This window comes from Ahaetulla prasina, chromosome 7 (genome assembly GCF_028640845.1).
Source record: "Ahaetulla prasina isolate Xishuangbanna chromosome 7, ASM2864084v1, whole genome shotgun sequence".
NCBI lineage: Eukaryota > Metazoa > Chordata > Lepidosauria > Squamata > Colubridae > Ahaetulla > Ahaetulla prasina.
The window spans coordinates 88,652,483-88,796,661 of NC_080545.1; the positions used below are offsets into that span (position 1 = coordinate 88,652,483).

General features: G+C 40.1%; 1 protein-coding gene across 1 annotated transcript; it reads right to left on the bottom strand.

The window, feature by feature from the left end:
- Positions 1–22,964: 22,964 nt before the first annotated feature.
- Positions 22,965–102,887, bottom strand: LOC131202586 (1-phosphatidylinositol 4,5-bisphosphate phosphodiesterase zeta-1-like). Its single transcript, XM_058191691.1, has 14 exons — positions 102,751–102,887; positions 88,523–88,658; positions 82,014–82,245; positions 68,624–68,825; positions 63,257–63,401; positions 62,608–62,760; positions 62,106–62,327; positions 61,157–61,313; positions 58,976–59,092; positions 37,002–37,174; positions 33,106–33,238; positions 27,158–27,307; positions 25,511–25,599; positions 22,965–23,102 (listed from the first exon to the last, which is right to left on the bottom strand). The coding sequence occupies exons 1-14, from the start codon at positions 102,885–102,887 to the stop codon at positions 22,965–22,967; spliced, it is 2,184 nt and encodes a 727-aa protein (XP_058047674.1).
- Between the last annotated feature and the right edge of the window lie 41,292 nt (positions 102,888–144,179).

Sequence of the window (144,179 nt, forward strand, 5' to 3'; positions counted from 1 at the left end):
GACCGATTCGACCCCTATCTGACATTTATTTGTCTTGACTTTTAATCCGGCTGTCCGGAAAATGCTCAAGACCTTTCTTAACCGCTCCCCCAATTCCTCCATGTTTTCCCCTGAAATTAGGACATCATCGAAGTAGGGAACTACCCCTGGGAGCCCTTGCAGTAGTCGTTCCATCAGGTTTTGGAACAGCCCTGGTGCCACACTAACCCCAAATTGCAATCGGTGCACTTGAATGCCCCCTGTGCGTCTGTCGTTTGGGCTTCGCTGTGCGGGCGTCTACTGGCAGTTGTTGGTAGGCTTGGGCCAAGTCTAACTTTGCAAAGACTTGCCCTTGCCCCAAGAGTGCAATAAATGTTGCACTACGGGAACCGAGTGCAGCGCTTTTCTGTAAGGCTTTGTTAAGCGTCGCCTTGTAGTCAGCGCAAATTCTAATTGACCCGTCCGATTTGATGGGGTGACGATTGGCGTCTCCACTTTGCGTGATCGACTGGCACCAAAACCCCTGATTTATGAGCTTGTCCAGCTCCTTATCAATTTTGGTTTTAGGGCAAAGGACTCTCCTCGCCTTAAGCCTAATGGGGGCTACCTGGGGGTCTAAGTTGAAGGAAATAGGGGTCCCCTTGTACTTGCCCAGGCAGTCCTTGAAGACATCTTCGAACTCGTTAAAGAGAATGTCTTTCAAATTGCAGTCACTTCTGTAGATGCCAGTCACTCCCATGCCCAGGGCACGAAACCAGTCTAGTCCCAACAGACTGGGCAGAGTTCCTTCGACGATCGTGATGGGCAGGGTCTTTTGTGAGGGCCGTACTCGACTCGGACGGAGGTGGTCCCTCGACCAGGGATGCGATTCCCCTGGTAGTCGTGGACTCGTAGTCGTTGTGCTTGCAGGTGGCGCTTCGCGACGGACGGCAGCGACTTCGCCAAAGTGTCCCAGGACATGATGGTTATCGCTGATCCCGTGTCTACTTCAAGCCTGCACCGTACTCCCTCGATCTTGGGCTTTGTGAAAATCTTCTTTCCACTTTGGTTGGTAGCGGCCTATAATGACAGTCGTTTGGTTGACGCCTTTCTTGTTTGAACCAATCGCGGGCCGCCTTTCCATTCCGCGTTATGATTGGCCGATTTGAATTTTCGGCGGGAAGGTTGGGCCGCTCTGCAAACCTGAGCTAAGTGTCCTTTCTTCCCACACCGCCGGCATGTTGCCTCTTTAAACCTGCAGCGTTGGCGCCGATGCTGCCCTCCGCAGCTTCCGCACTCACGGTCCTCAGTGTCGCGTTCTCGGTCCGGCAGACCCTTCCTCATCCTCGCCTCACCTTCGGATTCGGACTGAATCTCCTCCTGGTGTACTGGCGTTGGCTTTGCGCACGTCTTGGATTGAAGAGGCTTTTGCAGAGTCTCTGCTGCTTTAGTAGACATTTCGTGTGCTCTGGCCTCGTCCAGAGCGGTGGCTAGTGTCAGGTTGCTCCTGGCTAGCAGTCGTCGCCGTAGGCGGATGTCCTTGACCCCTCGGATGAGTTGCTCGAGTAGCACTTCGTCTAAGTCTCGGTATCCGCAGTCCTTGGACGCTCTTCTTAAAGCGGCCATGTAGTCACCGATGGACTCGCCCTCCATCTGTCTCGTTCTCCAATTCAAACCGCTGCGTATTTGGGGGCGTCGGTGCGAAATGGTTCTTCAGCAAAGTCTGCAGAGTCGGCCACGATACCGATTGTATCGGCGTTGGCTCTGCCAGGGCTTCCGCAATCTCGATTACCTCCGGCCCGCAATGGCTTAGGAAGTAAGCCCGCTTGCGGTTATCAGGGATCCCCTGTAGTTCGTTGGCTTCTAGAAAGCTTTCGAAACGGGTCATATATGTTCCCCATTTCTCCTTGCCCGGGTTGTACGGTGCGGGTGGCGTGTTTGCCATTTCCGCGTTTCTGCCCTGAGTTTGCTGGGTTCGGGACTAGCGTGCTTCAGCTCGGTTCTGGTTCTCCTAGCCTCGAGATCCCATCCTCGTCGCCAATGTTAAGTTCGGGAAGTAACGAGGCTGGAGACCAGGGTAGTGACAACAGCTCTTTAATATAGGGTGAACCCAGCAACAGGCTGGGGGAAAAACCTCTCCTTTTATACAGTTCTGCTGGAGGCTTCGTCCAATCAGCAACGTGCTGATTTCCCGCTCAAATATTTAAAGGCACAACTATTAATACATAACACCAAAATTATCATGGTCTCAACAGGAAGTTAAATTTTATTTATTTATTTATTTATTTATTTTATTTTGTCACAACAATATATGTAGGTATCATACAAAAAGATTATATGGTAAATAAACACATATATGGGTAAATATAAGGAGGTATAAGCATATATATAGGAAGAAGAAAAGAAAAACAATAGGACAGGAACGGTAGGCACGTTTGTGCGCTTATGCACACCCCTTATGGTCCTCTTAGGAATGGGGTGAGGTCAATAGTAGAAAGTTTTTGGATAAAACTTTTAGGATTATGGGAAGAGACCACAGAGTCAGGTAAAGTATTCCAAGGACTGATGATTCTGTTACAGAAGTCATATTTTCTGCAATCTAGATTAAAGCGGTTGACATTAAGTTTAAATCTATTAGTTGCTCTTGTATTATTGCAATTAAAGCTGAAGTAGTCTTTAACAGGAAGGACATTACAATAGATGATTCTGTGAGTTAAACTTAGGTCTTGTCGAAGGCGACGGAGTTCCAAGTTTTCTAAGCCTAGGATTTCAAGTCTGGTGGGATAGGGTATTTTATTGTTTTCGGAGGAATGGAGAACTCTTCTTGTAAAATATTTCTGGACACGTTCAATTGTATTGATGTCAGAGATGTGGTGAGGGTTCCAAACAGGCGAGCTGTATTCAATTGCAAGGTGGGATGGGGATTATCACATTCCAAATTGACTGAATTTTTCAATCTGAATACAGAAACATTGAAAAGCAAAATATAATCTCAGTATCATTATTTCTGCTCCCCCCCCCTTTTTTTTGTTTCCTTTTCAAGCTTCAGTATACAAATCCTAATATTTTTTTTCTTCTATTATATCTTATGGCAAATCTCCTTGGATATGAAAACTTCAAACAGCTCCACAACCAGCAACAGGAGTCAGTCCTGCAGCTCCTGGTAAACAAAAAACAAAAAACAAAACAAAACCCTGTACTGCTTATACTAAGCATAAGACAGTACATTTCATAGAATTTTTTGTCATACATCATGAATCTAATTATTTTTTTTCTATTCTTTTTAGATCGATAGAACGTTATGATAGGCCAAAACAACAACAATAACAACCAAATTGCCCTTTAAGAAGTAGATCAAAGTTGTTTGCAAGAGAGTTGCAAATCAGCCAAGATTTTATCCACGTTTGAGACTCATCATTTGAAGGCGGAAAGATTCTATTCAATTTTGCAATATGAGACTTGAAATAAAAAGATTCGATTCAACCTAATTTAATATTGGATTTAATAAAAGTTTTAAAGAATGGAAATGCATCAGAACATCTGCAAGTACTTCCTTTTTTTTTTTTTTTTTGGAAGAATGGGATGAAACAGTACAAACTGTAAAGGGAAGCACTTTTCTTAAAAAATAATAATAATAATCTCTTTTCCATTATTTTAAGGCACAAAACAAAATGATTGGGAATGACCATAAGTGCTGATGGATAAGTCCATATGCAATAGATCTCTCAGAGATCATAATGGTATCAGACTCATCTTTTGCACCTTGTTGTTAGCCCATTTCAACATTAGCTTTCCCGCGTTGGAACAAATTGCTGGCAAATTGAGAATCTTCTCAGAATTACCCTCTGCCCACTTGCTTCTAGGTCACAAAGCTTGGCATGTCTGCCTTAGACTGGGCAAGTATACATCTCTCATGAAAATGATGCCCAAGGATACCCAACAATTGGTTAAATAGGCACTAGGGTCAGTGACAGGCTCTATGACTTGGATGCATTGCTGCAAAAGCAATCTTTGGTTAGTGACTTACAGCAACTGGAACAAAGCATAAGCAGGCAATTTGGCTAGCTGGCTTTTTATTGCCACTGAAATGTTCAAATTGAGCATTTTCATCAGATGGGGAAGATAAGCTTCAGTGGATTCAGGCTGGCAAGCACAGACAGAGCAAGAAATAATACTCATAACTATTAATTGGACCACTGAGATCAATAGTTTACCTCTGTTCCCATGGCATGGTTGGCACATACAAATACAGAACACGTGTGAGAGGCAGACTGGCTATTGATGCAGAATTGGAATAATTACAAGAGGCAGGGGACACTGACGGAGCCAGGCTAGCAGGTGTAGAGCTAGTGAAAGAAAGCTGGCATGCAAAGAGAAAGTGACTTTCCTAGATGAGCAACTGCATCAGGGAGAGAAAGTAATCTTGACAGCCAGGCACACAGGTGGGGAGTAAGTGACCTTCAGGTTTGGGTTCAGACTCTAAGTGAGGATGAGGATATAGAGATTGGTGGAAGTAGAAGGGCAAGCTAGAAGAATGTGGCTTTCCCAGCTTTGTTGTGGCACCATCTAGAGACAAGAGTATGCTGGCAGGCTATGTAATATAATTGGGTTTCTTTAAAATGTCTATACTTTTTTTAAAAAAAACACATAATTCAGCAGGTCCCACCATTCCTCCTGCAGCGGTCCCTTTAACAGCTCAGCCAGCACCAAAACCAACCACAGAATCACAAGTTCCAGGGGTTGCTCCAGCAACAACGCAAGTACCGGGTAAGTCGTGGTGGCACAGTAGATAGAATGCAGTATGGCAGGCTAACTCTGCCGACTGTCAACAGTTCGATCCTGATTGGCTCAAGGTTGACTCAGCCTTCCATCCTTCCGTAATTGGGTAAACTGAGGACCCAAATTGTTGGGGGCAATAGGCTGACTCTGTAAACGGCTTAGAGGGGGCTGTAAGGCACTGTGAAGTGATATATAGGTTTATGTATCATTACTATCGCTAAGTCACCTAATTGAAGATAACACTCTCTCTTGGGGTTGTTTTTTTTGGTCAAGTTTTAATATACAACTCCTAATATTTTTTCTTGTATTATTTCTTCTGACAAATGCCCTTGGAAACGAAAACATTAAATAGCTCCACAACCAACAACAGAACCACAAGCTCCAGCAGCTGCACCAGCAACAACGCCAGCACCAGGTAAGTCACCCCTTGTTATTTAATTGAAGATAACAGCTTTCCTCGTTTTTTCTTTGTTGGTTGTTATTTTTCTTTGTGGGTTGTTATTTTTATTTTTTAAATCTAATTATATCTATCTATCATCTATCAGCCCCACCGTTCCTCCTGCGGCGGCCCCTTTAACGACTCAGCCAGCACCAAAACCGACAACAGAACCACAAGCTCCAGCAGCTGCACCAGCAACAACACCAGCACCAGGTAAGTCATTCCTTGTTACTTAAATGAAGATAACAGCTTTCCTTCTTCTTCTTTTTGTGGGCTGTTATTTTTATTTTTTTAAATCTAATTCTATCTATCTAATCATTAATCTTCTATCTATCATGTCTCTATCTGTCTCGTCATTTATTATCTATCCTTCTAACCATCCATCCATCCTTCCATCCATCCATCCATCTATCAGCCCCCACCGTTCCTCCTGCGACAGCCCCTTTAACGACTCAGCCAGGACCACAAACTCCAGCAGCTGCACCAGCAACAACACCAGTACCGGGTAAGTCATTCTTTGTTACTTAAATGAAGATAACATCTTTCCTTGTTTTTTCTTTGTGGGTTGTTATTTTTTTTAATCTAATTATATCTATCTATCTATCTATCTATCTATCTATTCATTAATCTTCTATCTATCATGTATCTATCTCATCATTTATTATCTATCTATCTATCTATCTATCTATCTATCTATCTATCTATCTATCTATCTATCTATCTATCTATCTATCTATCATCTATCAGCCTCCACGGTTCCTCCTGCGACAGCCCCTTTAACAACTCAGCCAGAACCACAAGCTCCAGCAGCTGCACCAGCAACAACACCAGCACCAGGTAAGTCATTCTTTGTTACTTAAATGAAGATAGCAGCTTTCCTTGTTTTTTCTTTGTGGGTTGTTATTTTTATTTTTTTAAATCTAATTATATCTATCTATCTAATCATTATTTATCTTCTATCTATCATGTATCTATCTATCTCATCATTTATTATCTACCCATCTGTCCATCCATCCATCTATCTATATATCTATCTATCTAATCATTAATCTTCTATCTATCATATATCTATCTCATCATTTATTATCTATCCATTTATCTATCTATCTATCCATCCATCCATCCATCCATCCATCCATCCATCCATCCATCTATCAGCCCCCACCGTTCCTCCTGCGACAGCCCCTTTAACGACTCAGCCAGCACCACAAGCTCCAGCAGCTGCACCAGCAACAACACCAGAACCGGGTAAGTCATTCCTTGTTACTTAAATGAAGATAACAGCTTTCCTTGTTTTTTCTTTGTGGGTTGTTATTTTTATTTTTTTTAATCTAATTATATCTATCTGTCTGTCTGTCTGTCTATCTATCTAATCATTATTTATCTTCTATCTATCATGTATCTATCTATCTCATCATTTATTATCTGTCTGTCTGTCTGTCTGTCTGTCTGTCTGTCTGTCTGTCTGTCTATCTATCTATCTATCTATCTATCTATCTATCTATCTATCTATCTATCTATCTATCAGCCCCCACCGTTCCTCCTGCAACAGCCCCTTTAACAACTCAACCAACACCAACACCAACAACAGAACCACAACCTTCAGGGACTGCACCAGCAGCAAAGCAAGCACCGGGTAAGTCCCACCTTATTAATTAATTGAAGATAATATCTTTCCTTGTTTGTTCTTTGTGTCAAGCTTCAATATACGTCCTAATATCTTTTTCTTGTATTATATCTTATGGCAAATCTCCTTGGAAATGAAAACGTCAAATAGCTCCACAACCAGCAACAGCAGCTACTCCCGCAGCTCCTGGTAAATCATCCCTTATCAATTACTTACAAATCATATCTATCCTTGTTGTTTCTTTGTGGGTTGCTGTTTTTCTTTGCGTTTTTAATGTCTATATTTATTTTATTTATTTTATTTGTCATAACAATATATATAAGCATCACACAAAAGATTATATAGTATATAAACATATATATGAGGAGAAACAAGGAAGTATAAGCATATATATATATATATATATAGGAAAAGAACAATAGGACAGAAACGGTAGGCACATTTGCGCTCTGATGCACGCCCCTTAAAGTCCTCTTAGGAATGGGATGAGGTCAACAGTGGATAGATTTTGATTAAAGCTTTTGGGGTTATGAGAAGAGACCACAGAGTCAGGTAAAGTGTTCCAAGCACTGAAGATTCTGTTACAGAAGTCATATTTTCTACAATCTAGATTAAAGTGGTTAATATTGAGTTTAAATCTATTAGTTGCTCTTGTCTTATTGCAATTAAAGCTGAAGTAGTCTTTAACAGGAAGGACATTACAGTAGATGATTCTATGAGTTAAACTTAGGTCTTGTCGAAGGCGACGGAGTTCTAAGTTTTCTAAGCCTAGGATTTCAAGTCTGGTGGCATAAGGTATTTTGTTGTTTTCAGAGGAGTGGAGAACTCTTCTTGTAAAATATTTCTGGACACGTTCAATTGTATTATTATTTTTTTTAAAAAATCAGCAGGTCCCACCGTTCCTCCTGCGGCGGCCCCTTTAAAGACTGAGCCAGCAGCAAAACCGACAACAGCACCACAAGAGCCAGCAGGTGCTGCAGCAGCCAAGCCAGCACCAGGTAAGTCAGCCCTTGTTACTTAATTGAACAGAATGGCTCTCCTTGTTTTGTCTTTGAGGGTTGTAATTTTTCATTATAAGTTTAATCTAACTATCTCTCTCTATATCTATCAATCTAAAAAGGAGCCCCCACCGTTCTTCCTGCAGTGGCCCCTTTAACAACTCAACCAGCACCAAAACCAACAGAACCACAACCTTCAGCGACTACATCAGGAGCACCAGCAAAGCAAACAGCAGATGCCCAAGCTGCAAAGAAACCGGAAACGCCTGGTAAAACCAAGATTAGACTCAAGTTGCTCTTCAGGGCGACAATTGTGACTGCACTGACTCTTCTCCTTTTTCTTAAATCTTGGCTGACATCCTAGCCTATAGGTTGAGGAACGTCTCGACATATTGTTTGGATCTCATCTTTCTACCCGTGCTTAAAAAATTTTAGAAGGCATGCAGGAAATTATTGCTATCTGCAGGGGACTTAAGCAGTGACTCCTAGCATCTCAGGGAATTGTGTCAAATGAGAAATTAGTTAAAAATCAGAAATTAGTTCTGACAGGATGGGGGAGGTTGGAAGGCTCATATTTCTTTGCAGTCATCTGGTCGTTAGCACTCTCCCTGAGAGCTCTTGAGGCCACTTGGGGGTTTATCTGTGCCCTCAGGGTCCAACCCCCTCCCATCTTTGTCAGAACTAATCGTTCCATCGCTCCCATCATCCTGCCATAACTGAGGAAGCTTCTTGGATGAGAAGTGAAGCATCTTCTTCTTCTTCCTCAAGGGAAAAAAACCCCACTCCAATTGCCTTTTGGAAAAGCCTCTTTGAGATTTGTGTAGGCTGTTTGAGCCCAACAACAGGTTAGTAGAAATGTCCGAGCCGCCCCCGTCTCCACTATGTAACTGCAGCCACTCTGTTCTCTGCTTTGAATCTAAAGCAAAAGTAATAGAAACAATAAAGTAGGCTTGGATGCTGACTCCAGGCCTCTATTCCAAGGTGGCTGACTGCAGCAGGTCTTCTTCCCAGGCTTCTTCCTCACCCTCCCAGGGACCCCATTCCAACGTGGCCCCAGCCCCTCATAGAAGCAGATCCAAATCTAGGGTACCCTCTACCAGATCCAAATCTTTTGCCTCTCATCATACCTCTGCTGCTGCAGAAAGGGATGCCTTAAGAAGGCAGCGTGCCCTGGATAGGCAACTTGATAAGGCCAAACAAAAATTAGCAGAGGATTGCAGGGAAGATCCTGTCCCCCCAGTGGGCATCAGAGACTCTACCTCTCCTCAGCAGACTGAGGCTTCTCATCAGCCCCTGTTAAACCAACCTGGATGGTCTCCCACTCTCCCAAGTGGTTCAGGAGAAAACCAGGAGACAGTTACTGCAGTATTTGGGGACACTTCCAGACCCATACCAGAACCACCTCATCAGGCACCTTCTGCCACCTTTACCCCCACAGCAGCAGGGACCCTTCAGAGAGAGGACAGCAATCCTACTATATTTACACACCATATTTATACACCATTCAAAAGAGGCAGTAAACAAGCAGTAAGGAAACAAAAAGACCAGTAAAACATCCTCTCCTGCGGATAACACCCAAATAAGCAAGGATTAAGAGTAGAAAACAATATCCTAATCAAGGAGGTACCAAGGAGAAAGCCATCGCCTCCTCCTATATTCCTCCCCACCCCCTTCCATAGACATAGCAAAATTGGCATGGCAAGCCACTGCATCAGAGGTGGGATTCACTTACCTTCCCTACCAGTTCGTAAATGTGAGTGCACGCTTTGTTCGCATGTGCCACCTCTGCACATGGCCTTCTGTGCATGCACAGTAGTTGTGGGTGGGCAGAACCTCCCGCAGTCACCGCTACCGGTTCGTGCAATCCGGAAAGAACCGGCTGAATCCCACCACTGTACTGTATAAAAACATGGAACATTGCTCACAGAAGTTAACATAACATAATAACAGAGTTGGAAGGGACCTTGGAGATCTTCTAGTCCAACCCCCTGCCCAGGCAGGAAACCCTACACCATTTCGGACAAATGGCTATCCAACATTTTCTTAAAAATTTCCAGTGTTGGAGCATTCACAACTTCTGCAGGCAAGTTGTTTTAATTGTTCTAACTGTCAGGAAATTTCTCCTTAATTCTAAGTTGCATCTCTCCTTGATTAGCTTCCACCCATTGCTTCTTGTTCTACCCTCAGGTGCTTTGGAGAATAGTTTGATTCCCTCTTCTTTGTGGCAGCCCCTAAGATATTGGAAGACTGCTATCATGTCACCCCAGTCCTTCTTTTCATTAAACTAGACATACCACTTTGAAGAGTCTGACCCCCACCTTGAAGAGTCTGAATGACCGAACTGGGTTAAAGACGATTAGGACGTTTGATGGGGGCCCGATCAGAGACCGACGTTGTTCTTGTTATGACAACGGCGGCGATGGGGTCCTATCATCCTATGTTCATTTGTCATCTAATAGCATCGCTTTACCGGAGGAACTTTAAATTCCATCTATTGTCCGGAACTTATTGTGACCATCTGATTGGCCAGATTAAGACTGTTACCATCTGCCACCCTCTATAAACTTCGAAATGTACTCGCGATCGCAGCTTCTTAACCTGCGAGTCTCCCCCCTCTCGCGGTCATGGCCCTCCACTTTATCGAGGGCCTACCTTGATGACGGATTTTGGAATCCCGAGAGGTGGCATGCTTCTAAGAGAAGGCTTAGGGGTTTTTTAACTAGGTGTTATAATAAATTCTTATTTAAGTTATCCAAGGGGAAGGGTGGGACGGCGAAGTTAGGTTCAGGGGGATACCTATCTGAGCCTTTGCTAGATCCTGTGCCGGCTCGCGGCATAAATATCATCGATTCTGAGGTGGAAGAGGAGGGTGGAGCTCATGGTCTTGGGGATAACTCTATCTGCACGGTAGGTGGGAGGGGCAGGTATGGCGGACGCGGGGGCCCATATCGGGTTCGGGGAGTGCGCCCTCGCTATTTACGAGCGATCGCGCACTCCGGTCCCCCGATAGTTTCCCGTTCCCCGAGTGGCTTAAATCCTCAGAAGCTGGACCTTCGCCTGATGTTATGCAATGCCAGGTCCGTTATAAATAAAGCCCCCCTCATCTCCGATCTTATACAGGAGGGGGTGCGGACCTGATTGGCATTTCGGAGACCTGGTTGGGCACGGAAGGGGGGGTTCCCCTGATAGAGATGTGCCCACCAGATTTCCGTGCGTTTCATCAGGCCAGGGCCCAGGGTAGGCGTGGGGGAGTGGCAGTTATTATCAACGAGAGTCTTGAGCCGAGGGAGATCACTGTACCACAGATAACCGGATGTGAGTCCCTCCTTGTTAAGTGGGACCGTGGGGTGCAGGTGGGTGTACTGATCACGTACCTAGCTCCTTGCTACATGACAGAATCCCTGCCTGAGCTGTTGGAGGTGGTCGCTGGGACGGCAATGGAGATCCCCAGGCTTATGGTCATGGGGGATTTCAATTTGCCGTCGGTGGGGATAGCATCCACATCAGCTCGGGAGTTCATGGCTTCCATGACGGCCTTGAACCTGACCCAATTAGTGAACGACCCCACTCACATCGGGGGAAACACTCTGGATTTGATTTTTGTCTCTGGACAGTGGTTGAATGATCTGGAATTAGGGGAGTTAGTTATTAGACCCTTGTCATGGTCAGATCATTCGCTCCTTCAGCTAGACTTTCGAACCGCCGACCCCCGCCGCAGGGAGACGGAACCGACTCGCTGGTTCCGTCCCAGGCGCCTGATGGACCCTGAAAGGTTCCAGACGGAGCTTGGGCTATTCCCTGAGGATTTAGCCCACGACTCGGCTGGAGCTCTGGTTGCCGCCTGGGATCGGGCGGTGGCTGGCGCTCTAGATCGGGTTGTGCCTTTGCGGCCTCTGACCCGGTGCCGATCTCGTTTAGCCCCTTGGTACTCCGAGGGGCTGAGGGAGATGAAGCGCCGGAAAAGACGCCTAGAGAGTATCTGGAGGGCCAGCCGATCCGAATCTGACCGGACACTAGTTAGGTCTCAAATTCAGACCTATCTAGTGGCGATGAGGCTGGCAAAACGGGAGTATTTTTCCAACCTCATTGCATCAGCAGATAACCGCCCAGCCGCCCTGTTTAGGGTGACCTGCTCGCTCCTCCATCAGGGAGCGGTAGAGGATCCCTTAAAGGGTCGAGCTGAGGAATTTGGACAATATCTGTTTGATAAAATCACTCAGATTCGGGAAGGGTTGGACACAGACTGGGTGGATCCGGACGGGGTGGGGAGGCAGGTCTTGATGTTATTATCTGGGATGAGTTTGATCCTGTGATCCCTGAGGACATGGACAGGTTAATGGGGAGATTGAATGCGACCACATGTTTATTGGACCCGTGTCCCTCCTGGTTGGTATTGGCCACCCGGGAGGTGACACGAGGCTGGCTCCAGAAAATCGTGAACGCTTCTTTGATGGAGGGTGTTTTCCCTGCCGCCTTGAAAGAGGCGGTGGTGAGGCCCCTCCTCAAGAAGCCTTCCCTTGACCCAGCTAGTTTAGCAAATTATCGTCCGGTCTCCAACCTTCGCTTTTTGGCAAAGGTTGTCGATGCACGACAGTTGCCCCAGTACCTGGATGAAACTGTCTATCTTGATCCATTCCAGTCCGGTTTCCGGCCTGGTCACAGCACGGAAACAGCCTTGGTCGCGCTGGTTGATGATCTCTTGAGGGCTCGGGACAGAGGTTGTTCCTCTGTCTTGGTCCTATTAGATCTCTCAGCGGCTTTTGATACCATCGATCATGGTATCCTGCTGCGCCGACTCGAGGGACTTGGAGTGAGGGGCACTGTTCATCGGTGGTTCTCCTCCTACCTCTCCGACCTCGCAGACGGTGTTGACGGGGGGACAGAGATCGACCCCAAGGCGCCTCTTATGTGGGGTGCCGCAAGGGTCGGTTCTCTCGCCTCTTCTGTTCAACATCTATATGAAGCCGCTGGGTGAGATCATCCGTGGTCTTGGGGTGAGTTGTCATCTATACGCTGATGATACTCAGCTCTATATTTCCACCCCTAACCACCCCAACGAGGCTGTTGAAGTGATGTCCCAGTGCCTGGAGGCCGTACGGGTCTGGATGGGGAGGAACAGACTCAGACTCAATCCCACCAAGACCGAGTGGCTGTGGATGCCGGCGGCCCGGTACAGTCAGCTAATTCCATCACTGACCATTGGGGGCGAACTATTGGCCCCCACGGAAAGGGCTCGTAATCTGGGCGTCCTCCTGGATGCACGGCTGTCTTTAGAAGATCATATGATAGCCGTCACCAGGGGAGCCTTTCATTAGGTTCGCCTGATACGCCAGTTACGCCCCTTTCTGGATCGGGCTTCCTTATGCACAGTCGCTCATGCCCTTGTTACATCCCGCCTGGACTACTGTAATGCTCTCTACATGGGGCTCCCCTTGAAGTGTGCCCGGAGACTCCAACTGGTCCAGAATGCGGCTGCGCGGGTGATAGAAGGAGCACCTTTTGGCTCCCATGTAACACCCCTCCTGCGTAATCTGCACTGGCTCCCAGTGGTCTTCCGGGTTCACTTTAAGGTACTTGCCACCACCTTTAAACCGCCCCATGGCCTAGGGCCGGGATATTTACGGGACCGCCTACTGCCACCATTAGCCTCTCACCGACCAGTGCGCTCTCACAGAGAGGGCCTCCTCCGGATACCGTCAGCTAAACAATGTCGGCTGGCGACCTCTAGGGGGAGGGCCTTCTGTGGGGCCCCTACCTCTGGAACGAGCTCCTCTGGGGCTTCGTCAACTCCCCGATCTCAAGTCCTTCCGCCGCGAGCTGAAGACGTTGCTGTTTCGAAGAGCAGGACTAGCCTGAATGTAGTTTTAAATTGGGATTTTAAAAAAAGGGGTTTAAATGAGGTTTTAAATTTGTATTTAAAAGTTAGAGCATCAATTGAATTTAACTATCTATTCTTTAGCTGTTTTTTATCTAATTATATCTATCTATCTATCATGTATCTATCTATCAGCCCCCACCGTTCCTCCTGACAGCCCTTTAACAACTCAACCAACACCAACAACAGAACCACAAGCTCCAGCAGCTGCACCAGCAACAACGCCAGCACCAGGTAAGTCACCCCTTGTTACATCCCGCCTGGACTACTGTAATGCTCTCACATGGGGCTCCCCTTGAAGTGTGCCCGGAGACTCCAACTGGTCCAGAATGCGGCTGCTCGGGTGATAGAAGGAGCACCTTTTGGCTCCCATGTAACACCCCTCCTGCGTAATCTGCACTGGCTCCCAGTGGTCTTCCGGGTTCACTTTAAGGTACTTGTCATCACCTTTAAACGCCCATGGCCTAGGGCCGGGATATTTACGGGACCGCCTACTGCCACCATTAGCCTCTCACCGACCAGTGCGCTCACAGAGAGGGCCTCCTCCGGATACCGTCAGCTAAACAATGTCGGCTGGCGACCTCTAGGGGAGGGCCTTCTGTGGGGCCCCTACCTCTGGAACGAGCTCCTCTGGGGCTTCAACTCCCAGAGTTCCTCAGCCAGCTGGCTGGGGGATTCTGGGAGTTGAAGTCCGCCAGGCTTAAAGTTGCCAAGATTGGAGACCCCTGCTCTGGAGGCCAGAAACGGACCTGTTTCTGACCTTCCCAAACTTCCAGTAGGCCCGTTTTTCACCCTCACCGAGGCTCCGCATACTCCCTGCACTTACCTGCATCCAAAATGGGCCACATGGAGACTCCTGGGAGGGATTGGGTGGGCGGGGCTAGCCAGGAATGGGAACTGCACAGAAACTTAGCTAGAGGTTCTCCCGAACCCCCGTGAACCCTCAGCAGCCCACCCCTGGTGCTATCCCTTTAAAGTAGACCTAACAAATCCACATCTTGTAACTCAGGATTTCTTTCATTGTAGCCACTTGGAAGTCCAAATGTTCTCCCTCCCTCCCTCGCTTTATCTCTATGTGAACTAGGGATGGTCAGAGTCATTTACTCAAACTAGTTGCTTCAAATGAGGTCACATCCCACTTATCTGATTGTTGCCTTGCCTAGAGACTCTTCTTCCTGTCCTTTTAAGGTCATTCTCTGTTCCCTCTGTATCCATAAAGCCTTCGGTAAGGCCTGCCTGCCTGAGACACTCTATGTCTCCTTCAGGGTCTGCCCATTATATTCAATCTGACAGAGCTGGTATGCTTTGCGTCCCATCAATTAAAACAGTGTCAGTCTCTGTTGTGGCATTTATCCTCTGGAACTGCATCTGTCCAGAGAGTCGCATTGCCCCGATCGTAGCCTTATTGAAATGAGCTCTTAAGTTATGCCACTTCCCCCAGGCCTTGTAAGCAGATTGAGTAGTAGTCCCTTTGAGGGAATGCAATATGACTATGAAGATGTTAGTTATTTTCTCTGGAAATCTATTGTAAGTTTATCTATTGCTAATTTATTTTTAATATGTGCACCATGTAGAGTTGCGATGAAGTCAGGCAGCCTTACAAATGTGATAAATAAATAATATTTTAGTTGATGCAACATAAATTGCATTTTGTTCTTAGGATTGGAGTGGGGAGTTCTGTCACATCACTGCTGACTTGAATTTAGTTTGCAATGAACTGCTATTTTAAGGTCTTACAGCTTCCACTAAAACTCCCAATAAGCTCATTCAATTCTAGATCTAGCTTAATCTTAGAAAGTTCTAGACCAGGAGTCTGCAAACTTGGCTCTTTTAAGACTTGTGGACTTCATCTCCCAGAGTTCCTCAGCCAGCTGGCTGACTTGTGGACTTCAACTCCCAGAGTTCCTCAGCCAGCTGGCTGAGGAACTCTGGGAGTTGAAGTCCACAAGTCTTAAAAGAGCCAAGTTTGCAGACCCCTGGTCTAGACTCATTTCTAGAAGTGACAATTAAGAAAGATTCAAAATGAAAAAAACTACTTCGTTCTATTTTTGGAAGAAATGTCAGTAAACATTTGAAAGAGCTCTTGTTTTATTTTGCAATCTCGTTGCCAGATTTAGAACCACCACCCTCTGAGGAAACTGAAATAGCCCAAGAAGCAGCAGCTAATGCACTGAAAATAAAATTAATATGCAATTTGTTAAAACAATGCCCTCCAGGTGAATTTAAGAATGTTTTTGAAGACCTTCGCTTTCTGCTTTGTGATGATAAACTCATGAAGCAAGAGGTTGCTCAGGTGTGCGCTAATCATTCCAAGAAAAATTTTGCCACTGCAAACATCAAAGGGGACAATGTTCTGGTGACTCGCCATAATGACATGGAAGGTGATCGCTTCTTTGACCCACAGATCAAGCTTTCCTTCACATTCGATCATCTGAATAGAAGAGCTGACAAAATTCTGCTTTACTGTAATATTAGGAGAGATAAGGCAGAGTTATGGAGGGAAACCCTTAATGTGACCTTAGAAGCCTACATGAAGAGGCATTTCGTTTCAGGAGTTTGTCGGGTCTACAGAAAAACAATTAGAAACAAACCATTTCTTGTGGTCTGCATGGAAAGCCACCAGAATAAGAAATTCTGGAACTTTCTCTGGAAATCAGAATGGATAATTGCAATAACTCCACCTGTTTCGGAAATCAAAGGGGACTTAAAAGTACAGCTGCATTATTTCAAAAAAAGTAATCTTCACTGGACAGCAAGTAGTACCGCTGAAGGTTCCATATATTTAATTCATCGGGACCAATTTGCCTTGGATTTTGAGAAATTTATTGAAGCTGAAGATAACAAATTTCAGATGGATCTGGTGAAAAGCCTCTACGATTTGTCAAATGAAACATGGAGAATGTTTCGGAGAAGACTTCCAGTTACTCGCACTTCAATCTCTTGGGATATACTGATGATGACTTAGAGAAAAGAGGTGAAGGCCCCTGGAAGTGATGGATCATTATAGTTGCTGCAATGCCTGTGTGAATGAAATAATGACCAAATAAAACAACAGTTGTGTAGTACATTCCAAGTGATCTCTTTGATTTATTGCCCGATGGTTCGTGAAAACATGCAGTCCTTCACAATATACAGTATCCAGGTCAGTGGTGTCTAGGTTAGTATTTCTACTTCATTTCTTTCTTTGCACATAAAACAAAATATCAAGATTGTTTACAGAAGACAGGAGCGTCTTTAACATGGTGTTATAGATACAAGGTGAGTCTATCTTTGTATCATAATAAAATAGAGAAAACTACCTCTATTAACATCATTCATTTCTTGAGAAAAACAAAGATAACTTACCGTATATACTCGAGTATAAGCCGATCCGAATATAAGCCGAGGCACCTAATTTTACCACAAAAACTGGGAAAAACTATTGACTCGAGTATAAGCCGAGGGTGGGAAATGAGGCAGCTACTGGTCAATGTAAAAAATAAAGATAGAGCCAAGTAAAATAACATGAATATTTATTTGAACGAAAAACAATAAAAGTGCAAAAGGGGGAAGGAGGATTCCCAGCTTTAGAAAATTTAGAACTACATACCTTTGGTATGACCTGAGCATAGCTCATAAAATTATCTGCTACAATGTACTTCCTATCAATGACTACTTCAGCTTCAACCACAACAATACACGAGAACACAATAGATTCAAACTTAAAGTGAACCTCCAATCTAGATTGCAGAAAATGTGACTTCAGTAACAGAGTTGTTAATGCCTGAATGTGCTACCTGACTCTGATCTCTTCCCAAAATCCCCAAAGCCTTAACCAAAGACTATCTAGTATTGACCTCACCCCATTCCTAAGAGGTCTGTAAGGGGCGTGCATAAGAGCACCAGCGTGCCTACCGTCCCTGTCCTAATGGTCCCCTTAGTTGGATTCCTTTATGTATTCAATTCATGCTTATATTTATATAATTATTTAATATGTATTTGACAAAATAAAATGAATGAATGAATGAATAGAATAGAATAGAATAGAATTTTTATTGGCTAAGTGTGATTGGACACACAAGGAATGAATGAATGAATGAATGAGTGAGTGAGTTACTTCAACAACATTGTCTCACAGAAATTGACAATACAACTGCAAGCATGAAAATGAGTCCTCTTTTAGCTTCCAAGGGACCAGGGTGCCTCTGAAGGTCAGTGCTCTAAGCACTAAGAACCCAGCACAAATCTAAGCCTGTATGCACACCAATAGTGAAAATACCCTGCACAGTGTCTCTTGGCAGAGAAGGTTAATTTTCATAGACGTTGGGGTGGCTCTTTTTTTTTTGGCATGGCAATAAGGGTCTCTAATATCATTAAACCCAAGTGTGAGGAAAAGACAGCAGCTAAAATGTTAAGGCCAGTTGTGTGACCTTCTCCAATACAGTTGGCCTGGCTGTTTGCCAAAACTTAAAACACCCTCCCATCCCCCTCCCTGCTAAAGCTTCTTTCTTAAAACAATTGTGGTCTTTGCCTTCATGTCGCTCAACCTTTCACCTGCCAGGTTCCTAGCCCTTCACCCTTGACCCACTGCTGTGTTTGCTTAGCATTGTGCCAATCGACTTTAGAAGTCTGTGTGTGTGTGTGTGTGTGTGAGAGAGAGAGAGAGAGAGAGGAGGGAGGAGGAGGGAGTGCAAAGGGGAAGGAGGATTCCCAGCTCTAAACAAAGGGAAATCCCGGAATGCCAGCGAAAGGCGGTGCTCGCGTTCCTCCTCCCTTGCTCAAAAGCCCCAATAACCTTCACCAGCAAGGCAGACCCCACGGGAAGGAAGGGGCAGGCTGACTCACCGAGCATCTGGCTGAAGAGCAGCTGCTCCAGGTCGCCCAGCACGGTGAAGCACGGAGGAGAAGAAAGAATGAAAGAAGGAGGAACGGCCCTCCTTTCTCTCTCTCTCTCTCTGAAGAGAAAGGGACTAGACACGCCCAGCTTCTGAAGCACGGAGGAGAAGAAAGAATGAAAGAAGGGAGGAACGGCCCTCCTTTCTCTCTCTCTTCCAGCGCCACGGAAGAGAAAGGACTAGCACAGGCGCGCACACACACGCCCAGCTTCTGAAGCACGGAGGAGAAGAAAGAATGAAAGAAGGAGGAACGGCCCTCCTTTCTCTCTCTCTCCAACGGGAAAACGCCTTTCGCTATGGGGAGAGGAGGGAGGGAGGAGGAGGTTGGCTTATTCAACCCTTCCCGGCTAGCCATCCAGCCCTTCCCAGGAGAAGGCGAGGAGTTTTGGGCGGCGACCTTTTGCTAAGCGGCAGCGGCTGCCCCACACCACCAGTTGGGGGTGAGCGAGCAACTCCCGCCAGGCTATGCATTGGCGCGGGAAACTGGCGGTGCAGTCCTTCTCGGCTGAGGAGGTTTCCCCGACAATTAGGCACTCGCCCGCCAGCACCATGAAAGGCCAGAAGAAAGGTCATTCCATCGGATAATGGGCGAAGGCTCCTTCCTCTCGCCTTACCCATGCTATGCGAGCCGGCTGGGCTGCAACCCCGCCGCCGCCGCTCCTTCCTCAGCCTCCGGGGCTCGCGCTCTAGCAACCGCCAAGCTCAGGCGGACTCGGCAGCTCCCCATCAGCACTTTCGCCGGTAGCGATTCGGGCAGGAGGTCGGGCTCGCTCCGTGGCGGTGGCGGCGGCGGCGGCGGCGGCGCCACCGCCACGGAGCGAGCCCGACTCCTCCTGCCCGAATCGCGCCGTGCAGTGCTGATGGGAGCTGCGAGTCCGGCCTGAGCTTGGCGGCTGCTCGCGAGGCGAGGCTGGCTGAGGAAGGGCGGCGGCGGCGGGGTTGCAGCCCAGCCGGGCTCGCAGCATGGGTAAGGCGGAGAGGAAGGAGCCTTCGCTCCATTACTCGATGGAATGACCTTTTCTTCTGGCCTTTTGGCTCTCGCGGCGGCGAGCTTCATGTGGGAAACCTCCCTCAGCCGAGAAGGCTGGCGGCTCCCCTGCCCAGCCCTCTCACTGCACCACCAGGGCTTCCCCGCGCCAATACACAGCCCGCCAAGTTTGCGCCGTCCGCCCACCAGACACGGGAATGGGGGCCGGCCTGGGGGCGACAAATCCAGACCTCCCCGTCCCTCCCATAGTCCGTCGGTACCCCCTCCTGTTCCCGAGACTGAGTAAGGGGACGTTTTTCAGCACAAAAAACGTGCTGAAAAACTCGGCTTATACTCGAGTATATACGGTACATTGGATAGGAGTAATTTTTTTTAAAAAAAACTCCCTCTATTGATAATAGCTTTATTAAATCTTAAACACAGATGAGGTCTCATCTTTGAATTGGCCTAATAATGTTACTGTTCTAAATAGATTTTGAAAATCAAGAGAGAAAGCCAATCAGTAAAATGTGATAAAAACAACTAATTCAAATAGACAGTAAAATTAAAACAATCCCCAATTAAAATATTAATAAGTCTCAAATTCCTATGGGGAAAAAACATATTTTGTCTGGGGCATAGCCAGCTGGATGTCACTCACCGATGTTCCGTTTTCGGCCACAACGGCCTCCTGCAGCTCTTTGCCAGTGAAAACAGAGTTTTTGCTGGCAGAGGCACCATAAGCCAGTCCTTCGCTGTTTCCAGGGCGGGCCCGCAAGCCAGATCTAAGCATCCCACAGGCTGGATCTGGCCCATGGGCCTTGAATTTGACACCTCTGACCTAGAGCCTCAAATTATGATTTCCTTCTGACTCGGGGGTCATTAAAAACAGATCTTCAGAGAATATTTGGGATGCTTTACAGTACTTTGGAATTCTGTACCAAAGTTAGTCAGGGAGGTTATCTTCTGATATCTTCCTGCTGACTAGCAAAAGCATCTTTATTTTACCTGAGTTTTGATTGAATTTAAGGCATGCTAGGTGTTTGTTATTTTTCTATAATGCTGAAATTATATTTATTTTATTTTATTTATTTGTCAATCATATATAAGATAACAGGTAAAAGTATAAACATAATTTGGATACATGACAAGAGTAAGTAAAAAAGAATATTAGGACAGGGATGGTAGGCACGCATGTGCACTTATGCACGCCCCATACAGACCTCTTAGGAATGGGGTGAGGTCAACAGTAGACAGTTTAAGCTTAAAGTTTTGGGGGTTTGGGGAAGAAACCACAGAGTCAGGTAGTGCATTCCAGGCATTGACCACTCTGTTGCTGAAGTCGTATTTTCTGCAATTGAGTTTGGAGAGGTTTACCTTAAGTTTGTATCTTATTGTGTGCTCGTGTATTGTTGTGGTTGAAGCTGAAGTAGTCATTGACAGGTAGGACATTGTGGTAAATAATTTTATGTACTATGCTTAGGTCAGCCTGAAGTCGGCGTAGTTCTAAGTTGTCTAAGCCCAAAATTTGGAGTCTGGTGGCATAAGGTATTTTATTGCGAACAGAGGAGTTGAGGACTCTTCTCGTAAAATATCTCTGGACTCTCTCGATTATATTTATGTCCAATGTGCAGTGCGGGTTCCAGACAGATGAGCGGTATTTAAGGATTGATCTAGCAAATATTTTGTATGCTCTAGTTAGTAGTACAATATTACCAGAGGAGAAGCTACGCAAGATTAGGTTAACAACAAGGGGGAGGGGGGAGGGGAGGGGAAAAATTTAATCGTTGTTGTAAAACCTTTTCAATAAAAAAAAAAGATTAGGTTAACAACCCTTAGTGCCTTTTTGGCAATGTTGCTACAGTGGGCTCTGGCACTTAGATCTTTAGAAATGAGTACTTGAAGATCCTTGACAAAGTGTGGGTCATCTATAAGGTCATGTCCATTTAATTTGTATTTTATGTTTTGAATTTTTTTGCCAATGTGCAAGACAGAGCATTTGTTGGTTGAGGTTTGAAGTTGCCACTTGTTAGACCAATCTGACACATAGTCAAGGTCTTTTTGAAGGGTAGTTGCATTGTCTGTAGTGTTGAATAGTTTAACATTGTCAGCAAAGAGAACACAGTTGCTTTTAATATGATCGCAAAGGTCATTTATGTAAAGTATGAAGAGTGTTGGACCTAAAACACTGCCTTGGGGAAGACCACTATTAACAGGTAGAGGATTTGATAGAAAGCTTCCTATTTTGACTACTTATCTGTTTGAAAGGAAGGCAGCTATCCATTTATGTAGGAGTCCAGAAATGCCATAGCATTTTAGTTTTAGAAGTAATTTGTCGTGTAGCACTGTATCAAAAATATGAGAATTATTTTTAGCAGCAAATTAATTACTTACATTTTTTTGTCTGCCACATTTAGTGCTGGCTATTGGCAGAAAGATCAATAATAAATTGTGTTAAGTAAATACAATTCATGGACATTTAGGATTTAAATCCTAAGGGTTCAAAATCGAATCTTTGAAATTGGCTTCTTTGCCATAACGTCTTGATTAACCAAAAAAGATGTCCAAAGATTGCCATATTGATTAATTGAATGATATAGCCCTGATGCTTAGAGCAGTACCAGATAAAATAAGTAGGTTCTAGCTTGCCAGTTCTTCAAGAATAGATTTTTATGCATTAATTATTTTTTGTATATAGGAGCGCGAACATCTATCTTATATTTTCAGTAAGAATTGTATCATTGTAACACATATTAAAAATATTTCATGATTTCGCGAAGAAAGTAATGGAACATTTGACTTATTAATATAGCTGGATGAACAATATTACATTTGCTAATTGTTTGCCTTGGAGAATATGTATGTGAGGAACACCACTGAGTACAGAGAGGAGACCACTAATCGCAGAGATATTATAACGAGTTTTTCATGGCCCATTGTCATTTAGTTATCTTCATGGAATTACTACTCTTCTATTTGCAAATGGTTCTCATTAGCTTCAACATTAAAAAGCCATCTGTATGTATTTTGCAGCATGAAATTTCAAAGGTAGCAATGTTTCTCGAGAGGACTATTTCTGAATAGATGGAGTTAGGCTAAAACTCAGTTCATCTCTAGCCAGCGCATCGAGGCAAGGAAAATGTTCAGTAGAACAACCCTTCTGAAAATGGAATAACTTTGTATGATCAGAACCAATGTTCCTTTACTCTTCAGTAAATAATATACATTTGCTATGCCTGAAAACTATTTCTATTATAGGTTAGTCCTTGATTGACGAAAGCAATTGGGGCTGGAGTTTCTGTTGCTAACAATGAGGGTGTAAAAAATTTTTTTACAATTTCTGCAGCCCCGATTGCTGTTTTTAACCAAAATACTATGGTCATTAAGTGAGGAAACTTCCTGCCAGCTCTCCACAACCAAAATCAGTAGTGAAGCCGCCAAGAAATTTTAAACCACAGGCTGGCAGACTACCATGTGCATGAGAGTTACATCAGGTCTAATGTGTGCTCTTGCTTGTGCTTCAGGCCTGTGATAATTTGAGAAAAGGTCATGGAAGTCATCAAGTGCAAAATTGCCTCCAAACCACTATTATAAAAGAAAGATGAAACTTACATTGAGCACCAACCTCAGGTTAGGATCAAGCAGCTTGAACAGGGATGTATTTGTGCTGGAAGGGCAATGCAGCAGCTTTAGATAGCCCCAATTACCATTGTTAATTGAGAACTACCTGTAATGGGTTTTATTCCTACCACTGTAATTTGATAGATTCTCATATTACAAGCCGCAGCTGTTGAGAAACTCAATTCCTTATCATCTAAAACACTTTTTGTGAAGCTTTGGGTTGTAGCCATATTGTAGTATTATAACTATGATGTTGCTCTGTAAATAGCATTTTCTTCAAAAGATGCAAAACACTGAGTATGTCTTGGACTCAATGCAGAAAATGGCTTTTTTCGGGAAAACACAATAGTTTCAAAGCAAACAAAGCTAACTTAAATAGCTCACAACTTAAAAGGCTGTTGGAGCTGAAGGGTAATTGTAATGAAGAGAAAAATAAAGATAAAAAAAGAATATATTTTGTCATGACAGAGCTGAAGAGACGTTGCTGTCACCCCAGTTCACTCTTGAAATTAATTAATGTCTTCCCGAGAAAAGCTAGTTGAGCGTTAATAAGCCTTAAGAGAGTTGATGAAGTCATGAACTATTTACCATAGGGAAAAAAACACATTTGCTTTAAGCAAATATCACAAAGAGACCAACATTTTGATTGTAAGCTGCCTGGAATGAAGCTTTCTAAGCAAGTACTTGCTAGTAGTCATCATTCTCATTCATTTTGAGCCTCTGAATTATTCACTTTTTCTATATTCTTTTATCTGGTTTCCCGCCCATCTAACACAATATTTTTCCCCAAAGCTCACATCCAATTCTTCTGTTATCACTATTCACAGGAATATAGCAATAGCAATAGCACTTAGACTTACATACTGCTTTACAGCCTTCTCTAAGCGGTTTACAGTCAGCATCTTGCCCCTAACAATTTGGGTCCTCATTTTACCTACCTCAGAAGGATGGAAAAGGCTGAGTTAACCTTGAGCCTGGTGAGGTTCGAACTGGCAAATTGCAGGCAGCTGGCAGTCAGCAGAAGTAGCCTGCAGTACTGCACTCTAACCACTGCACCGCCAAGGCTCATATATAATATGCAACTATCACTAACCAAAGGATTCCTATTTTCATAAATCCCACAACTATATGTATTGTAGCCCTTTCATTTATAATTCAACTTACATCTTCATTTTCCAACAAATATTCATAAATTTGACATTTATTTATATCCTTAACCTTTTTCAAAATTTGAGATACAGTACATGTCATATCAATTTTTTAATTACTTTGATTCATGGTGCATATCATTTACTCCACTTTCATTTATATTCCCAATCTTTCAGATATCTATGATTGTCACTAGATGACAGTCACGTTAGCAATAAATTATGAGAAAACGAAAGAAAATATGGACAGTAACGTCAACACACAAATGCTGCTATTTTGGATTTGTGTACCAACACCATAGCATTTGTTGAGTACAGGATATATAGTACTAGAACATCTCCAACAGAAGACCATCCAGCCTCAATTTGGAAACTTCTAGCAGAGGATAATTCATTATGTCATATTGTAGCTTCTTCCATCAGTTGACAGCTGGCAGCTTATAACAGATAGGAAGTTCCTCCTAGCGTCTAACCTGAACCGCCTTCCTTGTACTTTAATTTATTACTGTAGTTTTGTATTGAAGATAGACACACGTCATAGTTTGCCACCTCCCCCATTCTGTTGCAGAATCTCATGCCATATGGGCCTACATTTATCTCTGTTGCTTATCATGGCTTTGGGTAATCAAGGTTGTCATGTAACACTTTGCAGTAAGACAGAGAAAGTGCAGATTGCAAATTGTAGTTGTAGCTATACCATATGCAGCTTTTCCTGTTCAGTTTTGGTACATTTTGGAGAATTAAAACAGCCAAAGCCTAGTTATATTTCAAGCCTGTTCATGATATTTTATCAAAATTAGGATCTGTAATCCAGGGACCAGTTTACAAGCCAAAATATAATCACTTGTATTCTATCTTCCATGACATTTATACAATGTTCTGTTACACATTCAAGATATATCTGGGGATAGATAGGTAGAAAATAAACTTTATTAATGACTGAATTTAAAACATAAGATACACAATTTGATCATTGCTTTTGATTTAATGCAAACAATTTATAGAGACTAAAGGAAACTTTTCTTCTTTTTAGTACATCTGAAAAGTATCCATCTATTAGAAATACAACAGAGGGATTTTATTCTTACTCAGCAAGGTATATTTTATGCGGATTTAATATATACAGAATAAAATTAATTCAGGAAGAAAAATTGTAACACCGAATGCTTAATATAATTAAACCACTGAATCTTTATTGTGGAATAGGCAGAAATCCTAACATACTTTATTTCTTGAGTACCAAGCATGTACAAAGAGTGAAGCAGGACGTAAGCTGACACCAAGTTTGGAAAAAAGTGGAACGTGACGATAACCTGCAATATGATAACAACCAATTAATGTATTGTATACAGTGAAAAATACACAACAATACATATATAACAGTTGCATCTTGTAAAGTATTAGTTTGAAATTCATTCCTCAAAGAATCGGAAACATCAGAATGAGTACAAAAACTTGGTTCTATCAAAGTTGTATTTTAGTACAACTCTTTATTTGCTCCAGTGTAAGAGAATGACAAAACAAACAGTGCAATTTCAATTACATTAATACAGAAATTTGCACAATTATTTCTGTTGACAGAATTTCGTCATTTGGCAAAGAATGTTTCGCACAGTCCTGCTCAAAAGTCATGTCACCCATAAATAGCAATTGTGAAAATCTACTCTTTATTAATGATAGAAATACTTCAAATACAAGTGTAAAGTCTGGAATTTTGTTCTTACCTCTAAAGATCTTGTAATGGATTTTGCAATGCAATATAGTTAAATTTAGTACATGTAGAAAAATTTAACATGTACACTAACTACAAACTATTACAAAAATGCAAAAATTATAGACAACCTTTGGAAGGAAATTTGATGGTTTTAATGTGTTCTGCATAAGAAAGGTCTTCAATTTAATCTATGAAAACTTTATGCAGGATTAGAAAAGATCCTTAGGGATTCATTCTAGGCATTATGAGAAATCTCTGACTTGATTAAGGGCAAATTCCACCGTTAAGCAAAAGTCTTCATCCCATGTTTCTCATTGAGATCTTTGAACATCTGGTTTTGACTCTGTTCACTTCATGTAGTTCTGAAAGTTCCTTCTCCTGATCCATAATTTCAGAGATTATCCCGCTTCAAAATGTCCATAAGTAAAAGCAATACTGAAAAAGGAAAGCAATAAACATACTGCCCCTATAAAGAACCGAGCAACCTTTGGAGACACAGTGTTGACTACTGATATCATGGGAATCAAAATGAAAATAATCAGCTGCTGCCCGTTCAAAAAGAATCTCCAAACAGTAGAATTCTCAGTGTTCTCTAAGCTTGGTAGTTTGCTTGCAGACCTTTCATTACCCATTTCAGTGATGATATTACTTGAGTAATGAAATGTCCCGTAAGCAAACAATCAAGCTTAAATACTCCATAATTCAGGTATATATAGATATAGATGATAGATAGATAGGAGAGAGAGAGAGAGAGAGAGGGAAGGAGGGAGGGAGGGAAAGGGAGAGAGAGAAACAGTAAGCAATATGTGGAAGTGTGCACTAACATTCCTGTTATTAACATAAAGTTTGTTGCTTCCAGACACTGAGAAAGATTATACATGAACACTAGCATGTTGATTTATGTAAAAAAGGAAACTGTACAGCCCATAACTCTAATATTTGAAATTTTCTAAAAATATAAGTCAATCCACCATTCTATCATACAATGTCATAAAGTAGTGGAAGAATAGTTATTTGAACAATTCTGGAATCAGCAATAATAGAAACAATGTTACAATGTTTTGTATGCTATGCCTTATATATTAATCAAAAGAAATGTTATAATAAAAAAGTAGATTTGGAACACTTTTTGTACACAAAAACAATCAATGTAATACCTCTATTTATGCTTAAAAGTGGCAACGTATATTGACCAAGGAAATTATTGGAAGCAAGAGAAAACTGATCTTCTACAACGAAACGAACTAAGGCAAGCTCTGGAACACGGATATCAAATGTGAATGTTTGATTCCACCTAGGACACAAAGCTGAAATAAAAAAAAGCAATATAAGACAAACAATTTATCTAAAACACTTTATCATCTGAGTCATTATTTCTTCTCAATTCTTTTTTTCTAATTATTCCAAGTGACTACAAGAATAGAAAATTGAATGATTCACAAAATGAACAAGAAATATATCATTAATGATGCTTACATCTTTGGTCATAACGAAACCAAGATGAATACAATCTCATCTATTCTCTTTAAAAGATATGGTGATGTTCACATGAAGATCTCAAACCTTTGCAGTGGCTATCACCCTACTGCATTTCTGCTGAAAACCTCTCACAGTTCTAAAACATACATTCTGTTGATAGGAAAACAAACTGTGTTTAATATATATTAACATTTTTCACAATTCTACTGATCTCCACTCTGTCTTATGCAGGGGTGTCAAACCCAAGGCCTGTGGGCCACATCCGGCCCACGGGGCCGCTATGGAAACAGTGAAGGACCGGCCTCTGCCAGTGAAAATGGAGCTCCGGAAGGCTGCGAGCAGCTCTCCTGAGCTCCATTTTCACTGGCAGAGGATTGCAGGAGGCCGTCACAGCCTAAAATGGAGCTCAGGTGCCTCATTTTGCTGGCAGAGTGCTTGGAATGCCACAGGCGCCCCTGACATGAATGACATCAAACTGCCCACGCCCTCCCTGGCTATGCCCACCCAGGCCCCCTGAGGTCAAACACAACCCAATGAAATCAAGTTTCACCCCCCTGGATTTATGGATTGTCTACTCATATATCTTGTAACTATATTAATAACTTATAACAGAAAGGCAGGGTTTGTCAAGATGACATTGAGAAGCCCCAATACACCATGGATGTTTGCGGTGCTGGAAACTCATTTCTTTGCCTCTTGAGCAGAGAATTATGTTAAGATGTGTAAAATTCCAAGATTATTAAAGACAGTATGCCATACTTTGCCGAATTCAACGCCATTCAGATAAGTTAAAATTCTGGGAAATTGTAGATTCAAAGTATCAGGAAGCTATCAAGCTATAGAACGCTGCCTGACAGAATCAGTATGATCCACTTACCATTGCCCTTCACAACACAACTCTGTTGTTTTGCCTGATCTTCTGGAATGCCATAAATTTCTAGTATAACGAGAGGGTCGGCTTTGTTAGTTCTTGAAAGGTTGCTAGGTGGTAACTGATGGCCACTAATAAGCTGCATAGATGCAGGAAAAGATACCAATATTAACTAGGATGCTAACATTTAAAATTATTATTAATATTACTAATTATTATTTAATATTATTACAGGCATTAATATTTTTCCTATGAAAGTTTCAAAGCCTATCATAAAGTATTGTGGGAAGGGATGGGGTTTGTAACCTCCAGAATAAAAAATTTTTTAAAAAATCATTGTATTAAACTCTGTACTTTGCTGATTTTTCAACTGCAATTTAATTTGTATCCTCTCAGAATCATAGAAATGTCAGTGGCTAGCAAAGTAAAACTATAGAGTAGAGTATAAAACACAGACATTGAACAAAACCTAAAAAGAGAGCATGGCCTCAGACCCTGAAAGCCCTCACAAAAAGTTCTGCCTTCAGGGTTTTTTGAAGGAAAGACTGACAGTGTTGGAAACAGATAAACCTCCAATAGGTCATTCTTAGGAAATAGCTCCATCACTGAAAACCAACCAAAATTTCTCCCAATTTTCCCAAAAAAGCTCTTCTTGCACCCTTGTTTCAGAGGAGTCTATAATGAAGTAAAGCTTTTTGAGCTACAGTAAGAACTCAATGCCGGAGGTTATTTTCTATTTATATCTGCATCATTTCATTGCATTTTCAAAGATGGTTTGCCATTGCCTTGTTTCTAGGACTGAGTGAGAGTGACTGTCCAAAGTCATCCAAATGACTTCAATGCCTACGGCAGGATTGAAAATTGGGCTTTTCAACTTGCAGTTCAGTATCTTAACTTGTGATCAAACTGCGACAAGCTCTCTCGCTCTCTGCCAGAATTTATAAAGAAAAATAAGCCAATTTAAGGAAACAATAAAGGGTAAGAAAAAACAAAAACACTCTGTTCTCTGAAAAAGTATGATATTGAATTGAGACTACTGTGATACCCTACATTCAAACCATTAACTGACAGTCTTCATATTCAACCAAAATTTCTGGAATTATTCCAAACCAGACAAATTACAGGAATTGTACTCATTTGAGGGCATGGCTTCCTAGACACGTATATATATATTTTCTTCAGAGATAAAAATACCAATTTAACCTCACAACAAATAAATTAAGTGTGCTTTAAATGTCATTAAACCAGACTTCTCATATCCAAATTGAATGCTGTAGTTATCAGGCTCCCCGTATACATTTTCACTGTGGGAGTTTGTAAAGGCAAAGGCAAAGTTAACCAGGTAATGAGACAGTGCTAAGAGGAACATGTCCTTCCATCTGAATTCTTATGCTTCAAACACAGCATATCACCATCTTAGAAACCTGGTCATCCATTCATTTTTTATTAGCTGGAATAATCGGAGAATGAATTAAAAAACTGAAATCATTTCTAGGCATACACCATCCTGAACATATTCATACTCATACCTTATTATGAGTATATCATACCTTATTATATCACACCTTATTATGTTCTGGATGTGATGACATACCATCTCTGATCCTTATCCTATCCCATAAAATCTGTACCTGAGCAGATGATCAGACTATTTCTAGCAAAAAGATATCAAAAATTCTATGTCTTTGTTATTTTCAAGTCAACCAGATTTTTATAACTCACATTTAATCTCTCTAGTTTAGATGCTATCAAGCTTAACTGATGATCTGCTTGGGTCATATATTTATTTCCATGCTGTATTATCTTATCCAGCAGCCAACAGCATAGCAATCCAATTAATTTTATAGTACTACTTGTGTCTGATTAAAATTAAATCTTATTCTTTTCAACTGTATTTATATCTTTGATCTGTTTGCAGCCTTCCTCAATCTGTCACCTGACAATTGTATTAAGAATTGAATTCTCAGAACTCCTAATCAAGTGCAGCTTTTGGCCATACTGGCTGCAAATTCTGAGAGTTAGAACTCAAGATTTTCAAAATGCCAGGTTGGGGAAGAACAGCACATATTAAATTAAAAATATGTATACAAATAAAGAAACAACCAGCAGCCAGTGTACAGAAATAACAAAGCAGAGCAAACAGTCAGCTCAAACACCAGTGGGTCCCTAAGCAAGCACTAACATTTTTAATCAGCTTCTAAAATTTATTATTATATGTGAAACCATTCCTATCTCCTTATGGCTCATTTTTAAATGTGAACATTGAAATCATGCTTATACCTTAGCTCAGAAACATACCATCATGTATATTATAAAACTCTCTGAAGAAGATAGTAAGTATATGCAAATATATAATATGGGGATCATGCTGAAACAACGACAGCAGCAAATTTTTGAGCTCGAAATTGTTTATCAAGAATTCAGGCAGAAAACTCAGAAAGCTGCAGTAATAAGCAATTGTAAAAGCAAATCAGAGAAATAATATAATTTAAATGAGCTTACTTTAATTGTAAGTGTAATTGGTTGATAGTCTGCAGATATATTATATGGGTTAAATTGTGTGTTTTCATTTCTCAAGAATTCAGGTTTCAATACATAACCACAGCCACCGTTATCTGAAAATTTCCCAATTTGAAGATCCATTTGTACTCCAGGTGTTTGGAAATTTAAGGCCACTGTATAAAGATGAACATTTATAAATTGGTTAACTAGAAAATACAGTTTTAAATATTGACTTGTTTTTCAACATTGAAAACACAAATTTATGATTCCAATGGGGGGGAGGGAGGGAGGGAAGGAGAGAGGGAGAGGGAGAGAGAGAGAGAGAGAGAGATCCCATATAATTTTTTCCCAGATATGCATCATTGGCTCCAAACTAATACAACTGTAGGCAGTCCAGAAAAAAAATGTAAATAGAAGAAGTTAAACCAATTCCACTGCTTGTAATTGCACTATCTATTTTAGTGAAGGAAGTTTCATGTATGTGCATTTGCATAATGTATGTTTATGCAAGTTTTGTTTGTTTTGTTTCTATCACTAGAGTTTGACTTTTAATCAGGGGCTCTGGGAGCTGCTTTTTAACAGGTTCTATAGTCTATGGTTAGAAAATGCTTGAAAATCTCTATTCTAGTGGTGAAACCCTGAAATTAACTAGCTTATCCCTGATTTAACCCATATAATCAGAAATGTAATTGAAAGAATTCATCTCTTGTACTTTTGTGACTGCATAGGAGATTTTCTTCCGGTGGCTGCTGCTTCCTCTCCTCATGTAACATTCTTAAGGTTCACAGCAGTTTACAGCTCTCACAGCAGTCTCCATTGCTAAATCCTTTCTCAAATTCCAAGTCTTCAATAGCTTCATCTTGGCTAGTCACAAGATGACAGCCAAGAGACATGGAGGGACGAGGGAACATTTCAATTTTCACTTGCTATCGAGTGGTTGATATGCTCAACAGTCAACCAACCAAGCCATAAATTCAAAGTATCAGGAAGCTATCAAGCTACAGAACGCTGCCTGACAGAATCAGTATGATCCACTTACCATTGCCCTTCACAACACAACTCTGTTGTTTTGCCTGATCTTCTGGAATGCCATAAATTTCTAGTATAACAAGAGGGTCGGCTTTGTTAGTTCTTGAAAGGTTGCTAGGTGGTAACTGATGGCCACTAATAAGCTGCATAGATGCAGGAAAAGATACCAATATTAACTAGGATGCTAACATTTAAAATTATTATTAATATTACTAATTATTATTTAATATTATTACAGGCATTAATATTTTTCCTATGAAAGTTTCAAAGCCTATCATAAAGTATTGTGGGAAGGGATGGGGTTTGTAACCTCCAGAATAAAAAATTTTTTAAAAAATCATTGTATTAAACTCTGTACTTTGCTGATTTTTCAACTGCAATTTAATTTGTATCCTCTCAGAATCATAGAAATGTCAGTGGCTAGCAAAGTAAAACTATAGAGTAGAGTATAAAACAAAAGTTCAGCTAGCTGATGATATGATGGGAAATAAAACTAAAAAGGCAGTGCATGGAGTGACCAAAGTATTAGACATGCCACATTTTCACAATTCTACTGATCTCCACTCTGTCTTATGCAGGGGTGTCAAACCCAAGGCCTGTGGGCCACATCCGGCCCACGGGGCCGCTATGGAAACAGTGAAGGACCGGCCTCTGGCAGTGAAAATGGAGCTCCGGAAGGCTGCGGGCAGCTCTCCTGAGCTCCATTTTCACTGGCAGAGGATTGCAGGAGGCCGTCACAGCCTAAAACGGAGCTCAGGTGCCTCATTTTGCTGGCAGAGTGCTTGGAATGCCACAGGCGCCCCTGACATGAATGACATCAAGCTGCCCACGCCCTCCCTGGCTATGCCCACCCAGGCCCCCTGAGGTCAAACACAACCCAATGAAATCAAGTTTCACCCCCCTGGATTTATGGATTGTCTACTCATATATCTTGTAACTATATTAATAACTTATAACAGAAAGGCAGGGTTTGTCAAGATGACATTAAGAAGCCCCAATACACCATGGATGTTTGCGGTGCTGGAAACTCATTTCTTTGCCTCTTGATCACAGAATTATGTTAAGATGTGTAAAATTCCAAGATTATTAAAGACAGTATGCCATACTTTGCCGAATTCAATGCCATTCAGATAAGTTAAAATTCTGGGAAATTGTAGATTCAAAGTATCAGGAAGCTATCAAGCTACAGAACGCTGCCTGACAGAATCAGTATGATCCACTTACCATTGCCCTTCACAACACAACTCTGTTGTTTTGCCTGATCTTCTGGAATGCCATAAATTTCTAGTATAACAAGAGGGTCGGCTTTGTTAGTTCTTGAAAGGTTGCTAGGTGGTAACTGATGGCCACTAATAAGCTGCATAGATGCAGGAAAAGATACCAATATTAACTAGGATGCTAACATTTAAAGTTATTATTAATATTATTAATTATTATTTAATATTATTACAGGCATTAATATTTTTCCTATGAAAGTTTCAAAGCCTATCATAAAGTATTGTGGGAAGGATGGGGTTTGTAACCTCCAGAATAAAAAATTTAAAAAAAATCATTGTATTAAACTCTGTACTTTGCTGATTTTTCAACTGCAATTTAATTTGTATCCTCTCAGAATCATAGAAATGTCAGTGGCTAGCAAAGTAAAACTATAGAGTAGAGTATAAAACACAGACATTGAACAAAACCTAAAAAGAGCATGGCCTCAGACCTGAAAGCCCTCACAAAAGTTCTGCCTTCAGGGTTTTTTGAAGGAAAGACTGACAGTGTTGGAAACAGATAAACCTCCAATAGGTCATTCTTAGGAAATAGCTCCATCACTGGAAGCTTTTAAGAAGAGACTGGACAGCCACTTGTCTGGAATGGTATAGTGTCTGCTGCTTGAGCAGCGGGTTGGACTAGGAGACCTCCAAGGTCTCTTTTAACTCTGTTGTTATTCTGTATGGACAACAGAGCAGGACAGTCTCACTCTGAATGTGCAGTAAGGATGTGTTCTGGTTCTGACCAATGGAAAATATAGAATTATTGCCTCCTATGATATTAAAGCTATAAATGAGTCTAATTGCATTTATTATTACTAATTACTACTAATTCATATACAATTTGTAATCTACATTTTATGAGTTTCTTCATGAGTATTATTGCCATTAGTGGAATCAATTTATATTTCCTTTCTATATAAATACATTTATGTTTTATTAAATAAACTATTTTCAGCTTTTTTAACTAATTTTCAGATAATGATCCCTAAAATGCTGGAATGAATTTATGCAACTGCCTCTCAAATAAAGCTAATAATTTGAATGGTTTAGGGTTAGACAAGAAATTAAGTATTGAATAATTAAACTTAAGCTATGTATCAAATACAAAATGACCTAATTATACAATTTACAAAATAAAATAATTTCATTTGAAATAAGTAACCTTCCCACTCTCTCCGTAAAATTTAAAAATCATATTCTTTTTTTTTTATAAAAGTTTTATTTTTACAATCATATCAAATAATTCATCCAATGTACAGTTATATACAATTAGTCGGGCTTGCCCAGTCACCACCACCCTTTTAACACTCTTCCTCTTCTACCTTCTTTTACTTTCCAAACCTTCCTCTCCTTCTTATCTACATCCGCCTCCTCCACCCTACACCTTCCTTCTCCCTCTACTATCCCTCTTCCTTCCTCTTCTCCTCTTTCCTACCTCCTACTCTCTCTTTCTCCTCCTCACCGCTCTAAAATGGTAACTATGCAGACCCGACCCTACATTAATTATATTTTCTTCAATAATCCCTGTACATTAACCATCACTCCATCTCTACCAAACCCCCAATTCCTCCCCTTACCCCCACCCCACCCGACTTCCCAGAACAAAATGCAGGGTATCAAAACTAACAATCATAATCCAAAATAATTCCTAAATTATAATCTTTAGTCACACCACACTTAGTCACACTCTCAATTCCCTCTCCTTCAAAAATATATCTAATACAAAATATTTTCCTAAATTTACTCATATGCTATTCGATATTTTTTTATCTGATACTTATTTTAAATATAATCAATCCACATTTTCCATTCTAAAATATATTTTTAGTATATAGTCTTTCAAGTAAGCGGAGATTTTTGTCATCTCTGCCAGATTTGATACTTTGAGTGTCCATTCTTCGATTGTAGGTAATTCTTCTTTCTTCCAATACTGAGCAATCAAAAGTCTTGCGACTGTTATTAAGTTCAAAATCAATTTAGTCTCTATAGCTGTATAGTCCATAATTATTCCTAGTAGAAAGAACTGCGGAGTAAACTTAATCTTCTTTTTCAAAATATTCTGCATGATCCACCATACTTTAATCCAAATGGTAATAAGTAGCATCTTCACAATCGCATCTCCAACATTTAGCAAGATCTAATATGTGTTTCTTGTAAACAGGTAATGTCATTTTTAAATTGTTTCAAATAATGAAATACTTTCCTTCTCTTCTGCGGTGAATTCAGGCCATTAACATTCCAAGATAATAGTTTAATTGCCATTATCGGCCGAAGGAAACTTTTGGAACACCAGCCGCAGATCACATTTTACTTTAGGCCTTGCTCCTCCCACTGTTTCCGTTGTAGTAGTTGCCAGTTGTTGTTGTGCCTTCATCTCTTGGTGTCAGCTTGTTACGCAAGGAACGTAAAATCATATTCTTAAGGAGAGAGATGAGTATGCTTGCTTTGTCTAATTCCTGAAACCTGTGTTTCATTTTGAAAACAGCCTTTGTCATTCCCCAAAGTAAAAAATTTCACTTTACTCAATGAAATTGGTGAGAATATCTACATATAATTTTCAAGAGAATTGCACTTCAGTCCATATTCAGAAACTTGCTAATTTGCATATCATGTGGTATGCTGTCATTCTTTTAAAATCAAGATACATTATTTACAGCATTCCCAAAATTTAATGAAGATGTACTACTGGTGAAACTCTGAAAGGCAAACTGATTTTCTGTCCCTTAAATCCATTCTGTTATTATGACCATTGTAAAAATAAAAAGAGCATTTAGGAGAGTATTTTCATTTATTAAAATTCAGCTATTAAAACATATTAATCGTTTCATAGTTCCCATCACCAATCTCTTTCTACTTATGACTGTATGACTATAACTTGTTGCTGGCAATCCTTATGATTTATATTGATATATTGATCATCAATTGTGTTGTAAATGTTGTACCTTGATGAACGTATCTTTTCTTTATGTACACTGAGAGCATATGCACCAAGACAAATTCCTTGTGTGTCCAATCACACTTGGCCAATAAAAATTCTATGTCTTTGTTCTTTTCAAGTCAACCAGATTTTTATAACTCACATTTAATCTCTCTAGTTTAGATGCTATCAAGCTTAACTGATGATCTGCTTGGGTCATATATTTATTTCCATGCTGCATTATCTTATCCAGCAGCCAACAGCATAGCAATCCAATTAATTTTATAGTACTACTTGTGTCTGATTAAAATTAAATCTTATTCTTTTCAACTGTATTTATATCTTTGATCTGTTTGCAGCCTTCCTCAATCTGTCACCTGACAATTGTATTAAGAATTGAATTCTCAGAACTCCTAATCAAGTGCAGCTTTTGGCCATACTGGCTGCAAATTCTGAGAGTTAGAACTCAAGATTTTCAAAATGCCAGGTTGGGGAAGAACAGCACATATTAAATTAAAAATATGTATACAAATAAAGAAACAACCAGCAGCCAGTGTACAGAAATAACAAAGCAGAGCAAACAGTCAGCTCAAACACCAGTGGGTCCCTAAGCAAGCACTAACATTTTTAATCAGCTTCTAAAATTTGTTATTATATGTGAAACCATTCCTATCTTCTTATGGCTCATTTTTAAATGTGAACATTGAAATCATGCTTATACCTTAGCTCAGAAACATACCATCATGTATATTATAAAACTCTCTGAAGAAGATAGTAAGTATATGCAAATATATAATATGGGGATCATGCTGGAACAACGAGAGCAGCAAATTTTTGAGCTCGAAATTGTTTATCAAGAATTCAGGCAGAAAACTCAGAAAGCTGCAGTAATAAGCAATTGTAAAAGCAAATCAGAGAAAATAATATAATTTAAATGAGCTTACTTTAATTGTAAGTGTAATTGGTTGATAGTCTGCAGATATATTATATGGGTTAAATTGTGTGTTTTCATTTCTCAAGAATTCAGGTTTCAATACATAACCACAGCCACCGTTATCTGAAAATTTCCCAATTTGAAGATCCATTTGTACTCCAGGTGTTTGGAAATTTAAGGCCACTGTATAAAGATGAACATTTATAAATTGGTTAACTAGAAAATACAGTTTTAAATATTGACTTGTTTTTCAACATTGAAAACACAAATTTATGATTCCAATGGGGGGGAGGGAGGGAGGGAAGGAGAGAGGGAGAGGGAGAGGGAGAGAGAGAGAGAGAGAGATCCCATATAAATTTTTCCCAGATATGCATCATTGGCTCCAAACTAATACAACTGTAGGCAGTCCAGAAAAAAAATGAAAATAGAAGAAGTTAAACCAATTCCACTGCTTGTAATTGCACTATCTATTTTAGTGAAGGAAGTTTCATGTATGTGCATTTGCATAATGTATGTTTATGCAAGTTTTGTTTGTTTTGTTTCTATCACTAGAGTTTGACTTTTAATCAGGGGCTCTGGGAGCTGCTTTTTAACAGGTTCTATAGTCTATGGTTAGAAAATGCTTGAAAATCTCTATTCTAGTGGTGAAACCCTGAAATTAACTAGCTTATCCCTGATTTAACCCATATAATCAGAAATGTAATTGAAAGAATTCATCTCTTGTACTTTTGTGACTGCATAGGAGATTTTCTTCTGGTGGCTGCTGCTTCCTCTCCTCATGTAACATTCTTAAGGTTCACAGCAGTTTACAGCTCTCACAGCAGTCTCCATTGCTAAATCCTTTCTCAAATTCCAAATCTTCAATAGCTTCATCTTGGCTAGTCACAAGATGACAGCCAAGAGACATGGAGGGACGAGGGAACATTTCAATTTTCACTTGCTATCGAGTGGTTGATATGCTCAACAGTCAACCAACCAAGCCATAAATTCAAAGTATAAAAAAACAAAAGTTCAGCTAGCTGATGATATGATGGGAAATAAAAACTAAAAAAAGGCAGTGCATGGAGTGACCAAAGTATTAGACATGCCACATTTTCACATAGTGAATTATGTTGGGTGGAGCTTGTCTGTCAAAGGAACCACAAATCAAGGCCCTCAGAATATTGTCCATTAAAGCCATCAGTGAGAACAATTAATCAGTGGAACAGCGTGCCTCTAGAAGCTGTGGGTGCTCCATCACTGGAGGTTTTCTAGAAAAGACTGGACAGCCATTTGTCCAGAATGTTATAGGGTCTCCTGCTTGAGCAGGGGGCTGGACTAGGAGACCTCCAAGGTCTCTTTCAACTCTGTTGTTCGGTATTCTGTATGGACAACAGAGCAGGACAGTCTCACTCTGAATGTGCAGTAAGGATGTGTTCTGGTTCTGACCAATGGAAAATATAGAATTATTGCCTCCTATGATATTAAAGCTATAAATGAGTCTAATTGCATTTATTATTACTAATTACTACTAATTCATATACAATTTGTAATCTACATTTTTATGAGTTTCTTCATGAGTATTATTGCCATTAGTGGAATCAATTTATATTTCCTTTCTATATAAATACATTTATGTTTTATTAAATAAACTATTTTCAGCCCCTTTTTTTAACTAAGGGATTTTCAGATAATGATCCCTAAAATGCTGGAATGAATTTATGCAACTGCCTCTCAAATAAAGCTAATAATTTGAATGGTTTAGGGTTAGACAAGAAATTAAGTATTGAATAATTAAACTTAAGCTATGTATCAAATACAAAAATGACCTAATTATACAATTTTACAAAATAAAATAATTTCATTTGAAATAAGTAACCTTCCCCACTCTCTCCGTAAAATTTAAAATCATATTCTTTTTTTTTTTTTTTATAAAAAGTTTTATTTTTACAATCATATCAAATAATTCATCCAATGTACAGTTATATACAATTAGTCGGGCTTGCCCAGTCACGACCACCCTTTTTAACACTCTTCCCTCTTCTACCTTCTTTTACTTTCCAAACCTTCCTCTCCTTCTCTTATCTACATCCGCTCCTCCCTCCACCCTACACCTTCCTTCTCCCTCTACTATCCCTCTTCCTTCCTCTTCTCCTCTTTCCTACCTCCTACTCTCTTTTCTCCTCCTCACCGCTCTAAAATGGTAACTATGCAGACCCGACCCTACATTAATTATATTTCTTCAATAATCCCTGTACATTAACCATCACTCCATCTCTACCAAACCCCCCCCTCCCCTTACCCCCACCCCCACCCGACTTCCCAGAACAAAATGCAGGGTATCAAAACTAACAATCATAATCCAAAATAATTCCTAAATTATAATCTCTAGTCACACCACACTTAGTCACACTCTCAATTCCTCTCTGCTTCAAAAGTATATCTAATACAAAATATTTCCTAAATTTACTCATATGCTATTCGATATTTTTTTTATCTGATACTTATTTTAAATATAATCAATCCACATTTTCCATTCTAAAATATATTTTCTAGTGTATAGTCTTTCAAGTAAGCGGAGATTTTGTCATCTCTGCCAGATTTGATACTTTGAGTGTCCATTCTTCGATTGTAGGTAATTCTTCTTTCTTCCAATACTGAGCAATCAAAAGTCTTGCGACTGTTATTAAGTTCAAAATCAATTTAGTCTCTATAGCTGTATAGTCCATAATTATTCCTAGTAGAAAGAACTGCGGAGTAAACTTAATCTTCTTTTCAAAATATTCTGCATGATCCACCATACAAAATACTTTAACTTTTTACAAGTCCACCATATATGGTAATAAGTAGCATCTTCACAATCGCATCTCCAACATTTAGCAAGATCTAATATGTGTTTCTTGTAAACAGGTAATGTCATTTTAAATTGTTTCAAATAATGAAATACTTTCCTTCTCTTCATGGTGAATTCAGGCCATTAACATTCCAAGATAATAGTTTAATTGCCATTATCAAGGAAACTTTTGGAACACCAGCCGCAGATCACATTTTACTTTAGGCCTTGCTCCTCCCACTGTTTCCGTTGTAGTAGTTGCCAGTTGTTGTTGTGCCTTCATCTCTTGGTGTCAGCTTGTTACGCAAGGAACGTAAAATCATATTCTTAAGGAGAGAGATGAGTATGCTTGCTTTGTCTAATTCCTGAAACCTGTGTTTCATTTTGAAAACAGCCTTTGTCATTCCCCAAAGTAAAAAATTTCACTTTACTCAATGAAATTGGTGAGAATATCTACATATAATTTTCAAGAGAATTGCACTTCAGTCCATATTCAGAAACTTGCTAATTTGCATATCATGTGGTATGCTGTCATTCTTTTAAAATCAAGATACATTATTTACAGCATTCCCAAAATTTAATGAAGATGTACTACTGGTGAAACTCTGAAAGGCAAACTGATTTTCTGTCCCTTAAATCCATTCTGTTATTATGACCATTGTAAAAAATAAAAAAGAGCATTTAGGAGAGTATTTTCATTTATTAAAATTCAGCTATTAAAACATATCATAAATTTAATAGTTCTCTCTCTCACTCACACACACCCACACCACAGGTAGATATCCTTAATGCTCACACAAAGAAGGCCTGAGTGCAGAGATGAGTCTAAACTAGACTCCATCCGATTTGACATTTTCAGAAACATTCTAGAGAGTAGGCACCATATTTCTGCCAGAAAGCACATATAAAATCACCCTACAAGTAGTAGGTAATCATTGGCCACCTGGATCTAAAACACAAAACCATCCTACCAGGCAATTTGGTTACAAAATGTCTTGGTTTTTAAATTTATTTTTAGAGTAGCTGCATGCTACTTGCTCACTTAATAGTTCGGGGTAACCTATAATTAAAATAAGTCTTAAAACGTTAAAGGAACAATAAAACAAACCATTTTAAATTGTTATTCAATTAAAAGAATGAAAAGAATGAAAAGCCTGTTATGCCAATAGAAAAATCCTAAACTGGCAGCTCCTAGTAAATGGTTAGTACATATTCTTTTTTTTTTTTATAAAAAGTTTTATTTTACAATCATATCAAATAATTCATCCAATGTACAGTTATATACAATTAGTCGGGCTTGCCCAGCCACCACCCCCCTTTTTAACACTCTTCCTCTTCTACCTTCTTTACTTTCCAAACCTTCCTCTCCTTCTCTTATCTACATCCGCCTCCCTCCACCCTACACCTTCCTTCTCCTCTACTATCCCTCTTCCTTCCTCTTCTCCTCTTTCCTACCTCCTACTCTCTTTTCTCCTCCTCACCGCTCTAAAATGGTAACTATGCAGACCCGACCCTACATTAATTATATTTCTTCAATAATCCCTGTACATTAACCATCACTCCATCTCTACCAAACCCCCCCCAATTCCCCTCCCCCACCCCGACTTCCCAGAACAAAATGCAAGGTATCAAAACTAACAATCATAATCCAAAATAATTCCTAAATTATAATCTCTAGTCACACCACACTTAGTCACACTCTCAATTCCCCTCTCCTTCAAAAATATATCTAATACAAAATATTTCCTAAATTTACTCATATGCTATTCGATATTTTTTTATCTGATACTTATTTTAAATATAATCAATCCACATTTTCCATTCTAAAATATATTTTCTAGTGTATAGTCTTTCAAGTAAGCGGAGATTTTGTCATCTCTGCCAGATTTGATACTTTGAGTGTCCATTCTTCGATTGTAGGTAATCCTTCTTTCTTCCAATACTGAGCAATCAAAAGTCTTGCGACTGTTATTAAGTTCAAAATCAATTTAGTCTCTATAGCTGTATAGTCCATAATTATTCCTAGTAGAAAGAACTGCAGAGTAAACTTAATCTTCTTTTTCAAAATATTCTGCATGATCCACCATACAAAATACTTTAACTTTTTACAAGTCCACCATATATGGTAATAAGTAGCATCTTCACAATCGCATCTCCAACATTTAGCAAGATCTAATATGTGTTTCTTGTAAACAGGTAATGTCATTTTAAATTGTTTCAAATAATGAAATACTTTCCTTCTCTTCTGCGGTGAATTCAAGCCATTAACATTCCAAGATAATAGTTTAATTGCCATTATCGGCCGAAGGAAACTTTTGGAACACCAGCCGCAGATCACATTTTACTTTAGGCCTTGCTCCTCCCACTGTTTCCGTTGTAGTAGTTGCCAGTTGTTGTTGTGCCTTCATCTCTTGGTGTCAGCTTGTTACGCAAGGAACGTAAAATCATATTCTTAAGGAGAGAGATGAGTATGCTTGCTTTGTCTAATTCCTGAAACCTGTGTTTCATTTTGAAAACAGCCTTTGTCATTCCCCAAAGTAAAAAATTTCACTTTACTCAATGAAATTGGTGAGAATATCTACATATAATTTTCAAGAGAATTGCACTTCAGTCCATATTCAGAAACTTGCTAATTTGCATATCATGTGGTATGCTGTCATTCTTTTAAAATCAAGATACATTATTTACAGCATTCCCAAAATTTAATGAAGATGTACTACTGGTGAAACTCTGAAAGGCAAACTGATTTTCTGTCCCTTAAATCCATTCTGTTATTATGACCATTGTAAAAAATAAAAAAGAGCATTTAGGAGAGTATTTTCATTTATTAAAATTCAGCTATTAAAACATATTAATCGTTTCATAGTTCCCATCACCAATCTCTTTCCACTTATGACTGTATGACTATAACTTGTTGCTGGCAATCCTTATGATTTATATTGATATATTGATCATCAATTGTGTTGTAAATGTTGTACCTTGATGAACGTATCTTTTCTTTATGTACACTGAGAGCATATGCACCAAGACAAATTCCTTGTGTGTCCAATCACACTTGGCCAATAAAAAAATTCTATTCTATTCTATTAAGCTTATTAAGCTATATCATAAATTTAATAGTTCTCTCTCTCACTCACACACACCCACACCACAGGTAGATATCCTTAATGCTCACACAAAGAAGGCCTGAGTGCAGAGATGAGTCTAAACTAGACTCCATCCGATTTGACATTTTCAGAAACATTCTAGAGAGTAGGCACCATATTTCTGCCAGAAAGCACATATAAAATCACCCTACAAGTAGTAGGTAATCATTGGCCACCTGGATCTAAAACACAAAACCATCCTACCAGGCAATTTGGTTACAAAATGTCTTGGTTTTTAAATTTATTTTTAGAGTAGCTGCATGCTACTTGCTCACTTAATAGTTCGGGGTAACCTATAATTAAAATAAGTCTTAAAACGTTAAAGGAACAATAAAACAAACCATTTTAAAATTGTTATTCAATTAAAAGAATGAAAAGAATGAAAAAGCCTGTTATGCCAATAGAAAAATCCTAAACTGGCAGCTCCTAGTAAATGGTTAGTACAGATTCTGAGGTATCCTTCTTAACACCCTTGGCACACCATTCTGCAACAGTTGTTAATTTCTGAACCAACAATAACATTAGCACCACATAAAGCACAAAACAATAATCCAAATATTAAATTATAGAATAGAATAGAATAGAATTTTTTATTGGCCAAGTGTGATTGGACACACAAGGAATTTGTCTTGGTGCATATGCTCTCAGTGTACATAAAAGAAAAGATACGTTCATCAAGGTACAACATTTACAACACAATTGATGGTCAATATATCAATATAAATCATAAGGATTGCCAGCAACAAGTTATAGTCATACAGTCATAAGTGGAAAGAGATTGGTGATGGGAACTATGAGAAGATTAATAGTAGAGTAGATTTAGTAAATATTTTGACAGTGTTGAGGGAATTATTTGTTTAGCAGAGTGATGGCCTTCGGGAAAAACTGTTCTTGTGTCTAGTTGTTCTGGTGTGCAGTGCTCTATAGCGTCGTTTTGAGGGTAGGAGTTGAAACAGTTTATGTCCTGGATGTGAGGGATCTGTAAATATTTTCATTTATTAAAATTCAGCTATTAAAACATATTAATCGTTTCATAGTTCCCATCACCAATCTCTTTCCACTTATGACTGTATGACTATAACTTGTTGCTGGCAATCCTTATGATTTATATTGATATATTGATCATCAATTGTGTTGTAAATGTTGTACCTTGATGAACGTATCTTTTCTTTATGTACACTGAGAGCATATGCACCAAGACAAATTCCTTGTGTGTCCAATCACACTTGGCCAATAAAAAAATTCTATTCTATTCTATTAAGCTTATTAAGCTATATCATAAATTTAATAGTTTTTAAAATAATTTCATTTGAAATAAGTAACCTTCCCCACTCTCTCCGTAAAATTTAAAATCATATTCTTAAGGAGAGAGATGAGTATGCTTGCTTTGTCTAATTCCTGAAACCTGTGTTTCATTTTGAAATAAGTAACCTTCCCCACTCTCTCCGTAAAATTTAAAATCATATTCTTAAGGAGAGAGATGAGTATGCTTGCTTTGTCTAATTCCTGAAACCTGTGTTTCATTTTGAAAACAGCCTTTGTCATTCCCCAAAGTAAAAAATTTCACTTTACTCCATTAAATTGGTGAGAATATCTACATATAATTTTCAAGAGAATTGCACTTCAGTCCATATTCAGAAACTTGCTAATTTGCATATCATGTGGTATGCTGTCATTCTTTTAAAATCAAGATACATTATTTACAGCATTCCCAAAATTTAATGAAGATGTACTATTGGTGAAACTCTGAAAGGCAAACTGATTTTCTGTCCCTTAAATCCATTCTGTTATTATGACCATTGTAAAAAATAAAAAAGAGCATTTAGGAGAATATTTTCATTTATTAAAATTCAGCTATTAAAACATATCATAAATTTAATAGTTTTTAAAATTATTTTCTACATAACTATTCCAATATACACAGAGGGGTTGACATATAGGCTAAAAGGATATACTGTACTTTTATATTCGTTAAGTATATGTTTGTAGAGTCAGTCTGATATAGTGGTTAATGCTTCAGGCTAGAAACTGGGAGACTGTGAGTTCTAGTTCTTTCTTGGGCACAAAGCCAGCTGAAGGACCTTGGGCCAGTCACTTTCTCTCAATCATAGACAGGAGGCAATAGCAAACCACTTCTGAAAAACCTAAGAAGGTTTTTGCTAAGAAAACTGCTGGGACTTGTTCCAGCAGTTTCTGAGAACCAAATACAATTAAAAGGAAGAAGAAAAAAAGTATTGTTTGCTTTTTTATTTTAAGGGATAGTGTTGGTATGTTTGTGTACTTGTATGTTTTGCTGCTTCCAAAAATGCTTTTTCTTGAAAATTCTGAAATTGAATGTAGAATTGATTATTTTGTCCTCACACAGTTTTGCTTTTAGAGAAAATGTAAATAGAAGAAGTTAAACCAATTCCACTGCTTGTAATTGCACTATCTATTTTAGTGAAGGAAGTTTCATGTATGTGCATTTGCATAATGTATGTTTATGCAAGTTTTGTTTGTTTTGTTTCTATCACTAGAGTTTGACTTTTAATCAGGGGCTCTGGGAGCTGCTTTTAACAGGTTCTATAGTCTATGGTTAGAAAATGCTTGAAAATCTCTATTCTAGTGGTGAAACCCTGAAATTAACTAGCTTATCCCTGATTTAACCCATATAATCAGAAATGTAATTGAAAGAATTCATCTCTTGTACTTTTGTGACTGCATAGGAGATTTTCTTCCGGTGGCTGCTGCTTCCTCTCCTCATGTAACATTCTTAAGGTTCACAGCAGTTTACAGCTCTCACAGCAGTCTCCATTGCTAAATCCTTTATTAAATTATAGAATAGAATTTTTATTGGCCAAGTGTGATTGGACACACAAGGAATTTGTCTTGGTGCCTATGCTCAAGGTGTACCTAAAAGAAAAGATACGTTCATCAAAGTACAACACTTACAACACAATTGATGGTCAATATATCAATATAAATCATAAGGATTGCCAGCAACAAGTTACAGTCATACAGTCATAAGTGGAAAGAGATTGGTGATGGGAACTATGAGAAGATTAATAGTAGAGTAGATTTAGTAAATATTTTGACAGTGTTGAGGGAATTATTTGTTTAGCAGAGTGATGGCCTTCGGGAAAAACTGTTCTTGTGTCTAGTTGTTCTGGTGTGCAGTGCTCTATAGCGTCGTTTTGAGGGTAGGAGTTGAAACAGTTTATGTCCTGGATGTGAGGGATCTGTAAATATTTTCATTTATTAAAATTCAGCTATTAAAACATATCATAAATTTAATAGTTTTAAAATTATTTTCTATATAAATACATTTATGTTTTATTAAATAAACTATTTTCAGCCCCTTTTTTAACTAAGGGATTTTCAGATAATGATCCTAAAATGCTGGAATGAATTTATGCAACTGCCTCTCAAATAAAGCTAATAATTTGAATGGTTTAGGGTTAGACAAGAAATTAAGTATTGAATAATTAAACTTAAGCTATGTATCAAATACAAAATGACCTAATTATACAATTTTACAAAATGTCTTGGTTTTAAATTTATTTTAGAGTAGCTGCATGCTACTTGCTCACTTAATAGTTCGGGTAACCTATAATTAAAATAAGTCTTAAAACGTTAAAGGAACAATAAAACAAACCATTTTAAAATTGTTATTCAATTAAAAGAATGAAAAGCCTGTTATGCCAATAGAAAAATCCTAAACTGGCAGCTCTAGTAAATGGTTAGTACAGATTCTGAGGTATCCTTCTTAACACCCTTGGCACACCATTCTGCAACAGTTGTTAATTTCTGAACCAACAATAACATTAGCACCACATAAAGCACAAAACAATAATCCAAATATTAAATTATCAATATGTGATTGTAATCTTAGAGAGATTACTTAGAGATAGCTAAGATCTTTAAAACAATAGAGAGTGGAACATAGTTTAAGCATGCAACAGACATAATATCTGGAAGCAACTCAAGACACCTCTCTAATTAAATCTCTTACTATAATATGTGAGAGGAATTACATCACAGTTAGACTTAGTGGACTCTGTTATTATAACTATTCCAATATACAGAGAGGGGTTGACATATAGGCTAGAAGGATATACTGTACTTTTATATTCGTTAAGTATATGTTTGTAGAGTCAGTCTGATATAGTGGTTAATGCTTCAGGCTAGAAACTGGGAGACTGTGAGTTCTAGTTCTTTCTTGGGCACAAAGCCAGCTGAAGGACCTTGGGCCAGTCACTTTCTCTCAATCATAGACAGGAGGCAATAGCAAACCACTTCTGAAAAACCTAAGAAGGTTTTTGCTAAGAAAACTGCTGGGACTTGTTCCAGCAGTTTCTGAGAACCAAATACAATTAAAAGGAAGAAGAAAAAAAGTATTGTTTGCTTTTTATTTTAAGGGCTATTGCTGCTTGCACATCTGTGTAAATATGTAACTATCACCAAAAGGCATCAATGTTCAATTACCTTGATTCAAAGAAATTGAACCCCAAATAAGCACTGTAGCCCCAGCCTTGCTGCTCAGAAATGAAATGCCCATAAAATATACTGTATATTGACATATTTTCCTGAATTCATGAACAGCACCATTATATCATAACTTCTTGGTCCATTCAGATTAGTATTACATTAATAACAGTTCTTCAGAAGTCTAAAACAGAAATGTCTTAAAGACCTTCATGAAATTGCTAAACATTAAGTCCTAGACTTTTTAATGCATAATATATGCTATACCATTCCGTCCCCTTACCTAATAGCAGAATTAAGCAATTAATTATATCCAGAAATAAATCTTTAGTCAAAATATATGTAGTCCTCAATTTACCACAATTCATTTAGTGACCATTCAAACTTACCATGGCACTGCAAAAGGTGACTTATGACCATTTTTCACACTTATGACCATTGTAGTATCCCCATGGTCATGTGATCAAAATTCAGACCCTTGGCAACTAACTCATATTTATGACGGTTGCATTGTCCCGAGGTCACATAATCACCTTTTGCAAGCAAAGTCAATGGGGAAGCCAGATTCACTTAACCATATTTTTAACTTAGCAACTGCAGTGATTCACTTAAGAACTGTGGCAAGAAAAGTCATAAAGTGAGATAACATTCACTCAACAAATGTTTCACTAAGCAACAGAAATTTTGGGTTCAATTGTGGACATAATTTGAGGACTACCTGTACAGTAGTTCTCACAATCTGCTATAGACTTCTCTACTGGAAGAATGCTACTTGCTCACTTAATAGTTCGGGGTAACCTATAATTAAAATAAGTCTTAAAACGTTAAAGGAACAATAAAACAAACCATTTTAAAATTGTTATTCAATTAAAAGAATGAAAAGAATGAAAAAGCCTGTTATGCCAATAGAAAAATCCTAAACTGGCAGCTTCTAGTAAATGGTTAGTACAGATTCTGAGGTATCCTTCTTAACACCCTTGGCACACCATTCTGCAACAGTTGTTAATTTCTGAACCAACAATAACATTAGCACCACATAAAGCACAAAACAATAATCCAAATATTAAATTATAGAATAGAATAGAATAGAATTTTTTATTGGCCAAGTGTGATTGGACACACAAGGAATTTGTCTTGGTGCATATGCTCTCAGTGTACATAAAAGAAAAGATACGTTCATCAAGGTACAACATTTACAACACAATTGATGGTCAATATATCAATATAAATCATAAGGATTGCCAGCAACAAAGTTACAGTCATACAGTCATAAGTGGAAAGAGATTGGTGATGGGAACGATGAGAAGATTAATAGTAGAGTAGATTTAGTAAATATTTTGACAGTGTTGAGGGAATTATTTGTTTAGCAGAGTGATGGCCTTCGGGAAAAACTGTTCTTGTGTCTAGTTGTTCTGTTGTGCAGTGCTCTATAGCGTCGTTTTGAGGGTAGAAGTTGAAACAGTTTATGTCCTGGATGTGAGGGATCTGTAAATATTTTGACTGTGTTGAGGGAATTATTTGTTTAGCAGAGTGATGGACTTCGGGGATATAATTTTTCTTGTGTCTATTAGTACTGGTGTGCAGTGCTCTATAGCGTCGTTTTGAGGGTAGGTGTTGAAACAGTTTATGTCCTGGATGTGAGGGATCTGTAAATATTTTGACAGTGTTGAGGGAATTATTTGTTTAGCAGAGTGATGGCCTTCGGGAAAAAACTGTTCTTGTGTCTAGTTGTTCTGGTGTGCAGTGCTCTATAGCGTCGTTTTGAGGGTAGGAGTTGAAACAGTTTATGTCCTGGATGTGAGGGATCTGTAAATATTTTCCCGGCCGTCTTCTTGATTCATGCAGTATACAGGTCCTCAATGAAAGGCAGGTTGGTAGCAATTATTTTTTCTGCAGTTCTAATTATCCTCTGAAGTCTGTGTCTTTCTTGTTGGGTTGCAGAACCGAACCAGACAGTTATAGAGGTGCAAATGACAGACTCAATAATTCCTCTGTAGAATTATTCAGCAGCACCTTGGGCAGTTGGAGCTTAGTGAGTTGGCGCAGAAAGAACATTCTTTGTTGTCCTTTTTTGATGATGTTTTTGATGTTAGCTGTCCATTTTAGATCTTGCGATATGATAGAACCTAGAAATTTAAAGGTTTCTACTGTTGATACTGTGTTGTCTAGTATTGTGAGAGGTGGAAGTATGGAAGTGTTTCTCCTAAAGTCTACCACCATTTCTACGGTTTTGAGTGTGTTCAGTTCCAGATTGTTTTGGTTGCACCACAAGGCTAGTCGTTCGACCTCTCGTCTATATGCGGATTCGTCATTGTCTCGAATGAGACCAATCAGTGTTGTATCATCTGCAAACTTCAGTAGCTTAACAGATGGATCGTTGGAGATGCAGTCATTGGTATACAGATTATTATTAAATTATAGAATAGAATAGAATAGAATAGAATAATTTTCAATAGAAACATCTATAGCAGATTTCCTGAAATATGATAAATCTTTAAAAAAAGGAAGGCTAGCAACCAATCATCCTTGGAACATTAATTTTTTTGCTATTGTCTGGTATCTCTGCCCATGGAAATGAAAAGGTTTAATAGAAAAAAAGATCCTGGGAAAAGCAACATCTTTCTTATAAAATCCCTCTCTCTCTCACTCACACACACACCCACACCACAGGTAGATATCCTTAATGCTCACACAAAGAAGGCCTGAGTGCAGAGATGAGTCTAAACTAGACTCCATCCGATTTGACATTTTCAGAAACATTCTAGAGAGTAGGCACCATATTTCTGCCAGAAAGCACATATAAAATCACCCTACAAGTAGTAGGTAATCATTGGCCACCTGGATCTAAAACACAAAACCATCCTACCAGGCAATTTGGTTACAAAATGTCTTGGTTTTTAAATTTATTTTTAGAGTAGCTGCATGCTACTTGCTCACTTAATAGTTCGGGGTAACCTATAATTAAAATAAGTCTTAAAACGTTAAAGGAACAATAAAACAAACCATTTTAAAATTGTTATTCAATTAAAAGAATGAAAAGAATGAAAAAGCCTGTTATGCCAATAGAAAAATCCTAAACTGGCAGCTCCTAGTAAATGGTTAGTACAGATTCTGAGGTATCCTTCTTAACACCCTTGGCACACCATTCTGCAACAGTTGTTAATTTCTGAACCAACAATAACATTAGCACCACATAAAGCACAAAACAATAATCCAAATATTAAATTATCAATATGTGATTGTAATCTTAGAGAGATTACTTAGAGATAGCTAAGATCTTTAAAACAATAGAGAGTGGAACATAGTTTAAGCATGCAACAGACATAATATCTGGAAGCAACTCAAGACACCTCTCTAATTAAATCTCTTACTATAATATGTGAGAGGAATTACATCACAGTTAGACTTAGTGGACTCTGTTATTATAACTATTCTCAGCCTTCCAGTGAAATTCTTTTTTTTTTATTCTGATCTACCTGGCAAAGTCGTCAATGCTCTACAATGCTGAAGCAGCAACATTCCCCTAAAAGACTGCGAGTCTTTATGATAACATACATGACACACACCGATGCTATATAAAGAGTTAAATTTACAACATGATTTATTTTTTGCTGGAAAATGAGGTGGACCTCTAAATTAACAAAGATAAAAGTATTGTTTGCTTTTTTATTTTAAGGGATAGTGTTGGTATGTTTGTGTACTTGTATGTTTTGCTGCTTCCAAAAATGCTTTTTCTTGAAAATTCTGAAATTGAATGTAGAATTGATTATTTTGTCCTCACACAGTTTTGCTTTTAGAGAAAAATGTGTATAAATTGCATCCAGAATAATTTTCAATAGAAACATCTATAGCAGATTTCCTGAAATATGATAAATCTTTAAAAAAAGGAAGGCTAGCAACCAATCATCCTTGGAACATTAATTTTTTTGCTATTGTCTGGTATCTCTGCCCATGGAAATGAAAAGGTTTAATAGAAAAAAAGATCCTGGGAAAAGCAACATCTTTCTTATAAAATCCCTCTCTCTCTCACTCACACACACACCCACACCACAGGTAGATATCCTTAATGCTCACACAAAGAAGGCCTGAGTGCAGAGATGAGTCTAAACTAGACTCCATCCGATTTGACATTTTCAGAAACATTCTAGAGAGTAGGCACCATATTTCTGCCAGAAAGCACATATAAAATCACCCTACAAGTAGTAGGTAATCATTGGCCACCTGGATCTAAAACACAAAACCATCCTACCAGGCAATTTGGTTACAAAATGTCTTGGTTTTAAAGTTATTCTAATTCCTGGTATTACATGCGATACGAAGTTAGATTTTAGCGCTGGAATCTTCCGATAATCTCTAAAGAAAGAGAGGAAGCTCAACACTAGTTGTTGGAAGACCAATCACTCCATTCATATCACAATAGTACCATGGAAATCACAGCACATAGAAAAGAGCTGCCAATATTCTAGCTATTTAGGAAGTTCAGGTGCACAAACAGGGAATTTTGTATACAAGGCATATTCAAATTGACTATAAGTCTGTCAACAGTTGTTAATTTCTGAACCAACAATAACATTAGCACCACATAAAGCACAAAACAATAATCCAAATATTAAATTATAGAATAGAATAGAATAGAATTTTTTATTGGCCAAGTGTGATTGGACACACAAGGAATTTGTCTTGGTGCATATGCTCTCAGTGTACATAAAAGAAAAGATACGTTCATCAAGGTACAACATTTACAACACAATTGATGGTCAATATATCAATATAAATCATAAGGATTGCCAGCAACAAAGTTACAGTCATACAGTCATAAGTGGAAAGAGATTGGTGATGGGAACGATGAGAAGATTAATAGTAGAGTAGATTTAGTAAATATTTTGACAGTGTTGAGGGAATTATTTGTTTAGCAGAGTGATGGCCTTCGGGAAAAAACTGTTCTTGTGTCTAGTTGTTCTGTTGTGCAGTGCTCTATAGCGTCGTTTTGAGGGTAGGAGTTGAAACAGTTTATGTCCTGGATGTGAGGGATCTGTAAATATTTTCATGGCCGTCTTCTTGATTCATGCAGTATACAGGTCCTCAATGGAAGGCAGGTTGGTAGCAATTGTTTTTTTCTGCACTTCTAATTATCCTCTGAAGTCTGTGTCTTTCTTGTTGGGTTGCAGAACCGAACCAGACCATTATAGAGGTGCAAATGACAGACTCAATAATTCCTCTGTAGAATTATTCAGCAGCTCCTTGGGCAGTTGGAGCTTACTGAGTTGGCGCAGAAAGAGCATTCTTTGTTGTCCTTTCTTGATGATGTTTTTGATGTTAGCTGTCCATTTTAGATCTTGCGATATGATAGAACCTAGAAATTTAAAGGTTTCTACTGTTGATACTGTGTTGTCTAGTATTGTGAGAGGTAGAAGTATGGAAGTGTTTCTCCTAAAGTCTACCACCATTCCTACGGTTTTGAGTGTGTTCAGTTCCAGATTGTTTTGGTTGCACCACAAGGCTAGTCGTTCGACCTCTCGTCTATATGCGGATTCGTCACTGTCTCGAATGAGACCAATCACTGTTGTATCATCTGCAAACTTCAGTAGCTTAACAGATGGATCGTTGGAGATGCAGTCATTGGTATACAGATTATTATTAAATTATCAATATGTGATTGTAATCTTAGAGAGATTACTTAGAGATAGCTAAGATCTTTAAAGGAAGATCCAACCTAGAACTCCAGACAGTGAGAACAGTTACCGTATATACTCGAGTATAAGCCGAGTTTTTCAGCACGTTTTTTGTGCTGAAAAGCGCCCCCTCGGCTTATATTCGAGTCTACGTCTTCGGGAACCCCGCACAGGAGGGGGTACCGGACGGACTCCCATGGGAGGGACGGGAGCGGGCCCGCCGAGGTCTCGCGATTTGTCGCCCCAGGCCGCCCCCATTCCCGTGTCTGGTGGGCGGACGGGCGCAAACTTGGCGGGCTTTTGCATTAGCGGGAAGCCCTGGTGGTGCAGTGAGAGGGCTGGGCAGGGCCGCCAGCCTTCTCGGCTGAGGAGGAGGTTTCCCGACCGCGAGCTCGCCGCCGCGAGAGCCACCCAAAGGCCAGAAGAAAGGTCATTCCATCGAGTAATGGAGCGGCTCCTTCCTCTCCGCCTTACCCATGCTGTGCGAGCCCGGCTGGGCTGCAACACCGCCGCCGCCGCTCCTTCCTCAGCCTCCCGGGCCTCGTGCTCTAGCAGCCGCCAAGCTCAGGCCGGACTCGGCAGCTCCCCATCAGCACTCGCACGGCGCGATTCGGGCAGGAGGAGTCGGGCTCGCTCCGTGGCGGTGGCGCCTCCGCCGCCACCGCCGCCGCCGCCGCGGGCTCGCACAGCATGGGTAAGGCGGGAGAGGAAGGAGCCTTCGCTCCATTACTCCGATGGAATGACCTTTTCTTCTGGCCTTTGGGGTGGCTCTCGCGGCGGCGAGCTCACGCGGTCGGGGAAACCCTCCCTCCCTCAGCCGAGAAGGCTGGCGGCTCCCCCGCCCAGCCCTCTCACTGCACCGCCAGGGCTTCCCCGCGCCAATGCATAGCCTGGCGGGAGTTACTGTGGCTCACCCGGCTCCCGCCCCAACTGGTGGTGTCGGGGCAGCCGCTGCCGCTTTCTAGCAAAAAGGTCGCTCGCCCAAAACTCCTCGCCTTCTCCTGGGAAGGGCTGGATGAAAAAGTTAGTTAGGTTCTACATGGCTCACAGAATATAGATTGCCTCCAATCCTTTAAAGAGTCCAGAGTTGCTTGGTGAATGAATAGGTAGCTAAGTTGAATGAATAAGTGAATAAGCAAGCAAACAGACAGCCAAACAAATTCCTGTAAAGAGACTTAGAAAGGAATTTAATGACTTTTTCAGAAAATGTTTCTTTTTCTATAATTTTTGAGAAGGCTTTCTATGTCCCTCTACCAGTAATTTTACCTATGAGAATGCCACCAGACATTTCCAGAAATAAATCTTTAGTCAAAATATATGTAGTCCTCAATTTACCACAATTCATTTAGTGACCATTCAAACTTACCATGGCACTGCAAAGGTGACTTATGACCATTGTAGTATCCCCATGGTCATGTGATCAAAATTCAGACCCTTGGCAACTAACTCATATTTATGACGGTTGCATTGTCCCGAGGTCACATAATCACCTTTTGCAAGCAAAGTCAATGGGGAAGCCAGATTCACTTAACCATATTTTTAACTTAGCAACTGCAGTGATTCACTTAACCATATTTTAACTTAGCAACTGCAGTGATTCACTTAACCATATTTTAACTTAGCAACTGCAGTGATTCACTTAACCATATTTTTAACTTAGCAACTGCAGTGATTCACTTAAGAACTGTGGCAAGAAAAGTCATAAAGTGAGATAACATTCACTCAACAAATGTTTCACTAAGCAACAGAAATTTTGGGTTCAATTGTGGACATAATTTGAGGACTACCTGTACAGTAGTTCTCGCAATCTGCTACAGACTTCTCTACTGGAAGAATGCTACTTGCACTGTTATTCACATCTGCTGTCCAGAATTTAGCTATGCCTTTTCATTTCTTTATAGTGGTTTGATGATATATGTAAAAATAATTGCTACTGCCAAAGTGGGGTGTGTGTGAGAGAGAGTCGGGGGGGGGGGAAGGCAAGAGGTAGTCCCTGTGCCAAAATTTTCATAGAAGTAAGTATGATCTTCCAAATCTAATTTGTTTCAACCACATTATATATGCAGTCAATGCATTATGAAGCTATACTTAGATCTTCTTCTGCCGCAAGGCAGAAGAGGCTACAAAGTGAAGTGAAAATTGAACTCTATGGAGCCTAGACAGAAGAGGAGAGATGCAAGAACAAAGTTAGATTCCTTTCTCTGCTCTATACATTTCTAAGAAAAGAATAAATCTGCACAGAGGAAGGTCAGCAAAGTTACTTTAAATATAGAACTCTTGCAATTTCACATAAGAATCTAAGAAATGGACACTTTAAAGTTTAGGATGAAACAGCTAAAGATTAATGGCTGCCTGGAAGTTTCTTTTTAGGCAAAATATCTGCACTAGTCATGTTCTTTCAGAAGCATAGTCTGAAGACTCTAAAGGCAAATGAGAAAGTTATTCTAATTCCTGGTATTACATGCGATACGAAGTTAGATTTTAGCGCTGGAATCTTCCGATAATCTCTAAAGAAAGAGAGGAAGCTCAACACTAGTTGTTGGAAGACCAATCACTGTTGTATCATCTGCAAACTTCAGTAGCTTAACAGATGGATCGTTGGAGATGCAGTCATTGGTATACAGATTATTATTAAATTATCAATATGTGATTGTAATCTTAGAGAGATTACTTAGAGATAGCTAAGATCTTTAAAACAATAGAGAGTGGAACATAGTTTAAGCATGCAACAGACATAATATCTGGAAGCAACTCAGACACCTCTCTAATTAAATCTCTTACTATAATATGTGGGAGGAATTACATCACAGTTAGACTTAGTGGACTCTGTTATTATAACTATTCTCAGCCTTCCAGTGAAATTCTTTTTTTTTAATTCTGATCTACCTGGCAAAGTCGTCAATGCTCTACAATGCTGAAGCAGCAACATTCCCCTAAAAGACTGCGAGTCTTTATGATAACATACATGACACACACCGATGCTATATAAAGAGTTAAATTTACAACATGATTTATTTTTTGCTGGAAAATGAGGTGGACCTCTAAATTAACAAAGAAAAAAAGTTAGTTAGGTTCTACATGGCTCACAGAATATAGATTGCCTCCAATCCTTTAAAGAGTCCAGAGTTGCTTGGTGAATGAATAGGTAGCTAAGTTGAATGAATAAGTGAATAAGCAACCTCCTCCCTCTCTCTCTCTCTCTCTCTCTCTCTCTCTCTCTCTCTCTCTCTCTCTCTCTCTCTCTCTCTCTCTCTCTCTCTCTCTCTCTCTCTCACACACACACACACACACACACACACACACAGACTTCTAAAGTCGATTGGCACAATGCTAAGCAAACACAGCAGTGGGTCAAGGGTGAAGGGCTAGGAACCTGGCAGGTGAAAGGTTGAGCGACATGAAAGGCAAAGACCACAATTGTTTTAAGAAAGAAGCTTTAGCAGGGAGGGGGGGATGGGAGGGTGTTTTAAGTTTTGGCAAACAGCCAGGCCAACTGTATTGGAGAAGGTCACACAACTGGCCTTAACATTTTAGCTGCTGTCTTTTTCCTCACACTTGGGTTTAATGATATTAGAGACCCTTATTGCCCTGCCAAAAAAAAAAAAAAAAGAGCCACCCCAACGTCTATGAAAATTAACCTTCTCTGCCAAGAGACACTGTGCAGGGTATTTTCACTATTGGTGTGCATACAGGCTTAGATTTGTGCTGGGTTCTTAGTGCTTAGAGCACTGACCTTCAGAGGCACCCTGGTCCCTTGGAAGCTAAAGGAGGACTCATTTTCATGCTTGCAGTTGTATTGTCAATTTCTGTGAGACAATGTTGTTGAAGTAACTCACTCACTCATTCATTCATTCATTCATTCCTTGTGTGTCCAATCACACTTAGCCAATAAAAATTCTATTCTATTCTATTCTATTCATTCATTCATTCATTTTATTTTGTCAAATACATATTAAATAATTATATAAATATAAGCATGAATTGAATACATAAAAGGAATACAACTAAAGGGAACATTAGGACAGGGACGGTAGGCACGCTGGTGCTCTTATGCACGTTACAGACCTCTTAGGAATGGGGTGAGGTCAATACTAGATAGTCTTTGGTTAAGGCTTTGGGGATTTTGGGAAGAGACCACAGAGTCAGGTAGCACATTCCAGGCATTAACAACTCTGTTACTGAAGTCACATTTTCTGCAATCTAGATTGGAGAGGTTCACTTTTAAGTTTGAATCTATTGTGTTCTCGTGTATTGTTGTGGTTGAAGCTGAAGTAGTCATTGATAGGAAGTACATTGTAGCAGATAATTTTATGAGCTATGCTCAGGTCATACCAAAGGCGGCGTAGTTCTAAATTTTCTAAAGCTGGGAATCCTCCTTCCCCCTTTTGCACTTTTATTGTTTTTCGTTCAAATAAATATTCATGTTATTTTACTTGGCTCTATCTTTATTTTTTACATTGACCAGTAGCTGCCTCATTTCCCACCCTCGGCTTATACTCGAGTCAATAGTTTTTCCCAGTTTTTTGTGGTAAAATTAGGTGCCTCGGCTTATATTCGGATCGGCTTATACTCGAGTATATACGGTAATCAATGGAATGGCTTGTCTCTGGAAGTTATGGGTGCTCCATCACTGGAGGTTTACAAGAGACTGGACATCCATTTGTCAGGAATGGTAATTATTTATTTATTTATTATTTGCATTTCTATACCGCCCTTCTCCGAAGACTCAGGGCGGTTTACAGCCAAGTTAAAAAGATATATACAAAAATTAAAACACGCAATTTCAATTTAAAAATCTGATTCCATAAGCCAAATATTAAAATAACAAGTAAACTATAAAACCAAAACTATCAATAAAACCACCCATTAAAATTACCCTTAGGCCAGCCCTGCTCAGTGAAACAAAAAGGTCTTGAGCTCGCGCTGAAAGGCCCGGAGGTCAGGAAGAAGGCGTAGTCCCAGTGGTAATTCATTCCATAGGGTAGGTGCCCCCACAGAGAAGGCTCTTCCCCTGGGGGCCGCCAGTCGACATTGTTTGGCTGACGGCACCCTGAGGAGACCCTCTCTGTGAGAGCACACAGGTCGATGGGAGGCTATTGGCAGCAGTAGGCGGTCCTGTAAGTAACCTGGTCCCATGCCATGAAGCGCTTTAAAGGTGATCACCAACACCTTGAATTGCACCCGGAAGACCACCGGCAACCAGTGCAGCTTGCGCAGGAGAGGTGTTATATGGGAGCTATGAGACGCTCCCTCTATCCCCCCCACAGCCGCATTCTGTACCAGTTGAAGTCTCCTGGTGCTCTTCAAGGGGAGCCCCATGTAGAGAGCATTGCAGTAATCCAGGCGGGAAGTAACGAGGGCATGAGTGACCGTGCATAACGAGTCCCGGTCCAGGAAGGGACGCAGCTGGCGGATCAGGCGAACCTGATAAAAAGCTCCCCTGGCGACGGCTGTCAAGTGCTCTTCTAACAACAGCCGTGCATCCAGGAGAACGCCTAAGCTGCGAACCTGCTCCCTGGGGGCCAGTGACTCGCCCCCCCACAGTCAGCAACGGAACTAGCTGACTGTACCGGGACGCCGGCATCCACAGCCACTCCGTCTTGGATGGGTTGAGTCGAAGGAAGGAGATTGGACTAGAAGACCTCCAAGGTCCAAGGTTCCTTCCAAATCCATTATTCTATGTTCTACACCCACAAAGTTACCTCTTCCACATGCAGATTTCTTTCCTCCCTTCCTTTTTTGAATTTGTGTTAGTTATAGAAGAATGCTAGAAGACCCATGCTTAGCACTGTTTCATAATACTGAAATGTAATTTAAATATATTTTACTTTATGCAATATGAAGAAAAAATATAAGCGAAAAGTAACAATAATAATCTTAAAACACTTACCCATCTGACTCCCAACATTCCAAAATTCCTGAGGATTATAATTAGAAGAGTTGGTTCGGATTCCTCTAGGATATATTCTTGTGAGAAATCTGAGAGTATGTTGAACAAATTCATTTGCTATAAAGAGATACTGTATTATAGAAAGGCATGAAGAACAGCCAGTTTTATAGAACTAAAAAATAAATGTATGGACATTTTGATACTTATTAAGAGCAGATTTAACAGAAGTACTAGTGTGAAAATTTTGAATATTGAAAATATTGGTATAAATCCAAATTACTACTTGATTAGCAACCTTCAATCCATGTCCTTGTATGTTAAATATTATTTATATTTATAATTGTTCCTTCATTTTCCAAAATTAAACATTAGTAATAAAATAATCTAAAATATAATCAAGTGACATAATCAAAGTTATATTTACCTCTATACCTGTGCATAAACACACATTGCCTGAAGAAATATATGATCAGTAAAAAGAAAACATTTTATTCATCTCGAATACATGTTTTAATTTAATTAGATATTTCTAATTGATTACAGTATGATCCCTCTATGAGATTATCATAACCAAAATATATGGGCCATCGAATCAATCAGAGACATTCCTCATGCTGGATTCTTCAGACTGTATGTATATATAATTATGTATAGTCATGTTTATTTGAAGAAGAAGCAACTAACAACTTGCTTTCAGTCCAGAGCATAGTCTCACAGCTCCTATTGTAGCTTTCTGACACTGTTATTTGCCTCAATGCTATACCATGCAAGCAACTTTACAACAACAGAAAACAATCTGGCAGGGATGATACTACCACAGTAAGGAGCACATCCTGGTTTGGAATCCTATGATGGTTTTTCTTCAAAATAAAAAGCCCCATTTAACATGCTTTTTTTTTAAGTACAAAAATGTGAGGCAGTTTGCTCACAATATACTGTATCAGCAAATTCTTTTATGGAAACAGTAGAAAGCTCAAATTCTCGAATACAGCTCATCTGTCTGGAACCCATACTGCATATCAGACATTAATATAATTGAGCATGTCCAGAAATATTTCACAAGAAGAGTCCTCCATTCCTCTGCTCGCAACAAAATACCTTATGCCACCAGACTTGAAATTTTGGGCTTAGAAAATTTAGAACTACGCTGCCTTCGGTATGATCTAAGCATAGCTCATAAAATCATCTGCTACAATATCCTACCTGTCAATGACTACTTCAGCTTCAACCACAACAATACACGAGCACACAATAGATATAAACTTAAAGTAAACCGCTCCAAACTCGATTGCAGAAAATATGACTTCAGCAACAAAGTGATCAATGCCTGGAATGTATTACCTGACTCTGTGATTTCATCTCAAACCCCCCCAAAATTTTAACCTGACTGTCTACTGTTGACCTCACCCCATTCCTAAGAAGTCTGTAAGGGGTGTGCATAAGAGCACCAGTGTGCCTATCGTCCCTGTCCCAATGTTCCCTTTATTTGTATTTATTTTATGTATTCAATTCATGCTTATATATATTATCTAATATGTACTTGACAAACAAATAAATAAAAAATAAAAATAAACAGGTCTAATAAAACAAAGCATCTATAATATCTTGTGAAGTCTTATCTTTATTGCATGCCCAAAGCTTTCATTTTGCATCAAAAGAAAACCTTAATTAAAATAAATATTCTCAATCTGAATTTAGAAGCACTTTAGGCAGGATTAGCAGCAGGCAGGTGATAAATAACCTGCTTTTTAGATATAAAAATTGGATAAGGGGCTATGCACAGAAAGAAGCATAAGACAAGACAACTTCCATATCTGAACTGTTTCCACTTTGAATTGGGCTGAAAGAACCCAATTTTCAGTGTATTGTTCAGTGCATCATGTTAGTTGTGCACTAATTACTTATGTTCAATAATTTAAAATGAACAAAAAAGAGCAAGTAACACTTATTTACTTCTTTCTTTCAAAAAGTTCAGCAGAGGCAAACTGTAGCAGCCAATTAGTATCATGAAGCAAATCTCCAGTACAGAACTTATGGTGAGAACTCAATGGAGACTAGAAACATTCCATGTCCTCCCAGCCCAGAGCAAATTGTTTAATGAAGCATATATTTTTTTCTGATGCCTAAGTAAGAGAAAACACCAACACCATCTATTTTATTAGTCTGAATGCCAAAAATTACCTTTCAGTTTTGCCAACTTTCGGGCTTTTGCCTCACCAATTGAATTATTTTCATAAAAATGCTGATTTTTTCTTGAATCTTCAAAGCTTATAAATTTCTGAGATTTGGTATATATCACAAGTTCCGACAGTGCCAAGGCAATCTTTATTTTCCTTATCTATAAGTAATGAGATACAAGTGAAGAATGATTTAATTAACTTTTTACCATCCTATCAACATTTATACAAGGGTATCAGATAATTTTGGTTGACAATTCTTAAGGAGAAAAAAATACTTCTATTCATATAGCACCATCCCCCTATAATAGACTTTAGCTTGGAACACTACAGAAGATTAGATTGTGAAATTGGATTTATTTGAATTCAACTTTCCATATCACACTCTCAATCCATTCCAGCACAAAAAATCTGGAATCATTTAAAGCCCAACAATCATCTTGCTGTAACCTTAAATGATTTAAGAAGCACAAGTAATGATAACTAATGTTTACTGAGGTATTTATACAAAACTAGATATAGACTAAAAGGATCCTTATAAATGTAAATATAATAAGAGGTAGCCCTGCTTGAACTGAAAAGATAGCAGACATGCAGAAGAGAGTAAGTTCTGAATCTGGAATCCAAAGTAGTACATTCCTTAAAGTGCATCATTTAGGCAATAACACAGATATTTTCCAACACTTCTTGAACTTCAAGTTCATTTTCATACATTTTTCGGTCCATAGCCCTAAGAAAAGCAAAATTGCATTACTTCCGGTAAGTGAAAAATAGCAAACCTGTTTGAGATAAATATGTGTGGTTTATAACTGTATATCCATCATACAAACCGACTTTGAAGTTCAAATATCTACCTTTGAGAACTTTCCTAACCTTTGAGGATCAAAAAAGATCTTCAAATGCGAACTAAGAAAGATCTATTTTTCTTTGAAAATTTAATTTCACCTACATACTTTTTGTTTCTTTCTGGGGGGAGCTGCACTTTTCCAACGTGCTTGTCTTTTCTTAACCAGAGATTCTTTAGGGCATTTTAGTTCATTATTTGACTCATCATCACTTGTTTCCTCCTCTTCAAATTCTCCTGTTTGACCATGACTGTCCATATCTTTCCTTTCAATTGTTTCTTCAAGTGTTCCAATTTTTTTATTTTTTATCATAATTTTGAATTTTAGTGCCTATAAAAATAAGCCAATATTATTATAGGTTAATAAGACTCCCCATTAACATGTGGGATATACTTTCAATTTCAACGACACCATTGAAATATATAGTACAAAAGTATCCAGCTCCCCTTCAAAATACTTCCACCTGTTCCTCAAGGAGGAGTTTTGAGTCTAGAAGGACCCACAAATTGCACACCTGGTCTGCCTGCAGCAGTCCAACCCCATCCAGAATAAAAGATGGAAAAGTCCCTACATATATAACGGTAACAATTATATTTTTAAAAAATGTTACCTCGGGAGAAGGTAATTCAGTTGGTATGGTCTCATCTATTGTAAATGTAACTAGCTTGTCATGCAGAATACTTTTTAGATAATCCACCATAACTTCCTGCTGCTTAGGACTACAATGATTCTCCAGAGACAATATCAGAGGATAATCAGAGACCTGAAAATACAATTCCAAAGTTATTAACCTCCTTAATTGCACAAATAGGAAATACATACAACTAAAATAAGCAATATTGCAATTACAGATATTTTCATTAAGACACAAAAAATACTATGGCATCTTAAAGTGGTCCCAAGTAAGTAGCTCATAGTGCTTCTTCTGTAAAGAGCTTACTTTCCTTTCAATATAGTTGTCTGCACTAGTGAGAGGAACAAAGCCATCTTGGTGCTGAAGAGACCATACATTCCCTCCTCTTTCATCTATTCCTTTCATCTGCAGTTGCAGACATGGGTTGGAACAGAGCTTTTATTTGATTCTATTCGTTTTTAAGAAGAAAAGTTTCTGCCCAACAGATTGTTTCATGGTCCATGTAGTAGGTGCCTTTTGTTTTATGCTACTGAATTCTCATCATCCATCAAAACTCTGAAGGCATATGGGTAATTAATTAAGAGTATCTTAAAACATCTGGTAGGTATGTCACACATGTACCTACCACAAAGGCATACTTGTCGATCACTTGGATGACGGTCATAAAGCTAATTTTGTTTGTTAATGTATATCCATGATAAACAACAGGATTGTTATTGGGTCCATCCCAGCAATCAATTTCCAGGCATCGGCATCCTTTCATCAGAGCACTTTTTAAAAAAAAAATAGAAATGGAGTCATATATTTGCTACTGAGACACTAAAAATGAAAATAATTTGCTGGCATTCTTAGTCTGGTTCAAAGCTAATGGAATTGATGTCCTCTAACACAACTGAGGGAAGGAGTATAAAAAACTTCCATTTCAAATTCTACCAAAACATGGATGTTTTTTCCCCACAAGGAATTGTAATATGTAGGTTTGGGTCATTTAAAATAAATGGAGTTCCTCATTCAACATTGTCATTAAAAGTTTGTTATGACATTGCCAGCTTTCTTTAGGTGCAGTTGTGAGGAAATAGTCAGTACCTGGTCCAAAGGAAAGCCCCCAGTGCCTGGTCCAGCTATACAACCCAAATTAAATTTGTTTCATGAAGTTTTGTAAATCTATTTTTGGTAACAGCCAGAGATGTTGCTCCGTAGAAAATATATTTTAAGATTCTCATGCTAAAGTACATGTTTTCAGTCATTTTGAAATGACACATTATAGGGCTATTACTATGGGAAATTGTGGTTGACAAATACTCTTAGAAAACACTTATAACAAAAGCACCAGAGATGATTAAAATGTTATCTGGCTACAATAGTGCTAAGAATTGCATGTATAAGAAAAATGTAAAGCATGTTATTTGTAGCTCATTTATTTTAACTTGACTAGTTCACTCAGAAAAATCCTCAGGAAAGAAGCTGAGTTTCTAAAGCAAGTATTTATCTGAAAAAATGCACAGTGGGCTATCCAACAGTATTCTCAAAAGTTAATGTTGTAGCACAACTGCTGTAGTATACTATGCAAATTGTGCTTCCAGAGCTTCTGGAAAGTAAACTATGAATCGCCATTAGGAAAAGATTATTGCACTGTGAGCCCCTGAAGGACAAGCGTATTAAGATTTGTACCCCAAAGAAAGGACATAAAACTTGGTCCCATTAATTTCAATGGGTTTTAAAATCCCAACCACTGCAAAACTCATTACACAGCATCATTTCCCGGAATACTTTAAAAGGGAAATGGAGACTCCACATGTTGACTACTTGCCAATTTTGGCTTTAATTTTAATTTTTCATTTAATCAAATATAGCTTTACAATCGTAGACAATTATTCTAATAGACAATGATTTTGCTAGTTTTGTTAGTGAATCCATCCCCGGAATAGTACAGAAACCCAATTAAAATATTCCAGATAGGAATTATCTTTACTCAATTTGTACATCTCCAGAGAAAAGTATACCACTTCTGCAGGTACTTTGGTCCACCCTTGAATTGTTCTTACTGGTAGTAAGTTTTTTTCTAGCATTCAAGTAGAATTTGCCTATGTTAACTCAAATCCATTATTCTATTTTCAGAACTCTAAAATATTTGAAAATAGATTCTGACTTTCTCAGAAAATCTTTTCAGGTATTTGTAGAGTGCTCTTGTATTTCCCCTATTTCCAAGAGGCTAAATATTCCCAGTTCTTTCTAATCCTATCAATCTGTGAATCTTTTCCAGTTTTTCTGCATCCTCTTGAAAACAAATTGTGCAGAAATTGACACAGCATTCAAATGTGTTGCCTTTTTTATAGACATATCACACTGCTTAGTCAATTGTGCCTGGAATGACACTTGAGTCTGCATAAATATTCACTTGGCAATTAAGTGAATACTTACTCCAAGATCAAATTCACAAGTATTAATTATTTAATACCTATAACTGTAGATTTTACTTTGCATTTGTCTAAGTTTAATATCATTTTGTTATTTTCAGCTCATTTCTCTAATCAATCAATACTATTTTAAATTATTTTTTGTTTTCTAGGATATCAATTATCTTGCTCAATTTTATGAATTTGTATGGAAGTTATTATATTTTATTCCAATCTGATAAGTCTTTGCACAACACTTGAATACACTTTTTGAACCAGCTTCAAAACTTTATTATTCCATTCAGTCCAGATTACTACATGAAGTACTTTATCAAATGTCTTGCTGAAGTAAATATATATTGTATCTATGGTATTTTCACAGTCTACTAAACAAGCCATACAATTAAAAATGAGATAACATTAACCTGACAAGATTTGTTCTTGATAAATATATATTATCTTCTGGTAAATACATATTATTTCAATATATTAAACGATCAACTCCTTTATGATCTATTTGTTATCAGACTAATCTTCCTTTCATTTCATTTACTTTTTCTATTTTTCAAATACAGTACATACTGTAGATAACTACATTTTCTAATTGCCTGGCATTTCACCAGTTTTCTATTATTTGTCAAATAGAATACATAAAGATTCTACTACACATCAGCAAATTATTTCAGAATTCTACGATCTAATTCATGGCCTTCTACTTGTTCAAAGTAAAGAGGTCTTAGTATTGTCATTTTCACTAAACAGTTTAGTATTTTTTTATTTTGAAAAGAAGCCTATTTATTTATTTATTTTATAGCACCCTCTATACTTCCAGGATATCAATATCTATTCTTCCTTAGTAACATCTCTCTCTTACATATTATCTTTTTTGTTTTCAGAATTCTGATTAGCGTTTTGTGTAAGTTATACAGGTAGTCCTTGACTTACAACCATTTGTTTAGTGACTATTTAAGTTAAAAAGGCATTGAAAAAAAATGACTTACAATCGTTTTTCACACTTACAACTGATGCAGCATCCCCATGGCCACATGATCAAAATTTGGATGCTTGGTAACTGGCTCATATTTATGATGGTTGCAATGTCTCGAGGTCATGTCATCACCTTTTGTGACTTTCTGACGAGTCAATGAGGAAGCCAGATTCACTTACCAACCATGCTAACTTAACAATTGCAGTGATTCACTTAATAATTGTGGCAAGAAAAGTGGTAGAATGGGGCAAAATTCACTTACACTGGTCTTGCTTAGCAATGGAAATTTTGGACTCAATTGTATTTGTAAGTTGAGGAATACCTGCATTAGTTTCTTCTATGTCCACTCTTTTTTTCTAATTGGAATTATTTGCAGTTATGCTTTTAGTATCTCCTGGAATTCTCATCCATCTTGAACCTATTTTTTCCATTAGCTTGTTCTGAAATGGAATTCTTGCAACTTGCTCTGAATTTATTGAAATCCACTTTTCTGAAGTCCAAAACATGTGTATCAATTGTATTAACATTTAGTTTCCCTTCACATTAACAAAAATAACATTAAATGGCTATTTCCTGTTCCTACTGCAGCTACTTCCTCAGCTAATTCTTCTCAAGTAGGAGAACCAATGGCGAAAAAGGAGTCACTCAGATACTCAGAATGAGCAATCAATAGGTCTCAAGGCACGACTCTTGCACTCAGCAGCTATTCAGGAAATAAAACTTTTCACCCTTCAGAATTTAGTATATAATCCTTCAAAATAGAGATTATCTGTTTATTCTTCTTTTTTATCTATTGAACTCTACTGGCAAACTACTATTAGCATTCTTTGTTCACTCATTTTGTCTGACAGAACCCTATTAAATAAGGTACATCATTTAACAAAAGTTGTTTTAAAGATAGACATAACAGGAAGCCCTAGACACTCAGGCCTAGGGCACAAATATTTATTATGTTAGCTTTTCTCAGAGGAGACAAAGTATAAACAATTTATTAGCAGCAGGATTATTAGAAGTCACAATTGATTTCAAAACAGGTTCTCAAGTTATCCTTAATTTGCTTTTCTTCCTTGTAACCAACCTTTTAAACTCCACCAGGATCCATCCAGAAACAATTAATTACTCTATTGTAAAATATAGATACACAGATTAGCTGAAACTTCGCTCAATAGCAGTAACTGCAAGAGGAATCTTGGAGTCATAATGGACAATCACTTAAATATGAGCTCCATGTGCAGGCCAAAAATATGATTTATCTGGGGCTACTACAAATATATTCCTACTCTCTTACTGAATCTTTGACAATGTTTAAACAGTTTTACACAACTGATTATCTGACTCATATCTTTTGTTTTCCTGTCCTCCTTTAACCCCCTTATATTAGCAATAACAACAGCATCTAGACTTACATACCGCTCCACAGAGCTTTACAGCCCTCTCTAAGTGGTTTACATGACAGCATATTGCCCCCAACAATCTGGGTCCTCATTTTACTGACCTCGGGAGGATGGAAGGCTGAGCCAACCTTTGCCCTATGAGACTTAAACAGCCAAACTACTGGTTAGTTGCTAGTTATTTATAACTTTTGATGGTATGCATGTGTTTCATCATACACAAGTGGACACTTCAGAAGCACAGTATCTTACCTTAGAAAACTAAGCATTGTCATACCTAATCACTATTTGCAGAAGAAACTGTCCTAAAATCTCAGTGCAAAAGTTCTAGGCTAGCATGAGAATAGATGGCAAGCAACTTCCATATTGTTGCCAAGAAAATGAAATGGATGCATCCATATAGGTACTACTAGCTCAGCTAGGCTCGATTAATTTTTTTTCTTCCTCTTAAGTGAAAAAAATGTTCTGTACATATTGTTCCAAGGCCCAAGAAACTAGTACCGCTTGGGAGATCTGTCTCAATTATTAACATATGCTTCTTAAACCTTATACACAGCTCTGGCTCCTAAAAATTCTAGGTTTTCAATGTCTGCGCAAAGTGCTTGTTCTTTCCTCTTTCTGCTAATCTTCTGAGATCTGTTCCTCGGTCCTTCCTTCTGTGCACAGGATTGATCCACATAAATTAAAGAACTCCTGGAACTGAGAAAACATAGCACAAAACACAGTACAATTCTAGTTCTCTAATGAGAAACCCCAGAGTACTATAAGTTCTCACACTCCTTTATTCTCTGATGCTTATTGTTCATTATGTTTAATGGTCTGCCTCAAAATAGCTCTAGCAGATCTTAGAAACTCTGAATGTTTTATATATATACGGGGAAATGAGTTTGTAAATCATGCAGTGGACTATTTATGCAAAGTAAACATTTTACCCTAGCATGCTTTGGCACAGGCTATATGGGTTTCCTTGGTACATTTATATTTTGAAAATGTATATTCTTCTCTTTTAAATCAAAACCTGATAGCAACACTAAAATATGTATTTGTCATACTGAATTGTAGTCTAGCTACTTTGCTTTCTGTTTGTAGTTTTCAGTGGGTTTTTTTAACGATGTTTTAATTTATGCTTTTGAAAATGAGATTCAGGAAAACAGAAGAAGCTGTTCTACTGAACTACTTATTATATTAAACTAATGATTCAAAATGGATAAAAATACCTTGCATAGCCCCACAGGTGACTTGACCCTATTAGCTGATCAGATATGAGGTAGGTGTTGTGTGAGGATGAAATAAAGTATTCACATAGCGGACGGGACATATCCTGGTAAACAGTTCTGTGCTCACTTTTAAATATCGCGCAGTCCTCAGAGCTCACATATCTTATAAATCCTTCAAATGTCATCTCTTTATTTCTCCTTGCTGAAAGCCAGAACATTACAAACACATATATATCTCCAGCATGGACACAAATATAATTAAGCACAAACTGAAAATATTCCAGACTAAATATATTAATGTAACATGGAATGTCAGATCACACATGAAAATCTGTTCTTGTACTCAGTGATGAGGAATTGAAAGAAAATGAATCACATATGATATGTATTTTATATGCTCATATTACTTAATCAACTCAGTAATTGGGTGATATCTTTCATGAGCTTTGGCTGATTCACCCTCAGTATCTTTGTTTTGCTTAAACAAAGGTTTTAGGTTATGCTTAACATCCTATAAATGAAATTCTTTCAGAATAGTGTTTGCTGTTCAAATTGATACAATATTATCAGTCAGATCCCAAACTACATTTGATATTAGCTAACATACTAAGCTGCATACTAGTGTGTGCATTTAGTATATACTGTAAACCAATAAATCTTGTCATATTGTTAAGTAAGACAATACTATGCTGGGGAGACTTTCAGAATGTTCACCTGGGCACTATTGTATGGACTATCATACAATAAGTTAAGATGCCCAACGAAATAAAGCACCATCATCTTGCAAGGTCTCATCTGAAACTGTCAAAATGACAAAATATACCATGATCATATGAGATTTCTACCTCTTTTAATTTAGTGAGGTTATGAGGAAATGTATGCATCCATGGCTGCACTTGATTCTGGCCTGGAGGTACAATTTTGCCAATTCCCAAGTAAGAGAGCATGTCTATTCATATTTTAACTAGAAAATAGTTCAGTAGGACTCAACTAGGAATTGTAGTCTTCCAACCATTTTAAATTATTTTTACAAGCACAATGAAAATTAAAACCAGGAGTGATTTGCTACCCTTGTAACAACCAGTTTGCCCAAAACTGAAAATGCACACACATCCCTTCCATGCATGTGCATGGCATCGAAAACCCGGCGATTATATAAGACATAATAGCGCCAGGGCGGGTGGGTGGGGCCAGCCCTGGTTGGAACTACCGGTTCACTCGAACCAATCCGAACCGGCACCAGCCCACCACTGATTAAAACCCTATCCTTAACTGACTTCTGTCCTCTGATTCTAAAGCAATGCTGCAGCTCTTATTTCCCCAATTATTGTTCTTTACTTAAAGGATTTGATTTCCTAAAGTCACTGGATATTTTAACACCCATTCTGTATTTGACACCCAACTCACTTTAATTTTTTTCCTCAGGAAATAGTAAATCTCAAATTCGTTCAAACACTTCCTTCAAAACAAAATCGGTTAAGCACCATTATGATTGTTTTGTCTCCTTTTTATCACATATTGCACATATTGAACAATGCAATATAAATGCTGTATCTATTTATTTACTGTTAATAGGACTGTTAATAATAATCTGTTTAGGTAGGATATTAATATTTTCCTTTCTTTAGTTTATAAGAAAAAATTATCATGGACCACATAACTTTATCTATTGGACTTTTTTAAAAAAAAAAGGTGTATAACCTGCTTCTATTTATATGTTTCATATATTTAATCTTGCATTTGGGACTTACGAGGTTCAGGATATAAAAATGGACTCTTTAAAAAGATGCAAAAGGACAAATAAAATGAGGGCTTAGCGGTATGAAGTGCATGACTGGCTTTATTTCCACTCAAAGCATGCTTTATTTTTATTCTTCCCTTTTGATCCCAATTATTTCCAAGACTTACTTTCTTAGGCTACAAGATCTTTAGGAAGAGAGTAACTGTATTTTTCAAGGAGGGACACTTTCCTACATCTAAGCCCCTAGGGCAAATAAGCTACAACTAAATAAATGACTGCATTGATTGTTATACATACTTCAAAATGGTAAACAGAACATAGGCTACACTCCTTAAGACAATATACCATTTCACACCCTTCTATTCCAAGCAGAATGTATATGCGGTGTATGGTCTGTTTTTATACTGCCACACTCCACAAGCATGCTGTTATTACTTTCCAGCAGGTCTCTAATATGCAAATTTGATGCTGTTGTTGCTAAGTGCTAAGAAGCTAAGAAGACAACAGGACTAAATATACTACTTTCAAATGCAAAGGTTATGAAGGCAAACAGCAATTAAAGACTTTTTAAGGCAAAAGAACAGTCTGATTCTTGTAACTGCCAGTTCAGAGGAGACTACCTTGCTTATTATCTTTCACAAGTATGCCCCTTTTCCAGAATCCATTTTTGATTCTCTTTGCATACTCATCAAAATGTAAAAGACAACTCATATGTGGTCACATGCAATTATGGGATACTGTACTTAAGCTGCCACTATGTAAGCAGAATCTTGCTTTCATCCAGCCTACCCAATGACCCACCAAATTCTGCAAACTGAAAGACCCAGACATGAATCTGCTCTAGCCAACAGATATGATTATTTGTATTGAAATCTTAATTACACTCCTTGTGTACAAAAATTTTATATTCCACTATTTTTAATGCAAAAAAGGAATAAAAAATAATAAAAGAAAATCAAGAAAACAATTTGTTTTTTGCTAATGTACAACCTTTATTATCTAATACCAAAAAAATTCAAAGTATATATTTTTCTCTCCCCATCTTTGGAGCCTATAAATACAGTCACAAATATATAAACAAATAATGTATTTGTATGCTTGTAGGCTTATAACATAATATATTTTCTTCCTAAGATGACTTGCAAGATTTATTGAGTTTACATTAAATTTCTGTTCACAAATTCTTTCTGAACAGAGCACTTTAAAACAAAATCTCCACTTGAAAAATCCCTGGCAAAACAGCTCCTATACAATAAGTCACTCCTGGCAAATGGACTAGACATGCAGTTTCATGCTATTTAGCCATGAGAATAATTTAGCAATTTTAGCATTTAATTTAGCAAAATTAATTGCTGAGGCATTTTTTTCTCATAAAAGTGCCATGCAGCGATGGAAGGTTAGCTTTTCTGCATTGTAGTGCATTTCAGTGATTTTGACATGTTTTTCTAAGCTACAGAACAGCAAATATGGGAAGTTTCAAGGAGTATTTTCTGGAATATATGGAAGACAGCAATGGCAAAGACACTCAAAAAAACTATGTGGACATGTCCATGAAGTTATTAGAGTCAAGCTAAACTCAGAGTTCTACATATACAAACACGCTCACACACTATTATACTTAACTTCCTTGTTTACAACCCAGTAATTCCTTAATTCAGGGTGCAATTGGGGTGACTGAATAGTTTATTTATTTATTTTTATTTATTATTTATTTAATCATATTTATATACCGCCCTATCTCCCGAGGGACTCAGGGCGGTTAACAGGCACTTAAAAACACATAAATACAGAGTAAAAAACAATTTAAAAACTTATTCTAAACGCCAAATATTTAAAAATATAAAAAATAAAACCCAGTTTAAAACCCGTAAATTTAAAATCTAACTCAGTCCTGCGCAAATAAATAAGTGTGTTTTAAGCTCGCGGCAGGTCCGAAGGTCCGGAAGCTGACGAAGTCCTGGGGGTAGTTTGTTCCAAAGGGTGGGAGCCCCCACAGAGAAGGCCCTTCCCCTGGGCGCCGCCAGACGACATTGCCTCGCTGACGGCACCCTGAGGAGTCCCTCTCTATGAGAGCGCACGGGTCGGAGAGAGGTATTTGGTAGCAGCAGGCGGTCCCGTAAGTAGCCCGGCCCTATGCCATGGAGCGCTTTAAAGATGGTCACCAAAACCTTGAAGCGCACCCGGAAGGCCACAGGTAGCCAGTGCAGTCTGCGCAGGATAGGTGTCATGCGGGAGCCACGAGGGGCTCCCTCTATCACCCGCGCAGCCGCATTCTGGACTAACTGCAGCCTCCGGATGCCCTTCAAGGGGAGCCCCATGTAGAGAGCATTGCAGTAATCCAGGCGAGACGTCACAAGTGCGTGAGTGACCGTGCATAGGGCATCCCGGTCTAGAAAGGGGCGCAACTGGCGCACCAGGCGAACCTGGTAGAACGCTCTCCTGGAGACGGCCGTCAAATGATCTTCTAGAGACAGCCGTTCATCCAGGAGGACGCCTAAGTTGCGCACCCTCTCCATCGGGGCCAATGACTCGCCACCGACAGTCAGCCGCGGACTCAGCTGACTGTACCGGGATGCCGGCATCCACAGCCACTCTGTCTTGGAGGGATTGAGCTTGAGCCTGTTTCTCCCCATCCAGACCCGTACGGCTTCCAGACACCAGGACAGCACTTCGATAGCTTCGTTGGGGTGGTCCGGTGTGGAAAAGTACAGCTGGGTGTCATCAGCGTACAGTTGGTACCTCACACCGAAACCACTGATGATCTCACCCAGCGGCTTCATGTAGATGTTGAACAGAAGGGGCGAGAGGATCGACCCCTGCGGCACCCCACAAGTGAGGCGCCTCGGGGCCGACCTCTGCCCTCCTGTCAACACCGTCTGCGACCGGTCGGAGAGATAGGAGGAGAACCACCGATAAACGGTGCCTCCCACAGTTTACTGGCCGGATGCCCTTCCTAACACCATGCAGAGTTCACAGCACGTATTTTTTCTCTATCTAAAACTCTCAACCTTCTGAGTGAGAGGCAAGCATCTTCACCACTAGGCCACTCTGCACTCACAACTATACCAGAAACCTAAAATAACAACAAATATGCTCTTGATTTATTTCATTTTTTATTATGAAATGTATATGCCACCCAAGGGAAGACTCTAGGCCAGGGGAGTCAAACTCAAGGTCCGTGGGCTGGATCCAGCCTGCGGGGTACTTCGATCTGGCCCACGGTGCTGGTCTGGAAATAGCAAAGGACCACCCGCAGTGTCTCTGCTAGCAAAAATGGGGTGGGGAGACGCACTCCCCCCACAACTGCTTTTGGCTTCCAGAGTGGCTCAGGAGGCCTTTCAGGCCCAAAATGGGGCCTCCAGGGTGCTCCAGGAGGCCGTCCTTGACTCAGAAGGGATAAAAGGGAGGAAAAGTAAAATATTTTATCTTTCAGGCTTGCAGGATTCTGCCATTAGTCTATGTCAATAATTTAGAGTTCTAGTCTTCTTATGGAGTCAGTTTCTTGATCTGGTCTCTCTCTCATAAGTTGATCAAGTAGATCAAGTAAACATTAAAAAAACAAAATCACAGCAATGTACGCCTCCCTGTTTTTATAAGTTTATAAAACCATGTCTGCAGAGGTGCGTTTCCATGTCACACCCACCATGGCCACACCCACCCAACACCCAGTCCCGGCCCTCCAAGATCAAACCCAATCGTGATGTGGCCCTCAATGAAATTGAACTTGACACCACTGCTCTAGGCAGTTTACAAATAAAAGAAATAGAATTAAACATTAAAATATTATAATAATAAATATTAGCATTAAAATTAAACTTAAAAGGGGAGTAAGGTACACATTGGTTAGAGGTAGTTCATTAGCCATCTCCAGTATGTAGTCCCATAGAGGCCTCAGGCCAATTGGCAGAGCCTAGTTTATAAACTCTTTCAGAAAGCCAAGAGAATGGGTGGAGATCTCACCTCAAAGGGCACGATATTCCAAAGGACAGTGCTATGACAATAAAGTATCTATTTCTGGACCCCACTGTCCAGAATTCCTTGACTGATGGGGTTTCACAGTATGTCCTTTCTGCCAGCCTGGTTTGAGCAGGCCAATCCCATTGGGGTGAGACAGTTCCTCAGGTAATGTTAATAACACTTTATGGATCCATGCCATAAAAGGCTTTAAAGATAATAACTTGAATTGGACCTGGAAGCAAACTGGGCAACAACGCAGCTAGCGCAACAGTGGTGCTACATGGGCCACCCTCAGGGCCCCAAGAATGTCCATGGAGTTCGATTCTACACGAGCTCTAGCTTCTGAATATTCTTCAAGAGTAATCTTATTATGTGGAGTTCATTGCAGTAGTCCAGACATGGGATGATCAGGACCTGACTGACTGAGCATAGGGACTCCCACAAAAGGGCACCATTGGTGCACAATATGAAATTGTGCAAAGGTTCTCCTAGTCTTGACTACAACTTGCTCATTAAGCAGGAATCATGAGTCTAGATGAACCCTCAAGTTGCACACCATCTGCCTGGGACAGTAAAACCCCATCCATTAATTCATTTCCTATGTCTACTACTTGTCTTGTTTGATGTATGACTTACTAGTACTACAGTATAAGGCATCAGAAAAAAATATCTCCCCTAACACCTTCTGGAGTACATTACTTACTAATTACACAATAATTGCAGGACTCTTATTAACTTCCACTAAATCAGGAATGAGCAAGTGCTAAAGAGTCAAAAGTTGTAACCCAGTCTTTCAGTTTGAAGGACCTAAATAGGCCACCTGTTAACAGTGGTACTGTAACTGGAAATGGGACAGCTGACATTTTTAAGCCATTTTTTTTTAGACTAAGGAGAGAAATGACAGGCTTTAGTACCATTTCTACACTTAAACCCACCCAAAACCTGAAAAATGACCCCAAAATAATTTAATTTAATTTTGATGCCAAAATTAAAAATTTGCTTAACTTCTGGCTCAAGCTCAGCATGATGGGGGCCATCATAACACATGGCATAACACATTCTATCTATGCTCTAAATTTTAAAATATAAACAATTAATGTTAATAATTTTATTTATTTATTTAATTCAACTAGTGACTTACTTGTTCTATTCTATTAAGGTTAGAGTTAGGGTTTCCCAAGAAAAAAAAATACAATAAAAGAAAAAATATAAAAGACAGTACAGATAAAGAAAAAAAAAGAAACAAATAATTAAGAAACAACTTCTGATCTCCACTGCAGCTGTTACAAAATTATTATCCATCCTCCCTTTCTAAGATTATATAGCATATTTCTCTGTATCCCATATTAAACCATTTTATGTACAAATCCAAAAATCACCAACTCATTTTTTTCCTTTTTCAGCAAAAAGTCGAGATAAAACTAAGTACCATACTTAGTTGTGCCATCTTCACAATCCATTCCTCCTTAAACAGTTTATCCCTCTAGCTCCCACTATAGTAAGCTTTTCCACAATTTCTTATTGTATTTGTTGTACCTATCCTTCCTTCTGATGCAACTGCATCTCTTTCAGTTCTAATATTGTGATAAGTATATCTTTGAACAAAATAACTTCTGAATTGTTTATCCATAACAATGTTAATCCGTTATTGTAGGGCCCAGTCTCTTCTCTTCTTCCTGATAAAGAGCACAAGGATGTATTTCTTGGTATATTTCTTGCTACAAGTTTTGCAAACCTTGTATTAATTCTGTATAGGTTGTTCACTTCTGCATCCTATTTTTGCCTCCTTCCAAAATTTTTTAATAAGGCTTCAACAAGCCTCTAATATCATCATGGGGTTCCTCTAGAGCTATTCTCAGTCTAAACAAAAAGTCTTTCTCTCAAATTCCAGTAGTGCCAAATTATCCAAATCTTTTACCATTTCCATTTCTGTCTTATTTTCCAAATATTCATTTTTTCCCTTTAAACTGTTTAACTTCCATTCATCTGTATTACAGATTATTTCAATTTTTGTTCATTTTTTCTTCCATATTTGCAAATCTATCCATTCTCTTTTCTAGTGAAATCAGATCACTTTTATTTGATGCAGTCAGCTGCAGTTACCTCAGTCACTAATACTATGACTTAATGTTATGACATTCTTCCCCATATTTATAAATATTTCGTAAAGCCTGCCACCCTTCTTTTTTCTGTTATTTGCATATAACCATGATCTCCTCCTGTTACTTTTACTGCTTTTTTTTAGTTGTAACCATTTTTCTTTTAATTCTCAATCCAGAAATGAGACATAGAAAATAGAGGCTTTTTTCCTTAAATCCTTAACTTTTTAATCCCTTTAGCACTGTATACTTCTATATGTGGTATTTTACAGCTTCCAGTTTCCTTTGTCTCTTTATTTATGGAAATCATCCAATCCTCCTTTATAACAAGTTTAAATAATCCTTATAGGAATATATTATTATATTTAATTAGTTCAAAAGTACTTCTATAAACAATATTCCAAATTCAACTGTTCTTGTAATCTATTTTAAACTTTCTTGGTTTCCTTTCTTGGCAAAGTTTTAATTATTTTTTTATATCCATATCATTATTTCTTTACTTTTACATTAATACTTCAGGTTGAAGACACACTCAGTAGGTGGTTTAGGTGTTCTGCTGGTCTGAAAATCCCTGTCACTTAAAAAATGTTTCACTCTAATGTGCTCTAGAAAGAGGAATGAATGAATTCAATGTTCTTTAAGATGCGTCTGCCTGAAGCTGTGAGCCTGATCTTTCTCTCTCAGCTTTTATTTATTTTATTTAGTTTGTCAAGCATGTGTGAGAAAACAAGTATAAGTATGAACATAACATATATAAGTATAAACAGGTATAAGTATATACATAAGAAATGACTATGAATAAATGGGAACAGTAGGACAGGGACGGGAGGGACTATATGCATGCTGGTGCGCTTATGCATGCCCCCTTACAGACCTCTTAGAAATGGGGTGAGGTCCATGCTAAATAGTTTAATGTTAAAAGTTTTGGGGGTTTCAGGATCAGGGGTGAAGTCCAGCAGATTCTGACAGGTTCTGGAGAGCTGGTAGTGGAAATTTTGAGTAGTTCGGAGAACCAGTAGTGAAAATTTTGAGTAGTTTGGAGAAACGGCAAATACCACCTCTGGCTGACCCCAGAATTGGGTGGGAATGGAGATTTTGCAGTATTCTTCCCCAGGAGCAGGGTAGGAATGGAGATTTTGCAGTATCCTTTCCCTGCCACGCTCACCAAGCCACACCATGCCTACCAAGCCACACCCACAGAACCAGTAGTAAAAAAATTTGGATTTTACCACTGTTCAGAATGTAACAACATAGTCAGGTAGTGCCTTCCAGGCATCGACCACTCTGTTGCTAAAGTCGTATATTTTGCAATCGAGTTTGGCACAGTTTACTTTCAAGTTTTTATCTATTGTTTGCCCGTGTATTATTGTGATTGAAGCTGAAGTAGTCATAGACAGGTAGGATGTTGTAGCAGACAATTATGTGTCCTAAGCTTAGGTCAGACCGTAAGCGGCATAGTTCTAGGTTCTGCAAACTGTCCACAGAGTCCATCTTACTCATGAAGACCTGCCTACTGGAGCACAGGAGCCAATCACAAGGCTTCTCATCAAGAAAAATTCTGCAGGTCTGGGCTCACACAAAGCAAATTCCCAATAAAACATCAGCCTGGCACTCAGAATCTATTTTCTCAGAATCGCTATTTTATACCACCCAGGAATATTGGTGAAGGGTGGCCTCCTCCTACAAACTAAAGTTGAGAGAGAGGGGGGAGGGAGGGAGGGAGAGGGAAAGGAGAGAGAGAGAGAGAGAGAGAGAGAGAGAGATGATATATAGTCCAATTAGTTCTAAGTGTTAATGGCCACATTCATTAATAGCTAAATGTTTCATATCATTTTCTACATTGCATGACATACACAGTGTAATACTCCAGGTAAGTAGGCTTATATTAAGTGATACTAGTCCTGTTTTTCCTAAGTGCTATATCAATTCAAAATGGTAACTAATTACAGCTGTCACTGTACTTTCAGAGCCAATAAGAGGATTTATTCAGTGTTTCTGGATGAACACTACCCCATTCAATTCCATCTTACTTTATTTTATTCCATTTAATTCCTCCTTTCTCGCTCTTGTATTATCATTGATCAGCAAGATTATAAGATTAATACATGTGTTACGAAAGGTATAACAATATGCATAAATCTCAGTCCAAGTGCAGCTAAAGATTCCTTCCTTCCTTCCTTCTTTTCCTCGTGCAGCTCCTTGATTTGAAATTGTCCACATATTAGTATATCCTCCAACCTTAATTTATGTATTTGATTTATCTTATGCCTATAGTATAGGAACTTAGGGCAGCATACATAATGTTGCCTCCTCCTATCTATCCCCATAAAAACACCCCTCTCTCTGTGAGAGAGAGATGGACTGACCCAAACTGTGGGAAATACTAAAAAATACAATAAACCTGCTCCTTTGGTAGCTAGTAACAAAGGATTAGATCCCATTAATACAGAACTTTGAAAACAAAGAAGCAAACAAAAATCCAAACATATTGTGTTCAAACATGTTTTGGAGTTCAAAATGTTTTTAAAAAATCAACCCAGAGATTAATATCAATTAGAGATCGAAAAAATAAACCACATGTATTTATTAATTAGTTATTACAGAGTTAGGAAATTTGTGGTCAGAGAACCACTGATATTGAAGCTTTGACCATTGGACAGCCTCAAATACCCAAGCTTTAATTTTGTTGTATGTGTGAATGGCACCCAATCAGCCATCACTATCTTATCTGCATCTTGAGTTTTTATGTAGTGTATGTCAGCTACAGAAATGAGGACACAACCATTAATTCTCTTTCTGACTAGAGGGAATAATTCATCTCTATTCTTCTATGCGATGTTTCTAATGCATCAGTAAGAATTTTTTTATCTGTTTCCTTCAGGTTTTTTTATCTGTTTCAAGAAGATGTTCCTTCTATCTTTTCTCTGTATGTATGTATATATATGTACATTAAATGCATACAGTATTGGTCTATGGGGGTATGATAGGATATGAAGGATTTTCTTCAAAACTGAGTTTTTTAAAATGCAATCTCCATAACTAAATAGTGTGACATGAAATGTATAGCAAAATGGATCAGAAACAATTTCATTTTTATATATAGGTAAGAAAATTATTTTTGGAATAATCAAATCTGTTGATGGAGTGTAACACTTAAGAGTCAGACAAAAATCTTTCCAGACTGTGATCTGCATCAGCATTAGTATCATACAAGGCAATCATAATTTCAAGACAGATGTTCTGTATTTCTGATTAAACACTTTATGACCTAGCATGAGTATTCTGAAATACTGTAAAATATTTTTAAGCAATGTATATGAGCTAAATATAATTAGAGTTGGAACACTATAGGGATTAAGGCCAAGTACATTAATTACTTTTAACATACTCAGAATAGACAAATGTAGGATTTGGCTATCCTTAAACTTGCAAGGATTGCAGTATCTAGAAAATTAAAATGTAAATCCTTTATTTTTAGCATTTCTAAACAGTATTTTTAGAACAGTATTTCTACTGTTTTCATCCTTCCCTAAATCTTTTAATTTTTATATAGCTTTAATTTTCACATTATAGGACAGAAACATGCTACACAAATATTACTCCTTTCTGATACTCATTTATTTTGCTCTTTTAAATGTGAGGGTTTATTCCCATATTAATAAAGATGTCTAATAGCAAAACAATAATCAGAAACAAGGTGATCTCTTTCACCCACAAAAGCAGGCTTCTAGCCCCCTGCATTTGAAAGAATATAAGAACATGGAAGATGATTTTTCCATATTATCTATCATGGACATTCACAGCTATAGTCTAAAAATGGCAAAACCAATTAGGTGATCAAAGTCTGCCCCTGTTTTAAAGCTCACAAACATTGCAGGCACATAAAAAGGATGAGGTTTTAATCTCTCAATTATTCCCATCATTTTGAAGCCTGTGACCATTGCTACAGATACCCTGTTGTTTATATATTAGTGCCTCATTTAAGAGTAGAATACTCACTTGGATTCTTAAACTTCCTTCTAATAAACATTATTAATCAAAGTTCTGAAAGATTTGTTCTTTCAATTAACTTTTCCTGTCTAGATTGCTAGGAGGGAAATCTGAGACGAAGTACAGAGGACCTTAATTTCTCTTTTAATACCAAGCTAAAATAATCTTATTCTTTCAAGTCTTTAACAGAATTCATAATTAGCATTTTAACATCTGCACCTTTTTGGAGCTCTTGATTTTATTTGATAATGCTATTTTAGCTCTATTTCTATAAAGTCATATTATTTTTATACATTTATCACAGATTACTTTGTGGACCCTTTTAACTGGAAAACAGAATATTATTATTCAAAATAAGTACAAATTTAAAAGTCTGCAATGCATTCAAGCTTTGAACATGCTACAATTTTATATACATAATTCATGTATGGTCATTTTTAAAATTCTATTAGCAATTCTAAATCTTCTTGAGAATGAATCTATGTAAATTTAATGAAGATTAGATTTTTCAGATTTACCAGCATTTGATTGTATCTCTCATTTTACTCTCTATTGCCTTTCAGACTTTTTTGCACAGTCTGCTTTCAATTACAATTGCAGACTGGATATCACCGCTTTTTCCCATGCTGTACAGCTTACAGTCTGAGCATATCAGTTATATTGACTTAAATCTTAGCCAGAGGCAGATGAGAAGAGTTATCTTATTAGACTAAGTAAATATATCACTGGTTTTTTTAAACCATTGACTATGAAGTACTGATTATTGGTCTATAGGACTGGCAACTGTTAATATTTAATTGTGGGATATATAATTTTTAATTGAATTAATCATTAATGGGAGAAATCTGTATCAACAGATGTCAAATAGTGAAGAATAAATTAGGAATAAAGTTGCAAATTGCCCAGAGGCTTTTTTTCCAATTTATATCTTCAGGATGTAAATATTGCAAAGATGGAAATATTAACCCTTTACACCCTTAGTCAGTGTAGTTTTCAGTGCAATATGCATAAAATGGTATCCTCACCAGACTCAATTACAACAAGCTTTTATTTTACAGCCTCACTCTTTGAATTCCCTGCATTTCATTGGGAATTGGAGATTTGTGAATTGTAAAAATTTCAGCAACAATTATTTCTCAATTCAACCACCAAGTAAAGGAAAGGACACTACTCCAGCAGCAACTGACTTAAACTAAATGGAAAAACAATCCCTATATGGACATATTGACCTTTTTTTAAAGAGACCAGATAAGCAGGATATCTTTATCCAAAGCTACTTTGGAAAGCAGGACAAATTAGCACAATTTATTATTCACCTCTTCACCCACCCACCAATTCCATCAGGAAATGACAGCAGATAAAAGAATAATTTTTAGCATTTCAACTGAAAAACAATTCCATCTTTGAAATAATTTGTACTGATAAATCCATGATATTTCAATGTTTAAGATGGTCCATATTTTTATATTTGAAAATTAGATTCCTGAAAATATATTTTATTTCTAAATTACTGTGTACATTTAAAAATATTAAGAGATGTGTAGTATTACTGAATTCCATTTGATAAAAAATGTGATATTCAGAAATTAAAAATATAGCATACCTTCTTCAATGGGCTCAAATTTTGCAACAAGTTGAGATGCAATTGTTTCATCAGCATTAACCTGAAACTGTTCATGTCTGAGAAAATCAACAAGATTTGGTAGCGATAGTATTCTGTGGTTTGGAGAGTGGATTGTGAAGAGCTCATGAATTTCACATCTATGTGCTATAGCACGATATATTCTTCTAAAATCCTCTATAGTAATAGTTCCAGCCTTAAATGACTCACTTGTCTGGTTTAAAAGACAAAAATAATAAGATATATATAACACATATTAATAGAAAAAGGCTGAAAAACATTCAGCTACTCTTCTTAGATAATTCTTGAACCATGAAGGCATTGAGGGCCAACAGACCAATCTCTCTTTCTACTATTGTTGTCACCCAATCTTATAATTATCTTGTAAGATTGTTAGTAGAGACCACTTCACCCAAGCTCATGTAGAGAATTTTTAGCTGGCCAGTTCATCAAACACAAGTTATCTTCACTGGTTGGAAAAGATTGACACATGAAGTAGATTCCTCTGAATTGGAGGACTCAGGTAGGAGGATAGATTTAATAATTCAACCAAATTCAGTTCCTCAATCTTGTTTTTTAAAAACAGGTTCATATAAACTTAAAAATTAACATAAGAAAAATCCTCTAACAATAACTTAATACTAGTTCAGCATTTTATTCCAACAATAACCAGCCTCCTACTTTCAATAGGACATCAAATCAAGCAGTTACATAAGTGCTTTTCCCCCCCAAAAAAACAGAAATAGAGTAGAAAGCAAGTCATGTTTTAGACATTTCTCAATCTTTATGGAATGGGCTTCTATAGAGGGGATATTTTTTATTCCATGCCACTGAACAGCTTTATTTCAATGTATGCTGATGTAAAGTAGTATACTAATAATTATAGCCACGGGCTGCTATAAAGCAGACTTGTGAGCATCTAAGGTGACCAATACTTACTTCAACTTGTATTTGGTTATTATGTTTCAATTTATTAAATAAACAGGTAAATAAGCATGATACTGGGCTAATAACTTTTATTTATAAGCATTTAGCAAAACTTTCCAGTTCTTTTTCATTTTCTGCTTATCAACAAGTTGCCTATCAGTAGATTTTGTGCACTAGTCAGTTACATCCCCACCATATAAATTAAGATTACTGGTTGACAGTTACAGTATCTCTGCTAATTTATTTACCCACAGTAATCACAAGGATATCATATCAATTGATTATGTCCAGTGTTGGGGAGATTTTAACACTAATGGCAAGCAAAAAAGGAAAAAGAGTCAAGTTTATTTAGCTTGTTTATATTATTTCAGATTGTATTATAATATACTATATTTGTACTACAATGTATCAATTTCATATACACCCAATGAACATTGTCCATATGGTACTCTAACTAAAGAATATCCATTTGTAGCTAGAAGTAACTTATATGTTATATTCAGGCTAGTATTGTATATTCTACTATAAGTTACCCAGAAATTATGGCATCACTTCTTTTCAGGCAATGTTTAGTTTTCTCATCTGAATACCATTTCAGCTAGTCCTCATGGATATCACTGTACAAAATTAAACATCTCTTTAGAGGTTCACATTTTTCAAATTTGAAATGGGAAAGATGCCGCAGTCCTAACATGTATTTGGCAAATGCCCTCATTTCAAATCTTAAGAACCATTTCCTCTTTAGAATAGAATAGAATAGAATAGAATTTTATTGGCCAAGTGTGATTGGACACACAAGGAATTTGTCTTGGTGCATATGCTCTCAGTGTACATAAAAGAAAAGATACGTTCATCAAGGTACAACATTTACAACACAATTGATGATCAATATATCAATATAAATCATAAGGATTGCCAGCAACAAGTTATAGTCATACAGTCATAAGTGGAAGGAGATTGGTGATGGGAACTATGAAACGATTAATAGTAGTGCAGATTCAGTAAATAGTCTGACAGTGTTGAGGGAATTATTTGTTTAGCAGAGTGATGGCCTTCGGGAAAAAACTGTTCTTGTGTCTAGTTGTTCTGGTGTGCAGTGCTCTATAGCGTCGTTTTGAGGGTAGGAGTTGAAACAGTTTATGTCCAGGATGCGAGGGATCTGCAAATATTTTCACGGCCCTCTTCTTGATTCGTGCAGTATACAGGTCCTCAATGGAAGGCAAGTTGGTAGCAATTATTTTTTCTGCAGTTCTAATTATCCTCTGAAGTCTGTGTTTTTCTTGTTGGGTTGCAGAACCGAACCAGACAGTTATAGAGGTGCAAATGACAGACTCAATAATTCCTCTGTAGAATTGGATCAGCAGCTCCTTGGGCAGTTTGAGCTTACTGAGTTGGCGAGAAAGAACATTCTTTGTTGTCCTTTTTAATGATGTTTTGATGTTAGCTGTCCATTTGAGATCTTGCGATATGATAGAACCCAGAAATTTGAAGGTTTCTACTGTTGATACTGTGTTGTCAAGTATTGTGAGAGGTGGAAGTATGGAAGGGTTTTTCCTAAAGTCTACCACCATTTCTACGGTTTTGAGTGTGTTCAGTTCCAGATTGTTTTGGTTGCACCACAAGGCTAGTCGTTCGACCTCTCGTCTATATGCGGATTCGTCATTGTCTCGAATGAGACCAATCACTGTTGTGTCATCTGCGAACTTCAGTAGCTTAACAAATGGATCATTGGAGATGCAGTCATTGGTATACAGAGAGAAGAGAAGTGGGGAGAGCACACAGCCTTGGGGCGCCCCTGTGCTAATTGTACAGGTATTCGATGTGATCTTGCTTAGCTTCACCTGCTGCTTCCTGTTTGTTAGGAAGCTTGTGATCCACTTACAAGTCTGTTCCGGTACCTGTAGCTGGTTTAGCTTAGTTAGAAGAATGTCTGGAATGATGGTATTGAATGCTGAACTAAAGTCTACAAAAAGGACCCTTGCATAGGTCTTTGGAGACTCAAGATGTTGTAGGATGTAGTGCAGAGCCATATTAACAGCATCATCTGTTGATCTATTTGCTCGGTATGCAAATTGCTTTAGACTTAAGATTTACATATCTCTACTTTTGTTGTCACTTTAGGCTGCGGAGCATACATGCACGCATGCATGCATGCGCGCGCACACACAACACATTTCCAATCCCAAGGAACAGATTTCCAAGAGCATTTTGCTCTGTTCAGGTGTCAAGTTTAATTCTTTGTCTCTTTTAATCCGCTAAGTCTTTGAGTCAATCCTGGTTCAGAGACCTGGCTCAACCCAAAAAACAGCTATTTAGTCATATGGGAGAGGTTCCTATATACTAAAGTGCAATAGAATACAAATTTTGTCACTTCAAGACACATCTCTCTCCACACTTGTTAATATTCAAATTATTTTTTATTAAACTTTACTAATAATTTACCTGTCATGCCTATAAATACAAACTACTGTAATTTGAGATAGACAGATCTTTCCCTGCCAGATCTACAATTGCATAAATCTGCTTAATGGGATTTAAGTCTACGTAGATAAAGTTGGCTCCCCCTATAATTGGAGACTTAGATGATAAATAGCCATCTCTCTTTTGCTTTTACTAAATTCATGGTGGAAGGAAGAAAGGTGGCAGATGGCCCTTTATCCAATAGGTTTCTAATCCTATAGAGAAATAGGATCAGAGGCAGTTAAGGTCTATGTCTCCAAGATTGTCCTGCTACCCCACCCACCCAGTCCTGAACCAATCCTATATTTAAAAATAGCTTCAAAAACAGCTGGCTGGTATGGAGAGAAATTTGTAAAGTGCCAGGAGCTGACAAGCATTAAAGGACACACAAGTTGACATTAATGTTCCTGATATACCTCCTCCCCACCCCCAGTCCCAATAGCAGAGTTGGGCCAAGTGGCAAGACAATCTTGGAGTCTACTACTCAACAGCTCTTTGATATGGGAGATCAAAAACATTACAGATAAAGAGCGCTCTCTGCTTTATTTACATTCTGGTGACCAAGGGAGCAGGGAGGATTGCAAAAAGAAACAGGATATTTAGCCAGGCAACCTTTACCATTCAGGTGAAAGGCCATTGTTTGATCTGTAAGGTAGACGGCTACCTTGTTAAAGAGGACAGCCCCATCTACCCCACAAATCAAATGTCTTACTCTGACCAGTACCTAAACCCATGAATCTAGTCATTTGTCAAATTCAAATTCACCTCCTCCCTCAGCCCCTTTCCCATTAAAAAAAGTAATTTCTGGTTTTTATCCCACTAGCAAGTGATATTCAGTGAGAGGGGAAATCAACTCCCTTACTCTGTCCTGTGACAAAACTAGCCTCATTATTGTGGCAGAATTAGATTCAGCAAACAAGCTAGAATAACTTTCTGCTGACTCAAAGAATGGGCCAGGGGTGAAATCCAGCAGGTTCTAACAGGTTCTGGATAACTGTTAGTGAAAATTTTGAGTAATTCAGAGAACCGGCAAATACCACCTCTGGCTGGACCCAGAGTGGGGTGAGAATGGAGATTTTACAATATCCTTCCCCTGCCACGCCAACCAAGTCACACCCACAGAACCAGTAGGAAAAAAATTTGAATTTAATCCCTGGAATGGATGATTGTACTTTAATACAGCTATCTGTTGGTTTCAGCCTAACTAAATTGCATCCAGATCATAATTTTAAGGGTTCTGACAAGTAAAATATAAAGCAGTTTTTAAGAAATTCATCCCAAACTGATTTGATTATATTTAGCCATTTAAACAAATGAATCATATATCTACAATGCACTCAAATTATCTAGCAAAAACAGCAGCAATAGCCTTTAGACTTATCTACTGCCCCATAGTGTTTTATAGCACTCTGGGTGGTTTACAATGTCAGCATACTATCCTCAACAATTTGGATCCTTCATTTACTGACTTCAGCTGAGTCTTGAGCCTTGAGGATTGAACTCCAGACTGTGGGCAGAGTTAGCCTGCAATACTGTACTCTAATCATTGCTCCATCAGGGCTCCTATCTATCTATTATTATCTAGAAATATGGCTTTGATTTATTAAAAAAAAAACCCTTAAAAGCACATACTGTATATTTCTATGTGCTTCAGAAGGTAAGATAAAGTATGGCTCTATCATAACAAAATATTTTATTTCAGAACATATTACAAACATAAGATTTCTACCTCAAGGAAATATTTAGAACATTTAAATTATTTTTAAATTATTTAATTTTATCAAGTAGTAATATATTTAATAGAACAGAACAGAACAGAACAGAACAGAACAGAATTGAATTCTTTATTGGCCAAGTGTGGTTGGACACACAAGGAATTTGTCTTCGGTGCATATGCTCTCAGTATACATAAAAAGAAAAGATACATTCATCAAGAATCATGATAGTCATAGAGTACAGATAGCTCTTGACTTACAACCATTCAAACCAGTCTGTTTGAAGTTACAAGGGCACTGAAATAAATGTGACTTATGACTAGTCCTTGCACTTAAATCCTTCACAGCATCGCCATGATCATGTGATAAAAATTCAGGTACTTGGTATCCTGTTTGAATTTTAACAGTTGCAGCATCCTGGAGTCATCTGATCGTTATTTGTAACCTTCCCAACTGGCTTCCAATAAGCAAAGTCAGTGGATGTAGCCAGATTCACTTAATGACCATGTGATTCTCTTAACTGCAATGATTCACCTAACTGTGGCCAAAAAGGTTTTAAAATCAGATGCAATTATCTTTACCTTGCTTACAACCAAAATTCGGATCTGAATTTTAGTTGTATGTCAAGGACTATTTGTACTCAGAAGTGTAAGCAATCTATAAATACCGAAACCGCCAAACTTTTTTGACAGAACAGCTCAGTTGGTGTTTCTCTTTTAAAGCAATGAGGCTTCTATAGTAGAAAAGGTCAACAGTATTGTTACTTTAGTGGCTGCTTGGTGATATCACTGTTAACCACACTTAAAAAGACAAAGTTCACAAATTAGGTGGATTATGACTTCCCTCCAGAAAGAATACGCCAGTCTTTTTTTTTTTTTTTTGGCTAGCAAAGAAAGCCCGAAAGCCCTCGGTGTATTCACTGAGCATACACTACTCAACTCTCTCTCAGCATTGTGGCCCTGATACAAACTGGGTACCTCTATGATTGGTTTTACAAAAGGAAATTGAATTAGGGATACCTAATTAGGATATATGATTGGATATATAACGCTATTGTGTTAAATTAACTAACACAATTTAATAACCTTAAATTGTGGCCACTGCCAATACTGCTTGCATGATATTTCACCAATTTACCATGGATATTTAGTGTGCCATACATAGTGTATCATGTATGATAATTAAATATATTGCTGATATTTAATTATCATACATGGCATTGTAAGAGACACACAATTGTCCCACAAAATAATTGCCACTGCATCGAATGATAATTAATGAATATGATAATATGATAATTGCCAAATATCTAGCATGTTATAAAATTATCTTTAAAAATAAAATAATGTTAGTATTACTTCTAAAATGGTTAAATAATATTTTTCTCACCTTAAAAATGTATTTCACATGAATATAATCAAAAGGAATGTCGAAGTTATTAAGAAGTTCCAGGGTACTTTCCAAATTAATCTTTCCTTTTCTAAATCTGTCATGGACAATGCTTAAAAACCATGTAAATGAAAAGCTGGTTAAGGGAATCAGAAAGCAATATAAATCATACTTCTCATTTTTCTTTAGTGCCAAGTTGAAATACACATACCAAATTGTTATAACTGCAGAGATAACCTAGATATCTAAGGTAGATAACCTAAGGGGCGTGCATAAGCGCACAAACGTGCCTACCGTTCCTGTCCTATTGTTTTTCTTTTCTTCTTCCTATATATATATATATGCTTATACCTCCTAATATTTACTCATATATATGTTTATATACTATATAACCTTTCTGTATGATACTTACATATATTGTTGTGACAAAATAAATAAAATAAAAAATAAAATAAAACATACAGATGTCTGAATATATAAACCTATTCCAAGATGCTTAAAATAGGCATTTCAATAGGACAGCAGTTAAGAATACTTTATTATGTATATGGCAGTATTTTAAATGCTAAAAACCTCTGAGCCTTGAAAATCATAACCAAATTAAAAAAAAGTTACAGCCAGTGAATAACAAAAATGTATTTCAAAATATGAAGTTAGAGAGCCAATGGTTAATACAGATTGGAAAAGGGGAAGCAAAACCCATGCATTTTACATTAAAATATATCTTTATACACAGGATTAATCTATGACATTCAAATGATTCATTCCAAAATCCTGGCCTGAATTAATACATTCTAAATAATAGTCAGAAGTGCACTCTTAAACTTGTTGGTGATTATTTTCCCTGAAGCATATATTATGGCCATACTATGAGGGCCAGTTTGGTCTAGTGGTTAAGATACCAGGAGACTTATGAGTTATAGTCTTGCCTTATGCACAAAAGTCAAATGGGTGACTCTGAGCCAATCAGTCTCTCAACCCAACCCATCTCACAGGTTTGTGGAGAAAATAGGGAGTATTAGGTATGTTCACCACATTTAGTTAGTTATAATAAAGGTAGGGTAAGAAAAATCTGAAATAACTAAATAATCTAGAAGACAGCAATTCCTTTTTCTCCTCCCATTTCAGACTGCAAGGCTTATTGTTTGATTATTAAATTTATGTCTCTGTTTTAGAGTATGGAGATAAGGAATGTAAGTAACCACCACCACCCCAGTTGCAAGTTTCTAAAAAAAGCTCTGCAATCAAAGCAATAAATGATTCCTTAGGCATGAAAGGCAGAAGCTGACTTTGAATTAATCACTCTTTCAGCCCAACCCACCTCACATGGTTGTTGTTGTTTTGAGGGAAATAGGAGAGGAAAGAGTATTTTATATGTTGAGATTATATATAAGAAATGCAGCATTAAAATCTAATAGCAGTACAAGTAGTCATCAACTTACAACCACAATCGAGCCCAAAATTTCTGTTGAGTGAGACATTTGTTAAGCAAATTTTGGCCCACTTTTCGATCTTTCTTGCCCCAGTTAAGCGAATCCCTGCAACTGTTAAGTTAGTGACACAATTGGTAAGTGAATCTGACTTCGCCATTGATTTTGCTTGTCAAAAGTTGATCACGTGACCCCAGGACACTGCAACTGTCCTAAATATGAATCAGTTGCCAACTGTCCAAATGTTGATCACATGACCTCAGGGACACTATAATGGTTGTAAGTGTGAAAAATGGTCATAAGTTGCTTTTTTCAACACCATTGTAACTTTGAACAGTCACTAAATGAACTGTTGTAAGTCAAGGACTATCTGAAATAATTCAGGTCCTTGGAAAGGTCTGGCTATGGGGGGGGGGAGCCAAATCCAGTCTAAACAGCTGGCTAATAATAATAGTACTCACTTAACAGGTTGCCCAATGCTCCTTCTTCAAAAGGGAAGAGATTGGTAGGTATTTATTCCTGTTAAAGAGGGATAACAGTACAAGGGAGAAATTGTCCTTGACTTATGGAAATTGAGCTCAATATTTCTGTTGCTAAGTGAGACATTTGTTAAATGAGTTTTGCCCCATTTTGACCTTCCTTGCCCCACACTTAAGTGAATCACTGCAGTTAACATGGTTGCTAAGTGAATCTGGCTCCCTCATCGAAAGGTCATAAAGATGAGTCAGTTGCCAAGCATCTAAATTTTGACCACATGACCATGAAGATGCTGCAACGGTCGTAAGTGAGGAAAAATGGTCATCTGTCAATTTTTAAAGTGACTCTGGTACTTCAAATGATCACTAAATGTACTGTTTTAAGCCGTGGATTATCTGTATGTCTCCCAAAGGACAAGAAGCCAATTAAGGTATTTGTTTCAATGCCAAGAAAGACAACAGGCGTTCAAGGATGAACTTCCCTGAGTTTAGAAGGAAAATTTGGGCACTGAAATCTCACCCAGTGGCTTAATGGCTGTCCTAATTCATAGGAACAGCTTTTGCCCAAGCCGCGTCTGTCTCCAGATAGCAAAGCCGCTAAACCGACAGGGCTCAAGGCCCTTCAGCAGCCACGCGTGGGAAGCGCGAAGGAGATAACGAGAGCAAGGATATCTGGTCTCCATGGTGCCCACCAGCGCCTCGTGGAGCTTTTCGCCTCACTCCTCTCTTGCAATGGGGTCAGCGGCTCTTTGCGCGGCATATTTCCACCCCACCCCCACGCGCGCCCGGTCCAGCCAGGGGCAATTGGGGCGTCCACCCCGCAGACCCCGAAGTCTCAGGCTGCCGCCCTGTTCAAACGGGGAAAAAAAAACAAACACCAACCGAGCGCGCGAAAAGGGGGGGTGGGGCTGGAGCGCGCGGAGGGGGGTGGGGCTCTTGTGGCGTCACGGGGTGCCGTTCTTCGCCCAACGGTTTTCCCGCGCGCCCCTCGGCGTGATTGGCCAGGCCGTGAAAAGGGCGGGAAAGGAGAATGTCTTCTCGTGCCCGGCGGCCGAAGAGAGCTCGGTGAGGAAAAGTGTTTTGGGTTTGGTTTGGTTTTGTTAAAACGCGCTGGCGGATTTGCTTCGCTGGCGATTGGGAGTGACAGACCGGCGTTTCAAATTGTTACCGTTTGCTCTGTTGTGTTGAATGTGTATATATATATCCCGTCTAGGAACCCACGTTGAGGAAGGACAGAAAAATCCTCCTCTTCGTTTGAGAAGCCGGAATGCCTCAGAATGCCTTCATCCTTGCCGAGCTTCAGCGCCCCCAAACTTCTTCCGTCTCTGGACTTGCTGGAGCCGTTGAGAAGTCTCTGAATCGGCTGCCCTTGCTTCTCTCTCTCTCTCTCTCTCTACCTCCCAGCGAAATAACTTCCAGTACAGGCTCTCCAATCTGCATAATAGCTAGTATGCAAAATAGACTAAATGTTCTTATTTTCGGTAACTCCAGGGCAGGCTACGGACAATTACAAAAGCAGAAGAAAACCTGAGGAGGGAAGTAGCAGAGCAAGAGACCTTGGGAGGCTGAGGTGTTGTGTTACCAAGCATTTGTTAACACTCTCCAGGCTCTTTATCAGGGAATTGGTTAGATGGCACAGGGAATGAGGGGTCCTTGAGGCTCCCTGAGGTGGTGGTTTTCTTGCAGGCGTTTCATTACTCACACTTGTAACATCATCAGTACCCAAGAGGGTTACCTAGTTTGAGTAATGAAACATCTGCAAGAAAACAGCCAAGCTGAGAGCATTAGGGACCCGTCATTTTAATTATGAGCTACAAATATTCTCCTTTATTGGCACAGGGAATGGCCTTGAAAGACAGGGAAGATTCTTTGCCAAGAATATGGTCAGGTAAGCGGGACTTCGGCCCATTTAAAAAATCAAAGCTTGAGAAAATGCCTCAGATAACCCCTCCTTAATTCGCGCAAAGATGAAGGGAAGGAAAAAGCACGTTCAGACTTGTATGATTCTGTTACTATGTATGGCTACCAGAAGTGCTGTAACGCCCATCATAAGTTGGCACATCGAGCTTTATGACTATGTTGCTCAGGAATAGTTGCCCATCCAAATTATGTTAAACAAGGACTACCTGGGTATGAGAAAAGACATCACATTTACATGAAGTCCTACCACTGTAGCTTAATAGTTTTTGCTCAGCAGCAGGAACCCAAGAATAATTCTTACTTTCCACCACTTTCATATTTAGGAGTGGATGGTCCCTTAGCTTTATTAGATCTTTTGTTTAAAAGTCAAAATTTCTGGCATTCTGCTTTGTATTTGTAGCCAGGTGGTGTGATTTATATGTAGACATTTTTAAACGTGAAAATGCTGTGCATGTAAAATGCATAGAACGTTATGACAGAACTAATTCTTATATTATGCTTTTGTGGAATGAAATCCATTTCTTAGATTCAAAACTATCAGAAAAACAGGTGATTAGTAGTTTTGCTGCAGCAGATTTAGATTATTATTTGTGTTCATGCAAAATGCTAGTTTTAGGCTACAATTTTATGTAAATGTATTTACGTATGACTTCAACCTCAGTAAGACTTATTTCTAAGTAAGCATGCTCAGGATTTTATTGCCAATTTACACTTTATTTTAGTTAATCCCATAAACAGTCATCCAGGAGGTGATATTGATTTGGATACAAGAACAATTACACTGTAGTCTTGAGGGAAAAAATAAAATTGGATGGTTGATACCAGAAAGAAATAAATATACTTTTTTCATAAGTGCTAAATGAGAGCATATACTATATGGAAAAGCAAACAGTATTTGTTACATTGTGCAAGGATATAATGTGTACTAAAATTTCTGTAGAAAATGACAAATGGAACCATAATATTTTGATGTAACCATAAGCCATTATTTCTTTTAACTAGAAGATCATCCTGTATGGTTTCATGACGTTCATGCTGCAATGATCCCATTTCATCAATAACATCAGCAACCGACTCCTCTGTGTTGTGTTATTTTGAGGGACAGCATATTTACATTGTTATACAAGCTGTACGAAAGGGGCACGGTGGCTAAGATGCTGAGCTTGTCGATTGAAAGGTCAGCGGTTCAAATTCCTAGTGCCATGTAATGGGGTGAGCTCCTGTTACTTGTCCCAGCTTCTACCAACCTAGCAGTTCGAAAGCACATAAAAAATGCAAGTAGAAAAATAGGGACCACCTTTGGTGGGAAGGTAACAGCGTTCCATGCGCCTTTGTCCTTTAGTCACGCTGGCCACACGACCATGGAGACGTCTTCAGACAGCACTGGCTCTTCAGCTTTGAAATGGAGATGACTAGAGTCAGGAACAACTAGCACATATGTGCGAGGGGAACCTTTACCTTTACAAGCTGTACACTTACTACTTTACATTGTAGCCAAGTGTCATTTCTTCAGTGTTGTCACATGAAAAGATATACTTAAATATTTATAAAATGTGAGGGGGTATAGTTTAGTTCAGTTTAGTTTAGTTTAGTTTAGTTTATTGTCATTGCATATGGTACAACGAAATTAAATGTACTCACTTCTGTGATATACTGTAGATAATTGATCTTTGCTGTGGTCAAATCACTTCCTTGTCAAACTAAAGGCCACGGCTATAGTATTCTGAATTTCTGCAAGGGTAGCAGATCCAATACTTTGATCCACTTCAGCACCAAATGGATTCACTTGGTTTCCAGAGAATGATTGAGATTTTAACCAACATTTTGGCAGACTCATGTCTGATTGACTTGCAGAACATGGAGGTAGCCAAAGTATTTGATCAACTTGACCTGACTACTCTGTGTGGTCACTTCTTTGAGGAAGGGCAAGATGCTGCCCATGGCAGGCAGATAAAATAGTTCAATTTCTGAAGATACCTTTCTTTGAATCAGTCTACGCTGACAACTTTTTGTTACTCTCTAACATCCTTTTCTGAAGAGAAAGGTGGAGAACATGTTAGCAGTTGAATCTCATAATACTGAAAGAAACAGTTTTGTCTTGATTCTTTCCAGTCAAGTTTCAGACACATGTAAGACTGTAACAATTTTGGACACTCCAGTAGACAACTGTCAGAAACTGAATGGGGCAATTCACCCATAGTGGTTTTAGACCAGGGGTGAAATGCTCCCAATTCGGATCGGGCGATCTGGTAGCACTGGGGGTGGGTAGTGGACCAGTAGCAAAAACTGCAGCCCAGAACTGTGTTGGCTTTTTTGGCAGCTGCTGCACACTGCTGGCTCATATCTAAATGGTTATGTTATATCTAATTGGTTATGTTATAATATATAATGGTTATGTTATAAATATTTAATTTAATAAGTTATTAAATAACATGGATGTCTCAAGCACACTGCACAGCTTATATCACTAGGCACACTGTAGATGTTGAAAGAATGATGTTAACAGAAAATGATGTGGATTATGTAATATTTCAGTTATCAGAATAGGGGCAATATTTTCAGGAAGGCTTAAAAACCCACATTTATATTTAATAAAAAAACTAAAGTAGAGAGAAATCTACTGAATTAGTTATTGTAATTTAAAATGATTCTTCTGAGTGTGCATCTCTTTTTCTGTTCTTCAGAAAACTCAATTACTGGTAGCTTAGAATGTAGAAAACATAAATAAAAATTACAAAAAATAAAACATGCATAAAATAAACTATACATGAGTATCATATTAAGTCTACAATGAATCAAATACTGGAAGAAAAACCCCAACACACAAAAAGAGAAATACCAAGAAATCGCACAAATTCCTGATCAAAAATTAGCCTATAAATTTCATTTTATTTCATTTATTTGATTTTTATACCGCCCTTCTCCCGAAGGACTCAGGGCGGTGTACAGGCAAATAAAAACAAACAAGACACTATATATAAAATGTAAATTAAAAAACTTATTATAATTTGCCTAAAATTTAAAATATATAAAAAACTAAAACCCGTTTAAAATTAATAATAACTATAAAATCCATAAAGTTAACCCAGCCCAGCGAATAAAAGATGTGTCTTCAGTTCGCGAAAGGTCGAAGGTCAGGTATTTGGCGTAAACCGGGAAGTTCGTTCCAGAGTGTGGAGCCCCACAGAAGGACCTTCCTGGGGCCGCCAGCCGACATTGCTTGGCGGACGGCACCCTGAGAAGTCCCTCTCTGTGAGAGCGACGGGTCGGTGGGAGGCATATGGTAACAGTAGGCGGTCCCGTAAGTACCCAGGCCCTAAGCCATGGGCGCTTTAAAGGTCATAACCAAAACCTTAAAGTGCACCCGAAAAGCCACAGGAGCCAGTGCAGTCTGCGCAGGAGAGGTGTTACATGGGAGGTACGCGACACTCCCTCTATCACCCGCGCAGCTGCATTCTGACTAGCTGAAGCCTTCGAGTGCACCTCAAGGGAGCCCCATGTAGAGAGCATTACAATAATCCAAGCGAGAGGTAACGAGTGCGTGAGTGACTGTGCACAAGGCATCCCGATCAAGGAAGGCGCAACTGCGAACCAGGCGGACCTGGTGGAAGGCCCCCTGGAGACGGCCGTCAGATGATCTTCAAACGACAGCCGCTCATCCAGGAGGACACCTAAGTTGCGCAACCTATCCTTTGGGGCCAATAACTCGCCTCCAACAGTCAGCTGCAGCTGCAGCTGACTGAATCGAGATGCCGCATCCACAGCCACTCCGCCTTGGAGGGATTGAGCTTGAGCCTGTTTCTCCCCATCCAGCCCCGTACGGCTTCCAAACACCGGGACAGCACTTCAACAACTTCATTGGGGTGACCTGGGGTGGAGAAGTACAGCTGAGTGTCATCAGCGTACTGATGGTACTTCACCCCAAAGCCACTGATGATCTCACCCAACGGCTTCATGTAGATGTTGGACAGAAGAGGCGGGAGGATCGACCCCTGCGGCACCCCACAAGTGAGGGCCCTCGCGGCCCACCTCTGCCCCCCTGTCAACACCGTCTGCGACCAGTCGGAGAGATAGGAGGAGAACCACCGATAAACGGTGCCTCCCACTCCCAATCCCCCCAGCCGGCGCAGCAAGATACCATGGTCGATGGTATCAAAAGCCGCTGAGAGGTCTAATAGGACCAGGGCAGAGGAATAACCCCTGTCCCTGGCCCTCCAGAGATCATCCACCAATGCGACCAAAGCTGTCTCCGTGCTGTAACCGGGTCGGAAGCCGGACTGGAACGGGTCTAGATAGACGGATTCTTCCAGGTATTGGGGTAGCTGACGCGCCACAGCACTCTCTACAACCTTCGCAACAAAGCGAAGGTTGGAGACTGGCCGATAATTTCCCAAAATAGCCGGGTCCAAAGAGGGCTTCTTAAGGAGGGGTCTCACCACCGCCTCTTTCAAGGCGGCAGGGAAAACCCCTTCCAACAAAGAAGCATTTATAATCCTCTGGAGCCAGCCTCGTGTCACCTCCTGAGTGGCCAGCACCAGCCAGGAAGGACACGGATCCAGTAAACATGTAGTGGCGCGGAGCCTCCCCAACAACCTGTCCACGTCCTCGGGAGCCACAGGGTCAAATTCATCCCAAACAGACTCAACAAGACGTGCCTCCTCTCCTCTCCCTTGCTTGGATCATCCCAATCATGCAGAAGACTAGACTAGATTGGTTTCACTAAAGAAGGCATTTCCAGGAGTGGTGTTTAGGGTGTAGCTAGGTAGAAAGGGCCCCTGGCAAAGAAAGCAAGATTATATCGCCCAGCCTAAGGCAAGAAAATGCACTGCAATAAACACCTAGGCCCACAGCCAAACCAAATCCTCAAACAGTAACTACATTACCTTCTTTGCAGGCAGATAAGCAATGGCATGAAGAAGTTAACCAGTCTTCCTCTTTCCCTTTTCTGCTGGACTCCATGAGTATCATTTTGCACTGAAAGCTTTCACGGGATCCCAGAACTGAGATGATAAAACTTTCATGCGCATGATATGAGGATGAATGTCTCAAATATGAGAAATTGGATTGTAGCATATGGCTTTGAGTGACCGCTGTTCTGCTGGCATAAGCCAGCCATTGAAGTGAGTAAAAGGGGAAAAGAAGATCAGTTCTGGTCTTGAAGGGCAGCTGCAGTGTCACAAAGTGTAATGAGCTGACCTAACTTCTATCCAGGACTACTGGGGGAAGATTTTGAGTCCTATTGGCCCAATCTTGTATATAGGGTCTATAGTCCTAAGATGAACCCACCCTCCTCAGTTGCTGGGCAACATTCCATTGGTCTAGTGTAAAAATGGAAGAGAGAAAAAGTCTGCCCGGAATGATTGAAGTGGCTGAAGAGAAAAAACTGGAGAGAGAAGTTAAGCATGTGGAGCAGTTGTTGGTTTCTGGTTGGGAAAGGAGAAGAAAGGTCCACAGATGGCTTCTTTGGAAGAAGTGACAAGAGGTCCACTCAAGGCCCAAGAACAGGAACGAGAAACCCAACTGGTTGCAAATGGCAGCTTCACCCAAGATTAAAGAGGATAGACAGAGTGCTGATGGCAAAGACCTGGTCTCGGGGCAAGGACTGGGCAGAAGACTCATGAAGGTTCTTCTCCCAATTGAGAAAAAGTAGGTGTTTAGCTCAGCAGATCCAGGAGAAAATCAAGCCTCCTTAAGCACATTACAGTAAATTCCAGCCATCTATGAGTCTCACTGGAGCTAATTCTGAAGCTACTTAATGATAGTTCCAGTTCACCAAGTATTATAAAGAAAAAGCTTTAAACAATATGCAGAATTCAATTTCTTGAGTTTAAAAAAGGAGGTAGATGATGAGTCCACAGCTGTTCAGCAGCCATTCCCAGGACAATCTACTGATATTTGATTGTTGGCATGTCCACAAATAGTGCATTCATAAAATAACAGGCCCAACAGTGATCTTACCATGCATTTTGTTACACTACTATTTTAGAAGGAACAGTCTTCCAGATCTTTAGGGAAGAAGTATTTTATCTAAAATCAGAGGAGATCATCAATCAAGAGTTATTGTTTGCATCAAAATACTCCATCCTTTTTTAATTCAAACATTCTTTTTGAAATTCAGTGTGTGCCTTCAGTACCATTTTACAAAATGTTTCTAAGTGTTGTTCCTTGAGATCCCAAATGATTACAGTTTATTATTTCCCATCCTCTCCTTTCAGGCATGTGAATAAATCTGGGGGTATGGCGTTTTATTTTCTATCTTGTTAAGGAGGAATTAAGAAGCCAAGAGAGTATAATAATTTTCATTCAAAATTTATTTTCCTGTGTGCGACTTTCATTTATTCTCTTGAAAATGCTGTCTTGGATTTGCAGCAGACATATTAATTGTTTCTTGAAGATTACAATGTTTTGAAATGTGAGCATATGTTAGAAATGGAATTGCTGCCTAAAAGATCACTTAATTTCCCTTGAAAGCTGTCTTCAACAAATGCTTTGATATTCCTAGCCAAATACAAGTAATCATTTTCAGCATGTTCATAGTACTCATTCCTTAGGTGTGTTTATTCTAGTGCCAGGCAGAGAAATTCTCTGCATTTTATTCTGCTAGTTCTTCTTCAGCTGTATTAAAGGGAATTTGCTTTTGAAATGGCTTTCAAGAAAATTTCAGAGGTATTCTCATGTGGATGGAGTATGGTGTTTTGTCATTTACAGTATTTAATTACAAGGTGGCCCAGAAATGCATATGAATATTATTTATTGTATAATCATCTTTTCAGCAATCTATAGCCTCCCTAGTTTCACATGATTTGATCTAAAGAGACAGCATCATAATGGAACTCATCCAGATGGGTTTTTTTAATTACTAGTCATTTTTAAAATGGAATCATATTTCTCTTCCTGCTGGAGAAATTCAAAAGAATCATTTTCTGTTTCCCTGCCCAAAAATTTAATGGAGAACTTCAAAAGTCTTCAAAGGAGTAATTGGATATCAGATGGGCAGGAAATAAATAATTAATTAATTAATTAATTAAAGTGACTTATGTCTAACTTTAGTTCAACATTTCCATGATCAATCCACAATTGTTATCTTGTATGTACTTAAATGGAGTTTAATATCTAGGAAATCACTCTATATTATAACTCCTATTTATATTAGCAAATAACACTAATGAAGCTGATGTATGTTTGAAAATATTTCTTGAAAGAAATATAAGATAAGATTTAGGAATCTTCCAGAAGGGTTATCCAAATGGACAAGCCATGACTTCTGTCTGTAACAAAAGAGGAAAAGAAATAAACTATTTTATCACAGGATAAGCTTAAAACAGTCCTGTCCTATACAGATTTCACACTACCTAGGGAATAGCCAACAGATTTATCTTTGTAGTGGACAGACAGCTTTTACTCACTCATCATAAAAGAAGGAGAAATGCATTACCAAAAGAAAGGGAAAAAAGATTTCATTGGTATACATGCAATATGCATATGCTAAAAATTATTTTACAGTAATTGTTACACAATTGTTTCAAAATCAGCGATTTTGGGCAATTTACTCTTCCTTTCTGTGATTTTCTATTATTAAATTGAACTGAATACCTGTTAAAACAGAATGTCTTCAGATTCAGAATTGTCTGGTGTATAGTTGTGGAGAGTAAGGAAAATATATAGGTATTGTGTAGACAAGAAAGATGGAGCAAGTTTTAAGCCTAGAACAGCCAGATAACACTTGGAAGTAGTTCAGACATCCAAATTCACTGAACTATAAGAAGGAGGAGGAATGACACCACAATCACACTTACAAGTTTCTGTTATTATAGCCAATCTCAATAAAGGTAGTTCTAGCCTCTTTGTGTACTCTTCCTCTTGGGACTGGCAACACTAGAAGAAATTGCTACCCATATCTTAATTATTTATACTGAAATATGAATCCTTTGGTTTATTGAGTTGGCCAAGTGCCATTCATTTTTCCCTCCAAGGTTATTTTATTCGTCTTGAATAAACCAAGTCACTATTTTCTCCTTAAATCTAGAGTTTTGATGCTTGTTTCCTTTATGGCAGATATTAAGCTACTGGGTCCTGAGCACTTCATACTAGACTTATTTTGCCTTCATTTCTTAACTCTCCAAGATTAAGGTTACTGTTGAAGAGCGCTGTGCTCTACTTCTTCAGTTATACTCATAATTTTTGTTTACTTTTTCCTGAGTTCAGCATTATTTTCATCATTAATCGTTCAGTATCATGACAGGATAATGAAATATGTCTGCTTTTGGGCATGTGTGGTTGGGAATTAATTTCCCTGGATCTTTTCATAACTTGAAACGCTCTTGGAATCTCTTTATATTAATGAACTTCTCAACAAACAACCACATAGGCGGCATACAAATGAAAACAAAACTATGTGATGGAAGGAAACTGCTAATCCGGAGCAAGAGAGTGGGAAAACAACTATTTAAAACAATGAGCTGAAAGATGATTGAAAAAAGAAAAATGCAACTTTTAAAAATAACATTAACATTCTGCTTTCCCTATTTTATCCTATTTAATAAACTACATTTTATATTTAATTATCACTAGAGCGTGGTTCAGAAAAATACAATTAATTTCTGCACGTCTTGCATTGTAATGATTTATTAACTCAAATGATTTTGGCCAAAAGTCCTCTTCTTGATGTTCTCTACTTGTGCATGTCCTTCAGCTCATCTATACATCCCTAACCCCTCACAGCAAGAGATCTCATTCCAGCCTGTTGCTAAAGTAGACCACAACTGGATCAAGGTGACTTGGGAAGACAGTAGTGCTTTCAATGAGAAAAAGAAGAAAACCTAGGTCAGGGGTCTGCAAACTTGGCTCTTTTAAGACTTGTGGACTTCAACTCCCAGAGTTCCTCAGCCAGCAAAGCTCTGGGAGTTGAAGTCCACAAGTCTTAAAAGAGCCAAGTTTGCAGACCCCTGACCTAGGTGAACATGCTGTGTCACATGAAGAAGAACCTGAAGAAGAACAGTGATCTGCCAGACTCAACTATCTTAACCCAGGACTGACCTTGTGCATACTTCCTTAAAACTCTGTGCCTCCGTGGGAATACTCCTATTCCTGCTTTGGCTGACAGAAAGGCCAAACCTTTGCCAGTCAACATAGCTCAGGAGAATACTGATCTTGGGGGATACTGCCCCTGTGCTCAAAAGCCCTATCAATAGCATGTTCTTAGCCTACCATCAACTCCCACCAGTAATCTATCTTGCTTCCCTGCCCCATTTTCCTCTTGCCTACTTCTTCCTTGTGCCTCCTTCTAGCCTCCCCCCCCCCACAAAAAAAATCAGGTGAAAATCTATTGCCTTCCCTGATACAACGTTCTTCACAGTAACTCCATGCTTGCTGGGCAGCAGTGCCTGCACGCCCGACAGTAAGCCACTGTTAACAACCACACTTGGGAGGATTCTTGCTTGAGCCAGATGTGATAGTAAATTCTTGTTGCTGCTACTGTTGCTTGGGCCACCAGCAATGTCATCCAACAAGCAAGGAGGTGAAGGAGAACAAGGAGGAAAGGTGCCAGAAAGATGAAAGATCCATGCTTCGTGTGAGAAATAGAGGAAGCCCTTCTCTGTGTGTTGCCTCTAGAAATTGTGGGTGCTCCATCACTGGAGGTCTTTAAGAAGAGATTGGACAACCACTTGTCTGAACTGGTACAGAGCCGCGAAGGCAAACCTATGGCACTCGTGCCACAGGTGGCACATGAGCCCTCTCTGTGGGCATGTGAGCCGTCGCCCACCCCGCATGCACATGCGCCTCCCACTGGCCAGCTGATTTTTGGGTCTCTGCCACGCATGTGCGGGGGGGGGTCATGCATGCGTGGGGGGTCACGTGCGTATGCACGGGGGAGCTGGGGGGTACAGTGCGTCCTTCCCATGGCCCATTTTGGGCCTAGCAGGCCTCCCTGCAGCCTCCTGGGACCAAAAACAGGCCGCGTAACTTGTTTTTGGTCCCAGGAGGCCTGCTAGGCCCAAAACAGGGCGGGGCGATCACGCACGCATGCACGACGGGGAGCATGGGGGTCACAAGCATGCACGGGGGGGCAAGGGGTTCGCGTGCGCATTGCATTATGGGTGCTGGCACACGCACACTTTTGGCACGTGGCGACAAAAGATTAGCCATCACTGGTATAGAGTTTCTTGCTTAGGCAGGAGTTTGGACCAGAAGACCTCTACGGTCTTCCAACTCTGTTATTATGTTTCTCACTCCTGCAACTGTACTCTCAAACAACTCCTGCCCTCTGTGGAAGCAGAAACTCTTATCAGCTTTTTTCCTGAGGCTCAGTGAAATGAATGCTTTCTAAAATATATACTGTATAGTATATATTTTTCTTTTGCTCCTTTAATCGTCCACATAATGAATTTACTTGTTGCCTTACCGTAACTGGAACAAAGCATGCTCTGCAATAATTTTGTCTGGGGCTTTATAATCAATCCTGCACGTAAATATCAAAGTTAAAGGTCTGTTCAGGAGCTCCTGCATGGCAATAAAGACTTCTAGTAGTTCTGTTCCCATAATCACACAGGTTAGCTTCCACCCAGATCATTCTAGCAGCACACGCACAATAATTGAGTCAAACATTATTCTGAGAATAAACAAGCCTTACTCACTTTCTCCAGGAAGTATCTAGTGCACCATTAGTCTTGCACTGGGAAAGAATAAGCAAGAAGAAGCATCTTGAATGAGAAGCGAATAGATTTCAAAGAAAAAAAACCCAAGAAACCCCTTTTCCACATTTTGGAAAAGCACCTTTGGGGCAACCATGACCTGAATGATTGAGAATCTCATAGACCAGGGGTCTCTAACCTTGGTCCCTTTAAGACTTGTGGACTTTAACTCCCAGAATCCCTCAGCCAGCAAACTCTGGGAATTGAAGTCCACAAGTCTTAAAGGGACCAAGGTTGGAGACCCCTGTAATAGACAACAACACTTGCAACATCATTCCTTCTTCCTTGGCCAGACATGCAACAGCTTGGAAAGCATGCACTATCCTGATAACCCTTGTCAGGAATACTACTAGCAATTGATCATGCGATTATAACCAAGCACAGTACAAGCTTAGCATAAAACAATAATTTAAAATAAGCAGTCCTGGCCTCATAATACAAAATAAGGAATCTCTAAAACTAAAGGCCTGTAATATTGTCAACACATACATTCAGATTACTATGTAATTTTAAAAATTCATAGGGACCTAGGGGAGGGGGAAGAATTTTTAGTGCCTTTAAAAGAGATCTGACTCCAAGCGTAACCGTGCTAGAAGCTGATTTCAAAGAAACAGAGCCAGGTGAAAAAGCTCTCCAAAATGTCATGGCTATTCTAGTAGGCTGAGAAACCAGTTATGCCTGACCTGATAAAAAGATCATGCACATTAGCCACTCAAAGGTCTTTGAAATGATTGAGTCCATGTACAGGGCATGGTGTGTCACCACCAGCAATATATACCGGTAACCTTCATGAATACCAGGTTACTGTAATGATTGGCAAGAAAACAGGTAGGAGAAAAATAAGATTCAGAAAATATAAATAGCACAATTTGGATGCAAAACAAAGGGAAGAATGAGGACTTGGGTCGCCCAGACAGCAGGCTGCTATGACAATTCAAGATGATAGAATAAGAGAGTTGGAATGGGATTTGGAGGTCTTCTAGTCCAATCCCTGCTCAAAACGGGAAACCCTCTTCAAATGGTTGTCCAATCTCAATATTGAAGTCAGACTGAATTTCAGTGAAAATATCATTAAAAACCATGAAGAAATCCTTAGCCCCCACTCTCCAGTAAAGTTTCGAGCATCACTTTGACAATGAATAGATGATGTCTCATAATATTAAGTCATGAGAAAATAACAAAAACTTCAACAAAACGAGATATATGTCTAAAACATTAAAAGGTCCTCAAATCACCATGTTCTATAATTGAACACTTGGTTGCTTTTTTATTATTAATTGCTCTTTCTATTTAGCATTTTGAAGGGGCTGAGGAAGAAGACCCATTGCAGAGGCATTGGGGGGACGGTAGTAAATAATTTTACATAATTGTTCTGGATTAAACACAACCTTCAGAGGATTAATCAATTATATCAATTAAACTGCTTTTGGCATTGTAGTACACTTCTCCCTTACAGCCGCAATAAAGCACATTGGAAAAGCACTGCTGAAAATAAAAAACCAGGAATAGTTCATAGGATTTGTTTCATTTTGAGGACACCAGTGATCCTTCATTTTACAGGGACAAATAAATGAGACCCTAAATTGGTTTCCAGGTAATTCTTTATGGTAATTAGTAAAAAGGAGGTACATTAAGAAACATAAACAAGCCTGCTAAAGACTATTCTGTTCTGTTCCGTTCACAAAATTCCTACTTCATGGAACATTTGACTTGGGAACATCCTTTGTAACCTAAAAGACTAACTTTTATTTCAGCTGTGAAAATCTTTTCTCTAATAATGTCTTCGCACAGCTGTGTTCTGATCAGCAAACTTTCCACACAAATATTAAGTAAGTTCCTTCTTACCAGTACTTCTTTAAAAAAGGGGGGGGAGGAGAAAAGAAAAGTAAAATGCTTCTTGATCAGTGTGTCTGGGGGATTACTAAAGCGTAATCTTTAATTAGTCATTTTGTTCTAAGGGTTGGAGTTCATTTTAATTACTGATTTTCCCACTCCTTTTTTTTCTTTTGAAAAAGCAAAAATAATAATAATTCAAAGGTTCTAATAACTGTAGCACCCTACACAAAAGGACCACAGATGATTAACTAAAGGCTTATCTGTCACTAATCTCTAGTCATGCTGAACAGAAAGAAATAAAAATAGGCAGAATCTCTGCATAGTTTTTCATTTAAAGGTGTAAAACTTCAAAAAATTTCTGGTGCAACAGTGCTGCATGTATAGAATAATAAGAATTAGATTAGATTAGATTAGATTAGAATAGAATAGAATAGAATAGAATAGAATAGAATAGAATAGAATAATCTGGAATGAAAATCAGTAAATACTACCATTATGCAATGATACAGTCTGGATTCTTCCGAGTAGCGTGGTGGCCTAGTGGTGAAGACACACGCCTCCCACTTGGAAGGTTGAGAGTTCAATCTCAGGAAGTGATGGATGTTTCTCTCTCAGGGCGCAAAGAAAAAATATCTGCTGCAAACTCCATGTACGAGTATGAGCATCCAGCCAGTAAATGCTCAGCTGCATTCAGTCGCCCTGACTCTACTCCAAATTAAGGGTTTATAGGGTTTTAAAAAGAAAATAAATAATCTGGGTTTTTCACATAAACCGAATCTAGAATGAATGACAATTCCAGGGAAGGTTAATAGGGATAGAAGCTGGAGTGTCTTACCACTAGCACAGGGGTCGGCACCCTTAAACACTCAATGAGCTACAAAGATCCTAACAGGAAGCCCCCTGTAATGTATTTGAATTTTAGGAGGGAAATTTGGGCAGGAAAATGCACGTTGCTGATTGGCTGATGCCTCAGCCAAAATACTACTTAAAGAGGGGTTTTTGCCTGTGGGCTTTTGCTGGGATCACAATAAACCAAAGAGCTGTTGTCACTTGTATCATCTCCTGCCTCTTCATTGCCCGAACGTAACACCTCCCATTCAATTCCGGAGCCAACTGGAAGTTCGGTTCCCCCACCATAGAGTCTCTTCCTAGCACGGTGTCTTTTTTCCTTAACCTGTCCTAACCGAAAGCCCTATCAATTGTGGAGCCAACTAACAACAGGGAGCCGAAGCAGAGGGATGAAAGAGCCACATGCGGCTCCAGAGCCACGGATTGCCGACCCCTGCACTAGCATATAAAACGAGCTTCAGCTCAGGTAATCTTGGTGAAAGTAGCTTTGTTTCCTAGGATGCATTTTTTAAAAAAGTAATTAGTGGAACCAAAATAAATCTCAAACAGATAATTGTATTCCTGTGGGCCTCTGATAATTAGGACAAATGTTTCATTGCTACATTTCTCCTTCTTCCAATTAGAACATGCCAATTAATGCTGATTTGCAACTAGCCCAGGAAAGAAAGGAAACATTTAGAAGAATGCTTAGAACTGGGAGACTAATAAGGTCAAGAAAAAGATCCTTAAAAGAAGCTGAAGTAAAATGTGTGAGAAATGTGGCAAGAGAAAGAGAGAAACCATTCACATCAATGAAATAACTAAAAATGAATATTTAAACAATTACATTTTTCATGGGTGGTTTTATACAAACTTTAGACATATTATGTACAAAACTCAAGATGATCACTAAATGGCAGCGAAGACAATGTATTCTGTCTTTCTTTATTATAATCTAATGCTCACCTGGATTGTTGCAATGCAGGTATGGCATTATCGAGGAATTTAAAATTCATGAGGTAGCAATAGCACTTATACACCGCTTCATAGTGCTTTACAGCACTCTCTAAGCAGTTTACAGAATCAGCATATTGCCCCAGCCAGGGGTGGGCTTCAAAAATTTTAGAAAGGGGTTCTCTGCCCGGTTGCTGGGTGGGCATGGCCATGGTGGGTGTGGCCTAGTCACCCTCCTGCACCACAGCCAGGGGGGTCGTTTTTGCCCTCCTCGGGCTCTGGAGGCTTTCTTCGAGCCTCCGGGAGGGCGAAAACGGCATCTCCAGGCTTCAGAGGCTCACTGGAGACCAGAAATGGGCCCATTTCCAGCCTTCTCGAACTTCCGGTAGGCCCGTTTTTTGCCCTCCCTGAGGCTCCGTGTGTGCCCAGCACTTACCTACATCCAAAACGGGCCGCGTGGAGACTCCTGGGAGGGGCGAGGAGGGAGGGGCAGGGCCAGTCAGGAGTGGGATTTGGGTGTTCTCCAAACTGCACAGAATCCTAGCTAGAGGTTCTCCCGAACCCCTGTGAACCCCCAGCAGCCCACCCCTGCCCCCAGCAATCTGAGTCCTCATTTTACCGACCTTTGGAAGAGGTCCGAAAGCAAACAAGTAATAGATAAGATGGCCAGTCACTTTCTCCATTCCAGGATCAACAAGGGCCTCAACAGGATCTGGAAATTCTAAATTTCTGTTCTTTCATGTTCTTATATCAGGATACAAATTACGAACAAATTATATCATTAGAACAAATTGGAAGACATGGGGAATGCTAAGCAGAAAGGAGATCATAGGGAGCTTTCAGCTCTGGGTCATCAGAGAATAGCTTGTTGCTTATTAGTATGATGAAGTGAAGCTTTAGAAGTTTATTTGAAGTATAATTTAGTAAGAAAGCTCAGAGATTCCACCAGTTCACACAGAGAGACACAGACTGCAATTTCCTATGATCAGTGATTATAATTCTTTTTCCCTCTGATACTGATCTTTGTTTCCTCTATAGGTAAGTGCAAGATGAAACTAGATCTGTTTCTGGGCCTCCTGTATTTTTGCCCTTTCTAAAGCTCAACCATTTGTATTACCTATGGATTCTCCTATGCACCTTTTTTATTTAAAATTTTAAAAAATATATTTTTATTTTAAAATAAGATTCACTTAATAAATGTTCTCACTTAGCAACAGACATTTTGGTCGTACGTTGAGGACTACCTGTATAGTAATGTGCTCAGTATATAGAGCATATAGACAAATCCTATATGCTAGGTCTGTTTCATGTGAATCCTAGGAGGCACTTCGAAATGCTTGGGCGGTTCCTGGAACTATCTGCAAGATGCCAACTTTCTTTCCACCCCAACTGGCACCCTGCTTCCTGGCAAAATGTCCGTCACAACTGGGAACAATGGCTCCATTACAGCTCTTGTGGCTGTACTGGCAAAGTGCAAGCTGTAAACAGAAGGCAATTCTCAGGCAATTCAGTGAGTTGCGAGTGAAAAGGCAGAAGGCATTAGAAAGTTTCTGCATGACATGTAAATCAGGGTTTGAGAAGAAATTTTGGCAAGAAATCAGCAAGACTGAAAAAAAGTGAGACAGTCTTAACCTTGCTAGAGGCAACATTTGCATGTACAATACAACCCAGTGCCTTCACTTTTTAATGGTGGCTGGGTGAATTTTTTTCTCAGCCTATCCTGGTAAGAATAAGAATGGAATAAATAACCTAATTCTGGATTTTATCAGACCTTTTCCCTTCTATAATCAAGGGATTTGATTATATTTTGATTAGCAAAACATTTCAACTACAACCACTAGTTAATTCTTTTTCATTTTTCATTTTTCCATTCTGAATGCCAAATAATTGTCCAGGGGCTAAAAGCAAGTGGCAAACACCGCAGTTAGTATCCATTATGAAACTGTCTAGTCCTTTAGCATTTTATTAATTGGACACTTGTCAGAAAACATTTTTGATATACTGCATATCAAAGATAGATTACATGTCTGCAACCTAAAAAATATTTTTATGTACCTTCTTACTCATTTTGGAAGAAATTAATGGCTTCACCTTTTGAAATTATAAACTACCTATTTCATGGTAGCAGGCAGGCATTCTACATTATATTAAAAACATACATGTTTTTAAAAATGCAACAAAGAGGGGGTTTTCCTTGCATCCTAACAAAGCTTCTTGATAGTTGCATATGTATATACCGGTCTGAATTATTTTTGATTGTAAAGTTTATATTATTTTTGTGTTTTGCTGATTCTGTTCTGTTCTGTTCTGGGGGTTTTTTTGGATTACTTTTTCATGTCAAATGATCTAAATGCCAAAGCCCACTGCAGCTACATAGCAAAAAAGGCTCTAAGAGTTGTAAACCTAATCTTGCGTAGCTTCTTTTCCAAAAACACCACACTACTAACCAGAGCATATAAAACATTTGCTAGACCAATTCTAGAATACAGCTCGCCTGTTTGGAACCCATACCACATCTCTGACATCAATACAATCGAACGTATCCAGAAATATTTTATAAGAAGAGTTCTCCATTCCTCTGAAAACAACAAAATACCTTATCCCACCAGACTTGAAATCCTAGGCTTAGAAAACTTGGAACTCCATCGCCTTCGATAAGACCTAAGTTTAACTCATAGAATCATCTATTGTAATGTCCTTCCTGTTAAAGACTACTTCAGCTTTAATTGCAATAATACAAGAGCAACCAATAGATTTAAACTTAATGTCAACCGCTTTAATCTAGATTGCAGAAAATATGACTTCTGTAACAGAATCATCAGTACTTGGAATACTTTACCTGACTCTGTGGTCTCTTCCCATAATCCTAAAAGCTTTAACCAAAAACTTTCTACTATTGACCTCACCCCATTCCTAAGAGGACCATAAGGGGCGTGCATAAGAGCACAAAAGTGCCTACCGTTCCTGTCCTATTGTTTTTCTTTTCTTCTTCCTATATATATATGCTTATACCTCCTAATATTTACTCATATATATGTTTATATACTATATAATCTTTTTGTATGATACTTACATATATTGTTGTGACAAAAAAAATAAATAAATAAATAAAAAATTTTAAAAAGCCATTTTTGGTAGCAACTTGGGACTTTTCCTGCCACTTATCCATTGATCGCTTGTGGTAAACCAGCAGGGAAGATCACAAATGCCAATGGCCACAGGACGCTACAACTGTCATAAGTCCAAGCCAGTTGCCAAGTGCCGAATTGCAATCACATGACCTAGGGGGTGCTGTGACAGCCACAGCTTCAAGGAATAGTAGTAAATATACTTGTTCAGTGCTTTGTAATTTTAAATAGTCGCTGATGAATGATCATCAATTAAGGACTATCTGTACTGATCTCTGAGAAGAAATCCAGCAGAGGAACAAAGTGTTTCAAAATGTTTAGGGTTTGCTGAGTATCAATAAATATTATCCATATACAATGTTGACAGCTAAGCATGGGAACTAGGAAATAATTAGAGTTAAACTGAATTCAGTGCTAATGTAGCAAAATATTCCTAGGACATTAAAGAGCAGTCATCAGACAGTAAAAGAACAAAACGAAGGTGAAGAATTTATTTTAAGTCAAATGTAAAAAAAATTGAGATAATACTTAATACTTTGCTAGAAACCTATTCTTTCTTTTTTTGCATAAAAACTTTGTCATAAGTAGAACCATTTAAGTCATACAAGTAAGAGCTGCCTTCCTGAATCTATTCTAACCTTCATTTGAAGCAAATGAAAAAGAGAATATTAGAATGCATACTTTTCCTTAGCATTTCCCAATCATTCAAACAAATATTCCAATTTCAAAATTCTCAGCTTAACTCAATAATCAAGTAATCAATTTTTTTTAAAAAAAAAAAACCAACATATCATAATGGGGAAATAACTAATACAAGGGTTCTTTCTCACATCTGCAGTAATGCACCTATTTACTATCCTTCAGCAGGGAGAACGGAGAGCTGAGAATTGAGGCAAGGCAAAAGTTCATACCAATAAAAACAGTTAATTAATGCTCTAAAACTATATTCATGGCATTTTCTCCTGCACTTTAGCTGAGCCAGAAAATAATATCTGCAGAAGAGAAATGACATTATAGGGACAAGGACTGGCACAAAGGGAAAGTATGGAAGAGACCTAAACTCTGCATTCCTTTAAGCATAATATTTAAAACAGTGGCCTTAATTTAATGCAAGGGAAATATAAAGAGGGTGCACATAGGTCAAACTCAAATACATGGTGGAAGTTAAAAAGAACCCCACACAAATACCATCACTAATTTTTTTACATGCTAAAATACAGGAATGTGAAATTTTCCTTTTCAAACTCCTCTTTTGATCCAGAAACAGAGTCATTCCTGGAACTCTAAATCTGATCTTATCAAATCCATGGATAACAGATGATTTTTTCTAATTCAAAGACAATCTAGGCAATAGATTTACAAGGAATCTCAATAAAGACCTTTGGGTGCATCAGCATGAGATTACAACAACAACAACAACAACAATAAGAATAATGCCCATTTTTCTAGAGTTGGTGGTACCAAGATAACATGCTACTTACTTAGAACTCAGACAAAGTGAACTATAATTTGCTATATAAAACCTGCAATTACTTTTCTGAAATAATGAAATAGCTAAAGAGTACTTTTGTTTCCCCCTCCCCATTTTGTAAGTGCCTTGATGCATATTGTCCTGTTTTAAAGACTAAAAAAAAAACAACCTTTGCTCATTTTTGAAGGTCATCAGCGGACAATTTGAATAAATATGCAAGTCCCTTGAAGCTGTAAAAATGTAGTTGGCAATATCTGCTGCATAATAAATGTATTTATACTCCTTTCCAACCAAACTTGATCTCCTTTTTAAAATAATTTTGTTGGAAGGGGCTATGAAGACTTCCATTATATCTGGAAGTGCTATCCCAGGAATTGGGAAAGTTTTTTGCAAAAAAACCAGGGGTGTTTTTGCCCTCCCCCAGCCCCCAGGAGCACTCTGGAGGCCTCCCAAACCCTCTGCGTGCCTCGTTTTTTGCAAAAATGGGCAAAAAACGGGGTGCACAGAGGGTTTGGGAGGCCTGCAGAGTACTCCTGGGGGATGGGGAGGGCAAATACCTTTTTTTTTTTCTTACTTACCTCTTCGAAATCTTGGTGTGGTACGTCTTATAGTCCAAAACATACGGTAGCTTATTTCAGGGCTTTCTTTTTGAGTTAAGGTAGCCTAACCCTGAAGTGAAATAGCATAATGTACCTTTCAATGTCTAACATCCCCAGTGCTGTGGACAAGTTGTTATAGTCCCGTCTGTTATTAATCAAGAGTTGGAGTGAAACATTAAGCACCAAGGATGTACATGGTAGTGTAGTGATTTACCAGTGTCTTGATGCTAAAAAACAAAAATAAAAGATTTCTTTTCCTTGTTTGCTTCATTGGTTGATGCTCCGCTGTGATCTAAGGAGTAAATGCTTTCAGCGTCAGCTTCCCTCTTGAAATGCCACAGATGATTTAACATGCCTCCTGCATGCAACTGGTCCTCCTTCTCAACACAGCTGACAACTGGAGCTACAGATTTATCTGTTGACTCATTCATCTGCAAATGGCATATCCAGAGTTTGATAAACGCGTCTGCTGCTTTCTCTTGCAAAAACAAAACAAAACATGTGCTTCAAAGACAGGAAAACCAGAACTTCAAATGGTAAATGCTGAATGCAGGTGCCCACTTTGGTCCTGCCATATATTCTTAAAGTATAGGTCTTGCTTAAATCTATTTAAAATTATGCCAAAGAACTTCCAATTTTCAATGGCTGTTGAGGATTTTAGACATACATTAACCATAAAACTGAGCCTGCATTAATTTGGGACCTAACTCGGGACCCTTTGTTCTTCTAGATCCGTGATGGCGAACCTATGGCAAGCGTGCCACAGGTGGCATGCAAAGCCCTCTCTGAGGGCACACCAGCCATTGTCCCAGCTCAGCTCCACCGCACAAGCACGCGTGCCTCCCGCCGACCAGCTGATTTTTGGGTCTTTGCCACGCATGTGTGGGGGGCGGGGCACATGTGGGAGACGTACGTGCATGTGTGGGATGGGGCATGTGCAGGTGGAGTCATGCACGCATTGCATTATGGGTTAAGGGAGGCCTACTAGCCTATATTAAGGGAGGCCTACATTAAGGGAGGCCTACTAGGCCCGAAACGGAGCACGGGGCCCCACCCGTGGCCTGTTTTTGCTCCCAGGAGGCTGCAGGGAGGACTACTAGGCCCAAAACGGGGTGCGGGGGAAGCATGGGGGGGTCATGTGCACATGCGCGGGGGTGGGGAGAGCACGGGGGGGTTGCATGTGCATGCGCAGGGGGTGGGGCTTGTGGAAGGATTGCGCACCCATTGCATTATGGGTGCGGGCACGCACGCGCCCTGTCACATGCGTCCGTCCATCCGTGCTTTTGGCATGCGACAACAAAAAGGTTTGCCGTCCCTGTTCTAGATCCTTGGACCAGCTCACCCTATTGCATAGTTGCCCATGCTTGCAGGAGGCCCCAAGGCCCACCAAGAGAATTGCTGAACTGATTAATGGTCAAAATATGCAAAGATCAGTCATAAAATCTTCATGGACAAGTTTTTCAATCCTTTCCAGTTTCGATAGGGTGTGCGATAATGCCAGGCGTTGTATTGGCAGAGAAAAGACTTGCCACCAAAGAAATGGCATGCTGTTTTAATTTACCTCTCAGGAAAATACATTTGGCAGGAAACCCAGCTTTAACTGTCCTGTAAGGTTACTCTGGATATTTGAAAGAGCCATTCAAGCAGCCAGCTTCCTTGCAAAGGATGCTGTTGAAAGGGGAAAAAAAACCACCCTGCTGTTTTCTCTCACTTTCATTCCCCTGAAAGGTTTAAAAGGGTCTCACACTAAGGACAAAAACATAGCCATTCCTTTTAAAAGCACAGAATCAAAGACCTGGAAGGGACCTTGGAGGTCTTTTAGTCTAACCTCCTGCTCAGTGCAGGAGCCTTAGACCATCCGGGTCAAATTGTTGTTCAGTCTATTTTTGAAAACCTCCAGTGATGGAGCATTCACAATCTCAGGAGACAAAATATTCCATTGATTAATTGATCTCACTGTCACAAAATTTCCCCTTACTTCTCGGTTCAATCTCTTTTTAACAAGCTTCTACCCGTTACTTCTTGTTCTGCCCTCTGGTACTTTGAAGTGAATAGAATAGAATAGAATAGAATAGAATAGAATAGAATAGAATATTATTATTATTATTATTATTATTATTATTATTATTATTATTATTATTATTATTATTATTATTATTTAAATTTTTATACCGCCCTTCTCCCAAAGGACTCAGGGTGGTGTACAGCCAAAAGATAAAAAACACAAAAATATACAATTAAAACGACAATTTAAAACCGAGCATATTAGAAAAAATGGCCAACATTTAAAAATTTAAAATTTAAAATTATAAACCATAAAATAATAAAACCCCAATTAAAATTTAGAATATTAAAAAATATTAAAAATATTATGCCAGTCCCGCTTGAATAAATAAGTGCGTTTTCAGCTCACGGCGAAAGGTCCGAAGATCAGGCACTTGACGTAGTCCAGGAGGAAGTTCGTTCCAGAGTGTAGGAGCTCCCACAGAGAAGGCCCTTCCCCTGGGGGCTGCCAGCCGACATTGTTTGGCAGACGGCACCCTGAGAAGACCCTCTCTGTGAGAGCGTACGGGTCGGTGGGAGGCATAAGGTAACAGCAGGCGGTCCCGTAAGTACCCGGGCCCTAAGCCATGGAGCGCTTTGAAGGTGGTGACCAAAATCTTAAAGCGCACCCGAAAGACCACAGGAAGCCAGTGCAAGCCGCGCAGGATTGGTGTTACATGGGAGCAACGAGTTGCTCCCACTATTACCCGCGCAGCTGCGTTCTGGACTAGCTGCAGCCTCCAGGTGCACTTCAAGGGCAGCCCCATGTAGAGAGCATTGCAATAATCCAAACGGGAAGTGACAAGAGCGTGAGTGACCGTGCATAAGGCATCCCGGTCAAGGAAGGGGCGCAACTGGCGGACCAAGCGTACTTGGTAAAAAGCCCTCCTGGAGACGGCCGCCAAGTGATCATCAAACGACAGCCGCCCATCCAGGAAGACGCCCAAGTTGCGCACCCTTTCCATTGGGGCCAATAACTCGCTCCCGACAGCCAGCTGCGGCTGCAGCTGGCTGTACCGGGGTGCCGGCATCCACAGCCACTCTGTCTTGGAGGGATTGAGCTTGAGTCTGTTTCTCCCCATCCAGACCCGTACGGCTTCCAGACACCGGGACAGCACTTCGACAGCTTCGTTGGGGTGGTCCGGGGTGGAAAAGTACAGCTGCGTATCATCAGCGTACAGGTGGTAACTCACCCCGAAACCACTGATGACCTCACCCAACGGCTTCATATAGATGTTGAACAGGAGAGGCGAGAGAATCGACCCCTGTGGCACCCCACAAGTGAGGCGCCTCGCGGTCGATCTCTGCCCCCCTGTCAACACTGTCTGCGACCGGTCGGAGAGATAGGAGGAGAACCACCGATAAACGGTGCCTCCCACTCCCAACCCCTCCTACCGGTGCAGCAAGATACCATGGTCGATGGTATCGAAAGCCACTGAGAGATCTAATAGGACCAGGGCAGAGTAACAACCCCTATCCCTGGCCCTCCAGAGGTCATCCACCAACGCGACCAAAGCTGTCTCTGTACTATGACCGGGCCAGAAACCGGACTGGAACGGGTCTAGATAGACGGAATAGAATAGAATAGAATAGAATAGAATAGAATAGAATAGAATAGAATAGAATAGAATAGAATAGAAAATATGGAATAGAATAGAACAGAACAGAATAGAATAGAATAGAATAGAATAGAATAGAATAGAATAGAATAGAATAGAATAGAATAGAATAGAATAGAATAGAATAGAATAGAATAGGATTTTTTTTATTGGCCAAGTGTGATTGGACACAAAAGGAATTTGTCTTGGTGCATACACTCTTGGAGTACATAATAAACTTCAACCAAAAACTGTGTACTATTGACCTCACCCCATTCCTAAGAGGTCTATAAGGGGCGTGCATAATAGCACAAACGTGCCTACCGTTCCTGTCCTACTGTTTCCTTTCATTATATCCAATTTATATAGTTATCACATGCTTATACTCATATATATGCTTATATGTTATATAGTTGCTTCATGCTTATGCTTATGTATGCTGTTATGACAAATAAAAGAAAAGAAAAAGAAAAAGAAAAAAGAAAAGAAAAAGAAAAGATACATTCATCAAGAATCATAAGGTACAATACTTAATGATAGTCATAGGGAAAAAGCCAATATAAATCGTAACGATACCAGCAACAAGGTTACAGTCATACAGTCATAAGTGGGAGGAGATGGGTGATAGGAACGATGAGAAGATTAATAGTAATGCAGTTAATAATAAGTTAATCCCCTCTTCTTTGTGAAATATGGGATCACCTCTCCCCAATTACATTTACCCATTCAATCAGGTCCAGCAGGAAGCAAATACTTTGGGTCCCATCAGCTGGGGAGTGTCATCATGCAGGAAGCAGGAAGAGAGGTTTAACTGTTCTGGTACCTGCCCTGTGAGTCGTCATCCTTCCCCAGAGGTCAGTTGACCCTGTCTCTGCTGGCCTTTCACAAAGCCCGCCCTGAAGATACAGCTTTGCCAAGGGACATTAGGGCCCAGTCATATGGCAGAGCTGCCGCAGTCGTTATACTGATTGTTTTGATGAACGGGATTACCTTGATTGTGAATTTTATGTAGTTCATGATGGTTTTTATATGCTTTTAGGCAGAGGCGAAATCCAATTTTTTTTACTACTGTTTCTGTGGGGGTGGCTTCGTGGGCATGGTGTGGCTTGATGGGCATGGCAGAGGAAGGATACTGTAAAATCTCCATGCCCTCCCACTCCAGGGGAAGATTACTGCAAAATCCCCATTCCCTCCCCACCTCTGGGGAAAGGATATTGCAAAATCTCCATTCCCACCAAACTCTGGGGTGGTATTTGCCAGTTCTCCGAACGGCTCAAAATTTCTGCTACCAGTTCTCCAGAATCTGTCAGAACCTAATGGATTTCATTCCTGCTTATAGGTAAAGGTTTCCCCGCACATGCATGCTAGTCATTCCCGACTCTAGGGGGCGGTGCTCATCTCCGTTTCAAAGCCAAAGAGCCAGTGCTGTCCGAAGACGTCTCTGTGGTCACGTGGCTGGCATGACTAAATGCTGAAGGCGCACAGAATGCTGTTAGCTTCCCACCAAAGGTGGTCCCTATTTTTCTACTTGCATTTTTTACATGCTTTCGAACTGCTAGGTTGGCAAAAGCTGGGACAAGTAACGGGGGCTCACTCCGTTATGCGGGCGTTAGGGATTTGAACTGCTGAACCCTTCCATACTTCCACCTCTCACAATACTTGACAGCACAGTATCAACAGTAGAAACCTTCAAATTTCTGGGTTCTATCATATCACAAGATCTCAAATGGACAGCTAACATCAAAAACATCATTAAAAAAGGACAACAAAGAATGTTCTTTCTGCGCCAACTCAGTAAGCTCAAAGGAGCTGCCCAAGGAGCTGCTGATCCAATTCTACAGAGGAATTATTGAGTCTGTCATTTGCACCTCTATAACTGTTTGGTTCGGTTCTGCAACCCAACAAGAAAAACACAGACTTCAGAGGATAATTAGAACTGCAGAAAAAATAATTTTTTTTTTTGTTTACATTTATACCCCGCCCTTCTCCGAAGACTCAGGGCGGCTTACAATGTATAAGGCAATAGTCTCATTCTATTTGTATATTTTTTTACAAAGTCAACTTATTGCCCCCCCCAACAATCTTGGTCCTCATTTTACCTACCTTATAAAGGGTGGAAGGCTGAGTCAACCTTGGGCCAGGCTCGAACCTGCAGTAATTGCAGGCTTTGTGTTCTAATAACAGGCTTCTCTATTGCCTGAGCTATCCCGGCCAACCTGAGCTACCAACCTGCCTTCCATTGAGGACCTGTATACTGCACGAATCAAGAAGAGGGCCGTGAAAATATTTGCAGATCCCTCGCATCCTGGACATAAACTGTTTCAACTCCTACCCTCAAAACGACGCTATAGAGCACTGCACACCAGAACAACTAGACACAAGAACAGTTTTTTCCCGAAGGCCATCACTCTGCTAAACAAATAATTCCCTCAACACTGTCAGTCTATTTACTGAATCTGCACTACTATTAATCTTTTCATAGTTCCTGTAATGTATTTTGAACTTTGAGAGGGAATTTTGGGCGGGAAAATTGCACGTTGCTGATTGGTTGAAGCCTCAACCAAAAGAGTATTTAAAGAGGGGTTTTTGCCGGTTGTGTTCACTGGGGTCACAATAAACTAAAGAGCTGTTGTCACTCACTGGTCTCCTGCCTCTTCATTGCCCGAACTTAACATTGGCGACGAAGGTGGGATGTTGAGGCAGTGAGATCGTAAAAAGAGCTGACGGAACCAGGAATTCGAAAACCCAGCCAGTTCTCGAAGGCGGAAAATAGTGATGTCCAGCTACACACCGCCAGCGCCATTTGACCCAGCAAAGGAGAAATGGGGGATCGTACATAGCTCGCTTCGAGTGTTTCCTCGAAGCAAACGAACTACAGGGAGTCTCGGACAATCGGAAGCGAGCATACTTCCTGAGCCACTGCGGTCCAGAGGTCTTCGATACGGCGGAGTCACTCTCAGAGCCAATGCCGGTACAATCGGTACCGTGGCAGACACTACAAACAACACTTCGAGCGCACTACGCACCGGTACCCTCAAAGTTCGTCCAACGGTTCAAATTGAGGCAAAGGGTACAGCGAGAAGGCGAATCAATAAGCGTGTACATGGCCACGTTGAGGAAAGCCGCAAACCACTGTGAGTACAGAGATTTGGAGGATTCCTTACTCGAACAACTCATTTGTGGGGTCAGTGACATCAGATTACAAAGGCGGCTGCTGTCTAAAAGCAACCTGACTTTAGCGATAGCCCTGGACGAAGCCAGAGCTCATGAGATGTCCACCAAGGCGGCGGAGACCTTGCAAAAGCCAAACGCGCAGGGTGCCGGGACAAAGACTACACCGGTCCACAGCGAGGAAGTCCAGGCCGAATCGGAAGGTGAGGAAGAGGAAGAGGTGTTCCACACCGGGAGGCTGGAGACAGGTGACTGGGACGAATGTGTGAGTTGTGGGGGGGCAACACCAACGGCAAAACTGCAGATTCAAGGACGCGGTTTGTTGGCGGTGTGAAAAAAAAGGACACATAGCTCGGGCCTGCCGAGCCCCCCAACCTTCCCGCCAAAAATTCAAACCGACCAATCAGAGCTGGAGCAGAAGCGCCCGGGATTGGTCCATTTAAAAAGGGCGCGAAGTTAAACCAGACCACTGTGAGAGTGGGCCACGCATCGACACGACTAGAGAAGAAAATATTTACCCAAGTCTACATTGAAGGGGTGCAGTGCCCAATGGAAGTAGACACTGGGTCGTCAATCACAATTATGTCCTGGGACACCATCGTGAGAGACTTGCCAGCCATCGCAAAACGTCAGCTACAAACCCAGAAGCTGAGAGTGCAGGACTACCAAGGGAATCGGATCCCTGTTCGAGGAGTCACATCCGTCCAAGTCAAATATGGACAATTCAAAAAGACCCTGCCAATCACCATAGTAAATGGAACTCTACCGAGCTTGCTAGGGCTGGACTGGTTCCGAGCTTTGGGCATGGGAGTGACCGGGGTCCACAGGAGCGACGTCATCCTCAGAGACGAACTACTGAAGGAGTTCGAGGACGTTTTCAAGGATTGCCTGGGCAAGTACGTGGGACCCCTATTTCTTTCAACCTTGACCCCCAAGTCGCCCCCATCCGGTTAAAGGCTAGGAGGGTTCCATTCACCCTAAAGCCCAAAATTGACCGAGAATTAGACAAGCTAGTAAGCCAGGGAATACTAGTCCCCATCGATCATGCAAAATGGGAGACACCCATAGTAACCCCAGTCAAACCGGACGGATCGGTCCGGATTTGCGCTGACTACAAAGCAACGCTTAACAAAGCATTGCAGAAAAGTGCATACCCCGTTCCAGTGGTGCAACATTTGCTACACTCATTAGGGCAAGGGCAGGTCTTCGCCAAACTCGATTTGGCCCAAGCCTACCAGCAGCTACCTGTAGATAGCAGCACAGCTGAGGCGCAGACAATTGTCACGCACCGGGGGGCTTTCAAATGTACGCGACTCCAGTTCGGAGTTAGCGTGGCCCCAGGGCTCTTCCAGAACCTAATGGAGCGATTATTACAGGGCCTGCCAGGAGTGGTACCATACTTCGACGATGTATTGGTATCAGCTGAAAACTTAGAGGAACTCGGGGTAAAACTAAGGAAGGTGTTGGGCATTTTTAGGTCTGCGGGGCTTAAAGTTAAGCTCAACAAATGCCACATTGGGGTGAAATCTGTAGAATTCCTAGGATACCGAATAGACAGGGAAGGGATCCACCCCACGGAGAGCAAGGTACGGGCCATTAGAAAGGCCCCAGCCCCCAAAAATAAAACAGAATTACAGGCATTCTTGGGGCTTGTTAATTTCTATGGTATTCTTGAAGAATAAAGCAACAGTAGCCGAACCGCTACATAAGTTGCTAGCAAAGAAAGCTGTGTGGTCCTGGGGCAGAGAAGAGGCTAGGGCATTTGAGGGGGTAAAAAACCTTTTGTCCAGCGATAGCCTCCTCATCCAGTACAATGGCACGTTGCCACTAGTGCTAGTTTGCGATGCTTCACCATATGGGGTGGGGGCGGTGCTCAGCCATAGGTTACCAAATGGAACAGAAGCCCCTATAGCGTATTATTCCCGGACGATGTCCTCTGCGGAAAGGAACTACAGCCAGTTAGATAGGGAAGTGTTGGCCATAGTCTCCGGGGTTAAGAAATTCCACGAATACTTGTTCGGGCGAGATTTCGAGATAGTCATGGACCACAGACTCCTTCTGTGGCTTTTAGCGGGTGACCGCCCAACACCCGTGGCGCTTTCTCCCAGGCTGACCCGATGGACTATTTTCTTAGCGGCATACTCCTACAAATTGCTCTACCGCCCAGGAAAAGACTTAGGGCATGCGGACGCTCTGAGCAGATGCCCTTTACCAGAGACCATTGAAGACCCCACCCCGGGGACACCCGTCTTGCTAATTGACTCTTTGGACTCTGGCCCAGTCACATCTAAGGAAGTGGCTAGGGCATCTTACAGGGATATTATCATACGGACTGTAATCGGTTGGGTGCAAAGGGTTGGCCGCTGCGCGGCGTTCAAAGACTTTGCGAAAAACAATCAGAACTGTCGGTTCAAGGGGTGTCTGTTATGGGGGATAGGGTAGTTATCCCAGAAAATTATGAAAATGTGTTGGAACTGTTGCATGGGCCACCCAGGGATTGTGAGGATGAAGAGTTTAGCGAGGAGTTATGTATGGTGGCCCTTAATGGATAAGGACATCAGCGACAGGGTAGGGAAATGCCAATCCTGCCAAGAGTCGAGGTCGCTACCCCTACAGCCCCAGTTAGAGAGTGGGAGAAACCCCAGGGCCATGGTCCAGGATTCACATAGATTTTGCGGGGCCGTTCCATGGGCAGACCTTTTAATTGTAGTAGATGCCTACTCAAAATGGTTAGAAATCATCCTCATGAAAAGCACAACGGCCAAGCAGTAATCACAGTCCTAAGGCATCTATTCGTAACACACGGTCTAGATAGACGGAATAGAATAGAATAGAATAGAATAGAATAGAATAGAATAGAAAATATGGAATAGAATAGAACAGAACAGAATAGAATAGAATAGAAAATATGGAATAGAATAGAATAGAATAGAATAGAATAGAATAGAATAGAATAGAATAGAATAGAATAGAATAGAATAGAATAGGATTTTTTTTATTGGCCAAGTGTGATTGGACACAAAAGGAATTTGTCTTGGTGCATACACTCTTGGAGTACATAATAAACTTCAACCAAAAACTGTGTACTATTGACCTCACCCCATTCCTAAGAGGTCTATAAGGGGCGTGCATAATAGCACAAACGTGCCTACCGTTCCTGTCCTACTGTTTCCTTTCATTATATCCAATTTATATAGTTATCACATGCTTATACTCATATATATGCTTATATGTTATATAGTTGCTTCATGCTTATGCTTATGTATGCTGTTATGACAAATAAAAGAAAAGAAAAAGAAAAAGAAAAAAGAAAAGAAAAAGAAAAGATACATTCATCAAGAATCATAAGGTACAATACTTAATGATAGTCATAGGGAAAAAGCCAATATAAATCGTAACGATACCAGCAACAAGGTTACAGTCATACAGTCATAAGTGGGAGGAGATGGGTGATAGGAACGATGAGAAGATTAATAGTAATGCAGTTAATAATAAGTTAATCCCCTCTTCTTTGTGAAATATGGGATCACCTCTCCCCAATTACCTTTACCCATTCAATCAGGTCCAGCAGGAAGCAAATACTTTGGGTCCCATCAGCTGGGGAGTGTCATCATGCAGGAAGCAGGAAGAGAGGTTTAACTGTTCTGGTACCTGCCCTGTGAGTCGTCATCCTTCCCCAGAGGTCAGGTTGACCCTGTCTCTGCTGGCCTTTCACAAAGCCCGCCCTGAAGATACAACTTTGCCAAGGGATATTAGGGCCCAGTCATATGGCAGAGCTGCCGCAGTCGTTATACTGATTGTTTTGATGAACGGGGTTACCTTGATTGTGAATTTTATGTAGTTCATGATGGTTTTTATATGCTTTTAGGCAGAGGCGAAATCCAAATTTTTTTACTACTGTTTCTGTGGGGGTGGCTTGGTGGGCATGGTGTGGCTTGGTGGGCATGGCAGACGAAGGATACTGTAAAATCTCCATGCCCTCCCCACTCCAGGGGAAGGTTACTGCAAAATCCCCATTCACTCCCCACTTCTGGGGAAAGGATATTGCAAAATCTCCATTCCCACCAAACTTTGGGGTGGTATTTGCCAGTTCTCCGAACGGCTCAAAATTTCTGCTACCAGTTCTCCAGAATCTGTCAGAACCTAATGGATTTCATTCCTGCTTATAGGTAAAGGTTTCCTCGCACATGCATGCTAGTCATTCCCGACTCTAGGGGGCGGTGCTCATCTCCTTTTCTAAGCCGAAGAGCCAGTGCTGTCCGAAGACGTCTCTGTGGTCACGTGACTGGCATGACTAAATGCTGAAGGGCACAGAATGCTGTTAGCTTCCCACCAAAGGTGTTCCCTATTTTTCTACTTGCATTTTTTACGTGCTTTCGAACTGCTAGGTTGGCAAAAGCTGGGACAAGTAACGGGGGCTCACTCCGTTACGCGGGCGCTAGGGATTCGAACTGCTGAACTGCCGACCTTCTGATCGACAAGCTCAACATCTTAGCCCCTGAGCCACCACTTATGTTGTTTTATTTTCCTGTTTGCAGAGGTTTGCCTGAAGACATTTCATTACCCAACTATGTAACCTCATCAGGGCCATTGATGGTGTTATTGAGTCAGATAATAACATGTCTACAAGTAAATCAAGGGCAGAGAGCACCAAAGGCTCCTTAGGAAACATGTTATGGAATCGATACGATCTACAACTAAATTAGAATTCTTTCAGCTAGTTTGTTCATATTGTAGAGAAAACTCAGCCTGGATCATAGTCTCTGTGGGTACAAAGACTCATGTAGGTATTAGAGTGGGGGAAAAAATTCACTCTGATATCAATCTTTCTTCTCTCCTTTCCCAAGCTCAGCTTCTAAACACTTAATCAAGTTTCTTTTCTTGCCCAACCTTCTCCAACATGGGTGGTCCATTCATAAAGTCCAGCCAGCTCACCAAAAGGACCATAGTCCCAATACATCTAGAATTTTAATCAGTCTTGGGAAAGCCTTTTCTAACTGTGAAATACTTCGTTTCAATCAACACCAACCTTCTGTTTTCTCCCCAACTGATACCTACTACCGGTATCTGTTTCCTTTCCAAATATTTTGTAGTTGCCATTTCCTAGTTAGGCTCAGTGGCTAAGATGCTGAGCTTGTCAATTGAAAGATCGGTGCTTCAGCGGTTTGAATCCCTAGGGCCGCGTAACGGGGTGAGCTCCCGTTATTTGTCTCAGCTTCTGCCAACCTAACAGGTTGAAAGAACGTTAAAAAATGCAAGTAGAAAAATAAGGACCATCTTTGGTGGGAAGGTAACAGCGTTCTGTGTGCCTTTGGCATTGAGTCATGCCAGCCACATGACCACGGAGACGTTTTTGGACAGCGCTGGCTCTTCGGCTTTGAAACGGAGGTGAGCACCACCCCCTAGAGTCGGAAACAACTAGCACATATGTGTGAAGGGAACCTTTACCTTTTGTTAACCCAGGAGAGCTATGAGATTACAGATTCTCCTTGCAGAAAGTAAGGCATTACTTTCCGATCTTTGCCCTGGTCATATTCTGCCTGAGACAGGGATCAGTTTTTTCCTGAAATGGCTCCCTAAAGCTTCATAAAATTTGCTGTTATGTCACCAGAAGAGAGCCTCATTCAGCTGCCTATAGGAGACATAACAACAACAGGAGTTTGATCAGAGAAAAGAAAGAGGGAAACATAAATCCTTTTTGGTTTGATAGTGATTATGCAACAAATCAGCTATTTCAAGATTTCCTTACAAGATTTCCTTGTAAGGTAAAGGTAAAGGTTCCCTCACACATACATGCTAGTCGTTGCCAACTCTAGGGGTCGGTGCTCATCTCCGTTTCAAAGCCGAAGAGCCAGCGCTGTCCGAAGACGTCTCCGTGGTCATATGGCCGGCATGACTCAACACCAAAGGCGCACGGAACGCTGTTACCTTCCCACCAAAGGTGGTCCCTATTTTTTCTACTTGCATTTTTACGTGCTTTCGAAACTGCTAGGTTGGCAGAAGCTGGGACAAGTAACGGGAGCTCACCCCATTACACGGCAGCACTAGGGATTCGAACCGCTGAGCTGCTGACCTTTCGATCGATAAGCTGAACATCCTAGCCCCTGAGTCACCGCGTCCCTTAGTTTTCCTTGTATTTAGTTTTTTTTTTGTATTTAGTTTTCCTTGTATTTAGTGCCAAATAGTGATTACTTCATAAACTGTGATGATGTCAGGTTATTTTTAAAACAATAATGACAGCCTGTTTTTTCACACACCTACACAAACATACAGACATGTACAGTGGATAGGAATCCTGTTAGCTTCTCTTTCTAATTTCATGTATATTATTTAGTAAGATGCTTTATTGCAGGGGTCTCCAACCTTGGCAACTTTAAGCCTGAAGGACTTCAACTCCCAGAATCCCCCAGCCAGCAAAGCTGGCTGGGGAATTCTGGGAGTTGAAGTCCTCCAGGCTTAAAGTTGCCAAGGTTGGAGACCCCTGCTTTATTGAGTACAATATAGTCTAACAAGCTAAAAATGTAAAATCTAGTGCTTCAAAAATTTTATTCCAACAGTGAAGGAACATAGGGCTTAACTATGTGAGACGTACCAGTTCGGTTTCTACATATATATCTTCACCAGCGCGTTCTTGACATCAAGGATATTTGATTAAGTAATTCATTTTTCAATTTATCTTTGTTGAAAATGGCTTACATAAAAAATGAGGGGGGGAGAAGGAAAGTTAAATTCGCGCCTCCCTACCACAGAGGCAAGGCAACCCAAGCTGTTCTGGATGTTTGAATAATATAGGTTTCTTAAAAAGATCGAGATGTAGGTCTCTTGCAATTTAAAAATCCCTAAAGATGAGCTACAATACATCTTTTAAAAAGTAGTTAAAAATCAGTTCATTGTCGAATGTTTCAATATTGTATAGCAGGCTGTAAGGGAAGTTGAAATATATTATAATATAATTGGCAAGAGATTCAGAAATATTTCTATGAATGAATTCTATTCTGTTTAGGGATAAAAAGATCTTTTTTATTATTTATGAGTTAAATCAGTAGTTCCTAGAATTCTCACCACAGAATCTCTCTCTCTCTCTCTCTCTCTTCAGAAATATAAGTAACAAATAATTTTATATGCCTTTTATAAATACTGGTTTTATAGCATACTTTTTAAAAATTTCAGAATCTCAGTAAACCCTCAAGAGGGTTTACCCTGAGTAAACCCTGCATTTTTTACAGAAAAAAATGCAGATTTCTTTATTCAAAATGCGAAATAAGATTTCCTTAAATGCAAACATAAATATACTGGAAATCAGAGTAATTCTCTAATCTCTCCATTTAATGTCCTTTTATGAACCAGAATTGCTAACCATCATCCTGTGTCCTTTGCAAATGATTATTAGCCACTAGAAGCCACTAGCCAATTCTGGGACATTGAAAAGTGATATGAATGGAGAGACCAGAGACTATGAAACTGGGACTTAATGAGAAAATATGGGGTCAGGAGAGGCTCAGTATCCCTTAGCTCCTTCTCAAAATGTCCTCTGCAAAATGAAAATTATTTCCATATTGTCCTGTACTCAAAATTAGCTTTTATCACCCCAGCATGTTAAGACTATACTGGCTAGAAATATGCCAACAGAAGGTCAAGACAGCTGGAAAGAATCAGGAAGAGAATCCTCATCTTCATACAATTTTACTGCTTGTCTTCATTCATGTGAGGGAAGAAGCTAACAGGTAAATGACTTATTAATTATCTAGGCCAGTATTGCCTGCTCTGACAGGCATCAGTTTGCAATTCCTGTTGAGTGAGCTAGCTGGGATTAAGCTTGGGATTTCTGTAAGCAAAATTTGAATCAACCTCCATTCCTAATGACTAGCACACAATGGTGGGATTCAAAAAATTTTTTACTACCAGTTCTTTGGGTGTGGCTTGGTGGGAGTGGCATGGCTTGGTGGGCATGGCCGAGGAAGGATACTGTAAAATCTCCATTCCCACCCCACTCCAAGGGAAGGTTACTACAAAATCCGCATTTCCTCCCGATCAGCTGGGACTCCAGAGGCTAAGAAAAGTAAGGTTCTACATTTAGGCCAAAAAAACAAAATGCACCAGTACCGTATATGTGGTACCTTGCTCAATAGTAGTACCTGTGAGAGGGATCTTGGAGTCCTAGTGGATAACCATCTAGATATGAGCCAGCAGTGTGCAGCAGCTGTTAAAAAAGCCAACACAATTCTGGGCTGCATAAACAGAGGGATAGAATCAAGATCACGTGAAGTGCTAGTACCACTTTATAATGCCTTGGTAAGGCCACACTTGGAATATTGCATCCAGTTTTGGTCGCCACGATGTAAAAAAGATGTTGAGACTCTAGAAAGAGTGCAGAGAAGAGCAACAAAGATGATTAGGGGACTGGAGGATAAAACATATGAAGAACGGTTGCAGGAACTGGGTATGTCTAGTTTAACAAAAAGAAGGACCAGGGGAGACATGATAGCAGTGTTCCAATATCTCAGGGGCTGCCACAGAGAAGTGGGAGTCGGGCTGTTCTCCAGAGCACCTGAGGGTAGAACAAGAAGCAATGGGTGGAAACTGATCAAGGAAAGAAGCAACTTAGAACTAAGGAGAAATTTCCTGACAGTTAGAACAATTAATAAGTGGAACAACTTGCCTTCAGAAGTTGTGAATGCTCCAACACTGGAAATTTTTAAGAAAATGTTGGATAACCATCTGACTGAGATGGTGTAGGGTTTCCTGCCTGGGCAGGGGGTTGGACTAGAAGGCCTCCAAGGTCCCTTCCAACTCTGATGTTATGTTAATATATGGGAGCAAGGCCAGTCAGAGGTAGTATTTACTGGTTCTCCGAACTACTCAAAATTTCCGCTACCTGTTCTCCAGAACTGGTCAGAACCTGCTGAATACCACCTCTGGTAGCAGATCTGTAGTTTTCTAGGCAACACATGGAAGAGGTTTTCCATATCCATTCTGTGATATTTCTTTCAAATTCCCAGTCTAATCTATGCCCCTAGCTTTTCTTAGTGGTCACCCATCTGTAGTTGTCAGGACTTCCCTCAGGATGCGATCACAACCAGATAAGTTGTAATAGTGGGTGATTATGTACAAATGCATTAAGAAATGGGCACAGCTTTGTTTGCACTGTTGCCGCCACAACCTTGAGTTTCTAGACTGCCCCCTGAGGGCAGTCCTGAGGACCTCAAGGAGCCTGAGGGATTTTGAGAACTGTGGTGAACTTCTTTAACCAGTTTCCCTAATCATGTTTTGTAATAGGCCAAATATCCCTTCAAATTAAGAGCATCTAAGAACTGATCTCAAATCTCCATGTTGGCCTGAGAATAATGGAGAACCAATAAAGGAGAATATTCGTAGCTCTAGGGTTGAAATGAGAGAGTGTTACTGCTCTCTGAGCTTGGTTGTTTTCTTGCAGGCATTTCATTCCCCAAATAGGTAACTTCATCAATATTCACGATGATATTACCTGCTTTGGGTAATGAAACATCTGCTAGAAAACAACCAAGCTCAGAGAGCACCAAGGACACCTTATGTTGTGTCTGCGCCCCCCAAGCCGGGCCTCCTGCCAGAAAGTGACTTGAAAAGTGAAGGGGAAGGGCCGTCAGGACTTACCTCAGGAGCACCGGCTCCCGGCTCAGCTCCAGGAGCCGGAAGCAGGCCAGGTGGAAGAGATAACGAGGCCTCCGTCCCCTGACTCTTCCCCCCCCCAGGCCACGCTTTCAGACCCAGCTGATGGCAATCAGGCTTTAAGACTTGTGGACTTCAACTCCCAGAATTCCTCTTCGCTGGCTGAGGTATTCTGGGAGTTGAAGTCCACAAGTCTTAAAGTTGCCAAGGTTGGAGACCCCTGCTCTAGTAGCTTTGAATGGTCACTGAATGAACTGTTGTAAGTTGAGGAGTATCCAGGGGTGGGCTGTTGGGGATTTGCAGGAGTTCGGGAGAATCTCTAGCTAAGATTCTGTGCAGTTCGGAGAACCCCCAAATCTGACTCCTGCCTGGCCCCGCTCACCCCTCCCCACCCAGGAGTCCCCATGCGGTCCGTTTTGGATGCAGGCAATTGCAAGGCGCATGCAGAGGCTCAGAGAGGGTGAAAAATGGGCCTACTGGAAATTCGGGAAGGGCCCGTTTCTGGCTTCCAGAGGGCCTCCGGAGCATTTTCACCCTCCCGGAGGCTCAAAAAAAGCCTCTGGAGCCCAGGGAGGGTAAAAACGCCCCTCCCCCATGGTGCAGGAGACCAACTAGGCCACACCCACCATGGCCACGCCCAACCAGCAACCAGTCAGAAAACCGCTTGCTAAAATTTTTGAAGCCCACCCCTTGGACAGTGGTGGGTATCAAAATTTTTTACTACCGGTTCTGTGGGCATGGCTTGGTGGGCGTGGCAGGGGAAGGATACTGTAAAATCTCCATTCCCACCCCACTCCAGGGGAAGGATATTCTAAAATCCCCATTTCCTCCCAGTCAGCTGGGACTTGGGAGGCAGAAAATAGATGGGGGCAGGGCCAGTCAGAGGTGGTATTTGCTGGTTCTCGGAACTACTGAAAATTTCCGCTACCAGTTCTCCAGAACTGGTTAGAAGCTGCTGCAACCCACCTCTGCCCTGGGAGTATCTCTACTTCTTTTGCAACAACTAATTGCTACGTTTAATGCTGCTAACTTTTCTGTCCTTTTCTTTTTTCTTGGAAGAGATTGATTTTTGCCCCCCCGGGATCTTTTTCCTGCGATACCAGTAGCCAACTTTTCTTGTGCTCAGCGCAAGCAATGGAGACACCCTCTGAAGAATGGCCCCTGTGAAGCAACTTAACAAAGGTACCTGTCAATGCCTCAGGCAGAGAGCGACAGCTTGTTCAAGCGAGGACAACTTCATTTTCCCTTCACTGTGACAGTGACATGGCAGTGTTTTTCCTAACACTGTCTGTCTTCTTACCGAGTTGTTGTCCTGCCCGGGAGCAAGGATACCCTTCATCTTACCTTCCGAGCCGCTGCCTTACTTCGATTATCAGAAACTCATCATGACTTATCCAGAGCCTGTTTTGTCATATTTGGTAGTGACATAATTTTCAGCTAATCCGGCATTGTGAATCTCTGTGCATTTCTGCAAGTGCCATATAAGATCAAAAATGGGGAAGGTGTGTTGGGGGGGAGAGAGAGAGAATCTAATCACAATGCAAATTAGGTCAGGCTTGGCACCAATGATGTGAAGCAATAGCTTATTTCAAGGGAGTCTCGTGTGGTGACAGTATAATTAAGATTTCTGTTAGAAGTAATGAACTTTAGGAGCCTAGTTGAGGGAGGTTTTTTTCTTTTGGTTTTTTTTTTTTTTGTCCTGCAATGGAGACCTATTGGCTTAGAACCAGAAATACTTGCTTATGGGGGGAAATTGAGAACAATGATGTTGAATTTGCCTGATCGATAAGAGAGCCAATCCTGGACTTGTGTACTATTTTCGCTCAAAATACAAACAGCCATTTGCCAAGGGATATATAATAATAACAACAGAGTTGGAAGGGACCTTGGAGGTCTTCTAGTCCAACCCCCTGCCTAGGCAGGAAACCCTACACCACTTCAGAAAAATGGTTATCCAACACCTTTAAAATTTCCAGTATTGGAGCATTCACAACTTCTGGAGGCAGGTTGTTCCACTTATTGATTGTTCTAACTATCAGGAAATTTCTCCTTAGTTCTAGGTTGCTTCTCTCCTTGATTAGTTTCCAACCGTTGCTTCTTGTTCTACCCTCAGGTGTTTTGGAGAATAGCTTCACTCCCTCTTCTTTGTGGCAACCCTGAGATATTGGAACACTGCTATCATGTCTCCCCTAGTCCTTCTTTTCATTAAACTGACATACCCAGTTCCTGCAATCGTTCTTCATATGTTTTAGCCTCCAGTCCCCTAATCATCTTTCTTGCTCTTCTCTGCACTCTTTCTAGCGTCTCGACATCTTTTTTACATCGTGGTGACCAAAACTGAATTCCAAATGTGGCCTTGCCAAGGCATTACGAAGTGGCATTAACACATCACGTGATCTTGATTCTATCCCCCTGTTTATGCAGCCCAGAACTGTGTTGGCATATATATGGCCCCACTTGCTTTAATTTCCTTTCCTAGAAGTAACAACCGACGAGTTCTCAAAGGATAGAATTTTGGAATCGTGCGAATGATGTTCTTGCAGAGTAGCTGTGAGGAGCACCCTAATCAATTTATCTCAACACCATTGCTCTTCTCTTTCCCTCCCCAACACTCATTGCTATCCCTGCCTTGGATCAGGTAGGTGTCCACAGTTCCCTATATAGCTGTAGGTTATTTTGTAATATTTTCTAAAAAAGCTCAAGAAGCCCATTTGCAGTCAAGATGTATTCTTGAAACAGAAACAAGAGCAGGGACAAAATGGATCATACCAGAGGCAGAACATTTTGTTCTCATATGTCTCACCAGGGACATCTTCATGCCCTTTGAGCAGTCTGTTCTATGCCACTTTTTTAAAAAAAAAAAAATTAATAGCTTCTGGAAACCCAAAATGTGAGCAATGTGTTCCTAAAAGACCCCACTAGCCTCTCCTTTTGTATCTCCAGGCATTTTTCCACCAGACGTTTTTCCTTGTTTACATCCTACCTTGCCAAAGGGGTTGCACCTGTATCAATCCTTTGATGGCTGATCAGTCTCTCCAACAGGGCAAGGGTGAAAACACAGTTTCTCCAACAGCTCAACTATGAATCTCATGTCTTGAGACTGCATTCGCCATGATGTCAAAAAAGATGTGGAGACTCTGGAAAGAGGGCAGAGAAGAGCAACAAAGATGATTGGGGGACTGGAGGCTAAAACATATGAAGAACGGTTGCAGGAACTGGGTATGCCTAGTTTAATGAAAAGAAGGACCAGGGGTGACATGATAGCAGTCTTCCAATATCTCAGGGGCTGCCACAAAAAAGAGGAAGTCAAGCCAGAGATGGGTTTCAGCTGGTTCTGACCAGTTCTGGAGAACCGGTAGTGGAAATTTTAAATAGTTTGGAGAACCAGTAGTAAAAATTCTGACTGCCCCTGCCCCTTGGGAGCTCTGCCTCCCAAGTCCCAGATGATCGGGAGGAAATGGGGATTTTGCAGTAACCTTCCCCTGGAGTGGGGAGGGAATGGAGAGTTTAAATATGGCTGTAAACCGCCCTAGGTCCTTCGGGAGAAGGGCGGTATATAAATTAAATTATAAATAAATAAATAAAAGTTTACAGTATCCTTTCCCTGCCACGCCCACCAAGCCACACCTACAGAACCAGTAGAAAAATAATTTGAAACCCACCTCTGAGTCAAACTATTCTCCAAAGCACCTGAGGGTAGGACAAGAAGAAATGGGTGGAAACCAATCAAGGAGAGAAGCAACTTAGAACTAAGGAAAAGTTTCCCGACAGTTAGAACAATTAACCAGTAGAACAACTTGCCTCCAGAAGTTGTGAATGCTCCAACACTGGTAGTATTTAAGAAAATGTTGGATAACCATTTGTCTGAAGTGTGTAGGGGTTTCCTGCCTAAGCAGGGGGTTGGACTAGAAGACTTCCAAGGTCCCTTACAACTCTGTTATTCTATTCTATTCTATTCTATTCTAGTCTAGTCTAGTCTAGTCTAGTCTAGTCTTGATTCCTAGGCACTCACTCGTAACTTCAGTCTCCCTCTCTCCCCTCTTCCCCATCCTTCTCCCCTCCAACTCACCCCACACCCCAATCTTTCAGTTCAGGTGACCTGTCCAAAATGCAAAAAAATGGTGGCTGTTTTATAGACCTAGAGCTCTTAATGTCAGGCAGCAAGAAGCAACATGAGATCGTTGGACTGTAAAGAGCAGGCATGTACTCTCAAGGCAGCAGCAAAGAGACATGGGCACCACTCTTAAGTTCTGTTGTGTTAAACCCTTGCTTTGTATCTGTCTGTGGGGACCTTGTTAACAGGGCTGGTGCCACCTGCCAGTCTGCTTCTGCATGAAATATATAAGGCTGGCTATTACCTTTAAAACTCCGTAGGTCCCAACTACTTGAGAGAAGATCCCTGTATGCATTCTCCTCCCAGTGAGCCTCTCTGAGAAGGCTTGTCTTCAAATTATATTAATTTGTTTCTCATGATCGAGAGCTGTAGCCAGTGGTGGGATTCAAATAATTTAACAACCTGTTCTCTGCCCTAATGACCAGCTGGATAGGCTTGGCTTGGTGGTCATGTGACCATGTGGGCGTGGCCAACTCAATATCACTCACATCGATGGGTGCTTCGCCTTAGCTGTTATAATATGATAAGGGTTAACCAAGAGGCAGTTTCTATAAGTAGGGCAATAAAGATTAAGCTAGAAACAACAGCAGAATGTTTCCTTCCTGCCTTCCTTGCAAGATTAGCCCTGCAAAGTGGAAAAAAAACCAAAATAAGATTTCTCCCAACAACCGGTTCTCCGAACTGCTTAGAAAGTTAACAACCGGTTCTCCCGAATAGGTGCGAACTGGCTAGATCCCACCACTGGCTGTAGCCACTTAATTCTTTGGAATATACCCTCTGCGAATAAGACCTTAGAAGCATGTCTTTTAAAACAGATTATATTATATCATTGTTGTTGTTGATGATGATGATGATTTGATTGATTAAAAGGAAATGAGCTTTTAGGGGTTTTTTTTATGGTAAACCACTAAAGATTTGGGTAGTGAGCAAGATCATTAATTTAGGACAGGGGTCGGCAACCTTAAACAGTCAAAGAGCCGCAAAGGTCCTAACCGAAAGCCCCCATTCAATTCTGGAGCCGACCGGAAGTCTGGTTCCCCCACCAAAGAGTGTCCTCCTAGCGCAGCATCCTTTTTCCTCTACCTGTCCTAACTGAAAGTCCTATCAGTTGTGGAGCCGACCAGCAACAGGGAGCCTCAGCAGAGGGATGAAAGAGCCACATGCGGCTCCAGAGCCGTGGGTTGCTGACCCCTGATTTAGGAATAGCAGAAGCAGCGGAAGCTTTTGTAAGCAAGAAATGATGTTAGGACCCTTCTCCCTTTTTCTTCATTCCATGCCAATCAGCCAGGGGACAGCGCCTAGGAGTGGCAGCAAGAACGTTGGGCATACTTTGAACCCTACAAATCTCTAACTTACTAACTTACCAATGCAGAATGAGCTCTCTAGCAAGCCATACTGTAGTGGCCAAAATTGTGAAAACTTTTAGGGAAAAGTTTATTTTCTAAAACTAGCTAATAACACCACTTTTTTTTTAGTAGTATCATAAAATTATATGTCAATGGAAAGATAACTTAATCAAGAATGTAATGCAATAACTTTTATGAAGGATTTGCTATTAGAATAGCAGTTACACTATAAAGAAGAAAAGTGAAACACGTAGAAAAAATGAGATATACAAAAATTACCACCATGTCAGTTAATACTTAGTTCGGTAACCTTTAGCATGAATTATGGCCTTACAATGTCTTCCCATGGAGTGAACCAAGTCTTTTAGTTCTGCAGCTGCTATAATGTGAAACCAAGATTGAATGATGGCTTCTATTAACTGGGTTTTATTGCTGGGTCGCTTCTGACTAACAAGTTTCTTTAGTCGGCTCCATAGATTTTCCATTGGGTTAAGGTCTGGGCTATTCCCAGGCCATTCCAGCAGTGGAATATCTTGAAACTCCAAAAAACAATGGTGTTATTAGCCATCAAACTTCAAAAATACACTTTTTCCAAAAGGTTTCCACAATTTTGGCCACTACTATAGGGGTAGACCCTCACCACTAGAATTTCTTTGAGCAATAAACTGTCATTTGCTTGCTGTAATCAATGGTATTTATTCAGACCCATTGATATTTGGTCCTAATACATTTTCTTTTTAGTTGATCTTTAAATGAGGAATAAACACCTCCTGGAATTTAAAAAACCAGCTGAAGGGCAGCACTGTGCCTTTGTACATGCACAGTGACATCTCATCCATGCCCAAAGGGGCGGAGTTTGCATGACAGCAGCACAAGGCTACAACCATCATTTTTTACAAAAACAAGACATTTGGATAAGTAAAGAATTTGGATTTCTGTATCTCTTGTCTGCCATCTAATGGTTGTCTTTTTTTTTTGGAGCCCTGGGGGAAAAAAGTATTAGGCATGGGTGTTTAGTGACATGTTTATCCGTCATTTACTCTGAAGTATGCATGTTATATATGCAGAAGGTCTCAAGTTTAAACTCCAGTCAAAGATATAAGGTAGTAACACTGGAGATTCTGGAGAACTGTTACCAAATAGAAGGGATCTACTTCTATATGAAAAGGGACATGGTGGCTCAGTGGCTAAGACGCTGAGCTTGTCGATCAAAAGGTTGGCAGTTCAGCAGTTCAAATCCCTAGTGCCGTGTAACAGGGTGAGCTCCCGTGACTTGTCCCAGCTTCTGCCAACCTAGCAGTTCGAAAGCATGTGAAAAATGCAAGTAGAAAAATAGGGACCACCTTTGGTGAGAACGTAACAGCGTTCCATGTGCCTTTGGCGTTGAGTCATGCCGGCCACATGACCACAGAGACGTCTTTGGACAGCACTGGCTCTTCGGCTTTGAAACGGAGATGAGCACACCCCCCCCTAGAGTCAGGAATGACTAGCACATATGTGCAAGGGGAACCTTTACCTTTACCTATTATGTAGCAGCACATTCTCAAGTTCCTTATGATGAGGCGTTGAAAGCTACAGACAAAAAGGAAGAAGATCTTACAATGCCATCTCCTGATAGAAAGCATGGATTTCTCCTTGCCTGGAAATAAATTGCAACCCTTATCTCAGGCCATGAACCAAATTACTTTCCATGTTTATACCAAACTTGAGCCGAACTACTATTTTATCCCAGGGGATCTCAGGATAAAAGATCGTAGGCATGTACGAAGCCTGCATGATGCCTCTTTAATGAAAAAGTAGCATCCAGAGATGGACTAACCAAGGAACGAATGAAGGTAGCAATTATAACCGAATACATCAGAGACTGGCTAAAAGATGCCTGTCAATTCTAGCAGGCCATTGACCCTTACCTGGGCACCTGTTACCATCAGCACAGCCTTATTTTAAGATTTCTTTTAATTCTGAAAACATAGCTATGAATGGAAGCTGGCTTGGCCCTCTTGCTCTGGCCCACTTAGTCAAAGTTACGGTGGGCTTAGTCAAAGTTACGGTAGGCTTAGTAACTTAGTCAAAGTTACGGTGGGCTGCAAACCCAGTGCTTGATTTTAAAATACGTAATTCTGGCAAAGGTAAAGTGAAAATATAGAGGACATTGAAGATCGGTGAAGGTGGGATTGGATACTAAGGAGACATCTCACCAGTGTGGCACTATTTTTGAAAATCCATGGGGAATCTTCTCAACATTCCCAATGTACCAAGCATTCTTCTCGATTGCCTCCTCCTGCAGTCGGAATGGGACTTCATGGGAATGGGACCATGACAGCCAACTCCCCACAATCAAGCACAAAGTCTAGAAGCGGTCTCCAAGTATTTTGGCAACCTTTCTTTAATTATCCTTTCCCACAATTTCTTCACTATTAGTATAACTCTTGCCCCGCCGTGAGCTGGCCATGGCAAGTTGTCTTGTGTTGAGTTGGCCACAGTGAGTTGGCCAGGTTGAGTTGGCTGTAACAAGTAGGCCACGGCAGTGGTGAAATCTAAATTTCTTTCCTACCGGATATGTGGGCGTGGCTTGGTGGGCGTGGCTATGTGACTGGGGGATCAAAAGACAGAAACTCACTAACCATGTCCTGCTGGAGCAGGGTTGGACTAGATGATCTCCAGGTCCCTTCCAGCCCTGGATTATCCTCTGAAGCTGCGTCTAGTGCCAGGTTTGTAGTCCTTCCTTCCTCTCCTTTTTCCTCCCTCCCTCCCTCCCTCCCACTCTTTCTTCCTTCCTTCCTTCCTTCCTTCCTTCCTTCCTTCCTTCCTTCCTTCCTTCCTTCCTCTCTCTCTCCCCCCCCCTCTCTCTCAAACAACCCGCCCCCATTTTTTGCCTAGCAGGCTTCAGCTTTTTTACCTTTTAAAAATTGCTTTTAAAAGTAAAAAAAAAAAAGCCTGACCATCAGGCATCTCAGCTGGGATCGTCAGAGCCTTGTTTTAACCCTTTAAAAGCATTTTTTTAGGCTGAAGAGGTTGTTAAAAATGCTTTTAAAAGTAAAAAGAAAAAGTCTCTGATGATCGCATGGCTCAGCTGGGCATGGGGGGGTGGGCAGGGATTTTTGCTACCAGTTCTCTGCCATTGCTACTGGATTGGCTGATCTGGTCTGAACCGGAAGCATTTCACCCCTGGGCTGCAGCGAGTTGTCCTAGACCAAAGGTCTTCAAACTTGGCAGCTTTAAGACTTGTGGACTTCAGCTCCCAGAATTCTCCAGCCTGCTGGCTGGAGAATTTTGGGAGTTGAAGTCCACAAGCCTTAATGCTGCCAAGTTTGGGGACTCCTGTCCTAGACAGAACATGAAAACAAATTCTGGATCTTCCTTTTGCAAGCAAACTTGGAAAGAAGTCAGTCTGAAAAGAAGCAAGCCGGGAAGAGGACACATCATTGATGAGCCACTGGGAGACCTGCACGCCCCCAGGTCAACGTTTATTATGAGAAGTGACCTTTTGCTTATGAAGCTAAACAATATCTTGGCTGAACTTCTGGTGACTTCTCATATTTACTTTAGACTTCCCAATGTCCTTGCCTGGGGTTTAGCAATAAAAGATTCTCCCAGTTTGACAATGAAATGTTGACTTTCTCTTCTTTGAAATCAAGTAGCAACGGCTGCTATTGCATTAATGGAGTGTTTTGCTACTTGGCAGTCAAAGAGACCCCCGGATAAAAATAATATTGTTGAAGCCAAAAAAGAAAGAGACGCACAGCGGTTCATTTCATGTGCTGGTGCTACTGATCGCATCCAAAGCAACCCCCTGTAAACTGTTTCTCTTTGCTGGGTTTTCCCCCCCCCCCTCCCAAGGCTCATCATTTAAACATATTCTCCTTGATTTAAACGCTGTCTCACAACTGCTGGAAAACAGAGTATCTGCTACAAAGAGGCTACACTTACAAAATTGCCTGTCTCTTTAAAAATTAAGGGTACACAGCAGGCCTGCCACTTTCCCTTCTTTCACCTCAAAGAATACAGTTATTTCCAACAGCAAAACATCAAACTCAGCTACTTCCCTCAACTGACTCAGGAGCAGCTCATGAAATTAAATAATTCTCATCCGCCTTCTGGAACAGTTCATTTCAGAAAGAATTATCCTAACTACTATTTTAGAGTAGCAAAATATCCCCCACCCCACCCCGCATATCTTTCTTCAACTCTCCATTCAGCGGTGGGATTCAAAATAATTTAACAACCGGTTCTCTGCCCTAATGACCAGCTGGGTAGGCAAGGCTCAGTGGTCATGTGACTGTGTGGGCGTGGCCAGCTCAACATCACTCAGGTCGATGGGCGCTTCGCCTTAGCTGTTACAATGTGATAAGGGTTAACCAAGAGGCAGTTTCTGTAAGCAGGGCAATAAAGATGAGGCTAGAAATAACACCAGAATGTTTCCTTCCTGCCTTCCTTACAGGATTAGCCCTGTAAAGTGGGGGAAAAAAAAACCAAAATAAGATTTCTTCCAACAACCGGTTTTCCAAACTGCTTAGAAAGTTAACAACCGATTCTCCTGAATAGGTGCGAACTGGCTGAATCCCACCACTGCCTCCATCCGCAATGATTGGTCTGTCTGGCCAATCTGTCCATTATCTCTGTGGTTTTCAGCTGGTTTTCTAGTTCTGTGTTATTGACGGATTCGTTCAATTATCTGTAATGCCAATGGAGACTAAATGCCCACCGATTGAAACACTAAGCTACTCTTTAAGGTGGCTTCCACAGGTATTATTTAGCTAAGAGAGAAGATTTGAAAGACTTCCTTGAGTTGGCTTCAAATCTGACTGATCTTCCTAACATATCCATGTTGTGTTTGTGGCAACATTGCAGGAGTAGCTTGCTAGTCGTGGTTGTTCTTGTTTTGCTCATTAGCCTAGCTGGGGTTCCTAGCTTAGTTTTTTTTTATTAGCCAAGATTGCTGGCATTGCCTATGATAGGCAGGTCTTGAGAATACTGCTCAATGCCTTCCCACCCATGCCCTCTATAGTTTTTTTTATTTTTTTATTTATATTTATTTTTATTTGCATTTATATCCCGCCCTTCTCCGAAGACTCAGGGCGGCTTACACTATGTTAGCAATAGTCTTCATCCTATTTGTATATTTATATACAAAGTCAACTTATTGCCCCCCCAACAATCTGGGTCCTCATTTTACCTACCTTATAAAGGATGGAAGGCTGAGTCAACCTTGGGCCTGGTGGGACTAGAACCTGCAATAATTGCAGGCAGCTGCTGTTAATAACAGACTGCATTAGCAGCCTGAGCCACAGAGGCCCTTTGAGTACATGATTGAGTTTGAGTACATGATTCCCCACTGTTAGGTAATACTACCCAAATTGGCTCCACTGACTTGTCCCCAAAGGCAGACTCTGAGATTATTCTTCAATCCTCCTGACTTGAGGTTAGATTCACTTACCGTCCATTGGTTTGCAAATGTGAGTGTGCGTGCGTGCGTTTCGCTCATACTCGCCACCTCTGTGCATGCACAAAGCGTTCCATGCATGCACAGTTGCTCACGAATTACATCCAGGCGGGTGGACGGAGTCTCCTGTGGTCACCACTATCGGTTCGACAAAACCGGTTGAATCCTACGACTGCTCCTGACTTGAGGTTCATCCTTAAGTCCCTGTAGCTGCCCAGGAACCTTCCCTAGTTACAGGAGGTCCTTTACTTATGACCCCAATGGAGCCCAAAACTTCCATTGCTAAGCAGAAGAGTTATCAAGTGAAATTTTCCCCATTTTACGACATGGTTGTTAAGTGAATCTGTTCCCTGTTGACTTGTCAGGACACACAAAAGTGATCACATGGCTCCAGGACACAGCAACCGTCATAAAATATGAACCAGTTGCCAAGCATCTAAATTTTTATCACCTGACCATGGAGATGTTGCACCGGTCGTAAGTGTGAAAAAACAGTCATTAGTCACTTTTTCAGTGCTATTGTAACTTCGGCCACTAAATGAACTGTTGTAAATTGAGGACTACCTGTGCATTCCACTGATCAATGCGTTTAACCTGTAATCTCCATCTCAATTTGACATTGCCAATTCCCAGCTGAAATTGGCAGTCTTCTTTCATGACACCCTTTGTTGTGCCTCGTCCTCCTTAGCCGGGCCCCTCCCGTCTCCTCCCGGGCCTGTTATCCGACTCCGAGTCTGATAATGAAGATAAACGGCCTGTCATGCCTCCAGCCCCCGGACCTGGCCCCATGCCCGGAGGGGAGTCAAGGAGTGAAAACAGAAATCCAATACAGCTCACTCATACAGTGTGTGTTCCTTCGACGCAGCCATCAGAGCAGGAAGTCAGCCAAGTGGTGCAATTACCCGGACCTGCTCCCTCTGACCCCTCCCTTTCCCAGATGCTGACAGTAGAGACAGCTGAAGACAATTCAGAGTGGGAGGATCCTCGCTTCCGGAGATCTGAGAGGCGACGCCAGCAGAAGGAAGGGTGGGGCAGGCCTGGATAAATGCTGAATCATGGAGCCACACACCACAGCCTATATAAAGGACCTGCTTTTGGCATTCCAACCTTGAGTCAAGCAAAGTTTCATCTAGTTTGCTGAAGTCACAACTTGGACTCCTGCCTGCCCTGAGAAACCTGGAAGGAATTTGGCAAAGCTGCAGAGGCTTCGTTGCCATGCTTGATACGGACTTCCTAGATCCGGTCGTCGGAGGGGGAGTAGGACACAACACCCTTCCTTCTTTCCCTTCTCTTCATTTTTTTATAAAATCTTGCTAGGGAAAGATGAAAGGTCCTTATTTAGGGACCTTGGGATGCTTGCAATAAATATTTATAATTATACAAGAAAAGCCAGTTTGGTGTAGTTGTTAAAGCCTCAGGCTAGAAACACATGGAGTTCCAGACCCACTTTAGGTGGGGTGAAAGCAGCTGGGTGACCTTGGCCAGTCAAGAAAGAAGAGGAGGAGGAAGAGGAGGAGGAGGGGGGAGGGGAGGAAGAGGAGGAAGCAAACCACTTCTGAACATTTTGCCAAGACCTGTCTAGGCAACCACAGAAGTAAACATTGGCACTCATTTTTTTTAAAATGGAAGTGGTAAATTTACCCAAATCCTGCCTAAGCAGCATCTGTCTGCTACTAAGCACAAGACAGGATTCCTGTAAAAGAAGGAGGAAGTCAATTACTGTATATGTCTATTTTCTCAGCTGCCTTCAAATGATTGGGCTAAGCCAAATTTGCAGATGTGATTATTGTTGTCAAATGTGCAATCTATGAAGGAAAATTAAAATTTGCACAGTTGTCTATTCTTCTCTCTGTTCTTCTGCAAAAGTTCACATGGACTTTCTTCAGGACTCGGTCCTCTTCCCAGCAGATTCCCATTTTTAAGAGGAGCACTGCCCAAACTTAGGGGAAAATAGAGTGGCATGAAACTGGGGGTGGGGGGGAGAGAGAATTGGAATTCGGCTGACCCCATAAAAGGCTATGATCAGATTGATGTGTCTAGAGTCAAATCGTAGCTATTTCAAAGATGAGAGCCCACGCAAAAATAAAATATGGCTCAAATATTTAGTATATATCAACATAGCTCCTAAAAGTGTCAGGACTCTACGTTTGGAATGAGTTCATAGATCAAGACATGCCACGTGGCATTCTTAGTTATATTAATCAGAAGAAATACATGTAGGAGCAGGTGTGTAAGAGCCATGGTGGCCCAGCAGTTAGAATGCAGTACTGCAGGTTAATTTTGCTGACTGCCAGCAGTTTGATCCTGACGGGGCTCAAGATTGACTCAGCCTTCCATCCTTTCGAGGTCGGTAAAATGAGGACCCAGTTTGTTGGGGGCAATATGCTGACTCTGAAAACTGCTTAGAGAGGGCTGTAAAGCACTGTGAAGCGGTATATGTCTTAGTGCAAAGTGCTATTGTGTCTGTTGTGTTGTGTCTGTTGTGTGACTGTTTGTCTGTGTATTCATTCCTTTTTTCTGTTGGGGGTGGGCAATCCATTGCCTGCCCCCTTCTTCCCCCAAACTTTACCAAAATCCCGCATCAAGAGTCCAAAAATAGAATAGAATAGAATAGAATAGAATAACAGAGTTGGAGGGGACCTTGGAGGTCTTCTAGTCCAATCCCCTGCCTAGGCAGGAAACCCTACACCACTTCAGAAAAATGGTTATCCAACCTCTTCTTAAAAATTTCCAGAGTTGGAGCATTTACAACTTCTGGAGGCAAGTTGTTCCACTCATTAATTGTTCTGACTGTCAGGAAATTTCTCCTTAGTTCTAAGTTGTTTCTCTCCTTGATTAGTTTCCACCTGTTGCTTCTTGTCCTGCCCTCAGGTGCTTTGGAGAATAGCTTGACTCCCTCTTCTTTGTGGCAGCCCCTGAGAAATTGGAACACTGCTATCATGTCTCCTCTAGTCCTTCTTTTCATTAAACTAGACCAGTGGTAGTCAACCTGGTCCCTACCGCCCACTAGTGGGCGTTCCAGCTTTCATAGTGGGCGGTAGGGGCTTTGTCCGATCCTGAAGCACTTTCCTTTTTTTTAATTTAATTGACTTTTTTAAAAAAATTCATAGCATTATTTAAAAACATTTTCATTAGGTTTTCATAAAATTCCCCGTGACAATTTAAATTTCTGAAAATATACTATTTGTATCGCCCGCGCATAAGTTTAGTTCACGTTACGTAAGTGGAACTAAACAGCGGTATAGTGTAACCGCAAACAAAAGAGCCTCATCCCAGAATAGCTCGCGCATCTCCCCCCACACCATCCAGCTGTAACAGACAAGCAGAGCTGGTAGCTGGCACCCCCTCGAAATCCAATCCATGATGCATGAGAGGCATGCACAGACAATGATACACGTCACATTACTGTGGAACCGGTGGGTGGTTAGAAAATTTTACTACTAACAGAGATACAAAAGTGGGCGGTAGGTATAAAAAGGTTGACTACCCTTGAACTAGACCTACCCAGTTCCTGCAACCCGTTCTTCATATGTTTTAGTCTCCAGTCCCCTAATCATCTTTGTTGCTCTTCTCTGCACTCTTTCTAGAGTCTCAACAACTTTTTTTACATCGTGGCGAACAAAACTGAATGCAGTATTCCAAGTGTTGACTTACCAAGGCATTATAAAGTGGTAATTAACACTTTTTAAGTTTATTTGAAACACAAACTGTTTCAACCCCTACCTTCAAAACGACGCTATAGAGCACTGCACACCAGAACAACTAGACACAAGAACAGTTTTTTCCCGAAGGCCATCACTCTGCTAAACAAATAATTCCATCAACACTGTCAGACTATTTACTGAATCTGCACTACTATTAATCGTTTCATAGTTCCCATCATCAATCTCTTTCCACTTATGACTGTATGACTATAACTTGTTGCTGGCAATCCTTATGATTTATATTGATATATTGACCATCAATTGTGTTGTAAATGTTGTACCTTGATGAACGTATCTTTTCTTTTATGTACACTGAGAGCATTTGCACCAAGACAAATTCCTTGTGTGTCCAATCACACTTGGCCAATAAATTCTATTCTTCTTCTTCTTCTTCTTCTTTTGGGCTTTCAGCTCTAGTGACACCACTATGACAGTGTCATGCTTTTGTGAGTCTCAGAATAGCACATACACACACACACAAACCCATGCATATACACCCACACCTGCACAAAAGAGCATTCTCTAACCAGAGGAAGTTTACCCATCTTTTGCTTTGCCTTCCACATACAGGAATTATAGCTACGCGTGAAACAATTTACAATGATACACTGGCCCACGATCTAGTACACAACGTGGATCAAACTCAATGCCAGCATCAATAAAGACAGCATATTTTTCAACCAAGTAAACGAGAAAGACTGGACACGGATCATCCTTTACGGAAGACAGCTGTCATTCTGAAGATCTCATTGATAGCCTCTCCTCTCGGAAGGTCTGCCTAATTTGGAAAGAAATGACATAAGAAAGACGAGCAAGAGCCTTCAAATTCTCTTCAAAGACTTGACACCAGGACAGGTTGAGCCAGCACAAAGCTACCCGATCATGGTTCTGCCCACTGTGATGAAATTAATTAAATACTTATTTGAGTCATAAGAGCTTCTTCAAAATGTACAAATGCAAATGATATGTCAATCTGCATCATTTTTTGGGCAGCTTTGTCCGGTCAGGCATAAGACTGTCTGAACAAAATGTATGAGGGTTTTTTTCTCTTTTTCCTCCAGTTTGGGATCTTCTTACTCAAGGACGATCATTTTGTCTCCTTTCCCATTGGATTTATTTATTTATTTACTTATTATTTATTTGTACAAAATTTATTAGCCACCCATCTTGTTGCATGGTAACTTGTATAGTTTATAATAATATAAATAAAATATATTAATCCCCCCCAAAAAAATACAAATACAACAAAATCAACCTAAC

Coding starts and splice junctions, on each gene's coding strand:
- LOC131202586 (XM_058191691.1), bottom strand. CDS start 102,887: ATGGGAACAGAACTACTAGAAGTCTTTATTGCCATGCAGGAGCTCCTG. Junction 61,314..62,105: donor CCCCCAGAAAGAAACAAAAA/GTATGTAGGTGA, acceptor CATTACTTATAG/ATAAGGAAAATAAAGATTGC. Junction 23,103..25,510: donor CTTGGTACTCAAGAAATAAA/GTATGTTAGGAT, acceptor CTTTTATAATAG/TGGTTTGGAGGCAATTTTGC.